Source organism: Acipenser ruthenus, chromosome 10 (genome assembly GCF_902713425.1).
Source record: "Acipenser ruthenus chromosome 10, fAciRut3.2 maternal haplotype, whole genome shotgun sequence".
NCBI classification, from domain to species: domain Eukaryota; kingdom Metazoa; phylum Chordata; class Actinopteri; order Acipenseriformes; family Acipenseridae; genus Acipenser; species Acipenser ruthenus.
The window spans coordinates 14,167,663-14,311,841 of NC_081198.1; the positions used below are offsets into that span (position 1 = coordinate 14,167,663).

The following is a 144,179-nucleotide window of genomic DNA, read 5'->3' on the forward strand; positions in this document are numbered from 1 at the left end:
TGATGACAATTCAAGAAAAAGAAACTGTGAAAAATGGGTGCTGAGCATAGTGTTGTTTATAAATGAGCCTCTGGAATTGGACAAGAAGTAATTTAACAATAAATTCTACCTGGCATTTGCCAGGATTTTACTTCAGGACCAGCAGAAAAACAACTTCTCCATATTTCTGGCAGTCTTCTTTCATGTCTTCAACAACATCCGACAGGATCCGAAAATAGAAACTGCCATTCAGCTGCCCATCTCTTATATTGTGCTTTTGACTTTATGTCCCGGAATACATACAACTGACACTAATCAAACACATATTAGTAACAAATATAGATTTCTTTATCAATTTCTAAAAATATACAATAAATAAAGTTTTGATCCTCAAAATCAGATTTTGTCATCATGCAGCCTGAAATTAGACTTAAATTGTGAAGTTTAATCTATAGTGGTATCATCTGATAGATGTAAAAAGATTTAAAGATTTGAAAAAAAATGAACAAAGTTGTATTGACAAAACGTATTTATTTCCAACAGCACCAAATTCCCAACTGTGTTATACAAACTTAAATGCAGTACGTAAAAACGTACCATATCAATGATATTGTGAAGATGACTGTAATCAGCAACACTGAGTAGCCTCAGCACAGGTGTTGGAAGTATGACCAGATCTTCAATATGTGATGCTTTAAAGTTTAAGAGAAAATGGGTTGTAAGATTGTGAAGTAAAAATGAGGAACATGGGAACTGTATACTAACCTGTATGAAAGGAAAGGAGCCCCTGTATACAGTTCTTTGGAAACGAATGGGTGAAGATAAAATTAGCTTCACTCTATTTGTACTTATTACTATTTACCATATTTTAGGGATCCAATTAATCAGATGCTATGGCTGTATTTTTTTTTTTTTATCTATTTTTTAGATTAAAAAAAAAATAGCTCCCTCTTGAGCTTATCAGTGGTACTTTAGAGTTCAGCAGGTAAACATGAATGTGGATTTGTCTGTAATTTATTATTATAAATAAATAAATTATGAATAATAATAATAATAATAATAATAATAATAATAACTTGAAGCACTTTAACAGAAAGCTATAATTATCAGTTACTGTAGATCTTTCTCCTCAATCACTGACTAAACTTAACATGACCTTTTTGATTCATCAGTACTGAAGTTTAAGCAAGTAGCCATGTCAAATTATGTTGCTTTAAATCCCAGTGTTTAATTACGTATTTTCAAGTAATTCTATCAGTTTATTTTACATATGTTTTTACTGCAATCTGCAGACCCGGGCATATACTGCAATGAATGTGTGTAACTGTCTCAAGCCCCTTTCACACTGGCATACTCGGGTTGACCCGGGTTGAGCGAGGCAAAATGCTTGACGGCCGTTCGTGAGCCGACGTAATAACAAACAGCCACCCCTGCAGTGAAAGTTTCACTTCTGCAAGAACATTTCTGCTTATTCTGTTTAGCCGTATTTGTGTTGATTGAGACACACCATGAGCCAGATTGCAGCAGGGATGAAGAAACATTTGCTCTAATCAACATTTGATGTTCAATCCAGAGAAGCTTGATACATTGACACTGGGTCCTGGTCCGGGTAGGTTCCAACCCAGGTAGAGCATGCCAGTGTGAAAGGGGTGTTAGTTACTGTAGGTATACTGTGAAACTGAATATGAAAATACTTTTCCAATCTCACAGATTTCTTCAATTCATGTATGTAGTATAAATGACCCAGATCGATACTCTTGGTTTCAAAATAGCAATAAAACTGCTCTAATATATGCTGATCATGTGTTGTCTTATCAGGTGTACATCTTTAAGAGTTTGTGATAAAGACATTATCTGTGGTGCCCTGGCACATAGCACGTCTCCATGTTCTAGAACTACACCTCTATTAAACCTGTCAAATGAAATAACACTCAATCATAATTAAGCAATCACAAACCAGCTTCTGGTGATGAGTTCTATAATGGGTTTATACAATTTTTTTTTTTTTTAATAAGACAAATTGTTGACATTACAACACTTCATATCAATAACTATCAATAAGTTAATTTAGAAGCTTCTTCATGCATCTTTGTGAATAATGGACAAAAAAACTTGACTCATTACTGTATTCTGGTGTACAATATATAATTTATTCTACGATGGTCTGAACATGACAAACACCCCTGGGTGTGCTGACTACTTTGTTTAAGTATGCAGAGTATCGACATTTCCAAAGTACAGTCGCTGTTCTCCACTCCTACTTTACATGCCTTACACATAAGGTTTTGTGGAGTATAAGAAACACTCTTTCAAATACAATTTTTCTAATTCTGTATTTCGTTTCACTTTACCCACAAGCACCCCCCCCCCCCCCCCCCCCCCCTTTCAATTATCATGAAACACATGACAGACCAGATAAGGATTTTATAACATGGAATTTGGATTCATCAACAAATCAGTGAAAAGGAGAGGCTGGTACAAGTTTGTGTTATCCCCTTTAAGAAAATAAAATAATAAAAAGCCATCTGAAGTTATCTCTCAATATGTATGCACTGAAACGACTGCTTCAGTACATGTATGCTAGTCTCTAAATGTCTCATCAGAGAGTAGTCACACCCTGTCTTATTCACAGAACAATGCATTGTTTCAGGTATCTAGCCAATTCTGATGTAAATCAGGGTGTTCCAAAATTGTTTTCATTTCAAACATGATTGCAATGAGAATTTGGTTTCTTGATCAGCTGAGAGCCAGCATGTCATAAACAGTGAGGTGCTATGGCAACGGCAGCAGTAACATAAACACATTTGACATACACCTACACAATAATGAAATGCAGACCTTATTAAGCACAGCTATTAAAATGCAATACAATTAACATAGAATGTATCTAGTGGATTTACTAGCTTTTGACCCAGCTTGAGAAAGAACATAGTAAGTTGATTAGCTTTGAGGAAAAAGGCTATAAGGATTACAGTTACATACAAATTAACAAAATAGACATAAGTATACAAATACAAGATGGTGGTAAGAAATAAATAAAATGGTGTGAACAGGAATGGTATATCATACCTGTTTCACAAAGCTTTATGAGTTATTTAAAGAAGGTTTTGTCAATACAAAGGTTTTTTTTTTAATGTTTTATTAATACAGTGTAAAGCAGTGCATGGATAACAAAGATCAAATTAAATAAAACCTTCCACAACAATATACCTACACATCAATGTAAGCCAAGTAAATCTGAATGAACTTTTAACACCAATTAAAACCAAATGCTTGCGTTATGTCATTGCTTCACTCCCATGAGAAGACAACCAAGCAGATAAAGAGGGTTGGTGTTAACTGCACCCTACCAAGACTCATTCTTATTTTGAGATCAGTGCAGGCTCACAAAACATTCTCAAGACCTATTATCTGTGTTTTCCCCCAACATAGTTGCTGATAACAGCTAGCACTGCTGTTTGAGAATAGTGTTTTGCTGTAAATAAAGTGGATAACAACCAGATAAAATGAGGCACAGTTTTATCTACCTTTATCTCCATATACAATTTAAAAAAGTATGGGAAAGTAATTTTCTTCCATACAATTTAAGCACCTTGGCATAAATGTTAAGACGTCTAGTACCCCTACAGTTTAATTTTTTTTTTTTTTTTTTTTTTTTTTTAATAAAATGTTTGGTTACAGTAAAATCTGGTAATTGGATAACTGTTAAGAGGAAGTTAAGGATTTGAACACTTACAGCATATGAAGCACAATAACATGAAAACTGAAAGCGAGGGACAAATTGTAAAATGTTTATTTTTTTTTAAAGAAAATTCTAACATCTATCAACATGTAAAATGTTTGCACTCGTCTCCTTTTAGGAAATCAGGGATCCCTTAGCCACTGTCCCCATCAAATATGTTCTATTCTAGACAGCCAATTTACAGGACAGGTAGTGTCTCCAAACGAATAAACTGGAATTGTGGAGAATCGACAGCCCCCAGAGGCACTGTCATTCGTGTTCATGGTAAATATGAACAAATCGAATACTGCCAGTTCTGGGATGAATTGAGCCCCACACAGACGAGTACTGCGAAGAGTTACATTAACGAGATTGAAAAATTGATTGTATTTGACATTTAAATCGCTGTAAATCTGAAACTGTCCAGAATTAACAAATGCAGTTACTTTGGAAAACAGTTTGTTGTTAATAACCTGTCAAATGCTTTATAAATAAATCAAATAAAAAAACTAGCAGTTTGGAGTTGTGGTTAGGGCTCTCGACTCTTGACCGGAGGGTTGTGGGTTCAATCCCCAGCGGGGGACACTGCTGTTGTACCCTTGAGCAAGGTACTTTACCTAGATTGCTCCACTAATAGCCCAACTGTATAAATGGGTAATTGTATGTAAAAAATAATGTGAAATAATGTATAATGTGATATGTTGTAACAATTGTAAGTCGCCCTGGATAAGGGCGTCTGCTAAGAAATGAATAATAATAATAATAATAGTAATGTCGTATTGGTATAGCCTGATAAAAATACGCCTACGGTGGAATATAGGTTGGCCCTGGCAACGTTTGGGTGTGCGTGCGTGCGTGTCATTGGAAAAGGATTTGGTTGAGGCCACACTGTCACTGATTTTAAATACAAAAATATGTTTTTACTATAGTGGTGTATAGTTGCTAGTGAAACTGCCACGTCAAGATGACGAATGTAGGAGGGGGAGCCTAGGGGCGGAACCGAAGGGATAAGAGAAGGAGGATGATACTCAGACTGTGTTTGATAGAGTGGTGAGAAGTTTGTGTTGGCGACAGCTCAGGTTCAAGGTATGTATTTATCGCTTACGTTATAACAGGTAATTGTTTAGCACGAGCACAGGTTTAGTTCTGAAGTTTACTATCAGTGTGTTGAACGGGTCTGGTAAATTTCTATCGGTATACGAACTGTGTACATTCATTACTACTACTAGCTCAAGCCAATGAAAGATCGCAACATGTACAGTACTGGGTTATCATGCTTGTATTTTCTTTATCTGTAAACTACTGCTGTGCAAGTAGTCGAATTTAATGATTCATATTTAAAACTATAATTAGTTTGGTTTTTAATTCCTCTTGTTAAAACCTAGGCATTGCTGTGTAGCAGTCAAACAAGCACACGCTGCACTTCATACACCTAAGACAAAAATGTCTGTGGTGGTACAGGGGGTCCACGTATCTGTTATTCACACAGTAAGAAACAGCTCATTTAGTTTATATTTAAACGAGTTTTTAACAAAGGAGTATTTATGATCAGGTGCTAGTGGTAATTTTACATGAAAAAAAGGGAATGTCAAATTTAAATGTAATGGGTCAGGGTGAACAGTGGACTGCTGGGCAGCACACTTTAGAACTGTGGTACCCATAACTAGTTTTCTGCTGCCTCCCTTCAGTGTTGTGTATGTTATTGACACCCAGTACAGGTACTAACTTTCTTGAGGCAAGAGTTACTTATTGAGCCATAATGAACAAGATGAACAAGTTCAGTATGTCCAAAGAAATGTGCGATGTTCCCTTCTGCTGCACTATTTTAAACCAGATTTTTCAAAAGCTGTACTATAGACAAAAAGTGTTAGTTATTTTTTGTTTTCTTCTTGTTCTTGTGTTTTTGTTAAATATTTAGGTTGCGTATAATACTCCTCTATTATAATGGATATGAGAATGATCCGTGAGAAGCTTGCTGAAGCTGGGCAGGCCCACCTCTTGCAGTTCTGGGGTGAGCTGAGTGAGGCGGAACAGACTGAATTGTACCTCCAGCTGCAAAGTATGGATTTCCAGGAGCTGAGCAGTTTCTTCCAGAACGCTATGAAGGTGTCTGGCCACATCAAGGAGGAGAAGATCGATGAAAAGATGGAGCCAGTGCCCAGGGAGGCTTTGGGCAGCGTCACACGCGACCGAGACATGTTGAAAGAGTGGGAAGAAGAAGGTTGGTAATATAACCTTGAAAGTTTTGGCATTGTACCCTGTTTGAGTGCAAGTTACTATTCGTTTCTAATATCTAGCTACACCTTGATGGACACGTTGACCAATGCAGCCACGTTATTTTGGGATGATCTTTCTGCTTTCCCATGGCTGTTGCTGAGTAGTTGCACACAATTCTCACACAGCTTATGTCTACATTCTCCAGTTTAGTGGCCAGTCAGTGTATTTCTTTTCCGTTGCGCTGTACAACTTTCACAGAACCTAATTTCTAGGTAAAATACTATAATTTGGTGGTGTAATAAATTTAATCTGTCAAGGCTTGTATTAATTTCCCTGGCTTCCAAAGCCAAAAGGCCTGTATAGTTCACTCTCGGTTGAATCATAACATGAGTACACTATGCAGTCCCATAGTGGATCACAGGCAATGGAAAAGGTCAGTAGGTTACATCTGCTACTGTTTATGCTTCACTCAAATGTTTTTTTGGTTTGTTACTTTCAGTATTGCCAATACAGTTACTCAATTCATCACCCATTTTGAATGTGTGACAACATCATGAATTATCCTTTGAATGGCTGCCAAACCTTAAAGAGCAACTTGGTGTGGGTATGAAATAAGTTAGTACATGATTTAAAATCTTACGCCCAGCAACATTCTGCTAGTGGATGAAAGAAATGCATGAGTATGAAATGCCTGACCGCAGTTTTAATGAAGTCATTCCTTGATTGTTTGAATTTCTATTTTTTATTGGTTGAAGCTGCAATAAACAGTACAGACTTGTAGGCCTAATCTGTAAACTATTGCTTATTGCTTCATAGTGAAAGTAGTTTAGTATGTTTTAGTTGTGTCTAAGGGTCAGGTTTATTTTCCTTATTAGCATGTCTCTAGGCGTTGACTTACCCATTTAAAAACAATACTATTCTAGAAAAGTGAGTCAGCAGGGATAGGAGAGTGCCATGTTTGCAAAGTCTAATGTATAAGGCACAACAAGAGGTACTGGTATTTACACATTTCTTTTCCGAGAGGCAAACCTCCAATAATAAGGGTGTATGGTAGAATAGCATATATTTACAAGGCAGGGCTTCTTCTGAATCCAACACTCCCAGTTGCAGCATCTGGTTTGGGAGAGTCATTGCTCACTGAAGGCATGGCTATCCAGACCAGTTCTTCCAGCAATTATGTCCCTTAGGCTGTATACTCTAAACTTGTTCTCCTTGTATGTTAATTATTTTTGCAACTCCTTAGAATCCACTAAGTGCCTTAGTATATCAAAACAACTGTATCATCTATGCAAAAGTAAGCCTATTGTTCAATAGTGCGCTCTGAACCTGTGCAATATATTTCTCGAAACCCTCTAATCCAGTTCATGTTTTGATGCTCCTTGGGTGTTAGGCTTGGGGCATCAGAAGTAGTGTTGCTGCCTATGGCCATGACTAGTGGTAACCAAGTAGAAGTTAATTTCTTTAAATGTAGTTTAAACCCACATTTCCCAGATTACTTTTAAGAGCAAAACAGAGCATTGACTTGAAGTGAAAAAATACAAAAGCAAAGAAGATTCCTGGTATAACTTTCATTTCCCCCACCTTCCTCCTTTTATCATTTTTTGTATATGTGAATATTAATAGTTTTTTTGTATATGTGAATATTAAGTTTTTTTGTATATGTGAGTATTAATTTTTTTATTTTTTTTCTCTCTTTTCTTGTTCAGGGCTCCTCCACATTTCCCAGAACAAAGTCGCTGTTCTTCTTCTTGCTGGTGGTCAAGGCACAAGGCTCGGAGTCTCTTATCCCAAAGGAATCTATGATGTTGGTCTGCCATCGCACAAAACCCTCTTTCAGATCCAGGCTGAGCGCATTTTAAAACTGGAGCGGTTAGCTGAAGAAAGGCATAAGGTGAAAAGCACAATTCCATGGTAAGAGATGGGCGAGATCTGAACCAATCAGAATACAGATTTTCCACAGAATCCAGGAAATCGGCTGTACAGCAGGTTGATTCTCCTGGTATTTTCACAGAAAAAAACAAACATAATTTACTAACCCTGACATACACATTACAGTACTGTACTAAAATATTAGAATTGCATTGCATGTGCATGTAATATGTACCGTATCATCCTACTTGCTAATGTGTTAGCTAATCAATTAAATTAAAGAATATATTTGCAAGTGCCTAGTTCCATTCCTTGTAACTGGTTACGTACCCTACCTTAACTTCACTAGCTACTAACTATTGTAAAACTTTTTATACACTCCTTCCCATGTTATGGGACAACCCTTCTGTGACAGGGATGGCTGTGTGGTGACGTCAGGCCAGATGCAGGAAGAAAACAAAGAAGCAAGTACTGCAGGCCTAATTTTTAAACAAAAACAAATCACAAATACTAATACTAATACAACAAAACCCAGGTCAGGCTGGGCAATCGCCTTCACTGACCCTATGGTCTTATTTACTTTCAGTTTAGTTTCTCCAACTCTCGGTCTCGTTCACTCCTCTGAACACCCACCCAGATTGCAGAGAGCTGCAGGTTTTTATGCAGGTGACCATCTCCCGATTAGCAACAATTAAGCACTTAATTAATTCGGGAGATGGCCACCTTCTACACAAGGTTTTCAGTTAATATTGGCAGAGGACGAGCTGCCGACCTCGCCTCTGCCAGAACACAGAACACAAAATAACAAAACAAACGCACGGCTACGCCGTCATTTAAAAATACATAAATACATATAAATAAATCATCATCATAATAATAATGCAACAAAACAAATACAAAATAATACATTGCCCAGTGGCAGAGGCTTTACCCTGCCCCCTATTCATGTACAGGGCTCCTGGCCCTGTTACACCGTCCTACAGGGTCTGTACAGCTATGGCCAAAAGTTCTGCATCACCTAGAATTTTAGGATTGAGACGTAGAAGTATAAATATATATAACATCATGTAATCAAAGAAACTACAAAATTATATCGCAAAAGTCTACCGAAAGTCATAATAGTAGTACAGTATTTTAATGTTAGATTTTGAAATATTTATATATTATAAACTGACAAATAAAATAAAAATACTATATATATATATATATATATATATATATATATATATATATATATATATATATATATATATATATATATTTTTTTTTTTAATCTCTAAAAGTTGATTTAAATTTGTTCAAAATCTGAATCATGTTCTTTCCTATTGGAAGAACTTAAAATCACATTCCCTCCACCATTCTATTTGACTTTAAAATCAATTTTCTTTATTAGCCTGAGAAGCCATATGACTGGCCCCCTTTTTTATTGTGATGATAATGTGGGTTTCAGACCCAAGACAGATTCTCATCTTACAAATGTCAAGGTAATCCAGGCAATCTAACTGAAAAGCCTGAGGCAGTCTAGTATTTTAAACTGTTATTCATGCATTGAACTACCTAGTACCAGCATGCTATTACAATACAAATGACTGTATTCATACATGATGTTTTGCATTTGTAATCTCTAGCATAGGTTTTGTACAGGGTGGTTCTCTTTCAAACCATACTGCTAATTTCAATCCTTAGGTATATTATGGCCAGTGGTCGGACTATGGAATCAAGCAAAGAATTTTTTGCCCAGCGTAATTACTTTGGCCTGAAGAAAGAAAATGTGGTCTTCTTCCAACAAGGCATGTTGCCAGCCATGGACTTCAATGGGAAACTGATTCTGGAGGAAAAAGGCAAACTTTCCATGGCTCCAGGTAATACAGTGTAATAATTATTATTATTATTATTATTATTATTATTATTATTATTATTATTATTATTATTATTTAGTCATTTAGCAGACACTTTTATCCAAAGTGACTTGCAGAGACTAGGGGGTGAACTATGCATCAACAACTCCTACTACAGAGTCACTTACAATAGGACCTCGGTTTTACATCTCATCCAAAGGACGGAGCACAAGGAGGTTAAGTGACTTGCTCAAGGTCACACACAAAGAGTGGCTGAGAGAACCTGGAACCTCCTGGTAGCAAGCTCCTTTCTGTAGGCACTGGACCACCAGGCCTCTTTAAGAATGTGGCAAAAAGTACATTAGCAAGCAAGTGGATTAGTGTTTGTTAATTTAAGCACAAGAGAAGTAGCAGTGCATTTAAGTGGGAGTGCGTGTAGGCAGGTCCTCTACTTTGATGAACCATGAGAGATTGTCACCAATTGGTAATTGATACAAGTAAATGCTATATGCCAGAAAATGCATGACTGTCATTCACTGACTCTACTTTTGTATTATGTGTTCAACTTACTTTTGATCACAATCCTGACATTTTCCTTGTATTTCAGCCAGCGATTTTCCCATAACTTAGTCTTGTTATACAGATTAATTTTGATCCTTTTAAATAAAGGCTAATACAATATTTGCAGAGTCCATTGTAAATTATAAGGATATTTAGCACCTATACTTCCATGTAGTAGCACAGGTGGCAGTATAACAATAGTGGTAAACATTGGTCACAGTTTTCACATACTTTTACATAAACTTGTTCATGCTTTTTGATTTAGTGAAAATAATTAATTTGTTTTATACAAAATTCAAAGTATGTATTTTGTTTTTTTAGATGGCAATGGGGGTCTTTACAGAGCGCTGGGCGCACACAAGATAGTTGACAACATGGAAAGCAGAGGGATCAAGTATATTCACGTGTACTGTGTGGATAACATCTTGGTGAAGGTGGCTGACCCCACCTTCATTGGATTCTGTGTGAAGAAAGGGGCAGACTGTGGAGCCAAGGTAATAGTCTGCAGTGTTAAGAAGAAACTGTTCAAACTGGATGCGAGTCCCTGAATGTGTAGCAAAACACAGCATTATTTAATGATATGCATTCTTCAAATTGGACACATGGTGGTGCTAAAAACTTCTAAATTCTTCCACTTCCAAAAATAACAAGACTAGACTTGAGTACATTCAGTCAACTAAATATTTATCCTTGTAAATTGTAAAATGTATGTATGGCATGCATGTATTTCTGAATGTAACCGGCAGTATATTAGAAATTTCTTTAAAGTTAGCAATAGTCCTCATGTCGTTATACTGCAGCTGTCCACTCCTTGAGTGTGTAATCCAATTTTATTGGGTGATTTAAGTCATTCTTTTTAAGTTGTAGATGGAAAAGGAAAAATACACCCTGGTCAGTTTCCTTTCCAGGATGTGTGAGATGTTTGGGATGAATTAGGCTAATTATATTATGTTGAAATCTGTTCTGAGTTTGTTTTCTTTTTCTGGAGTTCAAAAATACTGGCGCTAGGTGGATTACCATCCCTTCTAGAAATGCATTGATGTTTGTAATTTTAACTCATTGCTGTGTTTGGCTTTTACTGTGAAATCAGTAGTTGATGTGGAGTAATGCAGATTCTCTGAATCATGTTGCCACAGTGAATAGACTACTCTTAATGTTTCTTTGGTGCAGTACATGAAACAAGAGCCTTATTTTCTAGGTAAAGATAATTATTGTAACAGATTAACGTAAGGAGAAGAGCAGAGAAGCTACAGTTTCATATTTCTATTGCAACATTTTATATGGTAGGGTCTTTGAGTAGAGCCTTTTTTATTTGACCACTGCTTTGACTGTTCTGTTCTGTAGGTAGTAGAGAAGACAAACCCCATAGAGCCTGTAGGAGTTATTTGCAAGGTGGATGGAAAGTATCAAGTTGTGGAGTACAGTGAAATCAGCCTGGCGACTGCAGAAAAACGCAGCTCGGACGGCCGGCTGATGTTCAGTGGTGGAAACATTGCCAACCACTTCTTTACGCTGTCATTCCTTAAAGACGTTGTCCAGTAAGTCAAGCTACTTATTTAAAAAAAAATATAAATATGTATATAATTTGGATTACTCATTAGCTGCACTTTATCAGAAAATATGCCTTTACATTTTCTTCAAAATAAGGTACTCTGTCTCTCTTTGGCAGTTTTATGAAAAGGTAAAGTCACATATGCAGTGTCTTTAATATGCAGAGCTATTTGCAGTGTGCAGTGCTGCTGTAACATGTTTGTGTAGAATAGAGGAGATGTACAGATTAATTTACCCTTTTTCTCTTTCAGAATTCACGAGCCTCAGTTGCAGCACCATGTGGCACAGAAGAAAATTCAGCATGTGGACTCGCAAGGACAGCTAATCAAACCAGACAAACCAAATGGGATTAAAATGGAGAAATTTGTCTTTGACATCTTTCAGTTTGCCAAGTGAGTTCAATAACTTTCCATCCTGGTTTAACATATGTGGTGCTGGCAGCTTGCTCTTCCCCCTTAAAGAATTGAACATTGTAAAAGCAAATGTAGATTTATCCTTCAGTTCTCTCACGCAGCATTTGAGACAGGATACAACATTACACATGCAAACATTAGTTTTGGATAAAGCTAAAGAAACTAGTCCAGTTTTAAAAGCCAGAATGTTTGACAATTAAAGCAAAAACCTCTGATGATGATGTGAGGAATGCGTAATTGTTTTTTTCAACATGAGGTGTTGCCTTTGAAGTGGCTCTTTGTTGGGGTAATTTTGGGAAAACCCAGACCTCTTATTTGCCTCTTTTCTTAAAACAGCAATGTAAAGGTCCTTGCTGTCAATATTAAAGTATGTATCTTTTTTTTTTTTTTTTTAGATCTATGTGCAGGATTTAAAACACCTGCTCCTCTACTTTGTTCCTTTTAGTAGAGATTATATTTCTAATTCCTGCTAAAGCTATATTTTTGCAGCTCAGATGTGAGATTTTCCAATGGCAATAGGAGAGAGTTGTCAAATGGCTACAGTTTTACACAGGAGCTAATGATTCATGTTGGGAGATCTAAAACTGAGAAATAGGAGTTTTGTTTCCCCTTTGAGTAGTATTATTATTTGTTTATTTAGCAGACGCCTTTATCCAAGGCGACTTGGATAAAGGCGTCTGCTAAATAAACAAATAATAATACTACTCAAAGGGGAAACAAAACTCCTATTTCTCAGTTTTAGATCTCCCAACATGAGAACTATGCATCAGCTGCAGAGTCACTTACAACTACGTCTCACCCAAAAGACGGAGCACAAGGAGGTTAAGTGACTTGCTCAGGGTCACACAATGAGTCAGTGGCTGAGGCGGGATTTGAACCGGGGACCTCCTGGTTACAAGCCTGTTTCTTTAACCACTGCACCACACAGCCACACAGTACATATTATATTATTCTAAAGACAGCTTTTACAATGTACTCCTACATTATATTAAGCCTGTCTTCTTTGGTTCTGAACAGTAGAAGCATTTGCTTGTACGTATGGCTGCCTGTAGTTTCTATCATTTCTGTCGACGCCAGGACCTTTGTAGTGTACGAAGCGTTGAGGGAAGATGAGTTCTCACCCCTGAAGAATGCAGACAGTCAGGACGGGAAAGACAATCCCACCACAGCTCGTCACGCACTGATGTCTCTACACCACCGCTGGGTGCTTACAGCAGGAGGGCACTTTGTAGATGAAAATGGTACCAAGATCCCAGCTATCCCAAGGTAAACAAACACACATCTTTCCATTTGGAAAACTGATCAAACTGGGTTCCTTTAATACTTTATGTACTACGTGATGTTGTGCAAAAATAACTGTCAAATAGATATAGGTTTCCAAGTCACAAAAACCTAATTGTTTTCACTGTACTTTTTCCATTATCTTTATATTGATATCTTTTGGTTTTTTCGTCTTTACACTTGTTCTTATTTGTACCCTTTTTTTCGTATTTCAGTGTTTCAATTATTTTATTGTATATCACCACAACTGAGGTTTTAGAGCACGCACACCTTCAGTATGTTACTTTTGTGTTTGTTTTTCATTAACCATCATTTATTCCTGTATGTCAGTTCTAGAAATGGACCTTCAGGGACAGTCACACCTGACCTCAATCAGAAGTAAATATTTTCTGGTTTATATATGGTGCATGGTGGTGGGGCTTTGCTTTCTTTACAGTCAATGTAAAGAATAGTTTTAGTACAATGTAAGGCACATAGGTGCAGTCAGTGAATTTAACAGCACAGTCTAAAAGCTGCTATTGTTCGTTTTCACACTGACTAACAGAAGAGTGTGGTGCATGCTGGGAGAAAGGTGCTGGGGCATGTTTTGCAATCGGTGATTTCTTTAGATTACAGCTTTATTGTCACTGTCTTTAATCAAGTTTCTCTGAAAAAAATAAGTTTGTTGGAAAAAAAATAAAAAAATAGTCATAACAATGTACTCAGAACAGTACACTGTTGCCAAGTAAGAAGTATACTGTTAGTAATATTCATACTTGGTCACAAATTATAAAATCTAGTCCGTCCCCTACTTACAGATCCACAAAACAAAAAGAAAACTAAACCAACATTCAAGTCGCACCAAGCTGTCTCAGTTCAGTTACAGATTTATTTTTATATATAAAATGGAAATGGTACCAAATATACTAAAGAAAAGACAGAAGACATAGCATTGAATTTATCAAGGGTAAACTTTAAACACATCCCAAAAAGCAGTATTGAGTAAAGGACTTGTTTATACCGACTAAAAAATACATCGATAAAGATAAACTGGCCACTGAATTAAAGGAGTGGGAGAGACGCATGAGATTAGCAGAATATTTTTTCAGATGGTAATTATGAGCATGAGATTAAGGTTAATAATACAAGCACTTGGACTGCTCCGGATGGGAGAGATAAATGGTTAGATATGTATATTGAAGTAGCTAAACAAGAAATTATAGTAGGGCTAAAGAAAAAATGTAAACTTCATTTAACCAATATTGAAGAACAAGCTATGACTGAGTTGTTAATTGATAAGACCAGCAGATAAAGGTTCAGGAATAGTGATAATGAACACAGATGACGTGCAAATCTAGATTAAATACATATATAGTAATTATTGGCAGGTTATCAGGAAAGTGTTAAAAAATATATAAAACGTTTAAGACAAGCCAAGAGGACTTCAACCTAGTTCTAAAATTGGACTCTCAGAGAGAGCGTTTCGTCACATTAGATTAACCTTTCGATTTCTTGTCAATAAAACCTTTCTCTTCCCTGCTGTGTCATCAATGTCTTTCCAATCTTAAAGGCACATGTTTCTTTCTTACAAAAATACACACAACAAGAAGTACATTTCAATATTTTTTTCTTACTCTTATTTTAGCCTAAAAGATGTGACAGATCTGCCAATCAAATGTGAAATCTCGCCACTGGTTTCCTATGCAGGAGAGGTAAGTTTAATAAAAAAATGTGTATGTCCAACATAAATATAAAAGTGTTTAGGACGTTTCGGACACCAGTCCTTCATCAACTAAAATGCCATAGTTGTTCGTTTTTAAGAATTAATTTCAAATAAAGCCAAGTGGGTGGTAGAATGTTCATCCCAAAAGGTTTTGAACTGCCGAGTTTGAAAATCAGCTTGTGTTCTTTTAGCTTTCTGGTTGGGTGTGTTTCATATCATTTGTAAATTCCACAGACAGTGACATCATCAATAGAATGTCCATCAATATTGATGATGTCACTGTCTGTGGAATTTACAAATGTCCAGGTGGAAAGGAGATGCAGGAATTTATTTCTGTTACTTCACTAACTGGCTTAGCTGATAAAAGAAGCATCTGCTAGGCTTCACTGTACAGTTTCCATAGTTTGGCATCTTGTTTATTTTATTTTAAAGTGCATATATGTGGACAAGAAACTATGTACTGTAACTATTCATTTAAAATTGTTTCAGGGACTGGAAAAAATGGTGTCAGGCCAGGTCTTCCACTCGCCTTTGGTCATTGATGAGACGGGCATCCACCAACTGGTGAAGAATGGTCTATAAAAAAGTAGAATGGGCACAGAGGACCAAAAGAGCACAAGGCTTATTCATATCTATGCCTTCTCTGTGTCAAACTGAGACGATACTGTGTAATAAATGAATGAAGGAAGAAGACTTTCCAATCAAAGCAGAAAGCACAGTTTGAAGTGTGTGCTTTCTTAAAACTATTTTTTTATTGGTGTATCATAGGTTGAATAGCTGCTCATGGGAGTTTTAATTTAATTTATATGGTATATTAGAAACTTTTTTCTAGGTACTTTACTTTTATTTGGATTCATTTTAATTGTTTAATTATGTTTAAGGGGGTGTAAGGTACTTGCTTTTGCTACCTTTTTTGTGTTTTTTCTACTACTGTTTTTACTTTTAAAAATCTCTCTCTCTCTCTCTCTCTCTCTCTCTCTCTCTCTCTCTCTCTCTCTCTCTCTCGAATGTGATGGATATTCATCTGTTCCAGTAATGCTGTACAATAACAAGTCTTCCATCTGGAATTATTTTAATAAACATTGAATCTAATGAAGATTTGTATATTTTGTGTTTTTTGTTCTTTCTCCTAATGCTTTGATATTTAGTTGGTGTAAGGTTTACTGTAGTTAAAAGGCAGTTTAAACAATAAATAAATAAAAAGGACAGTTCAGCCTGTGAATTGTTTACAATGTACCCATTAATGCAAACATCACAGAATTATTGAAACAAAAAATAAAAACTCCCATCAAATTAATTTACTGTTTTGTTTTTTTTAAATGCAACCTTTATTGATAATCTGTTCTTGTGTTGAGTTATTTTACAATGCTATTAAACCTTTCTGTTGTTAAAAGGAAGTGTCAAGTGTTTCACTGAACTGTAAAACAAGAGTTTATTGTTGTTTAAATAAGAAACGGGCTGGCCTGTATTTCAAAGTAAAGCCTGTGTGTTTGGCATGACCAGAGTCTGTTCTCCTGGGATTTGTGTAGCTGTACATTTTTATTTTGGACATTTCTGAGACAGGTTGTATTGTTATAGTTTACTAAAAATATTTTTACGGGATGTCTGGTACCAGTAAGGCGGGCATATATAAATTGATAGATAGATAGATAGATAGATAGATAGATAGATAGATAGATTTTTTTTTTATTTAACTTTAAAACAAGTACATTTATCAGAAATAATTTCCAACCTGATTTTTAAAACCAACCTGATAATTGAGTTGTAATCAATTATTCTACCTTTTAAAGTACCTGAAAAGTACCTGAAATATCCTTTTCTCTTTTTTCTTTTTTCTTACTGATCATTTTGGTACACAGCAGTTTTCCTTTTTCTTAAACTTTATATATATATATATATATATATATATATATATATATATATATATATATATATATATAATGCGTAGCGGGCAATAGAAGATTTTTGTTTGCAAACACCGTTCACACATCACTACAATAACCAAAAATTGTAATGCTGTTTTAAACACGGGCATGAAAATATACAAATCAAATGTGTTTGTTTTTTTAAGACATGCACTTCTTATAATATGTTGCCAAAAGTGTGTGCTGCGTACTTTCTAGCAGTAAGCTGTTCTAGTTCTATGGTGAATTTCTTTGAGAGGGTTACAATAAAAACAATTGAGTAAAAACTGAAAATACATAAAAAAATTCAGTCTTTCAGAAAGAGCTTTACTCTCTCTATTCTTTATCGCTTTTTCTTAGTAGCCAAAGTGGCAACCTTGACTGTGTTCACACTATCTGTGGTTATAGTAGACTATAACAAAATATCAATGTTGTCAGTGAAAAAACTGGAAGGAAATTCAATGCCCGCCACTCTTTCAAATTTCTCTTAGACTTTTATCCACCATCAGTCCTGTCACCACACCCCTAATAAGGTTCCTCAATATATATAGGCATTGAGTTTCAGGGATAAAGTTCCACATTTTGGGATACAATTTTTAAATGTTTTAAGTTCATAGTTTTGTTTGTTTATGTGATGGGATTTTTGACTTTGATGCTGGTATTAATTATCAAATCAAATATTGTCTGGACCAATTTTAAAATGTTTGCCATACAAGAAACTGCAATAACGCAACAGGATACATTTCAGGACAATCACATGAGAATAAGTGCGGTGTAGAAACCCCTTGTTCATTAAAATGGATTTCGAAACAGATTGCCTTCATTAAAATAAATCGTCCTACATAGTTTCTAAATAGCTATCTTGTAACCAAGCACCAATCTTACCTTGGTTAAAATGTTTCCAGAGCTCTCCAGTCTAACAGAGATATTTTTCTTGTGGTATAGATTTACTACATTCCTTGCTGCAGGAATTAAGATACCGTTTCATCTAAATATCTCTACAAGAATCAGTTTGTGTCACTAATCAACTATTTCTGCAATGTAAATATGCATATTGAGTAAACACTCAATTAGATGTTGGATCCTGTACTGAACTGTACTGGAAAGCTAATTATTACTATTATTATTATTATTTATTTCTTAGCAGACACCCTTATCCAGGGCGACTTACAATTGTTACAAGATATCACATTATTTTTACATACAATTCCCTATTTATACAGTTGGGTTTTTACTGGAGCAATCTAGGTAAAGTACCTTGCTCAAGGGTACAACAGCAGTGTCCCCCACTGGGGATTGAACCCACGACCCTCCGGTCAAGCCCTAACCACTACTCCACACTGCTGCCCCTGTAATTCTGTAATTAACTGCCAAGCAGACAAAATGTAGAAGCTATCAAATGTTTGTCGTGTATTGCTTTGTGACCCCCTCCAGATGTAATAAAGTCAATATGCTTCAAGAAATCTGTACCTTTTTATTTAGAACTAAAGAATGCAAGCCTATGTGTGGGTCCACATCAAACCATCACATCAGAAGCATTCAAATAAGTGAAAAATGTGGATGTTCCACAGTAACGTTACATGACAAACTACTTATATTTTTGTCTTTAAATCTATCGACTGAGATGTTGGAAACATAAGACCATGAGAAAAGTTTGAGAACGAGTTAAGGCCATTTGGCCCATCAAGGCTTTACATGTCACATAATATGAACTTCATAAACGATGTGTCTAGAAAAATATGTACGGTTCTTAACTTCAAATCAATTCATTTTAAAATAAATAATTAGAAGAGAAGTATTACAATATTTTTCGACAGCGGGATTCAATGCTATCATCTTAAGAACCGGTAACTAAGGGTTTATTTATTGATCTATGTGGAGAGCTCAGCTTGTTGCTGAGACTTCAGTGATATATCAGCCACAGTCTGGAGACATGTATATCAACCTGTATATTGCATTTATAATGTATATGTATAAAAATGTACACTCTAAACAGATTGACCTGTTTTAAGATTATTCAGAGGCGTCTGTTGTAAAATTATTAACGATGTACAATCGTGGGGTCCCTCTTTGTATGTGATCAGTAAATGAATGGCTAAATAACCTGACGATCCTTAGTGGAGGGGTCATTCTTTCAATTTACTAGATCCCAAGTCATGTTATATCCTGTTTATACTGCAATGGGAAAAAAACTTGCCGCAGGTCCAGTGAAATAACCACAGCTAGTTTCACTTTGTCTACTGGAATCGAGTCAAGGTGGGGAAAAAGTACAGGTTGGAAAGATAATCAATAATATCAAGAAACATTTTGTAAACAAAATATTTTCAAAAGTCTTGTTTTATAACTTACATTTTGATTAGTGTTTCTTTTTGCGTGACTAAATCAAGAATATTGTACAAATCTAAAAGAAAAAAGAATGTGGTATTGTCTATATGCCACAGAAACAGTTAACAGTTCAATATTTTCACACAAATTGCTATTGCTGTGAATTATAGCCTGTTCTGTGTCCCTCTGGCCAGTATAACCTGGTCTACAAACAGAAAACTGCAGTGATTGGTCACATTGACTTGTTTTAATTGAAACCTTATGTGCAACATGTGGAATTCTGGGACTGCTGGCTGCATCCCAAGAATCCTCAGAATGTGAAGTTTTTATTTTATTTTTGAGGGACATCTTACATCAGCTCAGTTTAGACTCAGCAGCTTTGCTGTACAAGAAGACTTGGGTTTTTCTTGAGAAATTCATCAGTATTGACAGCACCTAACTGGATTACAACTGCTGGGGACCAATGGTATACAACAGCATACTTTAAAAGTAGGTTTTCTTTTTCTTTTCTTTTTTTTTTTATAAAATACGACCTTTAGTGTGTTATGCCTTCTTCCTTAGCCTTGGTGCCAAGTTTCTTCAAATGTTTCATCTTTGAAATATAGAATGCAAGAACAAACTTTTTTTTGTTCTGTGGAACATTGGGCACAAGTAATCTTTAACAGTGGTTCACTCTTGGGGTTCTATGTCGTTGCTGGAACCTATAACTGTAATTTTAACTGCTGTTTGCATGGCAGGCAAGAGCAGATGATTACCGAGAAGGAGTATTAATTTGCTTTTCAAAGGCTTTGTGTTTCTATTTTGGTGACTGATTGACTTTATCACCATAGGCAGATTTCAACTGCGTAAAAATCATTAATTTTATGTTTAGTGTAAATATAATGAGATGGGGAAGTGTGTTTTTGTTTTTGTGAGAGTGGAAACACTGGAGCCTTCAGATTTTAATAATAACAGGGCAACCAATAAAAACATCAATTTTAGGACTTTTTCATACAGTTTTTTTTTTGTTGTTTTTTTTTTAAACAATGTAACTACCTTTTTAATAATAACAATTACATAGCAAAACGATTTTAGGAATGTAATATTTAAAAATATATTTTTAAAAAATTGCTTCCAGGTATAATAAGTTCCTACAATATTTTTTATGAGGAAAAACATTCTAGATTTCATAACTGACCAGTCACAACTTTGATTAACTTCAGAGATAGCAGTGGGGTTTTTTGGGGGTTTTTTTGCAGGCAATGTGACAAAGAAATGAAAAATGTAAGAATCAAGACTGTACTGGTGTACTCAACTGTCACTAGTGTGCAAGTTGGGGATGAACATGAGTCCCTAAAGGTTTAAAATTCAATTCCAAACCCTCAATAAGTGACAGCACAATTTTCCTGTATCCCCTGTTTTATTTTAATATAGTTATACCAATTTCTTTGAAAAGTCTCTTAAGCCACAGTACAACACACTCCAGCAACCATCTCCTCCACTAAACACTTACTGTTCCATCATGTGGAACTGAAGGACAGAGAGTTTACTCTCCTTTGCATAATGTGTCCCCTTAATATGGCTAATTTTTTTTTTTTTTTTTTATTGGGGGGGATCCTAATAAAACGACCACTAACAACTTGAAGGCAAATGAGATGGGAGTGGACAGGGTTACAATGTCTCCTACACCTTTTGCCTTAGCTAATTTTATATATAACATACTCATCTTTTGTCTGTCCAAGTTAGTTTCTAAGTGCACTAGTCTGTTTACCGGTATTTTCTAAGCTGTAAAGTATTAGTGATTTGTTATTTTTATAATCCATTTCCTAAATCAGCATGGGACCTCTAATTATGTTAACCTGTACTTTCTTAATTGGATAAAAACGTTGCTGTTTTTTATTGATGTAGTGCAGATATTTCATAAGCAACCTCTGAGAATCTGCAGTGAACAATAGAAGCACACAGTACCCCATGCTGTAATAACTAGTGTATTAATTATTGTTCTTATTGCAAGTTCAGTTACTGTATATTTATGCTCAGCATGAACAGGCTAAGAAGTATTGCTTGAATGACAACAGGAAAATAACCTATGCAAATTTAAAGCCCAGACACAGCCTTAGTCTCTTCTCCACACAATTAAATGGTTAATATGGTTCCTGTTAACTTACCTAGATCCTATGGGCTTACTGTATATAATAGCTTCTATGTCTGTGGGCAGTGACTTTAAAGTAAAACAGTTCAGTTCATATGGCTTTTTCAAAATAAACTTTTAGTTCAAAAGACTTTTAGGTAAGTCTATCCCGTATAAATAGATTCAATAGATTAAAAAAAAAGAAATCAAAAGTTGGCTTTATGAAAGGATACTGTAACCATAACAGTGTATGAACCTAAACTACTTTCCAAGAAGTATTGGGACAGTAAGCCAGAGGTAATATTAAGCGTCAGTGAATGTTACAGAAGTTGGGTTATGCCAATCACATTTTACAGCAAATAATAAGTCCAACGCAGTTTTATTTCCGCCTCCCTTACTGTACCTTTTTATTATGTTTGTATGTACTCTAAATGATTCTGCAACCAAACATAAGAAACCCTCCTTAGGTTTTAGCAAACCAACAATTTTAAGGGTGGCCCTACTTTTATATGGGAGAACAAGTACATTGACTGTGTCTAACACTAGCTGCGAGGCTTTGCAGGAGCTTTTAACATTGTCTCACCTACAGAGGTCAAAATCCATAGCACCAGTGCATCACGTAGCACTGCCTGTTAATATTGTATAGTTCGGTTTCAAAACAATTGTTTGGCACCAGAGCCCGGAATATTGAACAGAGAAAGCATTCATTCATTCAGCTGGAGTTACCTCCTAATGCTGACACTGTTAAGATATGCGGTGACATATTTAGAAAACAAAACGAAGTAGTACAAACTACAAAGAAATCTTTTTATCAGGTACTTTCTTGAAATGAAAGCCCTATAACGTTACAGGTCAAAGTCCCTTCTTTCCATGTGGTTTTGAATGGTTATGCAACAAGGGTGCATTTACGATATGCAATTTGCTAAACTTTGTCCATCAATATAAAGCCATCATGTTGTATGTAATTACGATATTTTGTGTTGCTTTTCTTTAGGCTTTTCTGTCATATTTTGTTTCTTATTATCGAGGCAAATTTCTGTAACATGCTTTTGTATCTTTTGATTTCTTCTCTGGTTTCAAAAGCCGTTTATTTTATTTGACACTGAGTGTTTCTTGTTGTAACCCCATTGTTTCCAGGAAACATTGATGTGTTTTAAATTAGGAAGACATTAATTTTGAGTTTCTTTTTTCCCCTATAGGGTATTTAAGGTTAGTCAACCAAAATACAGCACTTTATTCGACTTTATTCAACTAGCCATACCTTGGTAGATGTCTTCTAAAAAATACTTTAAGATGATATTATTTTCATATAAAACAGCTTTGGATGGGTGATGTATGGCTTATTATTTCCAGTTTAGAGTTGACAGGCTAGTCTCCCGATAGCCCTTAGAGCAGAGAAAGACTGACCGTCAGCACTATATGAAAAGGATACATTGACATGGATCACGGGTGCTTTGCAAAATAATGATGATAACTTACTGTTTACTTGACTGCATATGCGATCTTATATCATCTTGGTCTTCAAGTTATGTAAAGTAATGTTTAAGCTACTTTAAGTAGATTATTAACAACTCTATACTGATTATAGGTTGGGAAACAGTTTAATTAAAAATCTCTGTTACCTGTATAAGTTCCAGTTGCAGTAATTAACCATTTTGCTACTTGAGAGACTTTAGGCAACTTGGGAATACAACAACATTTTTATTTTGATTTAACGTAAAAACTTCATAACGCAAACTACTGAAGCGGGAGCATCACTGAACAGTTCAATGAAAAGCCTTTCTATTCATAGACCAGGTACAGCACTGCTACTCTAGGTGTAATTATAAAGGTCTCTCTAACAGTGACATCATTTACTGTTAAATGTTAACATGGGCCTTCTGAGCTATTTTAATACTGCAATCTCAATGTAATCCCTTCTGGTTGGATGCCCACCACTGATGGCAGTGTGGTTACAAAACAGAAAATGTTGGTAGAGTACCCAGTCCCATTGATGGCCACCTGGTGGCAATATGTGCTAAATTAAAATCTATTAGATAATGAATGTAATCAAAATGATAAAGGGGAAGAAATAGCACTTTTCAGGTTTCACTCTTGTGGTACATCATGTGAGCAAAATCCCTCAAAGGCATTACAGCCTTATAATGTGCATGAGTATTATTATTATTATTATTATTATTATTATTATTATTATTATTATTATTAGGCCAAACTATGGAAAATAATAGTTCTACATTTACATGCACGAAAATGCTTCCTGAATAACCACTGTTATCAGATTTAAGGAGGTATAGAGTGAAATGGGACTTCATATTTGGCTCTGTTTCAAAATTGCCTGCCCTGTACCAGAATATCTTTTCTAGGGTTTTCTGGCTAGTAATAGCAGGCTCAGTCCAGATCTGACTGTGGCTTGTGTATACTGTAAGTGCCAGTGATCAGTCCATTGAATCCTAGACACCATTCTTTGATATTATAGTTAAAATGGAGTACAGGTATTTCATGTGTAAGGAATCGTTTGAAATTGTTCTAAATAACCGACTGGGTAGTGTCATTTATCCTAGCAATGCAAATGTTTTTCGGAAATCACGCTGGAAAGAAATCTGTTTCTAATTACACCCACTTAAGACCGACTGTGTCACGTATTTCAGCTAAAATGGAATATATAATATTTTCCTCTGTATGACCCAAACACAGCTAGAGGGTTGGTAAAGAGTCACGACAGATCCAGGCTCTTCTTAAAACCATTGCAATTAAAATACTTACATTGCGGTGACTTCCGTGGTATGAAACTTCAGAATTCAAGTCTCCACTTCTGCACAAAACCCAGCACTGGACAGACAACACCACTCCCTCTCAAGGCATTTACTTGTGCACTATTTTAAACAGTCTAAACATATAACATATAATAACTGATCTTCAAATTACTCTCACTTCACCTTTACCTAATAATGGACTTGATATTCAAAATTGATAAATGGTTTTGCTTACATATAAGGGCACTTTGAGTAAGGTTATACATTGATGAGTAATATATATTCTGTTCTGCTAAATTTAGGGATTGATTTGATCAACATATACCCAGCTTGAGTCACAGGTGGATTTTTTTAGGGCTCCAGGGAATCTTTCTGGATTGCATCAAGCACCTATGTTGAGGAGTACCTGTGAACAGATGCTTGATGCAATCCATGGTGTAAAATGCTCTAAAGAATGCAGCTGTGGCTTTTTGCTGCAAGGTGTGCTGTAAGTTAATCAAGTCATAATTTACTTTACTATTTTCTGAATGTATTTGCTTTGTCAGTAGAATGTTTAAAAATAAAGGTACTCCAGTATACAGTAGACACTTTAATCACAATGTGGTTGTCAACCACTAAGAAGATCCATTTCCAGTTATTAATAGAAATGTGTAATGTTTACACATGAATATATTGGGCTATATTTTCAAAGTGTTTACTCCAGTCTTTAATCAACTTTTTGAAAGAAGTTAATTTCTACAAAACTAGAACCAAACAATTAAGTAATATATTTCAAGTTTTTTTCTGCACTGTTGTTTTGTTTCTCATTTTGTAACATTAACATGATATATATATATTTTTTAAATAGGACTAAATGAAAGAATAGAGGAAACACTTTGAAAATGTGGCTCATTAACTGTTGATTTTGGCTCACAGCTGGATCAGTTATCCAGGGGCATTTTGCAACAGTAAACATACAACTGGCTACAAAGCACACTATATAGCTAATGATAGAATGCTCGGTAATACTAATTACATTCAGCATAACTTCAACCAAGAGCAGGTCATTACACAACAGTGTCAAATGGTGATTCATTTAACAGACCACCGGAGTTGCAATTTGGTGATTCAACAGGAGTTTTGTAGTGCTGTACTGTGTCCAGTGGTTGGAACTATTTCTTACCAGTACTTATTTAAGGCTGTGGGGTTAAGTTTATCATCCTTTTGACAATTTTCATTCATATGGCTTGCCACGTGTGTGGATAATAAAAATAAAAAAGTAAAGAATTTTCAAATCATTGTCTAACCATGTACCATGAAAGTTATCTCATGAAAATGTAAGGTTACACAACCAATAGTTAGAACAAAAATATTGTATCTTTTTAAAAACCTTGGGAAGACTGACCAAACAGAAAACAAAAAAGCAGGCACCGGCTTCAGCATATTTAGAATTGCTTTACAGAAATTACTGTACCTCTACTGTTGACACTGGCTAATTTATTTGCTTATGTGCATCATAATAATCGATTCACTGTACAGATTAATCTATGTTTTGTACCATTGCAGATGCTAATCAGTGCCTTCAGACTGAAACAAATGTGTGTGTTGGGTGGCAGTGGAAATAGCAGCTCCCCTTGCACAGTGGTTTTAGGTTGGCAACTGTTAATGAAATATAATTCCAAATAGACTACCAACCTGATGGCATGTCTTCAATAAGCACAAGTCTCTGGAGGCCAAAAACAAAACTACTTTCCATTTGGAAAAACAGACTGTTCAACAGGATGTAAGGCAGAACAAAATGAAGATGAATGTGCCAGGACCAACCAAATACACCCAGGTTTAGAGACTTGGCTGCTGCAATGCTAATTGCTCCAGCATGGTAGTCATTCCACGAAAGTTTGTCACCTGTCTTAAATAATAATAATATTTTAAAACTTGGATAGTGATAAAAAAAAATGTTTGTTTTTTAAATGCCTGCACTTAGTCCAGTATTTGACAAACTGCACTTCCTTTGGTGAAACTGTAAAGAATACATACACTAGCATGGTACGCTAAGAACTACAGAAAGAGAGAGGGAGAGAGTTGGGGAAAGAAAGTAGAAAGCAGGTCCAAGTGTCAATAAACGGTTGGATGCAGGTGTGGGGATCTAATTTTGCAGCTCAATTCTGAAGTCTTCAATATATTAAGTCAGAATAAGCTGTAGTGTTTAGAACCAGCCTGTCTGTCACAACACTTTGTGAGCACTAAAAAAGCTGCATTCATTTGTTCTCAAGGATCTATTTCTCAGCATTGCAACTGCTTTCTGTTTCTCAGGCATTAGAGGTTTATGTTTCTGATGACCTTAAACTTTCAATTAGAAAGAGAGGAGGGCATACAATATGCCACATAAAGGGCATAAATCATGTACATTCAATGCTTTACCAGTTGCACAACTATACCTTTGTTATAACAAAGTGTCAGTTTTAATAGCTTAAATAATACTCACATAACCACAGGCTAGGGGACTACTAGAATTAGACTTTTTCTAAATAATGGCATTTTAAGTGATACCATTATTATTATTATTATTATTATGTATTTCTTAGCAGACGCCCTTATCCAGGGCGACTTACAATTGTTACAAGGTATCACATTATACAGATATCACATTATCTTACATACAATTAGCCATTTATACAGTTGGGTTTTTACTGGAGCAATCTAGGTAAAGTACCTTGCTCAAGGGTACAACAGCAGTGTCTCCCACTGGGGATTGAACCCACAACCCTCCGGTCAAGAGTCCAGAGCCCTAACCACTACTCCACACTGCTGCCCTATGGCAAACTGGAGGAGTTTTCCACATTTCAACCCGTTGCTCATTTTACGACCTGGGCAGAAAGCATTGTAGGTGCTGTCATTAATTAGGTATTTAATTGAACACTGCAAAAAAAATGACTTTAATTGAACACTGCAAACTGGGGAGCACCTGTCCAACTTTAAGACTTCAAGAATTTGATGACTTCAAGAATTTGATGCAGGTGGAAGTGAGTAACCACAGCCTGACTGAAAGATTAGTACCATTTAAAACCAGCTGTGAATGATTTCAATGATACATGGATATAAAGTTACCCCCCAGGTGGCAAACCTATTATTTTATGACATCACTGATGATTAAAGGGTTTTTCCTCCCATCAGGGAAAATTGCCCATCAAAGAAGCATGCTTGCAAGTTGTGCTTTGATTCATAGATCAGTATAACGAAGACAGTATAACGAAGCAAAACCCTTCTCCACCGCTAGGCTTGACGCCTGGAGCTGTTAATATACTATTTGAAAATGACATGTAATGGAAACCTTTCTAGAGTGTTTCCGAGACAACACCTCTGTTATGATCAGGTTCCCTTCCTGTATAGATTCTCATTGGAACATATTAGACACAACATTTTGCAATGAAATGTTAAGTAAGAACAGCATACCATATTATTTTGGAAATAATAGGACATGCAATGCTTTTTGTATCTGTTTTCACTTTGTTTACGAAGAATTTGTTCAAAATACAACAGTGCTCTCCTTATGAACATGTTATGAGTGCTAACCTTAACAGTGCTAGAAAATGCTATTGGCAGCCTGTAGCAAAGTGGTTGCAGTGCAAAGGTGTAGGGGTGATGCAGTGATCAAGACAATGACAGACAAGTCGTGAAGTCATTTTTGGATGAGCCTTTGTGCTCTTCCCATCCCTCTCTCAACAGATCGAGGATGCTGCAAGGCTGTTGGCCGTACAAGAGCTTGAAGGGGGAGAACCCTGTCGAACTCTGCGGCACCTCTCTCACTGCAAAAAGGAGGTAGGGAAGAAGCGATGCCCAATGTTTTTGATCTTGGCTCACAAATCATCTCAGCATCTGCTTTAAGGTCTGATTAAAATGTACCACCAACCATCTGTCTGTGGATGATAAACAGATGTCCTAATGGGACATATTTTTTGTATTTTGTATACCTACTGTAATGTGTTAGACAGAAAGTTAGTTCCATTATCAGTCAAGATTTCCTTGGGGATCCCTACTCTAGCCATTATCTGTTCTAGTTCTTTGGCTATTGCAGCTGCACTAGTGGACCTCAATGGAACTGCTTCCGGGTATCGCGTCGCATAATCTACCACCAATAATATATGCGTATACCCAGAATCAAAAGGTAGCAAAGGACCCACTATTTCCGTTGCAATGTGTTTAAAGGGAGTGGAAATAATTGGCAGTGGGACCAAAGAGGCGAGGCGCACTCAACCCAAAGGGGCGAGGCGCACTAAACCTGGCGCTACTCTCTGGCAGTCTGGGTATGTGGCTACCCAATAAAATCAAGCCAATATCCGTTCCCTCGTTTTGTCAGCTCCGAGGTGCCCCGCAAAAGGGATATCATGCACCAGCCTCATGTCCTTGAGTTGACAAGACGGGGGAACCATTAATTGTGTTACAGGCTGTCCTGTGTGTGTGGCAAGGTTTACCCTATATTCCAATTGCCCCTTGATAATGAAGTGTGGAAATACTAGCACCCCAGTGCTGTCAACATCCTTACCTTCAATAGACTGGCCTGTTCCATGAGCGTGCACCAGTGTGGGATAGTTGCTTTGGCCCCACACTAAGTCCGTGCTCGAGGCCCACTGGTCCAGTATATTGAGAGGGGCTGGAGTAGCCTCTGCCCTGGATGGCCCAGTAACTTCGCCCTCTCGGTCACACTGCGTACCAACTCCCTTTGATTGGTTTTTGTTACCATCAGAGCATTCTCCCACCAGACCCCAGCCTTGTCTCATTGATGCTCCCTCCCGTTTTTCAATCCTTCTCTCTTTATTTGTTTTTCTAGGACGGAAAATAGGGGAGAACATTTCAGCATGTAAGGGGAAATTATCAGCAATCATTTCCCCTTTTCCTTTTTCTGCCATGTTTACGTGTGTGGCTGAGACTGACATTCATTTAATCAATTCTTTAAATTTTGGCCAGTCTCAGCCCAGAATAACTGAATGTGGCAGCCTTTCCGCCACCCTTACTACTAGGTGACATTTTATCGGTCCGCCGTGTCTCCATGCATACAGGAAATAGCCACCTGGCCTCAGGCTGCCAGGACCATCACCAAAGAGAGCTGTTCACACCCATGTCCACTAATGCGTGGGTTTTCACATTCCCTAAAACCACATCAACAATACAAGGCCCCTCCCGACCATTTTCCCCTTGCTTACCCACTTCTGATGCCGAATTGCAAGTCGCCACATCACACTCCATCACAGATGGGCATGACTTGGCCTGGTGTCCCGGTTGGTGGTATCTAAAACAGGTAGAGGGAAAGGAGGAAGCAGAGGTTAAATATTTGTCCCGTTGCTGGTGTGGCAACGGGGCAGGGGCACCAAATCTACCTTGGCCTCCATGAGGGGGAGGTAAGGTTGCCCATTGGGGACGGCGGTCTAGGAGGTCTCAGTCCCGGGCCCAGTGATGGTGGAGAGGAGAGAGAAGGTCGTGCTCGGCTGCTCCGTTGTGCTGGAGAGGTGAGTAGGCCAGTCTGGGCGGAGACCAGGGAGTCTTCTAAATCCTCGGCCAGTTTCACAGCATCTTCCAGGTTGTCAGGGTTGAGGCACCGTATCCAGGCCTGGGTTTTGGCACTGACCACATGGCAAAACTGCTCCACAATGATAGCCTCACCCATCTGTAAGTTTGTTTTCTGGGCGGGGTTGAGCCAGTAACAGGGGTTGACAAAACAGTAAACAATAATGATAACAGACAATACACAATGGTTTGCGTATTGCTCTGTTTTAATCCACGGGTTGACCCCGAAATAATAGTCCCAATATTTAAACACCCACACGTAACACAAACACGATCAGAAGTCCACAATGAGTGCTATAGTGCTCGTGGTGCAAATACAGTTAATCGTGACACAAGTGAAATGTGGTACGGGTTTGGTGCTTGCCTTTAGCAACAGCCATCAATAACAACAAACAAACAGTTTTTAGACACAACAAAACAAACAAAACACTCATGATTACAATACGGGTTTCCTTCCGGTTTAGCGTTAACCATAACAAAGGAACAGATCACCTATGCTATGTCACCTTATGTACCATCAATCATGACCCCTTGGTTAACGATTGCAACCGCTCCAACAATCCGCGGCTGCCACATCATTTCCCTTCCGGGTCGATGATTTAGTGTACCGTAGCTCAGCCCCCTTTCTAAATGGCCAACTTCCGCCTAACCCTAGGATTGAATTGTCTGGCCATCCAGTCCAGGGCACTCTATTCACTTTACATAGCGCCCTCATAGGTCGGGAGGGAGATTTATCACCAAGAATAATTCTGTCTCTGTCACACAGTCTTACGTGGCATAGCCTGGGTTTAATTTAAATAAAAACATTATTTTATTCATTTTTCATGCTCTCCCATAAAAGCAAACTATCTAAGATACTATGCTGTCCCATCAGGCAGCAAACCCCACGATGGAAACCACATGTTCTCATGGCAAAAGAGCATATTAATATGAGAAGCACTGCCAAGCCTAAGCCTTATTAAACACGTTCTGCATTGTTTGTTCTGTTTTAATTGGAGCACCCCTTTGTTTTATAGCTTATCATCCATACTAAACCTGAGGGCTTACAGTTAAAATTGCACAGGAATGCACTACACGACTGTACTTTAGTTGAGTTTTATGAGGGTGCAATTTTAAAAGTTTGTTTAAGGTCAAATCGAAAATGAATAGACAGCTTTTTGTAGAATTAGGGTACCCTGTGTAATTGTTTCACTCAAGTATGTTGGTGTTAATTGTCACTATTGAAGTTTTATTCGCATACTGATACAAATAAAATAAAAAAATCTGCATATTTCCTTTTGTCACCTTTTTTTTTTTGTCATTTTCTGTATTTATTTTTTGGAAACAATGGTGTTAGGGTTAGGGTTAATGGTACTACTGAATTGTCTACCATATCAGCTACACTTGTAGATACTGTATGTATTCTGGAAACCTTTGGTGAGCTAATGGACTTGCTTCATAGTACACTGATATTATAATGGTATTCCAATTGTACTGTAACTTTTCTGTCAGATTATGTCTAACTGTAGTTTAACATTTAAAAATCATATCAAAGTTTAGTTATATGGACAAAGCTTATAAAGCCCTGGTCTCCTTAGTAACGGTCCTTCTCAGCTCAGTTTATTGCAGTGTCAACATTTGGCAGTCTTATTTGAAAAATTACACTACTTATTAATAAAATAAATGTAATAAATACAAAAATATGAGACAGGTATTCAATGCATTATTTGTTCCCAGATAATAATACAAAATGCACAAATGTTAATTGTGAGGATAATGCCAGACTGTTTGTGGGTTTGTACTGTTTGTGAACCCCTTACCTAAATTAAAGGTAAAATGCAAACATAATTATTACTAACTGGTTATATATGAATTATGGCAGCTCTATTCTTAATGCGTCTTTTAAAAACAAATAAATAACAAAGCAAGTGTAATAAAAATAACAGGTCTTTTGGCATTTGGGCATTTTATACAGACTTTGCATAAAAAATGTAACCCGGTATCCTAATTTTTGTTATTTTTAATTACATTTTATCCTAGGGTAAGTATACTTCTGGCAGTACCATAATCTTTGATTTAATTCAGGAACATGTCTCTGAAGGATATATGCATTCCAGTAATATTGGCAAGAGAGCTGGTTTAAAAAGGGAGATGTCCTGGTATAAACCTCAAGCCTAAATATGTTAACAGAAATCAGACCTAATATTGCTTCTCTACAGTACAGAGCAGAAACATGTACAAAGTTTGGTTTAAATCTTACTTTATTGACAGTTTCTCTGGATCTTTCTTCTGTAAATCCATTTTTGAACGATTGCCTTTCTAAGAAATGGCGACCATTTCAGCGAAACCGTAAAACAGACCTCAAGTCAGTATTTTTCCTGAAGACACCACTATATGAATTCTGTATGTATGCAAATGCTTTGAGGATAAACGAAAACTACCAGTAATTCTGTTTACACTTTCAACGCTGAAGGTCTGTATACAAGGGAACCACTTTAAAATACAGGTACATTAAGTAAACTTTTTACTACATTGTACTTACACTTTTGTTACATTATTTTATTACTTGTACATGTACTTTAATGCATGTTGTTTATGTACTTTAGAGTTGATTGTAGTTGATTTAATGTGACTGTATTTCAAAGTGCATCCCTAATGAGATATAAAATGGACAAACAGTAATGAGAAATGTATGGTCATTTTTATTTGTTTTTCAGTATAAATCACTGAACTGATTTAGTTAGTAACCCTAGTATTTCTGAAAGAATTTCATCAAGTCAGGGCTTTTTTGTACTTTACTTATTTTTTATTTATATTTTTTGTGTCACTTTGTATGTTTTTTGGCGTTTTTTTTTAACAAGTGAAGTCTTCATTTAAATGCTGTGTTCTGCAGCCATGGCGACATGGAGTTTAGTCTTGTCAGAAGCTCAGTTTGGTTCAGTGCCTGTTTCTCTAAGAATAGGCAGGTGCAGTACTTCAGCATGTGGGGTTGATATCCAATTGTAAAGAAATAATAGCTTGCATTTGAACTTAGTTAATATCTAGTGATAATATTTTTAATAGAAAAAAAAATGTTATTCTGGAGTGTGTTAAAAGGGCATTGCTTTGAAGTCCTATGCTCTAAACCACTGACTGTCCTTAGTGTGCTTCTGCAATGCAGGGCACCTGGGCTTTCCCTGTGTCAGCACTTCCAGCTGAAAAAAACACCGGAGGAATGTATCTAATAGCCTGGAACCAACCACAAGAAGATAGGAGTGCATTCTCATCTAGGATCTTGCGTTACAGAGTCCTCTATAATTAGATGTTACTTACTATATCACTCTCAACAAAGGCATCTTTCATACAAAAATAATGTTTCTCACACTATATTCAGGAAGAAATCTAATTGAAGAGTACCGACCTTTCTGTAAACACTGCATCCTCATTTTAAACCAAAGACACAAACATCAGTTACTGTCCCTCATAAAGCATTGCTGTATTTATTTATTGAAGCCACCCCTAGTGGCTCTTTGGCTTATCTTTAGTTAAAGCCACTATATATATATATATATATATATATATATATATATATATATATATATATATATATATATATATATTATAATATGTTTGGCATGTTTGGTTTTGTCTTTAAAAGGTTTAAAATAAAATATAAAAATAAAAAGGTATTCAGAGGATGGACCACATATGTATCACAATAAATTCTCCATGCACGAACATATTGAACCAAGGTCTGCACCGTGACTAACATTAGCTATAGACCCCTTTTTTATTGCACCCAAAAATATCTTAAGGAAGAGAGAGTATCAGACCATTATTAAAAGAGAAATGTAAGGAAGAGACAGTATCAGAGAGTTATTTAAAAAAATGAAGTAAGAAGTTAGCAGGTTTATGTTGCCGCAGGGCCATGAACAACTTCAATTCTCACCTATATCTTTTATTTTTTAACTTAGATTAACAAATAGTAAATGTATAAAATAGTGGCATTTCAAAATCACATGAGCCTGATTTTATTTTAGTTGACTACAATATATTTTTTTTCATTAAAAAACTTGTAACTTAGTTGTTCTTTGCTGATATTAAAGCTCAGCTTTCATATCAAAACATGTGTATTTACTAATAATTTAAACTCACATTCATTTAATAATAAACATTTAGGTATATTATCATAAAAAGAGCGACTCCACAATATTTACTAATGGAGTTAATGATATACTGACATTTCTTCTGGAGGAATTGCAGGGTTCGAAATTAGCACCTGCCAAATGCAGGTGGATTTGGTCTGGGGTGGGTACATTTCACATACTAACCTGCCACAGTGGCACCTCCATTTTTATTGCTGTTTTTACTTATTTATTTATTTTGGTGCCCAAGGATGCAAGAGTTGGGAGTGCTTGCGGTGCGGCTGCACTCACTTTTCAAGCCATTGTGTACATTTTGTACAAGTTATTCTTTGTGTTTGTTTAGCACTTCCCTTTAATAAGCTGCATGTTGGAATTATAGGTAGTGTACAGCATTGTGCAGATATACCACTGGAACTGGTTGTGTTTGTACTTAATAAATGCTCAGTTAGTAAATATTCTACATTTTATGTTGAAACTCCTGCCAAATTTTGTGGGTTTACTATTACAAAAATAGATAGAACAGTAAAAAAGTTTCCCAGAGCTTCTTAGCAAAAAACAAATTTCGCTTTGCTACGCTCGTAGTTCTTCGATACCTCTGCCCCCCCCCCGCCCCCCCGCCCCCCCGCCCCCCCGCCAAAGTTAGGCGCCCATTTCTCTGACTAATGTATTAGTAACACTTTTTAGTGTGTTCTGTTCTGGTTTCCTTTTGAAATGACTCATGGATTACATAGCCCAGCATGGGGTTCTGCAGTGTGAGCTCTTATTACTGCCAGCCCACTCAACAACACCTGCATTTTTTCACAGGCAGCTTTCCCAGGATGGTAAGAAAGCAAAGATGTAGTGGGTGGGTGTGGAGATCTTTGCCTTTTCCAAATCTCAGATACAGCGCTTATTTTCTGTTGCTAGGTATATAAAAGTAGGAAGAAGAGTTAAGATGTGGACATGCAAAATCTGTGTAAACAGGTAGGTTTTTACAATGCAATTTAATATCTGAGGCATATGAAGCAAGATGGGGTTTTTTTTGTATTTCTAAGTATAATAATACCTTGCTCCATATACTCTAATGCCCGGTTTCTTTGTCTGGAAACAGGTGAACAATGTTTGGCTCCTTGTATTGTAGTGTATTGTAGTTAGGTGATGATTTGTCAATTGTTGCACCTGTGTTTATAAATGCCCACAGGCCAGATCCAGAATGCATGGTATTAAATGTATTTAAATATTTCTGCATTGTCAATAGTCCTAAAATATCAACAGTTTTAAATGTGTGCGTGTTGAGGAGGTGGTAATTGCATTTGAATATATTGGCTTATGATCTAAACGCATAAGTAATATCACAACTGGAGTCCAGATTTTATGAGAAAAAAAATCTAGGTTTTAATTTAATTAAAAGACTGTGAGATATCATAAAACATATTTAAATTTTTAAAAAGTCTTGTTAATGTTAAACTTTTTGGAATAACATATAAACGTAGTAGTAGACAGGATATGATAATATTGGGATTCACTTTCATCTTAAACTTCAGAAATGATATACGTTAACCCTCAATTCAAGTCTTAGTTACTGTAATATTTACCTCACAGTGTCATTGCGGCTGGGCCAAAGCTTACTGATATGAAGTAAACTTCATACTGTAGATTACCTCCCAGGGTTTCTGTTTTGAAAGGGCTCTTACACTAGTTTTTGAGGCTCTATTTCAGTGACACTTTCAAAAATCACTTTTCAAGTACAGGATCATCAGCCAGCCCCATTTCTGCTACCAGTAAAACAAATAATGAAGGCTTTGAGGTCTGAGGCACGCACTGCCTACATAATGACTCCAGTGGTTTTATTGGACACATATGAAAGTTGAATACATACATTATGTTAATGTTCTGTATAAAAATAGAAAAGGAGCGTGTGGCTCTGTGGAGCTGTCTCCTGTCTGCTGTTTGTAAAGCGCAGGCCTCTGGAATGCATTGACAAATACAAGACTCTCTGTATCGCTATGAACTAAGCTGATATAGCTCTGTTTGTTTTGGAAATAACTTTGAGGACGGTTTTCCACATTTTAAAGGTATGTGAGTAATTGCTACATACTGTGTATATATGCGATCTATCAGAATGAAAGGTCGAAGTGTGGGATACTATAGGAGTCTGTTGCAGTAAAAGGAATAACAATAATTATACATTTTTGCATTTGGAAAAAAGTCTATATTAAATATCCTATGTTCTTTCCATCCCAAACGTCTTTAAGTATGGGAGACCAACCTCTGGTAAAAAGGCTTATTCCATGACCCATTCAACTAATACATCACAATTTGGATATATCAATATCATATTACAAAAGAAAACAACATTTAACTTTAGTTTTCTGCTACTCCAAAACCCTCCATCAACAGCGATATAGCTTTAGACTGCAGTCACTTGTAAATTACTATTTGCACAAACCAAGCTTCTTTCTTTTCTGTGAGTTACACAATGGACAATGCAACATGTAATAACATGGTCTCCCTCTCCACTATGGCAGTGGGTGCAGTGTTATGTTTTCTGCAGTTTGAAGAACACAAGATTGTACCACAATGAATCATCATACAGGACCTTTATATTTTTATTTGCATTTTGTATGACCATGTTTTCATATAACCCATATTTTGAATATTATAAGTTTTTGACATCTTTGTCTGCTATAGGCATGTCAGCATTAGCATGCAATACTGAGTGTCCTTTTGGTAGATATGTGTGCCACTGCTACAAAGACTCTGCTTTCCTTCTCGATACTCTGGCTCAGAGCAGAGCCTGCATACTGTAACTTGGGTATTTATTTCCCATGCATTGTCTGAACTGAAATGTGCTTTTAATTAAAATGTTCAGTTCCCTGGCAGTAACGGTTTCCAGTAAATAACCCGTCCAAAGAACTGTGAAGTTTTTTTTAAAAATTTTTTATTAAACACATTGGTTTAGATTTTCCTGGAAAAAAAGCTGTTGTCAACATGTGAAACCTTGTGTTTCAGAAGCGTGCCTCTCACTGCTAGAGCTGCTAGGGGAACCTTCACCTCTAGGGTTCATTGTGCAGTGACTGAAGCGTCCTGACAGCATATATTGAGGTCTAGTATTCTTTTAAATGCTTCCAATGGCATCAGTCTTCAAATTATGTTTGTACTGCAGTTTTATATTGTGCTGAACAGTGGCAGAAAAACCACTGAAGTGATACCACCTGTGAAAGATTCTATAGTTAAATGGGCTAGATGACCAGGCCTCCTAATTACTAATAAAGTGCCTCAACACATCTTTTTTTTGTAAGTGATAATTTGCTTAAAAGCGAAGTATAAAAGCTGATTTTGAGATAATTAACTAGACCATAGATAATAAATATTTTCTCAACAACAAGAATCAGCAGATATCTCAGTAGTAAAAAGCCCATGCCGGCTGTATAAATATGCATAGCTTCTTTGGTTAAAGATAACTCACTTGTTTGATTATTCGGTAACCAACTATCTCAGCAATCATTACAGGATATTCAAGCCTTCCGACTACTTCACTTCAGTTTCCTTATAATCTATGATTGAGTGTTTTTGAAGTTATGGATGAAGTCTACCTTTATTTTTAAAGTATGTGTGCAAGTATACAACATACTGTAATAATCTTCTTTTAATGCCCAGAACAGATTCAACATGTCAAGTCAAGTTGGCAAAAGCGCAGTACCATATTAGTGAAAGTGCTTTGTAAGAGATTCTTTTTTTAATCATACCTGAGACAATTTTGTTACAGTGTTGTTACATGCCAAGTTCAAATGCAAGGCTCGCCAACAGATGCCAGATGTTACTAAATTCCAAGTTGCACCAGATATCTAACAGGTAGTATCTAATGGCTTCTCGAATTGCTCACTGAAAATAAAACAGAGGGCCTGTTAAAGAACTGCTTCATTGACACTTCAATACAAAAAGCAGGCATTCCAGGTTTCCCAGGATGCTTAGAACACATCAATGTGATCTGGCAACAAATTCAATCAGCTAAAAAGGAGAGGAAGGAGCTCCATGTGACATTCCTGGATTTGGCTAATGCATATGGTTCAGTGCCACATGAACTTCTTTGGGCAGCATTTGATTTTTTCAGTGTACTGATGACAATAACAAATTTAGTGAAAGCCTACTTTGGAGATTTGCAATTTAGTTTTTCAACTTCAGAATTCAGCACTACATGGCAATGCCTAGAGGTTGGAATAATGGCAGGATGCACCATTTCTCCACTGGCTTTTACCATGGCAATGGAAGTAATCATTAGGGCATCAAAATGGGTAGTAGGAAGAGAGCACTTGGCTTCTGGAATGCGACTACCACCAAATCGAGCATACATGGATGACATGACAACCATGACTACAACAGTAGCCTGCACTAATCAGTTATTGGGCAAATTAACCAATAACATTGAATGGGCACGAATGCAGTTCAAGCCCACTAAATCAAGGAGCATCTCTATAATTAAAGGCAAAGTAGTAGATAAAACATTCTTCATTAATGGTGAGGCAATACCAACAGTGTCTGAGAAGCCAGTGAAGAGTCTTGGGAGATGGTACGACGGGGATCTAAAGGACACAGTTCGTGTGGGAGAAGTTAGACAACAAGCAGTGGAAGGGTTGAAGAGCATAGACAGCTGCGCTCTACCAGGCAAACTAAAACTCTGGTGCTTTTAGTTTGGTCTACTGCTGAGGTTGCTGTGGCCACTGACTGTGTACGAGGTTTCTTTGACAACAGTAGAGAAGCTGGAAGCTTTAATCAGTTCATACATCAGGAAATGGTTGGGAGTTCCACGCTGCCTCAGCAGAGTGGGACTTTATGGTAAAGGAATACTGCAGCTACCAGTCTCTGCTCTGACCGAGGAGTTTAAGTGCGCTAAGGTCAGACTGGAAATGTCATTAGTAGAGTCACGCGACAAATGCGTAAGGGAGGCAGCACCTGTGTTGAAAACTGGAAGAAAGTGGGCGGCAAAGAAAGCTGTGGAAGATGCAAAGGCTGCCCTTCGAATTGGTGATATCATGGGGCAAGTTCAGCATGGAAGAGGGGGTCTTGGTCTCAGTTTAGCTCCTCCTACATGGCACAAGGCAGCCCCAGCTCAAAGGAGGAAGCTGGTAGTCAACGAGGTGCAAAAGCAGGAGGAGAGGATGAGGTGTATAAAGGCCATTTCCCAGGCCAAACAGGGAGAATGGATGAGATGGGAAAGTGTGGAACAACGCAAGATTGGCTGGCAAGACCTATGGTCAATGGAACAGCGCAGGATCAGTTTCCTCATCAGGTCAACATATGATGTTCTCACATCACCACAGAACCTAAACCTCTGGGTAGGAGAGGATCCCTCATGTCCTTTGTGTTCATCACCTGCAACATTAAGGCACATTTTGACAGGATGTAAGGTGGCTCTTAGCCAAGGACGGTTTACTTGGCGCCATGACCAGGTGCTGCGATGTTTGGCCTTAGCATTGGAAGACAAGCGTAACATGACCAATAAGTTGCCACCTGTTCCATCAAAACATTACACACAAAAGACAACATTCCTCCGCCCAGCCACCAAGAAAAGGTGTTCAAACCAATCCTCGCTCAGGACAACTGGAAGCTGCTAGAGACTGGAAAATGCTGGCAGATGTTGGTCAACAGCTTATTTTTCCACCTGAGATTGCCACCACTAACCTTCGATCAGATATTGTCTTGTGGTCTGGATCAGCACGCCTTGTTCACCTGGTAGAGTTAACATTGCCATGGGAGGATGCTGTAGATGAGGCGTATGAGAGGAAGAAACTGCGGTATGCTCAACTAGCCACTGAAGCGGAACAGCGAGGATGGAGAGTCCGGGTTTACCCAGTGGAAGTGGGTTGTCGAGGATTTGTGGCACACTCTACAACCCGGTTTCTCAGAGACGTCGGATTCAGTGGCCAAGAGTTGCGTCGCACAGTGAAGAACTTATCTGAAGCAGCAGAGAGGAGCAGCAACTGGCTGTGGTTGAGACGGAAAGATTCTGGCTGGGGATCTCAAGCACAATAGAAAGAAAGAAACGCTGATGTACAGGTAAGTAAGCTGGGCTGAGTTGAGTGGGGGACAGAGGGGGGTGATGCTGGGATGCCAGAATCACCGTCGAACCCTCTTGAGGTGTCGTGGGCTAGTCGACGAAACACTGAGGATGGAAGGTGCCCACTTGAAGACCCCAGAGATGTACCCAACTTAGCTCAATCCAGACGGTTGTCATGCTGATGCGCTGGGGAGGCCGCACTCTGGTTGATCCCCGGAGCCAGCATCGCAGCCGTTGTGTGTGCTGATGCGCCAGGGAGGCAAAATAAGCTAATCCCTGGAGCCAGCATTACACTTCAGCCATTAACACCAGACAGAAGGATATCTACATCATCATATGGAAGGAAACGTAAATGGATGGAGACATATATGGATCACATTAGTTTACTGTAAAACTACGTCTTAGTTGGTGCTTATCTTGGCGAGAGCCGAGTTCAAATCAGCATGAAGTTTCAACATCTACTCTCGTGTAATGGAAATCGATTATGCAGTGCCTTTTAAAAAGAAGATTTGAATCTGTTCAAATATAAATATACTGAGCTCTGCACTTTAGGCCTCTAAACACAAGGCTGCAGAATAGCAATTTGCGAGAAGCTTTTCGACCTTTATTCCAAGAAGTGGAACCAGCAGGGGATTCAGCACGAGGACAGCAGTGATGTTACTATAGCAAAAGCAATGTTATGGAAAAATAACTTCCTCCCGTGTCCACGCATGCAGATGTTCTCAGGCATGAAAAGCTTCCCCAAAAAAATGCTCCATCTTTCAAAACACAGACAGGCAGCTTGTAGCCTTCCTGCTGAAGACACATAACTTACACAACTGTATAATTTAATAGACCAGTGCCATTGTTACCAACTTTCTGGTTTCATTATTTCACCAAAAATAAAGTTTTCATTTTTTTAAAGACTTTTTTTTTCATAACCTCTTAAACCATTGATGGACCTGGCCTAGCTAACAAAATATTATAGCTTGCCCAAATAACTAAATTAGTTTGTAAAGAAGGCCAGAATGGATCCTAAAACCAATCATAAATGTATGTAGTGGGGCTCCCGAGTGGCGCATCCAGTAAAATGCGCACTGCATGGAGTGCAGGATGCGCCCTATAGCCTGGACATCGCCAGTTTGAGTCCAGGCTATTTCACAGCCGACCGTGGACGGGAGCTCCCAGGGGGCGGTGCACAATTGGCCGAGCTTCACCTGGGGGGGAGGGTTTAGGTCGGCCAGGGTGTCCTCGGCTCACTGTGCACCAGCGACCCCTGTAGTCTGGCCGGGCGCCTGCGTTGTCCTCCGACCCTGTAGCTCTTGGGTGGCTGCATGGTGAGTCTGCAGTGTGAAAAAAAGTGGTCGGCTGACGGCACATGCTTTGGAGGACAGCGTGTGCTCGTCTTTGCCGCTCCCGAGTCAGTGTGGGGGGTGGTGGTGGTGAGCTAAGCCTAAAAATAATTGGACATATCAAGTTGAGAGAAAATAATAAAAATAATTAATAAATTTAAAAAAAGTATATAGTTATCATGTTTATAGCTTAGTAATAACTTAAATGACTACATTACATTTTAAAAGCACCTTGCTGGATAGTTAGATTGGTGCAACGTGCTTACCTATTCTGACTTGGGGGGTAATTATTGAAAATGTATTCTAAGTCATTAATAATAGTGTGTTTACACTTTATAATTACAATTAAATTAATGTAAAGAAAACATTAATTACCAGTAATGACACCTTTCAGATGTGTCCCTATTAAAACCCAAACAACACAGGGTAGGTATCATTAGTCAATGTTTAATTTATATGAATTAAGGTCCAATTAATGATTTAGTAGGAAATTATATATTAATAATTACATTGTTATTGATGGAAAGTCAAAAAAAGTTAGCATTAATAGTTACATGCTGGCTAACTATTAATGGGTATTTGGTGCTTGGGTTGATTCAATCAAGCCAGTATTAGTTTGATATGTTCTTAAACCCATGTGTTTTAAATCAGAAAAGAGGATGTTTGGGTCTTGGTCATTTCCTCCTATTAACTAGTCCATAATTATTTTCTTTATTTGCATTGCTGGAGAGCGTGACTGGTCCTAAACTCCCCGGAGTTCTTAAGTAAACTACATTTCTTGAAGTTCGGAAGTTTATAATAGAGGCCTCCGTGTTTTGGGAATTGGTTTAAATGCTTGACTGCTGATTAATTTTTTTGTTCACTATAAATTAGATTACTTTTTCCTCTGCAGATCAATCCAAAACATCCTGTACTGTATACAGTATGATTATTATTATTTATTTCTTAGCAGACGCCCTTATCCAGGGCGACTTACAATTTTTACAAGATAACACATTATTTTTACATACAATTACCCATTTATACAGTTGGGTTTTTACTGGAGCAATCTAGGTAAAGTACCTTACTCAAGGGTACAACAGCAGTGTTCCCGACCGGGGATTGAACCCATGACCCTCCAGTCAAGAGTCCATAGCCCTAACCACTACTCCACACTGCTGCCCTGATGTTGTTGTTGAACATGATGTTGTTGTTTCTGAAATCTTATGTACTCTGTTTTAATTCTGCCATTGCGAGTCAGTATAAACATTGACACATATTTGTAATAGTTATAAAACCTATAACCTGGCACTTTAAACGGCCATGCTTTTACTGGGGATTGAATTATCAAGTATATTCTTTTATTAAGAATAGCATGTGCTAACACCACACTTCCCCAATAACCAAAGCAATAATTGTATAACATTTGAAATAATAAATTATTTAACCATATTGTTGGAAATCCCCAATTGTAGTTGTAGTTCAAGCAGACGATTAAAAGACAGGGGATTTCTTTGTTTGAATTCCAGCTGAGCCATTGATTCACTGCAAGCTGTATGAGTTTTTGGGTTGTCCAGTCCAATTCTGTTATAAAAGTGGGTAATTTATTCCCTATTTCTAATATATTTTCTGTGCCTCAGACCCTGTTCACTTAATATTTTCTGCTTTTGTTTTTCAGCCTGCTGAGCTTTTAAGAGGCAGCCTAGTGCATGCTGGACTAACCACTAACTGGGCAGAAACTAGCAGAACATTAAACCCTTTTTCATTGTATTGTACTTTGTGTACATAATGTCAAACACAGCTGTCCCGCTGGGACTTAATCCCTTGCTCTATTATTACATGAGCTCAAACACTAATGAGGTGATGCTAAAAGTTGAATGCCAAAACCAAGAATATAAGGGAGTGAGAATAAATTACTCCTTGTTATAACTTTTGAAAAAGCCATAGGCCACCCTACCTTAGTACTGTAAGTCTGCATTGTTTATTGAATCTATGAACTTACCATGCTCTTACCATGATTTACTATCACTGCAATCCACTTTACTTTTACTATAGCATACTGCACTGTTTATAGCTAAGCAGTTGCTTCCAGTGGTGTGTTGTTCATATGGGCTGAGGTAATGTCTGACTGGCAGCAAACCGAGATGTCGAGCCATTCCTGTTGGTGCTCAGTCTTTTTTTAATCATTTAAAAGCTTCTCAAACTGTGTCGTTCAATTACTTAAAAAAAAAACAAAAAAAAAACATTTGAATTCTTAAGCCCGGGACAGACAGGCTCAGCATTCGACGCATTTTGCCGCCTGTATCACTGCCATTGCTTTCATATGGTGCTGGACAGATCAGCACGGGATGATACCACTAGTCCCACGGTGACGCTGAGCGGTATCATTCAAATTGAATCCAGAGCGATTTTTTCTGGCTGCCACACGGTACCATCGGTGGATTAACCAATCACAGCCGAGAGCTGACAACACGTGCTTGCCAGGAAAAATCATAAATGAAACTGTTGTATACAGAGGTGTCCAAGCACCCTGAAGTGTTTGATCCCTCCCATATTTCATAAAAGGACAGGCAAGTCAGTATTTTATACATCACCCCTGATAAGCATCCTTCCTGCCTTTTTTATTATTTTTGTAGTTCACTACTATTTTTACTAAATAACTGTCTGTAAAAGGATATATTTTCTAACACTTTAGTAGGCTACTTGTTGTCAGCAACGTACTGTATGTTTCTTTGCTAAGCTCAGATCGCTCAATTCATACACCTGCAGATGACAGAAAAACAACGTTGAAAAACAAACCAGTGTTTTTATTTAGTAGATTGTATGGGGGGGCATTACAGCTATGGAAAAAAGTTTTGCACCATGCCCTATAGAATGAATAATGTTACATTGACATATTAAAATTACATATCGCTTTGTAGTTTTCCAAAAATTGAAAAATGTGACATTTCGAAATCTAACATGAAATACTGTGCTACTATTTAGTTTCCAGTAGACATTTGAGATACCATTTTGTAGTTTATTATATTGCATAATGTTAAATAAAATATCGAAATTATGTTCATATGGTTTTAAATTTTTTTATTTATTTATATTCTACTAGGTGATGCAAAACTTTTGGTCATATAGGTCAATTTATATTCGAGTACAGTGTGGTGAGCTGCAGTGTGGTACTGACAACTACCATGCCACATAGTGCATACCGCTCCTGTGTGTCCGGGTGCAGACTAGCGGAACTGCACCGTGAAAACACCCAGCAGTGCCATGCTGCACCTGTCTGTCTCTGACTCAGCCAGGTCTGGTTTACCTGTGGACTCCATAAGTGTATGGAGTTGTTCTCTGATTAGTTGGTCTTTTGTGTAATGGGAATCTTATTTCAATCCCTGTCATAGCTTGCTGGATGTACAAAGAGTTAAGGGAGAGGGCTCCTGTTCAAGCCACTAGTACATACAGTATACATGTAAGCATTAATAGCCAATGAAGCAGGCTTTACCAGATAGATTAGTGACTGCTGCAATAACAGTAAGACTGAGTATCTTTGGGCTATACAAACCTAATTTGAAGGTAGGTGGTTTAACCAGTTATGAGGTTCTTTTGAAATGTTAGAATAATAAGCCAAACTCATCTATAAAAAGAATGCAACAGGTCAAGTAAACACATATTTATTTATGTATTAATTTATTTTACTTTTATATTTTAGGAATGGAACTTCTTTCTCTTTCTGAGATGAAATACTTTCCCAAGATGCATTTCATTCTGTTGATGCTGCTGTATCTGTTAGGTGCTGCAAGAACTCAAGTCAATCCAGGTGAGATTTTTTCATTTTATCTACAAGAGACGTCTGTTCTGGTGCTGTCAGTAGGTGTCTGACTGTGAAGCCGGTGTCCATATTAAACAGTTTTAAATACCATTTTAATTTAAAGGCAAAAACTATTTTTGAGCTATACCAATAGCTGGATTGTGTAGTTTTACAAGCAAACATAGAATACACTGTACTGTACAATCATACTGATTAGATCTGAGTTATTTTACTTCAATGTTGAATTTGAATAATTTTCTCAGTATCAGATTCCACCTGACATTAAGTGTGCCTGTGGACTCAAAATGCACCTTTCAACTCTGTTGGCTCCATATTAATAGTATGTAGAAGGCGGATGCAGCAGAGTTGACAGCATCATGTGATTTATTTGGAATCAATACAGACAGAGTCAAGAGTTACGTTAATAAGGGTTCAGACAATGCCAGGTGAGATGATTCAAATTCAATATTAGTACAACAGCACTGAGAACCACGGAGAGTGATTGTAAACTTCCTACAAAATATATAAAAAAGATGTGTTAAAAAATAATTAAGTTACATTTGAAGCTACTCACCCTTTAAAAATATACAGGAAGCTTATCTGTGAGATTCCGAGCAATAATGTGATGTCTCACGGTCTTACATAAAGCCACAGACAAGACTGCTGAAAACGTTTGTGTGTCATGACAACACCACCATTATCTTAAAGCAGAAAAGCAGAACGCGAGGTGCTGTGAATTGGTGTGATTTCAATTGCTCAACTATCAGTAAATTATAGTTATTCACCACCAAAAATCACCGTAAGACATTTAAGATTACTGGTTACTGAAGTAGAAAGCAGCTGAAAATCAAATAATAACATTTAATTTATTAAGGCGAACATACCATTACAATGTAATATGTTTATTGACTAGCTGTGACAGGTAATATCAATAAGATTCACCATAAACTGGCCTGTATTCTTTTTCACTGCACATCCCGGTTTAAAAATAGAAGAAAAAGCAGGAAAGAAAATTGCATTGTCACATTCAAAATTTCACAAACATCATGATAACCATGAAAAAAATACAGCCTAAATCATAAAATATACTAAATGGACTAAGTTTAATACTGTACCAAAAGAGTGAAAACATGTTAAAAATGCGAAATGCCATGGCCAGCAGTAAGCTGAGGAATGTAGAAACTTCTTAAAGAATCCTCCTACAGCTGTGCAGTGGTACTTGATAGCATTTCAAAAGAGGATAATTGTACAGTAGGGGATCCAGATTCACATTACTTTTTAATTTCAGTCTTTTTTTGGCAGACACAAAACCCTAACAAGTCTCTTGAGCTTGTCTGGGGCATTTTGAAGCAAACAAACAAAATGTAAACAGATTGTAAACTCTCCTCTCCTGGCTACAGTCAACGCGCTTCCCCCTTTTGTAATGCATTCCGTGGCTTTTAATAGAATACGGTCTGTGAAGGAGCGAAGTACGTGGACCAGAAAGATTCAAATTTACTTCAGGTAAAGCAGTCGAAGATTAAAGCTAACCGGGGTCTGTGAAACATGCTGTAACTTTATCTTTTTAGTCAAATAAGAATCCAACATTTCACGCACTCAAATATAAAGTCTTCATCACACTGATCCCGCTCTCAGATGTAATTGTACATTTCATTCAGTCTTCCAGGCTGTGGGTTTGTAACAATTACAATGGTTTATCATTCAATAGACATCACTGGAGCCTGTGGCTAAAACATTCCAGACATTTTCAAAGCAGGAAAGAACATTCAAATTAGCATTCACAGTCTGTGTGTTTCCCGAAAATGCATAGTCCCATATGAATCATAAGATGACATATTTACACACAAAACAGTACACTAGCTAAACAACAGTTCACAGAAAAAAGAATACACATACTGTACACGCGGTGAAACCATATTGTGTTGTTACAGTGCCACAGATATGGGGAGATAAAGAGGCACCTTTTTGCATAGGAAGTGAATATAGTATAAAAAGATGTGGGTGCCCTACATGTGTGCATTGGTATTTTTTCCCTCCCTAAAACAGTCAGTTTGGCATAGATTTGCAATCGGAAACTATTTAACAAACTCACTGTTTCAGGGGGAAAGAAATTACCTGTACACCCCTAGTGTTCATTTGTATACTATATAAATATATATTATGAAAATCTGGAGGGTAGTTATTGTATATATCTATGTTGTGCAATTTGTTTTAAAATTAATGGAATGTGATTTTAAGTTAGAGAAATTTGAGATTCAAATTTAAAAAGGGAATTGAAACACGGACTGCATGGTACATGTGAGCACAGTTCTATATATTGTATGGTGGGTGTCTACTGTGTGTGGGTTGTAGTCAGCAGTTACACAGCAAACATCATGGAACAAGCAAGCCTTTCAGAGCCTGCAGGATGGAAAAATCAGAGCATGAAAAACGACTCTGCAGCTCTGAGCTGTTGCCGGGTTTTTGTGCAACTGCCAAGGCCAGAAGTCCAGGAGGACGGCTGAAGGCTTCATTTAGTAACCAACCAGGACCAAGGCTGGTATTTTTCCACTATGAAAATGTATATTTTTAGAGACTTCAAGTGATGAAGTAGTTGATATTATCAGTATATTATGTTAACTCTAGCTATTACTGCGCTCGTTCTTTTTAAAAGGAATCAAGTCAATACCATGCCAGGATGTCACAGTGGCATTGCTTTCCCTCTGACATATTATTATTATTATTATTATTATTATTATTATTATTATTATTATTATTATTATTATAATGAACTGTGATTTCTAAAGGTCATGCCTTCCAAAATTAGGATGCCCATATGACTCCATGTACACAAGGACAGTTTGGAACAGTTGAGGCTTTTCAACTAACACCCCAATGCATTCTGGTAAGTGTAGTCCTGCTGTGACAGGTAAAACGTACCAGAATGCATTGCGATGTGAGTTGAAAAGCCTGAACTGCCCCAGACAGTCCTAGTGTCATATGGTAACCCTATCCAAAATCCACGTAGAGGCTCCCCCTTTCTTATTTATGCCACGACAGAAGAGGGTCTTACTATAATAATCCTGGATCAGACACAGTGGGACTCCATAATAAAAGGTTGTGCTAATCAAAGGGTGATCAGCATCAGTGGTCCATCTGGAAGGATTTTTTTTTTTGTATGCTATTCAGCTCTATTTTGGATGAAATAAAAACTGTCGAACTGAACCCTCAGAGATTTCCTCCAAAACCTCACCACAATTCTTTGCTGCTGCTGGTGCCTTCACACAGATGTTTTTGTTCATTGTCACAAGGACAGTGAGGCCCTCTTGTGCATGCTATAATGTATCTGTTCCCATTTATGACCTGATGACACCCTTGCTAGGACCCATCCAAATGACCTGGACTGGCCTCTCTGGAACAATAATTACTGGTTCAGAGAATGCAGAGAAGTCATGGATTTCATTGAGTTAACCATACTCATACCTGGGAAAGTCAAGTAGACCATTTTTTTCTGTCCTTCTGTCAGCTACACATTTTCTTTAACAAGATGAAAAGTAGGTTTTCTCCTAATTAGACATAAACAAGCTCACAAAACACACAAGACATCTACTACTGTACACAAGAGGAGGTGAAAATAGTCCAAAGCCCATGAAAAACAAGAATTTTAACTGTTGTTGATTTCTGACACGTGCTATTAGTTTACTTCTGATGCACAATAATCTGTGTAACAGTAAATAAAGAAAAATACACGGTTTCTTAATAGTTTTTTTTTTTCAAAGATTAGGTTTCCAAGTAGGAATGGTCACTTTCCAGCACATCTTATTCACATACTGCATAGCATAAAGGGTTTTGCACTGTCTAGAATTTAAGTTTTGCCAGAATAATGTGTTGGTTTATTTTTTTTTTAAATGTCTGATTTATTAAACAGCTTTCAAGAGCAGACAGTCTTGACATCTGAAAGTGAACTGTAAATGTACACATGGTAGAAAAGTTTGAGCTTCTGTGTGACTAATATCCAAGCTTCATGTCTTGGTTTACACTGAAGAAGAAATTTCACTTAAAATGTTTATATTTTGATTAGATCAATGGGAGGAACTACATGCGTCAATTACAAAATAAAGTGCTTTAGTGTTCAGGCTGGGTTCTAATTGATTTAAGGACAGACTCAAAATGTAAGCTTCTTCCATGTGGCCAGTGCCATATAAATACCAGCTCACCTTAGTTTAGTTTACTGTGTAATGTTGTAAAATATAGCATCAATCAGTGGGAAATACATACAGTATGTTGAATATCTTGATACGGTGTTGGGAGAACAGAGGCAGGCTTTGTGATAACTGAGCAAACCTACCCATTTTTGTGAATACTATATCTATAGTTACTTTTAATTGTATTAAATGCATATACGCTCAAGGACCACTCATTAAACTGTACTTCTTTTTGTACCTGGTATTTCATAGCCAGCAACACAAACGCTGGCTTTTTTTTTTTTTTTTTTTTTTTTTAATTTAGTCGTCGCCAATTATTTTACCCTGGTTTTCACCCCAATTTGGCATGCCCAATTATTATCTGTATCCCCGGCTCACCGCTCGCAACCCCCCCGCCGACTCGGGAAACGGAGGCTGGAATACGCGTCCTCCGAAACGTGCTCCTGCCAAGCCGTCATTTTTCACACTGCAGATCCACAGCAATGCCACCAGACCTATAGTGCCGGAGGACAACACAGATCTGGCGGCTCCGCTGCAGAGCCACAGGCGCCCTATCGGCCACAGGGGTCGCTGATGCGCGGTGAACCGTGGATTCCCCTGCCGACCTAAGCCCTCCCTACCCGGGTAGCGCTCAGCCAATTGTGCGCCGCCCCCTAGGAACTCCCGGTCACGGTCAGCTGTGACATAGCCTGGATTCGAACCTGCGATCACCAGGCTATAGGGCACATCCTGCACTCCGCGCGGAGCGCTTTTACTGGATGCGCCACTCGGGAGCCCCACGCTGGCTTTATTTAGTTGTAATAATAACTGCTATTCTAAAAGAGCATTTCCCATATAACTGTGGTATGCCTTTTACTTAGAATGTGCTAAAAAGCCTTGAATTTGTTTTGAGAGCTTCTCTAGTTCATATAACCTGCGTCAGGTTTTTTAAAGCAAAAGGAAAATGGCAAAATGAGATGTTTAAGTTGACCTCTTCACCTCCTTGGTATTGGCACAGTAATTGTACTGGACAGTATTGTGTTTCAGGTGGTACATTGATATGGAATTTGCGTTTCATGTAGAGCCTTAACTTCCATACTACCTGGGAGAGATTATGACCCTCAATGATATTGGTACTGAAGACTAGTTCTCCATATAAAAGAAAGTATATGTATTTACTGCTGACATATGTTTGCATTTACTCATCATAGCCTTTCTGTTTTCCACTTACGGTATAGGTATGATTTGTAACTAGTAGTTTTGAAAATACAGTACAACTTTGAACCACTACACACCCTGTGTGGTATTGTGCAATTTAAAAAATCACAACGTTCTGTGTTCACTCTGATTATAGAATTAGACTTAAAGTCTGTGGCAATGCAAAAATTCCTGCATGGTCAGGTGCTCACTAGCAACCAATCAAAATTGACATTATAAAGCACAGTATACCAGCACTAAAACGTTGGTTATCATGTGTTGTTGTTGTGACTGTGAGCTGTGGTATATTGCCCACATCAGAAAGTAAAATAGTCTAGGATTAGGAAATGTTAAACAGTTTACTTATAGGGTTACTGAATTGTCATTTTACATGATAAAGGACAGTTTCCTTTGGAATTCATGTCTTGTCATTATAAAATCGACAATAAGTTCCTGTCTGAAGCCGCTTCGATTGCTAAACTTCCTTTCAGAGAGGCTTTTAAAAGGGTTTTAATGATGAAATGACATTGTAGGTGTGTGCCGCTATCCTCTTGGAATGTCTGGGGGGCAGATTCAAGATGAAGATATCACAGCATCCAGTCAGTGGTCTGAATCTACCGCAGCTAAATATGGAAGGTACGTTATTATTTTCATTCTTTGAAGATAGTGTTTATACACTGGCCCTTGAACAACTACATATTGACTATAGTATTGAGGTACAAAAAATACTAATTTCTTGAGTGAATAATAATGCCAGGACAGCATGTGTGAACATCTCAAAAGCACACATTTTATAGGCTTTTTTAAAACAAATCCTCTGGTTACAAACATGACCTATTATGTGTTTAACTTAGGAGTGTCTTGACGTTTGATTTAAAACTGCCATAGAACATTGAAATAACTCCATTTCACCTCAAAGACAAGACCGATTTTTTTTTTGGATCCAGGCTTGATTTTGAAGAAGGTGATGGAGCTTGGTGTCCAGAAATCCCCGTGGAGCCAGACAACCTGAAAGAGTTCCTTGAGATTGACCTACGCACTCTGCACTTCATAACCCTGGTGGGGTCGCAGGGGCGCCATGCTGGGGGCCACGGCAATGAGTTTGCTCAGATGTACAAAATCAAATACAGTCGGGATGGGAGCCGCTGGATATCTCGGAAGAACCGCCTTGGGAAGCAGGCAAGTGTTCTGCAACTGTCCCTAGAAACCAGACCGAGTGGCCATGAACATCAGCAGGACTGTCTGGACAGCTCCCATTGGTCAACCTGGTTCAAATTCATTTCATATTGTCCTGTGCTGAGAAACACTGTTTTTTTATTATTTAATAATAATAATAATAATAATAATAATAATAATAATAATAATAATAATAATAAAAACATTTTTTAGCATGTTTATTTTATACCTATAGTTGTGATGTTCTAAGTGAACCAGATTGTTTAATCTAGAGATTGCAATATTTTGCTTATGTATATTCCACTTTTTTTGATTTTAAGTGTTCATATCATGCCCGTCGTTGAAGGTTAATCCGTTTCTTTGATTCTCTTAAAGTTAATCGAAGGGAACAAAAATGCCTATGACATTGTCCTAAAGGACCTGGAGCCTCCCATCATTGCCAGATTCGTCCGGTTCGTCCCTGTGACTGATCACTCCATGAACGTGTGCATGAGGGTGGAGCTCTATGGGTGTGAGTGGTTAGGTGAGTTCCAATCGCTGCAATACAGCATAGAGGTAGAGACAGAGAATCAGATCCCAATCTTAAGGGTTAGAGACTGTCTATTTGCTAAATGAGGCTCAGCAGATGGATGTGCCTTTACCTGTACACCACTCTACTAAGTCACCCACTGTAGACAGATAACAGAAAATAAAACTAGACAATCTACAATTGAACGCAAAAGGACTTTCAATCCTTAAACAGCTAGCCCTGCAGTATTTTTAAGATCATTTGGCACACACCAGTTTCAAAAACACTGCTTTGCACAATATGTCTTTCACCACAGGTAGTTAAATAAATCACCATAATATTAATGACATGGAAAAAATCTACACAAGTGTTAGTTAGTAAAACTGTCTGGATGGCTGGTAGGTTTAATTAGAAGAGACAGTACTGCTTTGTCATTTCTTATAAAAATCCAGCTTTATTGCGCACAGTTAGAAACTCAGAATGTGCTAAGTCTAAAGTAGAGTTGGCACACAAGTCATTGTACATTTGTAAGGAATTTGTTTTACTTATATTGTTGTTGGCTTTCTGTACATATAAATCCAACAAGGTTTTCCATTGTTGATTTTTTTACATTATTTTACCAGCACATGAACTATAAAAAAAAAAAAAAACTAGATAGTGAACTTTAAACAGAAGCAGAAACGTACTGGTAGCAGCGGTTATGAGACTTAGAATCGGATGGTTCTTGTTGGAATCTAGCACTTTATTTACAAGGGTAAGAATTTCAACAAGTGCTGTCAGATTCCACATAATTTACCCGTATCCAGAATAGAGTTTAAAACTCACTAGCATTCATTATTACAGAGTTCTCCTCATTATCCAACAGCTCATAACCTATTCACATTCAGATGTGTTTTTCCAACTGAGGTGTGGTATGATTTCCATTGTTCTATGGAAGCACTGAGGTCTATTCTAATGGTAAAAATAGGACCAAATCTGTCATTGTACTTACCCCACTCACGGTTAAAGATGATGGTTTTCATGAAAGTCCCCTTATTGTAATGATTTAACGTGATGGTATTTAGATCTGCCACTGTGTAGATCAATTTAGGTCTTTATTTCAGAACACACAGAAGCAACTAAATTGGTTCCCCAAACTTTTGTTTTTATGCTCCACAATTACCAAATTAGCATATCTTTAATCACACACCTGCAGTGCCTTCTCTCACACGCAACCATGCTTTGAAGATTAGCCCCCTATTTAAACAAAGAATAACATACATTGTTATGCTGATCATGTATGCTGGTCATGGTGCTGCTAATAAGAAGATCTAATAAGCCATGATTTTTCCACAGATGGTCTGGTCTCCTATAATGCTCCAGCAGGACAGCAGATCATTGTGCCAAGAGGTTATAATGTTTACCTCAACGACTCTGTTTATGACGGCGCAGTTGGTTACAGGTACGTGGCTGCTTTTACTACTTAACTGAAATTGTACTGTAACAATTTGTATTTGTGCTTCACTTACAGCAATGTAAAATGTACTGTAGAAAACTGACTGAAAACTACTGCTATCTAGTGGTAGTAAAATATTACAGCACTGATGCAGATTCTGTCATTGTTGCATATTCTCTGACATAAACATACAATTTACACAGGGTTACCTACATTGACAAGAATTTTTATCTGTGCATGGTAATACGAATATTAGGTTTATTTTTTAATCTCAGTCGGGGTACATTAAGATTTATTAGAACAGAGAGTCAAGACCCAAAGATGTGTTTAAGAAGAGCTTCCTGTCTTTCAGTATGACAGAGGGTCTTGGACAGTTGACCGATGGAGTGTGGGGTCTGGATGACTTCACACAGAGCCATGTGTACAATGTCTGGCCCGGCTATGACTACGTGGGCTGGTCCAACGAGAGCTTCACCACCAACTATGTGGAGATTATGTTTGAGTTTGACAGAATCCGGAACTTCACCACAATGAAGGTACAGGAGGATGTTGGAGTTGATATACAGTACTGTTGCACTTCTTTATTAGAATATTTTACCTGTCAGTTTTTGGACTTTCAGGATATTGTAATTGTATGTAAATAGTCTGCTATGCAAAATATCACTTGTGTTCCATATATTAATTAACACAACTTTTCCTTGAAATACTTTCAGTCTGTGAAATGCACTGTGCTTATGTTCAATTATTTCTGTGCAGGTTCACTGTAACAACATGTTTTCGAAGGGGGTGAAGATCTTTCGAGAGGTGCAGTGTTATTTCAGCTCAGAGACCAATGACTGGGAGCCCAACCCCATCTCCTCCGTCCTGGTGCTGGACGATGTTAACCCCAGCGCCCGCTTCGTCACCGTGCCCCTCCTGAACCGCATGGCCAGCGCCATCAAGTGCCAGTACTACTTTGCTGACACCTGGATGATGTTCAGCGAAATCACCTTCCAGTCAGGTTGGTGCACCTTGTCCTTGATTATTGAATTAAGCAGTGCAGAGCATTGTTATAAATCTTTAAGTACAGTATTTAATTGAACCAAGGTGATGAAGAGTGATCAAGGACCTGGTTAGAACAAAGTCCAAATTAAATTACTTAATTTGACCAATTAAGTGCTTATTAGAAACTTAATTGGTCCAATTAATTATTTTAGGGTACAGTTGGAACAAAAACCAGCAGGGACATCGGCCCTCCAGGTCCAGGATTGGAGACCCCTGCTTTAAAGAATAAGTGGCCAAAGTTAGCCCTTCCATTCCTGGTCTTTGTTCCAACCATGTTCAATTGTTTAATTTAACCAATTAAACCTCCATCCAGAACATGAAGTAGTTCATTGTATTATTCTGTCTGTTAAACCTGGAGTGGAATGACCCTCCAGGATTGTGATTGGACACCCCTGTTTAGTGAGTGAGTGATTGGAACCATAAGAATACACTTCAAACTCTCTTAAGAAACCTTCAACGAAGGTTTCACAACTACTGAACTAATTAACCAAAAATGTTAGAAGCATACATCCCACCATGTTGTAATTACAAAATTAGAACTATCACTATCATCATAAATTACCTACATCCACCATTATGTACAAATGCAATTGTGTCATGCAGGCTGGCGGACAGAGAGACAAGAAAGGTTCCTGGTGCACTGCATATGTCGATCGAATTGTGCTAAAGAATGTTGTATCACATCGGATAAGCGTTATATAGATATACTGTAAGTGATAATGTACATGTGATATAACTACGTGGTCTCTGGGCCTTGAAACAGGTTGCTAATGGAGCAATCACCCTAACCTACATAGAGCTCACTTACTGGTCTTGCTGTCTTTTATCTTTCAGACACTGCCATGTACAACACAACTGGAGGTCCGCCAAAAATCCTCCCCGGAACCCCAACCAGCACACAGCCAGGTAAATAGTCAGCACTTCAGGCATGTCAGCTGATATAGTGCTTTATACCAGAACAGGCTAACAGGCTGCTCAATATTATTTGTTCCTAGCAAAACAGAAAGAAGAACTACAGGAAACAGAAGGTATCTTAGGACTTTAAAGTGAACCTATATTGTTTTTAGTAGTTTTTAAAGGTATTTGAGCAAATTATTGTATCGTTAATTTATGAAGTCATGTAATAAAGGCCCCCAAACATTTTCTTTTTACTTTTTTCCATGGTGATGTCTCCAGGTGATGACCCAACCCACAAAGTGGATGACAGTAACACTCGCATTCTGATTGGCTGTTTGGTGGCCATCATCTTCATCCTGGTTGCCATTATTGTCATCATCCTGTGGAGGCAGTTCTGGCAGAAGATACTGGAGAAGGTAAGGAAGAGGGAATGGACCCCCTTCGCAATTAATGTGTCTTTTCTAGAAAATGGTATCCAAGTGTGCAGTCATATATTCTATACAAGCGCAAGAGAAATGAATCACACTTTACAGTAGGAATGTGGAACACTTTAGCTTGAGTGGGTGTAAACATAAAGATGCATTCATTCTCTAAGAAAAGTTTACTTTAGTATATTTTACGGTAATAAGCATAGTATAGTCATATTCAAATCATTGTAAATCTTAACTGTAAACTTTCTAAATATCTCTATATCACTAGCTGCCAAAGATCGTTGTGTGTATTGAATTACAAATTAAGAAGTTATATATCACTGTGTATTGATGTCTGAGGTGAAAGACATACTGTATACAACCTAAATACAAAAACTATTTACCGGTAGACCTCAATGTCTGGTGATGGCCAGATTAACTGGTTTGGTCGAATATGTTCCACAATCAGCATCCTCCTTTCAGGCTTCTCGGCGGATGCTGGATGATGAACTGACTGCCAGTCTGTCGCTACAGAGCGAGACCTTCACCTATAACAATAATAACAATCGCTCGTTGTCGGCCAGTGAACAGGAGTCCAACTCCACCTATGACAGGATCTTCCCTCTGGGGCCCGACTACCAGGAGCCTTCCAGGCTGATCAGAAAGCTGCCCGAGTTCTCTCAGGCGGCCGAGGAGGCTGGTGAGAGGAGGGGGAGGGCAGGGGTGTTGTCAGAGCAAGTCTGAATGGAAATGTTTCAATATGATAGTGGCTTTAAGGTCAGTATTAAGTTCAGTGATATGGGTAATATTGGGGGTTAGGGTTAGAGTTAGAGATAGACTATAGATGATGATAGCAATGTCTTAGGGTTTGGGTTAGGGTTAGAATACAGGATTAGGGATAGGGTTACTGTACACTTTGTTAAATATCGTTTTTGTGTTGTTGTTTTGTAAAGAATTTAAAATTTTCACTGAAACAGAAAGTTAAATTTGTTTTTTTTGCCAGTTCTTTGTCCAGAGAGAATTGTGAAGCGGATAGATATATTTCTGTTTCTCCCAGCGGCCGGCAGCAGCGGGGTTGTGAAGCAATCCCCAGCCAGTGGACAGGAGGGTATGCCGCACTACGCCGAGGCCGACATCGTGAACCTGCAGGGAGTGACCGGTAGCAACACCTATGCCGTGCCAGCTATCACTATGGATCTGCTTTCTGGGAAGGACGTGGCGGTCGAGGAGTTCCCCAGGAAACTGCTCACCTTCAAAGAGAAGCTTGGGGAGGGGCAGTTTGGAGAGGCTAGTTTTAAGAAATACACTTATTACAGCTGTCAAACAACACTAATGTATTCCCAGTGGAAGAATATTCTTAGCCACTACAGTGCAGCGTCAAGTACAGTAACTGGATTACTGTCGGTGTAAGCAGTCTGGTTAGCAGATTCTCTTGGTAATTATTCCACGCCCTAAAAGCAATGCATTGCAAAATGGGAAACTATTGGACGTTTTGTTAGCTTTGAAAGCACAGTATTGCCGCTTATGAACCTGTGTGTCCCGTGAACCCCATTATTCTACAAAGCTATAGAACAGCACCCTCCTGTGTCTAAAAACAATAATGTCCATTGTTCTTCTGCTGATCGCAGTCATTGAAAAGGACTTCTAGTCAAAAGTTTTATCTTTTGAATTTGAGTTTCTTTTAGTATGTATAAACCCTGAAAAGAAAACAGAGCATGCCTAAGAAAGTTTCTGTTTCTCTAACACAGGTGCACTTGTGTGAAGCTGAAGGAATGTCAGAGTTTAAAGACAAGGATTTTTCTTTTGACATCACTGCAAATCAGCCTGTTCTGGTAGCTGTAAAAATGTTACGAGCAGATGCCAACAAGAATGCCAGGTCAGTATACTGTTTGTAATATATTCGTGTATACTTGAAGTGATTTGAATCGTTTAGATATGTTTAGTTGGACAGTGTGGAGTTTAATATGGATATATGGTTTGGAATAGTTTCATGTAGGGTTAATTAATATAAATCAATAATGACAGTAATTCATAACAATAACTATATTTCAACATGGGCTCTCTTCTAGAAACGATTTCTTGAAAGAAATTAAGATCATGTCTCGATTAAAAGACCCCAACATTATCCGCCTTCTGGCAGTGTGTATCTGCGACGATCCTCTCTGTATGATCACGGAGTACATGGAGAACGGGGATCTCAATCAGTTCTTATCCCGTCACGAGCCGGAGGGACAGGTCTGTCTGGCCAGCAACACCCCCACTGTCAGGTAAGCCTTGTCCTACTAGCATGTTTAACTATTGCTTAAACTGGAATTCATCCCAAGGTAATCTGTTTTTTTTGCTTGCGTTTTTTTTTTCTTTTCAGTTATGCCAATATTCAGTACATGGTCACACAGATAGCATCGGGCATGAAGTACCTTTCCTCCCTCAACTTTGTTCACCGTGACCTGGCCACCCGTAACTGCTTGGTTGGCAAGAACTTCACCATCAAGATTGCTGACTTTGGGATGAGCCGCAACCTGTACAGCGGAGACTACTACCGCATCCAGGGGAGAGCCGTGCTGCCCATCCGATGGATGTCCTGGGAGAGTATTCTGTTGGTGAGCCTAAAACATACCGTATCTCGCTCTTCAACCAATTTAAACAGTCATCTTTAAATTGAAATATTTCATGGCTGCCCTCTGGGTGAGAATGGCATCATTTGGAAACATATTGACTGCGATGATTTAAGGAGAGGTTATTCCTGTTTTAACCCTATCATGCATGGCGACCTCATATGAGGAGGTATCCAAAACACTTCTAGTCTTTATATGAGGACTATGCCTTTTATGATTGGGTGGCCTCCCATTATGATTGACCTCTCCACTTCTATACCCAGTCATCTTGTCTATCGTATTTTTATTAAATTAAACTATGAATTTAGAGTAACATCTTCTCTTTATTTCTAAGGGCAAGTTTACCACTGCCAGTGATGTGTGGGCATTTGGGGTAACTCTCTGGGAGACTCTGACATTCTGCCTGGAGCAGCCGTACTCCCAGCTATCAGACGAACAGGTCATCGAAAACACCGGCGAGTTCTTCAGGGATCAGGGGCGGCAGGTAAGAGGCAAAGAAGCACGCGGTGTAATTGCAAACATAAATTACCATTGTAAAATATGATATTTGGCACTTCCTAGGTAAAAGCATGTGACTGGTTGAAAAGCATTTCAGTCATTTGGGAAGGCAATTGGTTGATTTAAAGAAGACGTTGAAGGGGTGGAGAGAATTTCACATTGTTCACAAACTAGTATGGTACCTGATAGTGTAGAGTATATATATATTTTTTTTTATGAAAATCGATGTTTGCTCTAACATGTGCGTCAAACTGCACGTTAATTTAGGCAACCAATCATTGAGTTAAAAGATTGAATGAATCCAACAATAGTAGGGGGTTTGTAACAGTAGGTTATCGTGAAACTGCCATTAAGCTAATCCCTCAGACCATTGTTACTCGTTGTCTGTTTCCAGATCTATTTGCCACAGCCTGCCATTTGCCCGGACCCTGTCTACAAAATAATGCTAAGCTGCTGGAGGAGAGACACCAAGGATCGGCCATCATTTCAAGACATCTACCGCAGTCTTCTAGACTTCACCACCTAGGAGGAGCAGCGCTTCCAAAGGCAATGCTTGCAAACTGGACTTTGGTGTTTGTGTCTTCGTGTGGAAACAAACTTAGTATGTGCAGATGGGAATGTGGAGAGAAAGAGGCAATCAAAGGAAGCCAATGAAGGTTAAAGAGCATTATTTATATATGAGAATTATCAGCTCAGTGTCTATATTTGTTTATTGTGTTGTCACACAGCAATGGTTTCAGATGGAGTGTCTGTGAGGTCCTCCACAACAAATTAACTGAAAAGTGAAGGACAAAGGAGCAGTAAGAATGATTGCCAGTGAGAACCATAGTTCAGTATGCTAAATTCAGCGATATTGGTACTTCTTTTTATTCTGGGGATCTTCCGTTGTTATGAAGACCTATTTAAGGGTCTACAAAGGGAACAATATCTCCATAGTATAATTTATAATAACTGTCTTAATAGTAATTGTGGCCTTAATAATTATGGAAGCCTTTCTTTTTTCTATCAATGTTTATATGCATTATATTGGAAGTTGTTTCAGTTTTAAAAAAAAATATTAAAACTATACATTTTTTAAATTAGCACTTTTGCTCATTTCTGTAGAAGAATGCTTGAATGTAAGACCCTAAACAGTGCAATTTAGCCAAATATTATTAGAAATAATGAAAGAAATGCTCACATAGGTAATCTTAAATTTAAAAAATAGCTTGTTATATTGTGTCTTGTTGCATGAGCCATAAAGTAGTCCAATAAAAGTTTATTCTAAATTATTATGTAAAAAGAAAACAATAAATATCAAATCTTAGGGGAATTCCCTCTTCCATTGAATGTGTGTGCATTGTTATCCTCTACTGTTTTTGAAGAAATCCATCAACTCCTATGAGTTAAAAGATTCGACAAAAATGCAACTTATTTTTGCCTATACTGAAGCCTTCTGTATTGGCTTCCATACACACAAGAATACCACAGTATGCATCATTTATACACTATACCATTTGTTCATTCGCTCATTATCTGAAACACAGAATTCATCTCCATTCCTTCATGGTGCCAATTCCAAATAGGAAAGAAGACTCGACATGTAGATTTATATGTTAGCTTTTTATTTTAAAGGTGCCAAAATTCCTTTGAAGGTATATTGATTTTAATTCAATTCAATTCAGTTTTCAACGTATTTATTTATATAGCGTCTTTCATACCACAGTATCTCAAAGAGCTTTACATGTCGGTTGAAACAGAAAGAAGCCTGCAGTGTCAAGAAGTAGTAAAAATTATAACAATACATATCAATACAAAATAATTATAATAATTACATAATTATAATAATAATTAATAACAATGAAAAGAACAGGAAATGAATAGGAATGATAGATAAAGCACAAAATTACAAAAATAAACATTAAAATAGATTAATAACAATTATATTTGTAAGTCAGGTTAAAAAGGCTAACCTATCAAAAATATGTCTTTAATCTTAACTTAAAAATATTGACTGAAGCAGCATCTCTAATAGAAAAGGGCAATCAGTTCCACAGTCTGGGGACATTAGAACTAAATGCACTTTTTTGGGGTTTCATTAAAAAGGACAGAAACATTGAATTAAATCCTTCAATTGTACTGACATTTAACATGTATTGTAAATAGCACCAGCAATATAGTATTATTTCCCTTTATTACCCTATCCCTTGCCGCAGTCCTATCCTTAACCGAATCATTAGTGTTCCTATTTATTATTGCCTGCTTCATATAAAACGTGATCAATTCCAATGTAACTAGTGTTACCTAGAGTAGATATCTGCCAGCTTGCGACAAAGTGTTTCTAAGTGACACTAATTAATGTTCCTTCCTTGTCTTGTCTTTTACATCGTTTTAGCTTCATTTTAAAATAGCCCCCAGTATAGTAGACAAACATGCTTAGTACTGTGACATGTTGATGTAATGAAGTGGTTCACAGTCAACTCTTTCATCTCAGATTCGAGACATTCTGCTTAACTGCAATAGAAAATATTCTGCTTAACCGCAATCGGAAATATTTTTTAAAGATGTATGCAATGTAAAGAAATGCTGGGTTTCAAATAAAAGTTGTGCATGCTTTAGGAAGTTTTGTGTAATGAACAAGCTTTTCCATAATGCAAGTGCAATGATATAAGGTTGTTATAATGTGGTATGGTCATGGCTTCCATTTTTTTCCATAGTACCATTTAAATAGCACTTGCATTCTCTGACTAAAGCATTAGCACTTTATAATAAATAAGAAATAATGCAATGGACTATACGTGTATAGATGCTTTGTGTTCTTGCACTCCTGTTTAATTAATTTCATGATACATTCTTTAAATAAGAATGTTTATGTCATGTTAACACACCAAAGATTAAGTGTTAGGAGTGTAAAATATTCCAATGAACCATCATTAATGTCTTAAACTAAACGCTTCAAACTGGTAGACAATAGGAGGATATTGGTAAAGCGTTAAGAAAACATGTTAAATAAGAAATGAACAGTAGAGAAACTTGATTTATGTATTACAGTAAAAAATAGTGAGTTATGGATAAATGGAATATGTAACCATGCCGTGCACAGTTTAGATATCCTGTTGTTAATCAAGTCTTTTGTGTTTGTTTTGTAAGGTTAAATATTTGGAATAAAAGAGTTGTTTATGTCCCACCTAAAATAATCCTTATCTGCCTGGCTATAGAAAACCACAGAGTATTACTTGTTAAACATGCTGGTCAGAGAAAGAAGAGAATATGTTTGTATTCTTAAGATTTGTTATATATCTATATAAATATATAATATAAATATATATATATATAAAAGACGAGTTGTATGCAGTAAGTAGCAGGGCAGTGTGAAAGTGAATGTGTGTGGTTGATGGGGAATGTAGGTTATGAAGTATTACTATCTGCAATCATTTGAAGGGCGGCGTTTTAAACTAAAATGATGTTTTGCCACTGCCTGCTGGCTGTCCTTCATTCACACTCAATCATGGAGGTCATACAAGTAAACTGGGTCTGATACAAGGACTGTGAGTAAAACAGGACCTTCAGGTAAAATAATTTTCACTGTAGGCTCTGTTGTTTCACAAAGTTTGAGGGTTAGATACAAACTTGGTTCCTCATGCTGCTGAAAAATCCATCTTTTTCAAAGTAGGAGTAGAGCTGATGATCCAATTAGGTGCCAACGTGGTTCCTATTGATTTTGAAAGGAATCCATTAAACATAAGCATGTCATGCATGTCTTCATTCACAAAGCATAGTGCAGATATTGTGATGATGTTGGCTCTGTGTTAGATAATGGCTGCAGATACTAGTAATACATAATATTAGGAATTATCATTTTGAATGAGTAGAAATGTGTAGTGAGCAAGACAAAGAATTACTACATAAAAAGAGAGAAAAAATGCAAGGTTTGTGTAATTTTTGGTGTGCTCAAAAAAGATTTAAATATTCAGCTTCGGGTGACATTGAATAAATAGTTAGCGTCGCACCAAGTGTACCTGAAAGCCTTTTACATCACATTAATATTTCTCAATGTCGGCTAAATGCTTTATTGGCTACTTCGCTGCACATTTGTTTCATGTTACAGCTTTTAAAACAATTATATATAGTTAAAGGCTTAACATAACAGATATGTTTTGTTCCTTTTTCCCCAAAATCTTATGACATTTCGGAGAAGAATTCCACCCATTTTTGTCACGTCATTGAGATTTTTTGCATTATATATTTTCTTTGTTGTACAAGACATTATATTATTATATTATCTATGCATCAATTCAATACAAATGTAAGGCATTTTCAGCCACAGTAAGTAAGCTATGTAATGTTATATAGTTAATGTTTATGTAATGTGAGGTGAAGTTGTTTTCAATGGTTTTAGGCAGTTCTGTATCTGTATTCTGATGTGTTGAATTGTTTTTCTTCAGTACTAAAGAACACCTGTACATTAAAAAGAATACATTTTTCCATGATTCATTTAGTAATGTTAAAATGAATTAAATATATAAATAAATACAAATGTGACCAAACTGAAACTTGGTATGTGTGGATGCTGTTCACTGTTGTAATATAATATATCACGATGATCTCCTAGTATTTATTTACACATACATTGATATCTTTCTGGGTGTGTGCATGACACTGATTCTCAACAAATGATAATGTAGGTTTCAATACTTCTTTAAAGACACTTTTGTACATCTAACCTGGGTTACATATGTCTATGGCAATGCAACTAGAACAGAAGAGTAGATCCTGATTTCAGGGACAATTTGAAGATGCTTATTTATTGAGGATCCGTACCTTTGTTGAGTACACTGTTGTAAGGTCATTGTTCCATTGTTCCATCACTTGCAAACTCCTTACTGTAATATTTTATTATTATTATTATTATTATTATTATTATTATTATTATTATTATTAGCAAATCATCTTATACAGACAGGGTTCTGAAATTAATGAAGTGTGCTATTATATACTGTTTTTGCTTGTCAAAGTACACACAAAGAAAAAAAAATAACTTAAACTACTGTGGGACATCCTTTGCTTTGTAGTTAATTTCGTTGAGTTTTGCGATGAACATTTAATATTTGAGTAAAGTGCCATAAAATATATTTTAAAATGTATGTAATCTGTTATAAACATTACATTTTTAAATAAAGTGCCATGTCTTTAAGTAACACTCAGTAAAAGTATTTCTTGTGACTTTCCTCCTGCTGATGCAAACAGTACCCAATTCAGTTTAAATGTGTTATAAAGTATTCTTTTGTCAAAAAATCAGTTTGCTTCAATTATTTTGTTCACATGCTGTGTTATTTTCCATATTAACTGCGATTATTTTTAGGTTCGCTTAGAAAAATGTAGGGCTACCAAAATCTCTAATGAACCACCAGATTTTCTTGACTGGTGGTCCGAATGGCCACCTCAAAAAGTTCATTTCTAACCCTGTCAGTAGAGAGGCTTGAATCTACGTGCTTGATTAAAGTACAGTGCAATTCTCTACACAGCCAGATTTTTTAGTTTGGCGCTGTGCTAGTATTTTGTCCTTCTGGCCTGACTGTAGATCGTACCTGATTGGTTTAACTCGTGATAACAACAATCACACCATCCAGATAGGACGACTGCTGATCAGAGGTAATGTAAATTCAAGGTGTGTATCAGATTTAGCAGCATTTGTCAAATCGTGCAGTGTCTAGCATGAGTAAGAAGGTTGTCTTGGTCACTGGAGCGAATAGGTAATTTATATTATTTTACTATTTACGTGGCAAATCAGTCAAATGCATTGGACAGTGTTCCGGTTTAAGAACTTTTATTTTAATTTTAAAAAACATGATACAGAAAATATAAGTACAATTCGTTTGTTATGGAGCCGAATCCATATAGTAAATGACATTTAATCAAAAATCAGTGTTTCCTCAAAGAAGCATGTTGTTTGAGATACCACTGTACTAGGCATAGGAAAAATGCAGTCAACGGGTCAATTAAAAAAATGTACGAAGACTGCGACTCAGCGCACAAGTTACATTACAGTACTGCGATATGTGATATGGTTCGTGCTGTACATTTCAGTAACATAAGTATGCTTTACAAACCCAGAAAGACAGAAGAAAACTCACTTAGGTTTTATGTATGTATCTCTGTGTGTGTGTACATATATATATATATATATATATATATATATATATATATATATATATAATTAAAATCCTGCTGCTGAGGATATGGGCGCATTTAAATCTAACAGTACAAAGTATTTTTCATAGCAGGACTACACTGACCAGAATGCATTGGGGGTATAGCTGTCCCCGTGTACTTGGAGTCATATGGTACTGTAACCTTACGTGTTTTCATCCATCTGTAGGAAAATAAAAAAAAAAAATTAAAAATAAATTCGTTTTTATAAATCCCAAAAGCGCTAAATAGTATATTACAAGGTCTTTCAAGCACCCTCCAGCTGTTTTGATTCTCATGATAAAACTATTCTGAGGAACCTTATAAACACTTGCCCCTTTATCTCTTTCAGTGGCATTGGCTTGGCTCTGTGTGAGCGTCTCCTCACACACAGTGACCAGATTCACCTGTGTCTGGCATGTAGAAACATGCAGCGGGCTGAGGCAGCCCGCACTGCCTTGCACACCTCCCACCCTGGAGCTGATATCTCCCTGCTCAAAGTCGACGTTGGCAGCCTGCAGTCCGTGTTGGAGGCATCTAAGGAGATCAAACAGAGGTAGCAAACTGGAATTTTGATTAGGCGTTCTACCAGGGGTAGTCATTCCCTTTTTGATGATGTAACCAAGGTTTTGAAATACCTTTTCTTTTCGCCAGCCATATTGTTCCCCCCTTTCCTTTTGATGAAGGTCTGTTGGTTTTTTGCATGTATTTTATACCTCAGTTTTGGATACCATAAAGAAACAGCTTCACTTTTTTTTACTTTGTTGTACTTTGATGTACATACCACAAAATAAAATACAAAAAACAAACACACACAAAACCGAAGATCTTCCACACAAGAAAAGGGGATGCTGCTGCTAATGCTAATAAGAGGTAAGAAAGAGATTGTAAAACCGGGATTAGCACTTACTGCAGTATTTGTAAATGCAATCATTGACATATATTCACATTATGACTTGTAATTAAACTAAGAAAGAGGCATAATAATCCTTTGTTTTGCAGGTTTAAGAAAGTAGACTACCTATACCTGAATGCAGGGATCATGCCCAATCCTCAAATAAGCCTTAAAGCCTTTGTGACTGGACTGTTCTCAAGGTACTGTATGACATTATTTGCTTCAGTAGAGTACAATGTACTGGTTAAAAGCATCTGCAGTACAATCATGTTGGTGTGTTTTGTTGCAGGAAGGTGATCAGTATGTTTGCCACCGGGGAAGGTCTTCTGACGCAGCAAGACCGGGTCACTGCAGACGGATTGCAGGAGGTTTTTGTTACCAATGTCTTTGGACATTTCATAATGGTATGAGGCTGAGCATTCATTTAAAAAGCATATCAAGTTCAGTGAAGAAATAGATATGTCAAGTATGCATCATTTAAAATGTTATAAATAATTACGCAGTTGCAATTTTTTGTAACTCTAGATGTTAAATTTAAAAACAGACCAATGCCACCATGGATATTGTAGCAAGTAAGCCAGGATAAGTTAAAATGCTGACAGGTAACAATTATGGAAGCCTACAGTCTTTTATCAGCACAGGTACAACAGGGCCGATCTGGCGAAGGTGTATTTCATTTTCTTCCAGTTATTCTTACTAATTCTAATACAGATGCAGTTTTAAATGAATTTCCAGCAGGGACCTGGTAGCACAGTAAGCGTTGGTTAATTGTGACTTTATGGTAAACGAATACTGCAGCTACCAGTCTCCGCTCCAACCGTAAGGGAGGCAGCACCTGTGTTGAAAACTGGAAGAAAGTGGGCGGCAAAGAAAGCTGTGGAAGATGCAAAGGCTGCCCTTCGAATTGGTGATATCATGGGGCAAGTTCAGCATGGAAGAGGGGGTCTTGGTCTCAGTTTAGCTCCTCCTACATGGCACAAGGCAGCCCCAGCTCAAAGGAGGAAGCTGGTAGTCAACGAGGTGCAAAAGCAGGAGGAGAGGATGAGGTGTATAAAGGCCATTTCCCAGGCCAAGCAGGGAGAATGGATGAGATGGGAAAGTGTGGAACAACGCAAGATTGGCTGGCAAGACCTATGGTCAATGGAACAGCGCAGGATCAGTTTCCTCATCAGGTCAACATATGATGTTCTCACATCACCACAGAACCTAAACCTCTGGGTAGGAGAGGATCCCTCATGTCCTTTGTGTTCATCACCTGCAACATTAAGGCACATTTTGACAGGATGTAAGGTGGCTCTTAGCCAAGGGCGGTTTACTTGGCGCCATGACCAGGTGCTGAGATGTTTGGCCTTATCATTGGAAGACAAGCATAACATGACCAATAAGTTGCCACCTGTTCCATCAAAACATTACACACAAAAGACAACATTCCTCCACCCAGGAGAGCAACCACCAAGAAAAGGTGTTCAAACCAATCCTCGCCCAGGACAACTGGAAGCTGCTAGAGACTGGGAAATGCTGGCAGATGTTGGTCAACGGCTTAATTTTTCCACCTGAGATTGCCACCACTAACCTTCGACCAGATATTGTCTTGTGGTCTGGATCAGCACGCCTTGTTCACCTGGTAGAGTTAACAGTGCCATGGGAGGATGCTGTAGATGAGGCGTATGAGAGGAAGAAACTGCGGTATGCTCAACTAGCCACTGAAGCGGAACAGCGAGGATGGAGAGTCCGGGTTTACCCAGTGGAAGTGGGTTGTCGAGGATTTGTGGCACACTCTACAACCCGGTTTCTCAGAGACGTCGGATTCAGTGGCCAAGAGTTGCGTCGCACAGTGAAGAACTTATCTGAAGCAGCAGAGAGGAGCAGCAACTGGCTGTGGTTGAGACGGAAAGATTCTGGCTGGGGATTTCAAGCACAATAGAAAGAAAGAAACGCTGATGTACAGGTAAGTAAGCTGGGCTGAGTTGAGTGGGGGATGGAGGGGGGTGATGCTGGGACGCCAGAATCACCGTCGAGCCCTCTTGAGGTGTCGTGGGCTAGTCGACGAAACACTGAGGATGGAAGGTGCCCACTTGAAGACCCCAGAGATGTACCCTACTTAGCTCAATCCAGACGGTTGTCATGCTGATGCGCTGGGGAGGCCGCACTGTGGTTGATCCCCGGAGCCAGCATCGCAGCCGTTGTGTGTGCTGATGCGCCAGGGAGGCAAAATAAGCTGATCCCGGGAGCCAGCATTACACTTCAGCCATTAACACCAGACAGAAGGATATCTACATCATCATATGGAAGGAAACGTAAATGGATGGAGACTCATATGGATCACATTAGTTTACTGTAAAGCTACGTCTTAGTTGTTATCTTGGCGAGAGCCGAGTTCAAATCAGCATGAAGTTTTAACATCTACTCTCGTGTAATGGAAATTATATATTGTTTTGTTTTTTCTTCCTTTATACATATCAGCTTACAGCACAGCCCCTATAAGCTACTCTGTTTAATTGAAAGTAACAACTCCAGCCCTTTAACCAGCAAGGTGCTGTTAGTCACTCGATTCATTAGTGATACTCTCCTTGCACCATTCCAATTACTTCCATTTCCTGTTGCAATAACATCTTGATTGGGCCTTCTGGTTCCCTTGACAACTTGCTTACACAAGAACATGCAATGCTGTTAAGGGATGTGATTAAACAACACCCTTTTTATGAAAAACACAGAACTGCTATCTCTTGCGTTGTATGTATTACTGCAAATTCTTTTTCAACATAATCTTCATTGTTTTGATGATTGATGTTATAAACTGGGGGCTGTAGCCAAACACATTGGACAATAGATTTTCTGGGTAGCTTGGATCAGCTTGGCACCTAGCTGCTGTAGCAGGGAGCTTGTATCCTGATTCAACACTGGATGCAAGTCTGAGCTGAGCGCCTGTAAAAATAAATTGAGAACGTGTTTGACTACATTCCCCAGCTGATTTATGACTGTGGGTATATGAATAAAAATGCAGCAATTACAATATATGACGGTCATCAATAGAAATTGAATGGGAGTACAACTTGCCTCTTTATTGTTGTGTTGCTCTGTGCCACTGTAACTCCCCTTGTAAAAGTTTACCACAGTATTTCTGTGCAGTTTTACCATGCTTTTCCCATGGTTTTACTATGCATTCAACCTAATGAAGTTTAAATGGGGCATGCACCTTTTATAGAATTTTTTTGATTGCCTGCTGTGTGCAAGGACTAGAAAGAAAAATTAAAAATGCATGAACGAAAGAATATAATCTGTTTCTGTAGTTGCCCATTGAAGGATGGTAATTTAAGCGTTTGTGCGGTACAACAGAAATTTTGTCCTGTTACCAAATATATGACTTAAAGATATGATGCAATGCAAGATGTTGATGAGTACAGATCTACGAGTGATGGGACTATGGGACTTGAGACTGCACTTTTTTTTGTTTTGTTTTACATTAGAGCTAAGTTGAGAACACAAGTCTTTAATTCAGACCTCCTGTGGTATTAACCAATTAAATGTGACCTAGCCACCCGAATACTTGCTGTATTTAAAAGTTTGCCAGGTTCACTGAACTAAATGAATGTTACCCCTGAGCAATGAATGCAACCTTTCATACTTAAATAGCATTTTGTCTCTAATGCCCTAAAAGCATGTCAATGAAAAGTATGTACTAATGGATTGTGTATTGTTATAAATAGTGTCTTTCTAGAAAGGGCAAAGAAAGGAGATTCTCAGCTAAGCAGTAGTTATATGTTCGGAGAATCATATTAATTTAGCCTTGGTCAGTATACTGAGCTTTTGAATTAAAAGAAAATCGGACTGTTCATTTGTAATAAAGTCAGTGGCTGTATATCTTGTTTATTACATTCCACATAACAGAAAGTCGCAAAAAAATATATAGAATATATAAAATCTATATAAAAATCACTACACAACATTGCCAGCAAGTTGGGCACTGTTTAAGTGAGGCATTTCAGAATGACGTGCTGGCCTTTTTTCTGTCCCATGAGATTCTGACTCGCTCTAAAGCAGCACAGGTGGCCTTCCATAGAGATCACTAGATGTGCTCGTGCATAATCTGGCTTGTTAACGTTTTGCTGACTAAAACGTTTAAATAGAGGCTCAAGAGCTGCTATGTTGATCCTGTGGGGTTTTTTTATTTTATTTATTTTATGTCGCGCAACTTCTGGTGAATAAGTGCATGGTATTTTTTATCATTTGTAGCGAATACGGACATCTGATTTTGTTTTAGTAAATATTGTACTGATAAGATGAGGTAAAGAAAAAATAGTGTTTTGATGTTACAGATGTATAGGGTATGTTCATGTCAAATTTAGTGTTCTGTTGAAAAATCTAATTCAGAGGAATTACAGCTAAAACATTTGCCCACTGACTGGGACTGTGCATAAAATCTAATTAATATTACTGACATTATAGAGAGAATTAAAAAAGCCTATCATGCTAGTTGGTTTTGTGCATGTTTTAAAAAAAAGCTCCCAAAGCAAGGGGTAGCAAGATTGTAACTTCTTTTCTTTTAGATCAGAGAGTTGGAGCCTTTACTGTGTCAGCCTGGAAACACATCCCAGCTGATATGGACATCATCCAGCAATGCCAGAAGCTCTGCGTTCAGACTGGATGACTACCAGCACACTCAAGGAGTGGAGCCCTACAGCTCCTCTAAATATGCTTCAGATCTGCTGAGTGTGGCATTGAATAGGCACTATAACAAACAGGTAAAGCCAGAACCCAGAAATAAGAATTGGTTCAAATGGACCGAAGGCTAGGTGGTTCTGTGGGTTAGGTTAATGCGTCATCCACTGACAGCGAACATCTGGGAAAGCAATGTAGATATAGGTATTTTCGATATTTTGTGTTGGCTGTTCCTTTTAGAAGGAAAGTCTAATCCCACTTGATTTTTCCTTATTTAAAATGAACACCCTCATTATTATTTTAGTGTTGGACATTCCCTAACACATTACAGTATAGAAGTTACATATGAGCAGTGGAAGGTACCACTTCTATATAGTCAAGTGGACAAACAATTTGTCTTCCTCTGTATACAGTTTCTTAAGCTTTATTAGTTGTGTTTTTTATGTTTTGTTCACAGTATACCTTTAAATATTTTGATAAACGATGTCTGGATTTGAATGGGATGTTTAAACAGTAATTTAGTATATTTCATCATTGTGTTTCTTCTTACAGGGCTTGTATTCATCTGTAATTTGTCCTGGACTCGTGATGACAAATTTAACTTATGGCATCCTTCCATCATTTTTCTGGATGTTGATTATGCCAGTTATGTGGCTGGTAAGCACAGTCACGTTTAACACTACAGCGGTACTTTTAAATATATTAACACATCGTTTAGTAAATGTACATCTATACTGACCGGTTCCACTTTTGCATCTGTTATTAAAGGATTGCATTTTGTTCCCATCAGTAAACGTGTGTAGCAAGAGTCCTTTGTATAGTTAATCTATTAGAATGATCTGTAGCTTTGGTATCAGTGTCAATAACTGTTTCTTGTTCCTCTCTCCTTCAGATTAGAATATTCACCAACACGTTCACTCTTACTGCTTACAATGGAGCGGAGGCTTTGGTATGCATGGCATTTAACTGGAGAAACCTCCATACTTGCTCAACTCCTACCGAAATATAAAATCCTCAAACTCATAAAGGGGTACTTCACTGTAAATAATAGCAGAAACACCATTAGAGATTGATAGAGAACCCTCATAATGGTTTATTATACAGGTAAGAAGTGAAATATTTAGATAGTGGATCCATTGAACTACTGGAGCAATTCATTCCTTGTGTCTCACGTACCCAATGGAATCAACTGCTATTGCTCAACCCTGCCCAATAAATCTGTGTGGCAGTATCAGATCATGCTTGTCACTGTTGGGAGCTGTAGTTTAGAATACTGGATACAGGTATTAACTTTCAGCAAAGGAAGGAAAGACAAAATACAATAATAAATGTAGTCACATGTCACAATATTGTAATTTTTCCATGCTGACTGTTGTTGCAATATTTAGTATTGCAGAAACAGTTAACACTGCTAACCTATATGAATTTTCTGCAATGACCGGTTTTCTAGTGAATTCTCCCAAAAATGTAAATGCATTTAGGAATCATGAGAGTATATCATGTTGTCTCTGCAGTGTCTGATAGATTGTGTTTGCTTTGCCACAGTTTTGGTTGTTTAATCAGAAGCCGGAATCCTTAGATCCCCGAGCAAAATACCACAGCTATAGTTCAGGACTGGGAAACAGTTACACTAAACCACAAAAGGTAAGGAAAAGTTTAACCACGTTTCAAAAGCCACCAGTACACTATTGGGGCAGGTTTATAAACAGACTTTCTTGTGACATATCTCTAGACTGCCCTGACTATGTGTTTCATGAACAAAAAGTTCTGCTTATGCAACTGATCAAGTCTTCAGCATGTAGTCAAACCTGCTTAAAAGAGATATTGTCAGAAGGGTCCAATAATTGCTTGAGCTAAGATTGTAAATTGCATTCAAATAGTTTGCTGATGGAATTATTCTTATTCTTATTATTATTAGATGGACCTGGATGAAGACACGGCAGAAACATTCTATGAAAAATTACTTGAGCTGGAAGGCAGAGTGCGAGACAAACACAGAGCACAAGAGGATAGAAGATAGATGCACTCTGGCTTGTCATGGACCAGACCATTTATATTGCTGCTTTCCAGTACAAACGACATCTGCAGTCTGTCTGCATCTGTTGACATTGTTCTACTACATTGGGAAGATCTTTTTTTTCTGTACCACTGTCAATGGAATTTAAAGATGCCTTTTTAAATTATGTAACATATCAGTAACTTGCGAGGCATTATAAATCTAAGTTTGGGGGTCAATGGGGTAGAGTGCGACCTTTTAATCATTTATTTAATGTTGTTTGAGATCTGCTGGTTTAAGAAAACTACTAAAATAGCACTGAATACTAGTAACAGGTTTGTTCTTCACTGGATGCCTGCCAGAGAGCTTTCATAATGAATGACACAAAAGTGTATGCTGTAAAACTGGCACTAGTGCAGGTAAACCAAATCCTGACTAAACTATCCTCAACTGCAGATATGGTTCGTTGGAAGTTTATTATCATTGCTACCTGTCTTTTGACACCTGTGGCAGCTTTGCTTTAATCATAGACCAACACTCTTTTCAAAGCAGAAACAGAATTCTAGATTACGTCAACATTTTACAGACACCCTAGGTGTGGTGCAAGTGAATCGTGCAGGGAATGGTCAGGAGGAAGAAGTTTTATTCAGTGTCATTGTTAATTCTATTGCAATTTTTGTACAGCGTTTTCACAGCCTAAGAAAGCTCTGAAAATATCCTGAGGCTGTATTTCATAAAATAAAATAAATACAGTCCATCAACGACAGTTATTCATGCTGTGTTTGACTCCAGAGGTGTTTTTGTTTTAAATGAGAATGTTTTAAAACAGTGAAATGATTACAGTAGCCCAATCTCGTTTTCCAGAGGTGACCTCTGTAAACAAGGTTGACTAGGGGTTAAAATCGATTAACACAATGAGTACAATTTGAAAACACTTCAATAAAAAAATTAATAGTACATTGTGCTTTGAATAGATTACTGTTCTTCCTATTTCTGCCAGTCATTAATAAACACTATTTGAAATACTAGAGAAATTAAAATTCTATTAACTATTTAGTTTTTTTGCTCAATGCAAAATATGATGTACTGTAAGCAGAGGCTTCACTGCTGCGTACGAGAACAGTGATGTGAACATAAATGCAATCAGAATGGAAAGGACTTGGGTATTTAACATTAACCAGCTGTGTGTTACATTAGAGAAAACTCAGCATCTTTGAAATGGTTAGGTGAGCTCATCCAAGCAAGGCTAGCAGGTGAGATAAGGTTGCAGTGGAATACTACAAAAAGCTTTTGTTCTCACTCTTTTGAGTGGGTCACAATAAAGCTTCCAAGGAATCTTCTACAAAGTGTTTAAGCAATAAGTCAGTAATGGGTTGATTTCAGGGTTGAAGAATTTTGCCGATCCTCATTTAGCCTAATTGAACAATTTTAATTTGATATTTTCCAACTCAAAGGCTGCACAAGAAAGCAGTAACAGAAATTAAAATCAAAACATTTACATTACATAAGACATTGGTCTTGTTTCTTATACCATAGTTTTATCTCAATGCATGTTTATTTGACAAACATGCATTAAAAACAAACCTCATTCATTATTGAAATACTTTGCTTGTTTTGATGAATAAGGTTTGGTGTCAATGACTGCTTTTATTAAATGTGATCCACCATATAACTATTAAACACTCAATAGTGCTGAATTTAGAAACAAAATAAACTTTTATTGTTTTTTACTGTATCATGTATTATGCATTTCCCTGTATTTAAAGTATTATGGATTTTCTTGTTACTGCATCTTGTAAAGCTCTTACCACTGATTTGCCTTGTTCTTGCTATGCTTGGCTACTCTTGGCTGTGTTTTACCATTATATACTGCAGTAAACAAGTTTACAAGCTTCTACAAATAGAAACAGTAACTAAACAGCCAAATAAATGTATGGATATGGTTCTAATCTATTATGTGTTATGATTCTCTATTGTTGTTTGTGCTTTGATCATTATTTCCCATGCTTACTATTCCAGCACAAATTGCTTCTCAAAAAAAACAGGCTGATTGGGGTGACGTGAGGAAACAATTACACAGGCTTCAGTGCACAGCTCAACGCATATATGAGCCACTTCACTTACCAATAATCACATTCTGCAAGTCTTTTATGTTGAAAGTTAGTTAGTGTGGCAAATAATTATCTAAGCAGAAACGCCAATAGAGAATCAAACAGCACATATAATATAATCGGACAATATGAAAATGTATTACATGATATAAAGTAACCTGTTAACTTAGATCCTACATAAACACAACGCTGTCATAAAAAAACTGATTTACCCTCCTACCTTCACGAGGCAAAACCTGTCCACTGAAGGTATGTCTTGAAGCCTCAAAGGCAGGATCTGGTATTAGGTTGCCACAAAGTTGTAAAGATGATGCAGACAACTGCTTGGACCCTGCATCCAAACCAATCCAGTGTGCTCGAACCAGGACCCCATTGCCAGGGTATTCTGCAGGATTGGGATTCAAGTGGAATTTCAGACTGGCAATCCGTGACTAGGGCTCTGAGTCTTGAAAATTGGCTGCTGCACTATTAGACCCTGCCACTGGGCTTGAATTCACTGAACATCTACACAGCGAACAGGGAACACTAACAGCGTTACCATAACTGAAAGCCACGTTTTGGTCCTGGGGGTGTTTAGAGGATGTAAGCTCAAAGCTTTTCAGCTCTAAACCTCTCATAGTACCATTACCTCAACTTGCCCCTCCTTCATATTTACAGTAGCCATTCAAGTCATTAGCTCTGTGGTGCATCTTTCCAGAGTTCCAGGGTTTCATGGTGTCTGGTTGCTTGCACTTACTTTATTTTCACTGTTTTTTCACAGCCTTTCGTGACGTCTGTCCTTGTGTGTCCTTCATGAGGCAGGGGTGCTGAGACATTTTGATGAATATAAACAAATGAAAACTGTGTTGTAATGTTAAGGAGAAGTGAACCAACCCTGTCACGCTGCGCTTGCCAAATGCTCAATTAAAGATTCATAAAACGTCTTCATTTGGTTTTAATGAGATCAAGGTGATTGCAAGGTGAATGAACAGTAACATAGTATTTCTGTAGTATATATATATATATATATATATATATATATATATATATATGTATATATATATATTTCATAGAATCATGAAGCCAGGGGTAGAGAAATTGATTTTAAGCTTTTAAAATAGACTTTTCTTTTTACTAGGGAGCAACTCAGAAGTATCTGGTATTCCATTGGCTTCATGTTGTCCACTGCAGGATTCTGAGCCATTTGATGTACGTAGGTACAATTCGGTGGTTCACTAGTCTGGGTACTAGCTGTTGCTTTGTTGAGATCCTCTCACTACATAGTAGTTTAGTAGGCAGATAGTCTGGCTACACTGGACTAAGCACTATATTGTTAATAAAGCCAGAGAAAGCAAAAGTTTGTAAGAAAAAAGAGGTATATTTTATTTCATCACTATAAAAAAGTAAAAGTCATGCTAAAATTCCTTTTTAATACAATAAAACTTGACAGGCTAATGCATAAGGTGTCATTTAATTTGAAATCAATATACCATCTGGTAATATCAGCAGTTGATTAGAGAGTAAGGCAGTGCAAGGGTAGAAAAGCAATATTGTAATCAGGAGTTTGGCACACAGACCAAAGAAAATGTTAAAGATGTAGTGTTCCAGAGTCTTGTTCAAGTTTACACATTATTCCACCATTCCATAGTTTACCCTTCTGTGCACGTAGACTCTTGTGCGCCTCTTTGTAACTCTGCGTTAAAAAGGCTTCTGCTAATAATGCAGCAGCAGAAGGTGTTTGCTTTGATGTAGCTCAGGGGGAAAAAATAGAAATAGTCAAGGAACACCAAAAATGTTATAGGCAATACCATACAACTTTTTTATTATTATTATTTTTTTTTTAATTAAATATGTCAAACTATTTTTAAATCTGTATATGGTAGATTTATGATTGTTACACTGCAGCTTTAAACCTTTAAGTTACAAGAAACATATGTGTCCCAAAAATATAATGATGCTAACTTTGTTATTTTTGCAATGAGGTGCACGAAACAGGGTTCAAAATGTACCGACAGGTTGGATCTGGTGATTCGAATTTTCAGTTTCCTCGTGATACTTTGTGTCAATTCCTTGTGTACCTCAGGGGGTTAATAAAACCCAACATTTGTAGAGAGAGTGGCAGCAGATCAGTGACAGGCCTAATATAAGGAGCAATGCTGTGCTCTTGAGATCGGAGGGCAACATCATAAAATAACTATGCAATCAGTGGAGGACATCAGCTGGGAAATACAACCCTGAAGGAAACTGCAGGCAGATGACAGCAAATCAATTGAGTGCTTTTCTAAGGGCAAGAAAGCGATGAGATTTCATTTTAGAATTTAATAAGATTTAAGGTCTTATTTCACAGTTCTGCAGCAGAACCCAAGGTAAGGTGAACCAAAGGATCCTGTGGGGCTGAACAAAACTTCCACAGATTCAAAGTGAATTGAAAGTCTACAAAACAAGTTTAAAGAAAAAAGAAAAGTTGTTATGGTAACAGGAGATAAGATGTTTTAAAAGCCCCTGGAACGATCACGTATCTCACATGACAGGGCATTAACAGTCACAAGACCACAGGGCAACAAACCATTCCTGCAATGTTAAAAGGCATGATAAAAATAAGGCTGAAAATCAATCTGATAGTCAGGGCAGGCAGTCACAGGAGCGTGCAGTTTAACAGTTTGCTACAGAAAATAAATTGCAAGTAGCTTTCTCATTATTCAGCTTCTGAAACATCATTACTGCAGGTGTTTCTGCTGTATGAGTAATCTGTAAATGTACTTAATTGATGCACGCTACTGAACAGTCCTCTGAATTTATCGCTGAGATTGGCACTGATAGTTCAATTACCTAGCCAATTCTGTTTCATTATCATTCACTGTCCTATTACCAGTGTACTGTATTTTATTAAAAAGCGGGCCTTTTCTTTGTGATATACTGTATGTATTACAGGCGTGTTCTCATAAACCAAAACGTGTTATAATATGTGTCACACGTAACCCCGTGTTTAAAATGGGATAGACAACTTGTGGGACTGTGGAATAAAATAAAATACCTGTTGGTTTACACATGAACCTTGTGTAAAATTGAATGTGGGCAATCCTAAAATCGGGTTAACTGACAAACTTTATGGTGTGGTTCTGTTAAAGCAATGATTATGTTTATTTGTAACACACGTGTTTGACAGCACAAACAATCAACAGTTATGTAAATCACGTGCTCGAATACATCCCGGTTCTTATTAAACAACAGAAATATAGGCTGCTATTTAAAATCATAAAAAAACAGAATGACATACATTGCAGTGTGTTATATGTGTTATATATCACATAAAATGAGTAGGACATCTGAATTGAATGTTGTTCATTAAGGGTTACCGCCTGTTTTTCCAACTAATTTGTACTTGGATAGGCATAAGTATACAAGATTGAGTAATGTTATAGTCTGTAGAGTTTTAACCCTGTCATCAAAACATTTTACGTAGCAGACAGAAGTGAAATCATTTCATTTTCACCCTACACTGTAGCTACTTAAAACAACCTTGTAAAACAGATTACAACAGGAAATGCAATCATTTTTTGAATGGGCATGGTTATTTTTATCAGCTGAACTGCAAAGGTAGATTGGACAGACACAATTAGACATTACCTAATGAATGACTTCAATTGATATAGTTGCTGTGGTGTAGAATCCAATATTTGAATAGCTGCAAATGTCCCAATGCATTTTGCACCTCCTTTGCGAGTTACATTCCAGTATCATGATACTGTATCCGCTTCTGAATCCATAAAGTTGATTGTTAAGAACTGCTCAAGTGACAGCAGACTTGTATAATTTGCCACTGTATCTGCTAATAATATACATGATTAAGCATCTTTTCAGAGTTTATCCAGTTATTATAGAGACAGCCGTATGTGGTATGTGCTTCCCTCCAGTCATGTGGCTGTTTCAAATGATTTTCAGTTATTTGTTGACCATGCAAAACCTGCACTTGTTCCAACGGTATTTCTTTGTATTTCAAGTTTCTGGAGAGTTTACCATCCGTCACCACCATACCGTCCTCTTCGGTTTCACCGCTAAGTTTGGGATTATAGAAAGCCCAAAATATTGCACAGAAATAAATGAAGAATGCAGCCATCACGATGATCATCAAAGTGTAAGATTCGATCATTGCTTGAGTTACCACAGACGTCATGCTTATAATAGGGGATTACGAAAAAAATAAATCTGGTTGCTTTTTTGTTTTATGTTGTTATTTTGTTATTTTATTTGGTCATTATAAGCATAAACGTGAACAACACTAAGACGAGCTAGGGACTCGTTTTCAATTGACATTTTGGTCAAAGCGTTCAGTTCCGTTGCTCTTTTCAGAACAAAAATATATAAAACAAAAAAATCAAGTTTGCAGAACCAGGAATCCCTAAACTAACTTTCTCCAGTACTGTTCTAACTAAGAGACCAAACCAAAATGATGTGTCAGTGTGCGCGTACGCGTATGCTCGAGCTGTCAGCATCTACTCTCCGGGCATAGTGCAAAAAAAGCATTGCGGTCCGTATAATACTGTAATCACTTGATGTCACCGTGTTCTTTTCTACTGCATATAAAAAGTTTAGAAAATAGAAAGTCCTGCCGATTTCACTGCCAGTAAGGTGTAGTGCTATACCTACCACTGTGATTTAATGTGCTGATCTTAAGTTGTCCTGGGAGGATATTTATAGTTCCTCAATGATTAAGCGCATCTCCTGTGTTGTGAAAATCTGAACAAAATGTTCTTCGGATTGAGCAATTTTCACACAGCACCAGCCAATTGAGGTAAGTGCTTATCAACCCTGTAGTGTCAGTCTGCAAGGTCTGCTGGCACTCCAAATGACTAAAACTGAATTGCTACACAGAGATGCTGCTTTTATAGTGTTGAAAACGTACAAGGATTCAATTTGCTTGACAAATGAATTCGTTCTTTAAATTTCTTCTAGGTCTTCCACGAAAATATGTTATGTATTGCATAAATTACATGGGGGGCGAATGGGTTGTATTTTATTGCGCAGTAATGTCCACATTCCATTAAAACGTTTCCCAGTATTTTATTTGACAGGATTTGGAGGTCATATTTCTTGCTGATGGCCAAAACCAGTCAGACACTAAAATAAATTATTTGTAGTTTTCCCAACAATTAGTTTATATTTTACGAGTTCCCTGCGGAGTGCTCATTAAATCTGACTTTTAAACAGCAAAGAATACATTTCGCTACTGCCAATATATATTTTTTTTTTTTAAAAAAGGGTTTAATTACTAACTACGGCATGCAAAATAGATTAAGTGGTACATTTGAGGTTTTTGTTGCGCCGATACACATTTTGAATTTAAAAGCTGCAGCCTCCTATTTAAGCGTGTCCAGTTTAAAATTGTTTTCCTTGGTGTGACATTTGCAATGATCCTTTAGTAATTGGTTACTGTAGTTTTAAATAATGTGTATAGTTAATTTGCGCCACCTACTGGGGTTGTAGTCTGTGGACGGTGAGCTGTGTAGACGTGCCTCAGATGCATCAGGTGTAACGTGGGTTCACTGGTGTGCTAAGAAGTAGCCGATTCTGTGACATGTATGTTATAGAATGGAACTGTGGAATTAGGCTATATATGGTCAGAAGTGTCATCGAAAGCAACATACCATCACAACAAAAATTCAAAGACACATTATGAGGAATTATAGGGCTGCTTAATACTATAACAAGGTTGTGAAAGAAGAAGCATAGAAGCAGGTAGTACTTCGAAAAGAGCAGGTTAAACAGCACACACCCACAAACTGGCCCACAGGCCAAATATTTCACATTACCTTTGCTGTAGGTCACATGGTTTGGCTGCAGCTAGAGCAACTGAACCACAACATATGAAATAATTAGGTACTAGGAGGCAGCAGCATGAACGCCTCATCAATAGCGATGTCTTTAAAATGTCTTCACATTACAAATTGAATTATAGTATACAAGCAAATAACCAAAAGACCTTCAACTGAAAAGCACTATTATAAGAGGTAAGAATATTGATTTTAAAACTTGAAGAGCTGCCAAGTATTGGTTTATGACTGATAGGGAGGGTCGAGTTAGCCCTAATAGTGTCTTATCTTGATATATAATGTCTGTATAGGACTAACCAAATTTGTGTAACTTTTTTTCGTAGAAATCACATCTGTATACAACAAATCATTTTCTATTAGTTTTCAGTCCTTTTTTCATCACTTCGTTATAGACTGATCCCTTTATTCGAACCTGGCAGTTTTTGTACTCCTGAAATGTTTTAATTGGATTAAATAAACCAAGGGTTTTGCTCGCTGTTTGGCTGACCGTGTATCCTTTAAACAGACATTACTGGATAGGCGGGTACATGAATTGAAACAAGACTGCATCGAAACTTAACCCTACACTAAATACACCAGCACTATCCAGTGAAGGGTGGGAAGTTTGGGGAGAGTTAGTTTGAGAGAGATATGGGGTATCACCTCTCTCTTTTCAATAGCAAAGTGTTTTATATTTATCTGATGCAGCCTTACTTGTAAGTGTATTTACAAGCGTACTGTGTTATTCAACAAGTTGCTAATACTTTGCGATTTCTGGTATAGCAAAACAGAAATCATAGTAGATAAGGGGATTGCCTTCAAATGCGGTAGCCTACTAAACACACCACATACTGTACCAGGTAAAGTGTACAGTACATAGTTACTTACCTGAAGTCGCACACAGCCTCTCTGGGAACCCCTCATCATTTTGTCCCAGCCAGTTTTCCGCCCAAACCCACAGAAGCGCAATGCCATTGCAGCCCTTTTTGTGGGATCAATGCGATAGTTCTTTTACCTGGAAAGCCACTGGGAACCCCCAGTCGTGCTAATTGCTTGATTTTGATGAGGATGCAACATCGACAATGGATAATTGTCGATTGTCAATACCTTTTAGAATTTTGACAATGTCAACCTAACCTTTTTCGACCTGAAAAAAGAAACATGGACCAGGGGTGACAAATGGAGATTAGATAAAGGGGCATTCAGAACAGAAAATAGGACGCACTTTCTTACACAGAGAATTGTGGAAGTCTGGAACCAACTCCCCAGTAATGTTGTTGAAGCTGACACCCTGGGATGCTTCAAGAAGCTGCTTGATGAGATTCTGGTAGCAATAAGCTACTAACAACCAAACGAGCAAGATGGGCCGAATGGCCTCCTCTCGTTGTAACCTTTCTTCTTATGTTCTTACAATGCAAGACACAAAAACCTACTGGGGACACTGCAGCTTTAGAAGTACTGTGCCTTTTTTGTTTTGTTTTGTTTGTTTTTATTGAATTAATGCCAGCGTTAACAAGCATGAACAGTTCTGTACTTTTCAACCAGCATGACCAACAAAACTCACAAAACCTGTCCTCCATCTAATCATGCCATTTTTTAAAAAAATTTGTAAAAGAATATAAACACTTTGCATTCTAGTACTGGCTACAGCTTTCTTAAATGTGGATGATAAAGAGTTTTATTATGTCCTGTTATATTATGTGAATTACTACGTTAACTGCACACATTGAGCAATCTCCCTGTTATGTCTCCTTTTGGCACGCCCTCTTCACGATGCACTCAGTGACGTTCGCCTTCCACTTCTCCTATACCGCCCCGCCCCCTCCTGCCTCGAACTGAAGTTTAAAGATGGCGTCCATCATGGAAGGGCCACTCAGCAAATGGACTAACGTCATGAAAGGTTGGCAGTATCGTTGGTTCGTTTTAGATTATAACGCCGGTCTGCTATCTTACTATACGGTAAGAATGCTGAGCAAATACAGAGAATCGGTATTGGCACGGGCCTGTTGAGCTGTCCTTTATTTATTTAGTGTAAGTTTGTTACATAACTGCTTGACCTAGGGGAGGCCTGTTGCCAGGAGTTGGGAATCTCAGCTGGGGGAAAAAGGGGGCGGGGATTTAGATCGACGGCAAATCTAGCCACTAGCCGCATGAGTTTGTCTTGGGGTAGCCAATAGGAATATTGAGAGGGCAGGTCTTCGTGCTAGAATTTGGGATTGTGCATCTCTGGTCTGGGATGCAGCAGGTCCAGGGCGTGAGCTAGGGTTGTGGATAAATGTTTGCAGATGTTAGGTGATTTTGTTTGATGTCGTGCAAATGGTTCGAATTTTAAACGCCTTTTTCCAATATTACCTGTACCTCATTTTTTTTAACTGCAATAGTAGCCAGCAACGATCGCAGGCAGTTTTGTTTTTCTAGACTAATCGCAACAAATTCAATACTAACCATGGTTAATTTTGTTTTATGCGTTATGTTAAAAAAAAAAAAGTGATGGTTTTGTAACACAAGAGACCCGTAAATGGGTGACTACTACCCTAGAAGATTCAATGTACAAAAAGCAAAGCTTATCCTTGCAAACAAAAACAGATACACAAAGTGCAGGCAAACTTGGTTTATCGGTGATATTAACTGTGAACAGATATTCAAATAACATTCGCTAAGTACGAACCTGATACTGTATCTGTAATTGGGAGTAGCTGCGCCAATTCGTAATGTTTATTGTACTACTCTGTTTTGAGAGATTTGAGTCAGCAAAAAATTCTGAGAACACAGTCCACACAAGAACCAGCAAATTCAGATGAGACCGAGCATTGTTTTCTTTTAGGATGCACAATAGGCAGTAGCTCCATATATTTTGTTATTGAAGCCCCCACCCCTGTGTACAATTCTACAGTTGCGTTACACGAGCAAAGAACTGCTAGGGCCCCTCTGTGGCATATTGTATGTTTAAACGTTTGTATCCCAAACAATCCCAGCATTCCACAGGCTTGTTGGCAATGGAAACACCAATGGGCAGTGTGCAGGTGCTTGACTGATTGGGCACATGTTAGCCATCTGTACAGCCTGTAGCTACTAAGTGATGTCAATTATTTATGTTCTCCAGTTTAACAATTTTGTGATTGAGAATTTTGAGTTATGGATGTTTTCCCATAACTAAGTTCTTCTGTACTACTGCAGTTCTCTGACCTTTGGACAGACTGAGACAACAAGCCTGTCATTTATCAGTAAATAGAATTTCGAATCAATTCTGGGCTAGTCTGCTGACCCTCAGTAACTGCAGCGTTTTCAGTTGTCATGTGATGGTCATGCGCAGAGTAAAGCCTTGCCAAGCAGTGATGCAGGTGGCTGAGTTAGCAACTATGTTCTGTATCAATACCAGGGAAAATTAAATGTTTATGCTGCACAATTTTGTTCTTAATTTCCCTGTCACAATGATCGGTGTCCGTGCAGATTTTTGTTTTCCAAAATGCCTTTGTGCATTATTTTCAGAGGTTTAAGCTTCCTGTGACTGTAACTGAATGATCTGTGATTGTGAGATCTCTGTACCAGTTATATATTTTTTATTATCGAAGCATCAACCCCCAGTTATCACTGAGGTGTGTGACAGGCTTTTCTGCCCTGCTGTCCTGTTCTAGTCCTCGATCTCTCTGGTATTCTTTAGCTCAAGTTATTGAGAGAATCAGATTCTGGAGATCTATGAAGGCATACCCCAGCACCACAGTCCAGTAGTCAAAGTATTGACATGGCTTGAAAAAACCACAGATCCAGCTGAGAAAATGCATTATAAATCCCCAGCCCCCACCCCCACCACCTGCAGCATTGCTAATCCCTATTGCTTGTATTGAATACCCTTCCGTTCTGTTTTAAAACCCAACCAGTCGTGAGTTTTGTCCAAATTAATTCAATAAATTAAATGTAAGAAACTTTTGATTCTTCAAGCAAGAATGAATAATTTGTGCCATTTCCTCTTTTAAGAACTATTTACTGCGTGAGTAAAATATTAAAAAATTAAATTTAAGCACAGAAACACCCTGGGGTGGATTATACTTGGAAAACATAACTAGGTTTAAATTCTAAACTATTACCATCCCTAGTAAATACACTTAGCAAGTCTAATCACAATTGCACAAGGACTCCTCGAGATGCATGTAAAAAGTGTTGAGGTCTGATTACACTGGTGGCGGGAAACCTCGTGGTATATGTAAATGTATTATCACATGTTACCGTTGAGAAAAAATGAATAATTGATGAAGGATGTCAAGAAATAAAGATTAAATATATTTGTGTACGTGTTTTTGAAAAAACAAACCAAAAACATGCAGCGTTTCACCTGTGTAGCATTCTCCAGAGTGACCATTATATTTATATTAATAAACATATTATAATTACATTATATATAATCGTTTTATTTTAGCTCATGTCTGAACCGAACAGTGTTATTCCGCACCATATAAAGATAGTGTGCATTGCATGACTGAACTGTTTACCCAGCATGGTGAATCCAAGAGTTTTATGGAGGTCTGTGGCATTCAGTATGCTATGTAGTGTATGTTTTCTGTTGCTCTTCAAATGCAAATATTTTTACCTGACCTGTCCAGTTTGGCAGCTATGGTGTCCCAGGTGTCTTGCTTTTTTAGTGTATCCTTATAATCTGGATGGGACGCAGCTTAGTTGAGGCCATTTTTGCACCTCGAAAATCAGTCTTTCGTTTGCCATCTCTCACTGTACATAGTGCAGATAATGTCACACAACAGCACTTCAGTTGATGGATTCTATTTTTTTTTGCCGCAGGGTTTACCGTTTACCGCTTTCCTCTACCAGTGTAATCAGAACTTTACAGACAGACAGGATGTCTCTATCCATATACCTGTATATTCTGATACACTGTGCTTAACAATGCCCTGGGCAAGTTTCATCCCATTTTGATAAGCAGTTTTATAGATATACAGTAGGCTGTGTAAAGCTCTGTAGAGCAACAGTATGTCCACTGCAGTATAGCCGTGTCTCCGGGGGCTGGGGCGGCTGGGGGAGCCCCGAGCCCCGAGCCCCGAGCCCCACACTGGTGAAATGGTCTTGTTGATTTTTTTTTTTTCTTCCCGTTTCCTTTCTAGTCCAAGGACAAAATGATGAGGGGTTCCCGAAGAGGCTGTGTGCGACTTCAGGTAAGTAACTATGTACCGTACACTTTACCTGGTACAGCATGTGATGTGTTTTGTAGGCTACCGCGTTTGAATTCAATCCTCTTATCTACTATGATTTGTGTTTTGCTATACCAGAAATCTCAAACATGTAATTTAGATGCAGGACCATACCCATGTTGCTAGAGATTGAAGTTGTCCCTACAGCCAAATCTAGTGTACCTTTTGAGAATGTAAAGAAACTGGAAGATCAAATAATGTTTACCTGTACAATGTAACATCATCGCGGGTCACCGCAGATTTATTTGTACTGTGGTGGTAGTTAAACTCTGTCTTGCTAAGTGACTTTGCCACCTAATTTAGATGTTGTACTTCAGTCTTAACCAGATATAAAATTGGGTGTAGCATTACTTTAAAAAACAAAACAACACCCCCCTTGCATATTTAAAAGACTGATGTGCCGAGTGTATAAAAAACGATGGTATAACATGTAAATGTGTTACTATGGAAACTGGCTTGTTCAGACCTAGGCCCTGCACTACAGTACAAGCTTTGAGCCTCCACAGCTTCAGTAGGGTATATGAGGTGTTTAAGTTGACCTTTGACGTGACCTGGACATACTAAAGTATATGATGCTTCAAAACCACCTACTTCACAAATACCACCAAGAGACAAAAGACAAGCGGTGGTGTGCAGGTGCACAATAATTGAGTTCCACAGAGTTTGTAAATAGTGTTTCGAGCTGCTGTGGGTGAAAGGTACAGTTTTAAAAGTTAAATTCCAGTAATGCACCTCTGTGAGTGACTTGTAATTTATGAGGCACTGCAAATTCTTCAGAAATCAGGGAGGTGAAAGCTTTTAAAAAAAAAAAAAAAAAGAATACTACCTCACATAAACAAACTGTTTTGGTCCATATTGTCAGGAAGTTCAGTATTCTACCGATTTGAATGAAGGCAGTATTTAGAGCAATTGACTACAAGCAGTGATCATGTTTATGTACGGTAGCTTGTGATGTTGACTTCTACAGTTTGAATTTTCCTTTCACACAATTTAAGCCCAGGCATTAAGGCTCCTCAGGACATGTCCCTCAATCTTGGCGTGTCCTCTGATGGGTTTGTGCAAGAACCACAGGCTCGCCCTATGGGGCTTGTGTAACTCCCAGGAACTGCAGAGTCATTGTACCAGCAAAAAAGGGAGGAAACCACAAGTGACATTTATTTCTGCTACTGTCAGTCGAGCGTTCTTGAGGTCTCTGGGAAATAAACACACAGTTATGAGAAACAGCAGCCATCTCAAGTGAGTAGCCATCTCAATGTACCAAACTAACTACAGCAGATTGCTTTAGGAAATGAAGGGGAAATTCATTTAGCCAGTGAATTTCATCCTTAACTATTAAACTCTTCAGTGCTGAATTTAGAAACAGAAAATAATGGGTCATGTGTTAACGTTATTTCTTTAACAGTATTTTACTACAATGTGTACAGTGCAATTACTTAGCTGTAGAGTCACTCCGCTAATTTGTTTACTTGAAAAATTGTATTCTTTACCAATCCCATGTATATGTAATACGTTGCTATTTACTCTGGGTAATTGAATATGGGATAGCTGAATATTCCTTTAAGGTGAAAGGTGGTTTTGCACCAGTCAACCAGTTATCAAGTCCCATTATAAAATGTCTATAAAACTATATATAAATTGCATTTGTACAACAATAACAAAAGGCAACGTTTGATGTTTCGTGCAACAGAGTACATTGTCAAAGTCTACTGGTCTGAGATCCAGAGTAAGTGGCTTGCTTTTTAGTTAAGCAATTGGCAAAAGTTATTTTAACAGGTGGAATAGGCCAGCAAGGTACATATGTGACAAGATATCCTTAGCTGTTGAATCCTAGTTTAACTTTATAAATATGTGATGTTTATTTTTTTAAATGATTTATCATTAGTTATATAATGTTTAAGCGATATTGCTTTTATCTCAGGAATTAACTCTTTTGTCTATAAATCATTGGGATGCTTTTCATGCAAGGTGCTTTAAAATAATAATAATATACTAATCCATAGTTGTGGTGTTACAACGTGATTGCCTGATTGGATACTTGTATGATGTGTTATAAGATCAACTGGTCATTTAATGATGGACCATTTTGTTAAAAGACAAAACTAAAACAAGATATGGATAGCTTGTTTCCAAACCTACTATAAAAGACCATTGTTCTTCATTCAAGGTCCATTTGGTGATTTAGAATGAGCGATGTTTTGGTCTTGCAACACAGTACTTCCCCTTTATAACGCTGTAGTCGAGAGCCATATTTCAGAGACAGTGCTATTTGTGTTCCACCTTATAAAGGGGCAGCACTGCACTTCTATTACGATATGATGTATCATGTAAAGAAAGTACATCCCTAATCAATAGGCAGGCAAGATTGTTTACATTAACCAAAGGTAGTTTTAGCGGTAGGGATGCAAGCTTTATCCTCCCCTTGAAAGCTGCCAGCTACTTCTCACTCTGAACCTCTGCTTCATACACATAGTATCTGAGAGTAAATGACATCTTAAAGCAGTTATAGTGACTTATTTCCAAAATGTAGTTTTGTATACTGCTAACATTTTACAGGTAGCCTGATGAGCTGATGTTTTCAGCACGAGGGTGATTACACTATGGAACACAATTTTTGTTCCTGGGTAGTAAGTGTTATTTCCTAATTGCTTATGCCTCAAAAGTATAGACAATGGCTATTATTCCCCACAAACTTTGCTTTTGTGACCAGGACATTGATATTTTTTAAATTTACCTATTTCCAATGAGAAAACGTGCGAATTTTCGTTCACATAAAGTCAGAAAAAAACAACATATGAATCCAAATTAACATGTATTTATACTAAAGTAATACAAAAATGACTACAAAAGATTTAGAAGCGAGTAGTTTTTCGAGGTTTACGATTATACTGTAAATCACTTTCACGAATCAGCCCCCAAATGTAGTCTCCCATCATGTTCTCGTTATACTGTGCTTGGTAGCGGCATTCAAAGTCCAGTATATCCTGGTGGAAGCGCTCGCCTTGCTCCTCCGAGTACGCTCCCATGTTCTCCTTGAATTTATCAAGATGAGCATCAAGGATATGGACTTTGAGGGACATCCTACAGCCCATTGTGCCGTAGTTCTTCACCAGAGTCTCAACCAGCTCCACATAGTTTTCGGCCTTGTGATTGCCCAGGAAGCCCCGAACCACTGTGACAAAGCTGTTCCAAGCCGCTTTCTCCTTACTAGTGAGCTTCTTGGGGAATTCATTGCACTCCAGGATCTTCTTTATCTGTGGTCCGACGAAGACACCGGCTTTGACCTTTGCCTCAGACAGCTTAGGGAAGAAGTCTTGAAGGTACTTGAAGGCTGCCGACTCCTTATCTAGAGCTCTGACAAATTGTTTCATAAGGCCCAATTTGATGTGCAGTGGTGGCATCAGCACCTTCCGGGGGTCCCAGCCGTACTCATCATACTTCAAGGCGTCCAGCAAGGTCTTGATACTGTTGTAATCCTCTTTGAGGTCCACCTAGTGAGCCAGGGGAAGAGACGGGTACTTGTTACCATTATGGAGCAGCTATTTATATTACTGGAAAGTTCTAGAAAGTTCTAGAAGTTACTCCAAGTTTACTCAGCACTGAATCTATCTGGAATGTTCTGGAAAATAGGTAAATTTCAAAATATCACTGTCCTGGTCACAAAAGCAAAGTTTGTGGGGAATAATAGCCATTTTCTATACTTTTGAGGCATACGCAATTATTAGGAAATAACACTTACTACCCAGGAACCAAAAAAAAAAAAAAATAGTTACACAGTGTTATTTGTTATGACGAGTTCCTCATACATTCCACATGGGGGCAGCAAAGTGCTGTGTCTTGAACAGTATTTTTTATATAATAAATGTTCCAATGTGGAGGATTGACAGATTTGTTTTTTGAATGTTCTGTACTGAATTGTAAAAACAATTACAATAAGTTTGGCTATTTTTATCAAGTGTTTATTCCCGGAACTGAAAAATATCTCCTTTAAAACATTGCCAGCATTGGTATTTTGAGGACTACGCTAAACAAAGCTTTCAGGATTGTGTGTGATTCTGAATAATTTATTTCAGTGAATGAATCGATGAATCATCTGTAGCCGAGTAAAACATCTGATTCCTAGTTCTGTTATTTATAATCGCCTACCCCTCAAACTGCAGTCTAAATACAAGGAACTAAAAACACTGTGGTAATGTACACTATTAAAATCAGACATAATGGAATAACAACATTAATAAAGATCAACTTAATAATTGTGTCAATACTGTAATCACACACTATACCCTTTCTTTGTCACTTGGAGGGGGATCAGTTGTCCCTTTGTTACTCTCATGGAGATCTCCAGTAGTTTTATCTATCAAACATGTTTCCATTCTGATAGAGAGATGCTTGGTTTTTACCCAGCACGTTTTGAATGTCAGAAAGCTTTGCCTATAAGTGACAGTATGGCCTTGGCTATAATCCCTATCTGTGAATTTCTGAAGCATCTTGCAAATTGTATCGGCTCTCCGGAATTTAGTTTTTCCAAAGGGCATTGCAGAACAATGATACGAAATCTAAATAGCTAACATAATAAAAACAAACTTTTAGTCTGCATGAAAGATGGCGTACTAGAGACAATCCACCACACCCTGTACTTTTAAAAGGTTTAGTGCGCACATTCTGTTGTCTTTTACTCCAGCAAGATTTAAGTTAAAACTAATTTTTGAAGTGGTTTGATAACAGAGATTTCATACATTTTCATTCTATAATGAGCAGTATGAAAAGCACAAAGAGATGTTTACACCCCCCCAAGGTAATTATTGCCAATTAAATTGTTTGGGTGTTTGTACACAACTAACACTAATTTAAAAAAGCCTGCTGTGCTATGCTTTCTACAGCTGCATGCAGGGCAATGCTCGTGTGACAGCCTTATAGAACCAGGTAACAGATAACTAAAATGACCAAATGCAATACCATCCCAAGTTGTCTGTTGCTAGTTTAAATGTAATGCTTTGTTTATGAACAACCAAGTCTAATACAATAGAAACCCCATAGCAAGCAGTGTAAAGTATACCGTTTCAAACTCTACTGTTTGCAAACAAATGCTTCTCAAGTTTGTCAGGCCTTACAAGACATGTTATTAGAAAACCTAACAGTCATTTTAAACTTTGTCTCAAATCCCAACCCTGAGATTTCCTGAAGGGGATTTCTTGTGTTTACTGAAGTGTTTTTTTTCTTAAGGTGTTGCTTGATTGTCCGTGATTTATAGCTGCCATTTTATTAGTGCTGGTGCAGGAAAAGTTGTGTTTACAAAGCATGCTTGTCAAGTGTTTATTGTAGAACACAATGAGAACCACTGTAATAATGTGGGTCGTTTTGGGTCTCATAAGAAGCACAGTCCATGGGTCATGCACACATGATTCACCACATTTAAGGTCCCATAAAAGCTGTGCATAAGAGGACAGTGAGGTATTTTCTTGTTCCAGACCAAAGCAAATCCAAATACTGCCACCATTTAAATAATAAACAATATATCTTGCATACTTTTAAAGCCAAAAAAGATGTTCTATTAGAAACGTGACTTTGGAAATTTCAATGAGCTGTCTTAGAGTGGGAAGTAAGGCCAGTTATTTTCTACAGATGTGAAAAACAGAATTTGGTTTATGAAATCAGTTCCATCTTTTGTGTTTCTATGTTGCTGAACAACTACTGAAAGTGAAACTCCCCTATCTATCACGCCTTTCTGGATGCACAGGAGCTTTTGAAATGGTTGTGACATATTAATTATAGCACAGCACGCCCTGTGATACTGTATGTGGTTGAGGAGCAGCATAAATCTGCACTTTTATAGGACAAATGACATCACTCATCATGATTGAGCAAAGGTAGCATTTGCATAACCACTAACAAATGTTTTGTTTAAATTCAGGGGGCTGTTTTGTATCCCGCAGCTAAACCTACTTCTATAAAACAGATGGACCGGCAGCAAAGTCTGCTGTCTGATTAAAGTAATGTGTACATTTCTAAAAAACGGAAATTAAATGGGGAAAGGGTTTTCTTGAAACGGAAAATGACAGCTTTTAAAATGGAAATCACTTGTAGCCGGCTGTTAAACAGAATTGTGGAACTTGTTTGTTTGCATATAGTATCACACTTCCACTTAACGAAAGCTTTTAGAATGACCACTGCAGCTATTGCTGTTTTGGGATCTTTATCCTCTCTGCTAGGTATGATTGTTATAACTGATGTGACTCGAATCAAATAAATGTTCTGGTGGATGTTCAAGTGAGTTCTAGTCCATGAGAAATTCCTCCAGAGTTATGACTCACTATTGACTCGCAGGTCGCTGATGTTAATACAGCTATTTCTCATCTTGAAATAAGAAGCATGTAAAAGGGACTGAAGAATCTAAAAGGAAATTGGTCATGTGTCGAGTTTCTTTCCATTGGAAAGTGCTTAAAATTGTTTTTTTCTTGACTTTTGGGAAATTATTTTTGGTAGTTAACACTGATAAGGGCGGCTACAGCAGCAATAGGATGTTTAGCTGTTAAACACAAAGCCATTTAGTTAAGGCTGTAAGTCTGTGTTTCAAACTGCTCTAACATTTAAACTTATCAAATACTTGTTCAATCTATATAAGAAGATCTAGCTATTTTTAGCAAATGCTATTACAGTGTGTAATCTTTATATTTAAATCCACAGTACTTTTGAATGTGAAAATGAATACGTACAGTATTACAAGTTTTAAATCGACAGTTTAAACATTATTTTTTTACAGCTTTGATTTTGACAATAACAATATATGTCCTAAGCCTGTAGATGCTGTGTTTTCCTAATAGGATTTGTGGCATGGGATTAATTTTTTTAAAAGGTACAATGTCAATATTAAATGTGTATTCAATTATATTTTGTAAAATGTTAAAGGCACAGTAAGTGGCCGAATGCTTTCTTCTCTTCCCTTGATCTTTTTCTCCTGGTTTTCTCCTCTCTTCCCTTTCATCAGGAGCTGCCTTGATCCCTGGGTTGGCTGGCTCTGCAGTGTTTTTCTCTCCTGCCTCTGTTGCTTTCAGTCCATTACCTTGCCCCAAACCCCCCCCCCCCCCCCCCCCCGTGTGTGTGTGCTGATGACGTCTCAGTCTCTGCTCAGGCTCTCTCCTCTCTCTTTCTCAGGGAGCTGTGATTGGTATAGATGACGAGGACGACAGTACCTTCACCATCACCGTGGACCAGAAGACCTTCCATTTTCAAGGTGAGCTCGGCGCCGCTCCTTCCTTAGCTGCCACTCAGAGTGTCTGCATCCATTAATCAGTTAGACCGGTACTCTGTCGCATGCGCAATGCTTCTCTCTCCCTCTCCCCCCTCCTTTGCAAAAAGGAATTATCCATCTGTTTGCGTATGTCTCTCTCTGTGCACATACCGTTATGTATATATGTAGGCATATACTGTATCTGTAAACTGCACAGGGCTGGGGGCAACATTCTGGATTCAGACTGCAGGTTTGTGCTGTTTATAAGTGTGTGTGTGTTTTATGGATGCAGCAAAGCTTGTGGAACAACCGGAGATTTTTAAATTAAGAAGAAACAGGACTGTGGGAAGCATGTTGCCTTTTTGCTGCGGGCAGCTGTGCATGACCGTGTGGGCTTTTGATTTCTGAGCCTTGGGAGATGCGCTGTGCTGCCTGAAGCCTCACTGCAGTACTGGCAGTGAAAGAGGGTCCCCTCGGCTATCGGGCGACGCAGGACTCTGAGGCAGTCGGATCCCATTGCCTGGCTCTCCACTGGAGCGATGCTTCAGGGACTCTTCTCCAGGTGTCTGACCTCCATCCCCTCACCCAGCCTTCCTCTCTCAATCACCTGTCTCTTCATTGTCATCTTGTCCATACAACGCTCATGCCATCTCCTATTGCTATGTTTCGGCATTGCATGCTGTGGTTCTACGGTAGGAAGGGTAAGCCCTTTTTTTCCATTCTTGGCGTGCTCTCAATGACCCTCTCCACCACCACACCCCACCCTGTCTGCTACAGGGAAGAAGAGTCATCCCCTACCATCAAACAGATTTTAGTAGCCTTTTTTTTTTTTTTTTTTTTAAGCTGTCAATATTTCTGTAATATGAAATTAAAGCTTTCAATGGTATTTGTCTTTCGATAAAGGATGTCCTGATGCTAGCAAGTAAAAAAGGACCATTTATAGCTTAGGTTTTATTTGAGTTTCAAAATTTTCTAACAGATCTTGGATTCCTATTTCTTAATGTTTGCTTTGCTGTCCCGAATATTCAACTTCTTAATATTGTTTTGGCTTTAAACTGTTACAGCAAGTTGAGCAAATTGTAAATGGTGTTGCTATAAAGATGCAACCAAGTTGAGAAATGCTTTAGTCACAGTTTCTCTATGTTTAGCTAACTCTGTCGGTGCTAGCATATTTAGAACATTTTTTTTTAATTTTTAATTTAATAATAATTTGCTCTGTATGAAACCTTGGTACCAAAGCGCCTATATTGAATTTGATGCCAGGAATCCTAGTGCACAATTATCTGTATGCAGCTTGCTGATTCTTCAGTCCCTAAGGTACTAGATTGAGTCCACTGGATTAGAGATTCTTCTTCGTTCTGGTCTTATTTTGTAATGTTGAAAAAATCCTTCCTGCAGCGCAAGGGGCTTATCGTGATTTTCTTAATTTTGTTCCTGATGTGGTATTAGACAGAACAATTAAGATTTTTAATTAATGTCTATTAAAGGCAGTTAGTATATTGAGTATTTAATGAATTGACAGAGCTGGGATTTGCACTCGCGAGAGCATTGATTTGACACACGAGGGTTGATGTTAAATTTAGAAGTAACGCTGACAGGAAGAAAACCTTCTGTTTGGTTGGCATAGCATACTTCAGCACCATAAGGAAGTGGCAGGGGCCCGACACCCAGTCCTGGGTATCCATACTATTCTGCTCCAAATTAATTTCCAAATGCAAACTCCTACCAGTTCTCAGCAATTCCATTTTTAATCTGAACTACAGACTCGGGTGACTCTCTTATTATTTAATTTGGGAATTCAATTTAAAAAATGCAGCTGTGTTATTTCACTGTTCTTTGGCAACATTCAATCAAATTTCTAGTGGAGCTATATTTGTGTGTTTTTAAATTGAATAGGGCCCTAAAAACTGGTAAATAACAGGAAGCACTGTGCTTCATTTTGATTGAATCTGCCCTAATCTATTTTGATTGAAAATTATAAAACAAATATTTTATATTTGTTTTATAATTTTCCAATTTTAGAAAATACACCTTTTTAAAAGGTCAGTTATTGGCACAGCCCTTGCCTTTATGTTCTGTCTCTTAAAAACACACTAGGGCTAACTGGAATAACATTGGCAATCCAAACTTTCCCTCAGCTTAGTTACCCAATCACTTATTTGAATTCAAATGTTGATCCATTGCAGGTCTTCTAATAAGAAAGAAGAAACAATTCACCTCATCACAGGATGAAATAAAGATATGAGGTGCATCTGAAAGGACGCTGGTTGGATACCTAATCAGAGGAGTTCTGTTGAATAGTTATTTCAGGGATATAAGCAGTTGAGTAGCTCGGTGGTTAAAGCACTATGTGGATTGAACTGGGTCCAAGATGGCCTCTGGAGCACAAGATTTGGTTGCTTGCATGCATTTTGAATGAAAGGTCTGTGTTGACGGGCTGGCTATATTGACTGCAGGAAGTGGTGTTTTGTACTTTGTACCAGCGGGACTCCACGCAATCCTGGATAGATCTGTTTGTTTGTATTACGTAGTATAAATAATTTATGGTGTTTTGAACAACTAAGAACATTTTTTTTTTTTAGCACACGTAAGTACGCTTGCATAGAATATATTGACCATGGCTGCTTATATAGTACACAGTTGTGTATTATTGATTAGGATGAATTACAATACTATGGAATACAATTTTTAAACTATATTTTCACCTTTTGAAGAGTTTGTAAACAGTGTTTTTTATAAGCAATGGAAAAAACTAACAGTAAGAAAGTTATTGCACTACGTTTTTAATTAGATCCAACTTTGTGCGGTGTATGTATATATATATATATATATATATATAATTATAATAAAAACTTCCCTTGACTCAGTCTGGAAACAAAAAGATCAACAGCAAAGTCATGTTGCACAGACTGTCCTGTAGATTGTATTTGGTATTTAAATTGTAACTTGCACAGCATACAGAAACGCAAACACTGCAGATTTAAAGTGATGACCTGCTTCTATTTATTTTGCTGCTGTGTTCCAGGGCACCTATCCCTTTCCATTACCTTTCTCGAAATGTATGTTGCCAGCAGCAGATCGTTTCAGTAATCCTGCACAGATGTGTTTGATTTTGCGATTTGCAAAAAATGTTCTCTTTCTTTTCAGTCATTTTGTAAGCTGTGGAAAATATTTTAGTGTTTTGCTTCATGGGGAAGCAGTCTACACGCTGCTTCAAATTAAGAAGCAATTCACAGGACCCTTTTCAATAAATACCTCGATACCTGGAAAGTCTAACCATTGATTACTGCAAGGTGTGAAAATAACCCTAACACAAGTGTCTCTGTCACATTCTATTATCGCAGACTTATCTTTTTATCATCAGTTTTTAAATACAAATTTTAACCTGTAGATTAATGTTCTAGATTACAAAGGTCCTCCATATATGTGTGCTCTGTTTTTCTTTTTTTATATATAATTTATTCACAGTGGCTAAATGTAACTCTTATTATGAAACAACAAACACTAATGCAAAGTACAGCAACCTAATGAAACTTGACATAGAAAATGGGAGTATTCAGATATTAATGTGCATTGTTGGAGCATAACCTGCTTATCAGGACCGGCTTATCTTTCCCTGGTTACCAGATCTCCTCAGTTTTCTTTTAGACAACAATTTCCAGTCCACAGGAGAATACTTTCTCACTGCTATAAAGGGTAGAGCGCTATCTCCAGGGCAAAAGTGCAGCATGACTTTCTATGAATAGGGACAGCATTAAGGTGTAATAGGCTAGTGCAATTTGAATGGGAGCTTTGTATCACATCCTTGCTTCAAGAATGTCAAAAAAGCTGAGGGCAGCTTATTTCCTCTACCTAGGCGGATCTCTATAAGGAGCTATGAAACCCTTCTCTTCCCTTAATGAAGGGTGAACTGGAATGGGGGCAAAGCAATAGAGAGATTTCCAGTGTAATGAATACAGTTGCCTTGCAGCTTAGGATTTACTGTGACCTCGGATGAGATGCTGAGATTCCCCCACTGCACCACAGTCAGGCTGTGCACTGTGTTCAGCACATTGTAGGGGTAGAACAGTGGATAGGTATAGCTTACTGTCTATTTCATAATCTCTTATCCTTGTGCATTCTGATTTATGTTTCGGGGAATAAAATGGAGGACAAAATATGTATTTTGATTTCAACAACTTACTGAAGCAAAGCTACCCCAAGGCTAGATGTACAGTAGGCTGAGATTGCCTTTCAGGAAATATATATATAATCTTCCTGTTGGCTCCTACAAGGGCGGTAATCCTGTGTAAATTATTTGTGCACATTTGATTAAGTGCTGGTCAGCCTTTGCTAAGGGCGTGCAGAAAACAGGAAGGTATGTCAAGCTTTTCATTGTCTCTTTAGTACAGTACATCAACACTGTGCAGTCAGTTCAAGTGTCTTAAAACTGGGATGGCCAAACTTCTGTTCAAAGGGGGGGGGGGGGGGGGTGTGAGTTAAACCCACAAGGGTTGGTAACTTATTTGACTCAACCAAATACCACTGCTTTTGAAAACCAAAATCCTCTAACCTTGTATTGGAGTATCTTTTAGTTTAGCCTTTTAAAATTGAAATAGACCCCAACAACTGTAAAAGTACTTTTATTTTCAAATCTGTTAGGCAGGGTGCATTTAAGAAAATGCTAATTCTAACCAATAACTATGTGTAACCTACATAACAATAGTCCTAAGTAGCCTTATATCATAATTGAAGTTGTTGATCAGATGAGCTGGATTCAAAGCTAGCTCAGTATATTGTCCTTAATCCATACATTGGAAACATGTAGGCAGAAAAGCGTTGCTGTCATATATGCCTACAATGCCAGGAATATATAGGGGACATCCTGCAGTGACAATATTCCATCCAGAAGTTTGTTTTTTTGGGTTTGTGAAAAATTGTATTTGATATCCTCATTTCCTCCCAGGGGAGGATAATAGAGGATAGTACGTACAGCAGGTCATGGTTATACTCATTTTATAATGATCTTGAGCGCAGTCATTTTACAGCCATGGTGGCTGACATACATATCTTTTAGTTTTGAATAGTGTTGCTATCATCATGAGCTGGGGGGAAAATGCAAAATGCATACTTTATTTAAAATTCAAAACCAGGGGACTAGTGTAGCAGTGTGGAGTAGTAGGGCAGCAGTATGGAGTAGTGGTTAGGGCTCTGTACTCTTGACCGGAGGGTCGTGGGTTCAATCCCAGTTGGGGAACACTGCTGCTGTACCCTTGAGCAAGGTACTTTACCTAGATTGCTCCAGTAAAAACCCAACTGTATAAAGGGGTAACTGTATGTAAAAATAATGTGATATCTTGTAACAATTGTAAGTCGCCCTGGATAAGGGCGTCGACTAAGAAATAAAAAAAATAATAACAATAATAATAATAATAGTGTAACAACAAATGATGAATATTCCCAAAGAATCTTTCAGCAGATGCATTCTGGAAGCTTCAAGTAGTGCATTAAACTGTAACATAATGCTCATACCTGCCTGCCACTCTCCCACAGTGTTCTGTTCTGTGCAAACGCCAAGGAGAATACAACTGACAGTTAAAATGTTACAGTAGGTCACTGATTTTTAACATGCTTTACGTTTTGCTTCTCGAGAAAAATCTCTTGTGCTCACTGAAGAAAATGCCCAACACATGGATCTTAAGGATTGCAGAATTATATTTGCATTGATTGTTTTAACTTCCCATATCAACCCCTCTGAAAGGCTGGTGCTGCTGTGTTGGTAGAATTGTACAGCTGTTGTACAGAGAGGGCATGTAGCCTCAATAGAAATACCGGGAACAGCAGAAGAATTGATGGTTCTTTAAAAAAACACTCCAAATCTCATTCCAGCTCTTGCTGTGTGATCTTTGTAGACGGTTGTGCTTTTAAACTTCTGAGTTTCAAAAAGTCACCAGGATCTGATAACTAAAATGAAAAATTAGTCAAAGCGAATCTTAAACATACACTTGTTAACACTTTACATCTGGTGCAAGTCCTATTTGAAGTCCAAGTCCCTCGTATACGGTAGCTGATGATTAACCTAGCCCACTTTGTCCTGTTTTGTCACCATTTCTATAGCAAACAAAGCAATGCATTATGATCTCAAATAAGTCTGGAGGTACGTGTGTGAGCTTGTTTGCTTTAATTGGAGGGCGGATATTAAGGGAGTGTCTTAAAGGGCTAGATGCATACACACACACAATACATTATGGAGGTCCGGTATATGGTAAGGTATGGAACAGAAACATTCCTAATTATTTCAGTCTAGCTGGCCACACCTGCACAATATGGTAGGGACATGTTGGGGAGGTTATTTTACCTACTTTAGAACTGTCTCCTTGTACTGTAACTATCTCCTTTTTTAAGTCAACTATTACAGTATTATCTGGAATCGCAGGGAGGAGTTAGCAGTAGGAAAATATACTACAGTGTCTACACCCACTTGTGTGTAAATGACTTTAATCCTGGATTATGTTTGTCTGGTATTTGCAGTACCAGTAAGGATAGCATTGAATTTTTTTTTCTCTGGGAATAAGCTGTAAAGCTTGTGGGCTTTTCTTGATTAAAAATTAATATGAAATAGTGTACTCTTGATAAAAAGATTTTGATCTTTGGCTGCTTAGTGTGGTGGCACTTTATGTGGACAATTTGCTTAACATACGCGGTGGAGGACACAAGTTTTGTCTGTTGTGTAATGCTGAAAAATGCTCCTACTTTAACATTGTTAGCAGTGTGAAGAGTAAACTACATTCAGGGCCAGTGTTGCATATTCGGTTCTGTATAATAACGTGAAATGCACAGTGCTGTGATACAATTTTTTCTTGCCCATTGGGATTTATGATTGGTAGTTGCTTAGTGTATGCTGTTTTATATAAACTTTTAAGCAATGTATAATTTCTTTTCTTATTTCTGGATGGTGGGGAGGTAAAATACTTTGATCTGGGGGAGGTCTACATTTTAAAACTACACTGCAGTTTTACTGTTATTTTCATACTTTATCTCAATAGCCAGAACAGATACCGAGTTTGCTAAGAAAACCGCTTGTCTCATTTTGATGAAACATGGTAAGGGCATTGTTTTAGCACAAGGTTTTGAGAGTATCATAATTTGGGGATATGTGCACGTCACTGTCTGTCTGTACAGACGTTTGTTACAGGTACATACTGTGGATGGCTTTTAACTTTGGATTCGCTGTGTTGCTTGAAGTGTAAAGTCCTTTCCCCACCCTGTGCAGAAGGCACACAAGGCAGGCACTGTTTGAGGCATGAGACCATGCTGCTTCTCAGCAGGGGTACAACCTTGTGATGATGAGATTGTCCTGAGATGATATTTATCACTCTTTGGAAAGGTTTCATCTTCCTGGCGGATGTGAAAGTATTTGATGAATCAGTACATTTTCAGGAGACTGCAAATTGGACCATTGTCAAATGCTTCCCAATTTCCAAACTAGTATCAGTCTTCACAAGAAATAAGTTGCTGTACTGTAAGTGGTTACACTGGGTATCAGTAATTATTCCCTATTTTAACATCAGACATTTAGATCTGTTTTCTGTACTATGGATCTCCAGTTCATTCTGCAAAAATCTGAAATTCATTTTTGATTACAGGGTGTGCCACATCTCAATTACAGTACATAGACCAGATTATATTAAACACAATAAGGAACATATTGTAGACTTATGTATTTGAAAGATGATACATTACCCTCATAGTGTATATATTGTATATATATTTTTGTCTAAAATGTGTCCAAGATTAGTATGGCGTAAGGGATAATTTCATTGATGAATGGGTACATTAACAAATTTGAGCCACAGTAATCTCATCATGTTACGGCAGCACGATTCTGTTATTTATTGTACATTTTACAGAGATGAGGAGATAAACGATCCAGCTTTGTCCTGGCAATACAGAAGCAGCACCCTTGGTGCTTGTTTGTTCTCCTGCTCACTGCCTGTGGCGTGTCTGTATAGCCAGCCATACTGTCTTGGATGGGGGCAATGAGGTTAGAAACCCACAAACGTGCTTGGCTTTTATTGAATACAATCTGAGCAGCAAAGCTTGAAGCTTGAGGACTGCGTAGCTTACACTGAAGCGTTCCAATTCTTCTTTGTTGATTCTGCCTCTAATTTCTTTTATTTTCCTTCCCCCTGCAGCTCGTGATGCAGATGAGAGAGAAAAGTGGATCCATGCCTTAGAGGGCACTATTCTCCGGCACACACTTCAACTGCGGGTAAGGGGCTTGTTTACCATTCCTGCATCCTGCTGCTTCAACAATGAAGCCTGTTGACTCACAGGTACAGTTGTTTTAGAGTCTTTAATATCTGTACTGTAATGTGCGTGTGTTTTATTGTGTGTTTTTGGAGAAAGCTGTCTTAGGTAAATGGTGCTTGTTAAAAAGCAGCCTGCTATTTATAAAATGTATTCACTGGTGGTTCTCAAGAGTAGTTGGGGAGGCTTGTAGCTGAACAACATGTTTCATATATAGATTCACCTAAGCCTGTACCAATCTCATTTGGTATAGTTTGCTGTCTGCTGTCTGCTAGTGACATTGGCTAGGTTTGTAAGATTCAGTATTCTCGGGTAGCATGGGGAAATGTATGCTGTGCTGTGGCATCGTCCTTGAGATTTAGATGGCTTTAGACAAAGATTAATATCTACATTGTGATATTCATCATTATGTTTGTTTTTTTAACTAACTGTGCAACAAAAAAGAATCGCAAGTGGTGGAAGCCATTGTAAAGTATTGTACACCACGCCTGGACAGTCTGGCTCAACTGCAATATACCCCATCAATTACAAGTGGAAACTTTGCATGAGACATTACATTGAGGTTTCGTTCTGATATGCACAAATTATTCCTATTTGTGTGCGCGTGTGTGTGTGTGTGTCTATGTGTGTTATATATATATATATATGTGTGTGTGTATATATATGTGTATATAGTGTGTGTGTGTGTGTGATATATAATATATAAAATTTTTGTAACCCAATTATACCACTATCCAAATAAAGAATACAAAAATGACTAGAGTAAATGTTGCATCAGTTAAAAGGAAGTGTCTTCCACTTGTTTGTGTTGTTTGTTTGTTTGTTTGTTTGTTTGTTTATTTATTTAGCAGACGCCTTTATCCAAGGTGACTTGCAGAGACTAGGGTGTGTGAACTATGCATTAGCTGCAGAGTCACTTACAATTACGTCTCACCCGAAAGACGGAACATAAGGAGGTTAAGTGACTTGCTCAGGGTCACACAACAAGTCAGTGGCTGAGGTGGGATTTGAACCGGGGACCTCCTGGTTACAAGCCCGTTTCTTTAACCACTGGACCACACAGCCTCCACAGAGTTGTGTTCTTTTTCATATGCCGTACCTACACTAACATGTTTTTAAGTTTCATTAGTTGCACATTACACAAAGTGAAACCTTTTTAAATAAAATCGCTTCACAACATAGCTATAATGCTGGTGTTGCAGGTTCAACAAGCAATCTGATCTCGTCCTATTGCTCGGGATCACGCTAGCGTCGTGTTTTTAGGAACCTGCAGTGGCTCAGGAAGTGCTCAAGGACTTAAAGCAGCATTCAGAATGAAGTGAAGGGCAGTGAATGACTGATGCTGCAATACCTTTTTATAGTTTCAGAGGTTGTTTTTTTTTTTCTGAAGGAGGATGGTATCAGTGGTGACTCGTGCCCTTCTACATGCAGCAGAAAGGTTTCTTTCAGTTTTTCTGCCATTATAATGGCACAGAGAGCTGGGAGTAGCTGTGAGTTGTGTAGCTGTAGGGAAGGGAGATTGAGCTGCACTCTAGAGCATGGACAGCAGGCCACTGCAGGATCAGCTTGATGCATCTCTGCAATCCCAGGTACACTTACTGTTCTGTATGGCTAATTGGATAAGTTAGTGGATTGTTCAAAAACTGCTATTTAAAGTTGCTTAAGATGTAATGATAGAGACCAGGGCACGTTCAGCTTGTTGGATGTGAACAGGAGCAGATTTTTGGAACTGCTCATTGAAGAGACCGGGCTGTTCGGCCGAACAAGAGCTACATAATTCAGAAAAACAAGGTGGAACGGTTCAACAAATTAGATTGTTTTAAGTCTTTTAGGTCCCACAAAGTAATTATTTTTAATTGTCCTGTATTGATTCTAGATTCTACACATTAAAATACTAAACTGCTTTATTTTAATATTTCTACATGTGTTGCGAGTGTTTTATAATAATGGATGATCATGCATGGATTTAATGTTTTAACAGAAAGCCGTGTGTTCTTGGTGAGTATTCTTGTCAGGTTTGCAGTTTTTCTGTACGATTTGTTACTGCTCGGCACCGGATCTGTACTACTTTAGCATTTATGATGCTCAAACACTGAGAACACAGCCGCAGTGTCCTCATAGTTAGTTACGGCCATGTGTGCAGCCCAATCTAAACCTCACAGGATCTACACTCTGGCTTTCTGTAAATAAAGCAAAGTTACACAAGTTTTTCACTCCTATATATTTATGTTATCTAAACCTTAAACATGCCACTCTCTACCATTTAATAAATACAAACTTGGGAACTTTTCGCCCTTTTTAAATCAATTTTTCTACTACTTATTAGCACAAAAAAAACATCAATGTGTTACTGTAAAAGCTCCATTTACTGTTCCTCAGAAAATGGAAGCTTACCAATTTGCAGATCTCCTGTTATACAAGGGAGTTTGGCATTGTTATATAAACTTGAATCTTGAACCAGGCACAATCCTTAACAAAGAGGTGTAGAAATAGATTCTAAATCAAATGGTGCTGTGATTGGATTACATGCTGTTTATAACCGTGTGTGTAGGAATGCACACTTTTGTCTCGCAGCTTTCTTTGGTACAATTGTGATTCATTTAAAATGGAAACATTAATGGGAATGAAAGTTAGTGTAGAAGCATGTTTCCTGTTTGATATTTTATGGTATTTAATAAAGAGATTGTTTTTTAATGAGCATTTGTGGCAGGTATTGAACTTTTATCAATTCCCCTTACTGTAGCTGAAAGTAACAACAAGGAAAGTGCTTCCTCTTTCCAAGAGCAATCTGTCCTATTGAAACTGATACTGTGTGTTTACTGCTGGCAGCCGGTAATACAAGATATGTTCTAATTGGTGGGACACAATTAGAGGTGCAGTAATCACTTCCTGTTGTGTGTGTGTGTGTGTGTGTGTGTTTGTTTGTTTTTTTTGTTTTTTTGCGTAAGAAAATTGTTACTTACAAGTCAATTTTGAAACTATTGGCTCTGTTATGTAAAATAAATTAAAGCTCCATTTAAAAAAAAAAAAAAAATACTAATCCTTTTTTGGTTCCTGACCTATATTAGCCTACCAGATTTGAACTTGTGTGGAAGATCTTATTCCTAAAGATAAAACTTATCTTAGAAATCTTTCAACAAGGTTTTGTTGATGAAAGAACAATATAGTAAATTAGGAGTATTTGGGTGTAAAGCAGTTAAGGCAGCTTTATGAAGGTGTGCTTTAAAACACAGCAAGAAAAACAGAGAAGGAAAACAGTCAAGATTATAGGCTAAGCAGAAGCGTGCAGCTCCAAAGCAGACATACTGATTTCTAAAGGGCGTACAGTAAACTGCACAAATGGCTGTTATTTCTGTTACCACCCTCTTAAAATGTGTAGTGCTTTAACCCAAGTCAAATCCCTTCCTGCAAGTGTAGGCAAGCTGTACCTAAAAGCATTTGTGTACGCACTGGAAAATCCACTACAGGAAATAGGCAGTTGCATGACGTCAAACTTGAGCCAATCGGGGAGGGGATTGCTTTTCTCCTTTGTGTACTGCACACACTGCTTGGCCAATGAGGTGATCTAATGATGTGTGTTTCTGCTCGGTGCAATCCTTTTATTTGTATTATTATTTTTTTTAAATAAGGGAAGTGTTGGCTTCCTTTTAACAGGCTCTACAGTTTAGTTTTCATTTAGTATTTTACTGTTAATTGAATGTTGAGAAGGGAGAGCAGTGACTTGCTGTTGTCGCTTTCAGAGGAGTTAGGAAGCAGAGGTTTAATCCTGCCTGTAATTCTTGGAGAGGCATGTCCCACAAAGATCTACGTCCTGTAAGTACCACATCACTGCAAGCATTAAACAAGGGGATGCAGGGGAAAGTGGGTCTGCTCAGAACTAGGAGTCTGCTTAAGATGGAGTTTAAAGTATTGGTTTGAGTCAGTGCCAGGGAAAGTAAATAGCTTGTAAATGGAGCCTTTTGAATGTGACCTTTATTGGACTGCATAGCTGTTTGCTTCTGTTATAAGTTTGCTGAGGCAGAAACATCAAAGACAGGACCACTGTTTGCACTAAGAGAGAGGGGGAGAGAAAGAAAGAGACAGGGAATAGGCCAGAGGTCTCTGCATAATGGCCAGACAGCAGGTTTCTTTTTGTCCTTTTGAACTCTTGACATTGCTTTTGTACATATAGGGGGCTCCACAAAGGGCCATGGTTTTGAAGATCCTGGTCCATTACAGAACAATATTTCAGAGGTCCTGAATAATTTCTTCCTTTTTTGGTTATCGCTCTATGTATCCATGTCTTTTGATTTTCTGTAGATTGCGGCTGTGGAAAGTGTTCAGCTCAGTTACTGGAAAGTTCAGTTCAGCGCAGAGATCTGTCGCACAATGTGCTTCTGACACACTTAGCTGTGAGCCTTGCAGTTATTATTGTTTGCAACTGTGTCTTCTCTAAACATTCTTCATGGTGTGGAGATCAGGAGTTGAAATTGATTTTAGATTATTTGTAGTAGGGCACACTTTGGTCAACTGGTGGCTGCCAGTATGCATTTTGTAATAATTAGTGCAATTCATAATGAGAACATGTTGCACTCAATAACTAAATGCCAGTGTGACGGTTTCTAATTGAAATTCTTAAGAGTAATGCAGCTGTCAGACTTTCAGGCGCATAGGAGATGTAGACCAGAGGAGTTTCTGTAACCAGCAAAGTGCTGGTGACCGTGATCTCCAACATAATTTGGGGATCACGTTGCGGTCATGTGAATTTTTGGTTTCTGGATGAAGGACAATATCCTAAGATTTTATTCACTTTGTAGGATTAGGAGAAACACTATTGTGATTTATGACAGCAATAAATCGTACATTTTAATAGCATATTAAATATAAAATCAGCAAGTATTAATATATTAACTATTTACATGGAACAGTTTTGCACAAAATGTATTTTATTTTCACTCCCTAGAGTATGTCTTTGGAGATCTACAGTGACACAATTTTAAAGGGGGTTCGAGGACACACAAGTTAATTTGGTTACCGATTTTAATGATCCAAACAATGTTCTCACAATTAGACAATAAGCAAAATCAAAGCCATTGTATTTTTGCCTTTAGGGCATGTCTGGAAACAAGAGGTTACTGACATGGTCTGTTAATAAACCATACACTTTGTATACAGTATTTTCGTGGCTGATATGACTGTAGGCATGTACAATAGACTATATGCATGCAACTTTAAAACTATAATTTTATTAGCGATCGTAAAAAAAAAAAAATAATAATAATTCCACTGGCAAAAGTGGAGGTAAACCGATGTCTGTAACATTGTACAATACATTGACAGATTGGAGCGGCTGAACAGCCCCCAGTAGGATTAAAGGAGCGCAGCGGATCAAACGGACCACTTGAGCTTTTAAAGATTAGTCCAACTATACAGTAATCTTCCGTCTGTCTGTATGTCGCTCATCAAAAGAAGAGCTGATCCAGTTCTTTAGCGCATGCTATTGAGAATATCAGAATCCGGGGAGATGCAGTATAGTTTTGTGTACAGCATTGTGGAGCCACTTTTCATATGGATTTGTGGCGCAGCAGTCTGTCTATAGTTTTGTCAGATTTCGCATGTACTTCTTTTATTGCTCTGAGTACACTTAAACTCCGGGGAGATGTTTAAGGAGGACAGAGGTGTTTTGGACTCCTGTAGTGGATTGTTCGTGCACTGGGCTTGCAACGTATCCAGACAACTGTTAATAATCAAGAAAATCATACAGACTCATTTAATTTGAAGTTTTAACGAATCAGCGCAGTAATAGTGCTCCTCATGTTTGTTAAATGCTTAATAATGGATCGAGTGGTTGCAAGCCACTTTGGATCCCTGCTATATAGGCAATCTGGGCGATTCTAGTGCCTTTACAGGTTTAACAGCATTACTTCAACACAATAATACAGGTATGGTTATCACATACCCAGCCCTTAGGCTAGCCATGCAAACCGCTAAAGCGCCCACTGCTAAATTCTAAAACATCCAATATATCACTATCCAAAGCTAAAATGTAAATCCTATACCTTATAGCAATGCATCAATATAAATTAGATAAAAATTCAAAATTGTTCTTGCGTTCCACTATATGGAAGTGTAGTTGTAGAATACAACATAAAAACAAGAGCTGTCTTTAAAGGCAGACTTCTAAATATGACCAAACAGCAACCAGCCTTTTCAGAGATCCTCGGAGCATGGACCACACAACTTGTAAGATCAAGTCGAGTGACACTTGACTGGGGTTTTACCTCAGCTTTTATAGAGTTTTTTTCTCCATTTAATACGTCAGAAGACCCAATTAAATCTAATTATCTGCACTGTTTTGATAGCTCTTATCTTTAATTGAACAATATATCTAAAATATACCGGTGACTCCCTTTTCAAAATGAATTGAATATGAGCTCATGGTTCACAATCTTCCACCCCTCCTTTCCCTAAACAGTAGGTGAACTGGAGTTCACAGGGTCCTACCAAATACAATACAAGTGTATGTATGATAGAGATGTTTTTAATATGTAACACCAGCTCTATTTGATTATATTAACCTGGGTCAGAAATATATGTCCCTCTTAGCAGCATATTATGTTACCTTTTCAGTGTGATGTCAATGGGCCAGTTTAACTTCATATACGTGTTAACAAAATATTGGACAAAGACTGTAGGGGTTTAGCATAAGCCTTTGAATGAAACCACTAAACATAGAGTGGCAGTCCAGTTATTTCCATTTAAATTTACACTATAATGAACATGTTAAACATAATTTTATGATTTCAGCAGACTACCTTCTGAACCTGTACTAGAAATGAGAAATTTAGGTGTGATCTTTGACCCTACTCTTTTTTTTATTATTTGAGAAACATATCAAAGATTACAAAATTGTCTTTTTATCATTTGAGAAATATTGCAAAACTTAGACCTGTGATCTCTACATCTGACGCTGCAAGACTAGTACATACCTTTGTATCCTCCAGAATTGATTATTGTAACGCGTTATTTTCTGGCATCCCAAAATGTTTATTGTCTTGTTTGCAACTGGTTCAAAATGCTGCTGCTAGAATCTTGACTAAAACCAGAAAAAAAGGTACATATCACCCCAGTGTTGGCTTCTTTGCATTGGCTTCCTGTAAATTTGAGTTGATTTTAAAATACTGTTATTGACTTATAAGGCCCTAAATAACTTGGCACCAACCTATTTAGGAGAACTGCTTACCCCATATATCCCCAATTGTAACTTTAGATCCCTGAATATGGGATTGCTAGTAATCCCTAAAATAAAGTATGTTAAATGGGGAGGAAGGGCTTTTGAATGAGCTACTAACACATGTGAGTGAAGCTGAGACTCTATCTGTTTTTAAAACCAGACTAAAAACATTTGTTTGGGCTAGCAAACAATGCATGTCAGGTGATTCACTCAAAGGTGCTCGCATCTTGTACAAGGGAAGACGGGTTTTAGGGTCACTCCGTGACAGTTTAATGGCAGAAAGGGTGCTGCACACTAATGATAAAATGACCACATGGCTTGTTATTGCATCAGACGAACATGGAACACGGATTAAGCCTATTTCTTAATGCTGATGATCTCAGAGAGCTGAGTCGTGCCATTACATTACATAAGGCATGATAATGCGAATCCATCACTAGCGGTAAAGAGGCATTAAATACTCACTAGGAGGGTCGGAGTTCCCTCCACCAGACAGCCAGGGGTGTTCAACCTGGGGAATCTGTTTAATGTCCTGGAAAGACAGTAAATTGGCACCACTGGTAACAGGAGCCCTCTTTTGCACTGTGGTTCAGGAATAAGTATACTGTAAGCAGCTGCATACTGTAGGTTGGCATTTCTACATTGCAGCAGACCCACCAGTGTTCTGCAGTCCTGACTGTTAAATATGCATGTCAGGTGATCAATGTGAGCACTGCAGCAAATTGAGTTTGAAGTCACGGGGGTAGGACTTCAGCTGGGAGTGAAGCATTCACCTTGGTGTCCTGTTACGGAGTCCTCTCAACTGAATTTGCTAGTGCTTTATTATTAGTCTGTCTTAGTACTGTATTCGTTTGTATCTATTTTAATATATATAATGTGGTGCTTGCAATGTTGTTTGCTTTGGTCTTTTTTGGGTGTAGCTGTTCTAGACTGCTTGTTAGAGGTTTAGGTAAAGATGCCATGGTTTCTCCAGTGCGCTTCAACTAGGAGGTAATTGAGTGGTTCAAATGGTTGCTGTGATTCTGGGCAACCGTAGCAAATGTGTTGCTTGTCACAATGCATTGGTCAATGCAGCCACTGCATTGAGTGATATGCTGGTTGTACTGGCACCATCTGCCATGCCCCCTGTGAAGTCACTGAGATCCTTCTGCTTCCCCATTACTGTTGCTGAGTAGTTTTATATTTGTGTTAATGCTACATTAACTCTTAATGAAACCACATACAGTAATCCATTGCGTATCCGACCACCATAAGGGCGGATATGTAAAGTCGGATGAATGAATCCTGTTTTAAATACCATTATACACAGCTGTAATTACTATATTCATACAATTATTGTGTTACAATTCAGCTTTTATAGGGAGCTCCCCTAACTCCCTTGTTTGTAAAGATACAGGGTATTAACCCTTTGCGGTCCTATGTCAGACCTGGTCCGACATTGCAATTTTCCCTTTCCGGTCCAATGTCGGACCCTGTCCGACATCATCAAAAAAACATTAAAAACAGGTCTTTAGTCGTTTTTTTTCTCCGGAGAAAGCTGAGAAAACCATTCAATGGCTGAGTGAGACCGATTAGGAGCCGAGAGAAGCCGGAAAAAAAGAGGGCGTATGTTAAGAATACAGATAGCCCCGACACCACATAGATAACACGGACATAAACAAACAAGATAGCTGCTTCTGCCTCCAGCGCTCAAAGAGTATAACAGACATTTGCAGAACTTTTTTTAGATGTTCTAGTGATAAAATAATGACTTGGATCGCATTATTGAGGAGTTTGGTGATAAAACGAGTGATCAGGAGATGATTTAACTATTAAGAGGTATGTTAAAAATATAGCTAACAAGGGGTAGGGTGGGGCTGAAGATGCAGTACTGAGTGTCCTGTTGATATGCAGTGCCTTTTAAACCTGTTTTACTCTGAAAAAAATGCTTTTAAACAGCGCGTCTAAAATAAACTGCGTGTGTAAAAATAAATTGGACCTGACGCGCCTGATACGTGCTGAATAAATGGACCGCAAAGGGTTAATGCTTGTGACAGTGTAGCCGTCTGCAGTGTGGGTGCGTGCATTCGCTACTGAGTGACAGGCAGGAGATCAAGACGGAGGTTGAAGTTGATACACCCCCTGCAGGCGAGCAGGATTTAGCTGGCAGGCTTGGGTCGGCCAGGGTGTCCTCGGCTCATCGCGCACTAGTCTGGCTGGGCGCCTGCGAGCTTGCCTGTAAGCTGCCCAGAGCTGCGTTGTCCTCTGACGCTGTAGCTCTGAGGTGGCTGCACGGTGAGTCTGCAGTGTGAAAAGAAGCGGTCAGCTGATGGCAAACGCTTCGGAGGACAGCATGTGTTCATCTTCACCACTCCCGAGTCAGCGCTGGGGTGATAGCAGTGAGCTGAGCCTAAAATAATTGGATATGCCAAATTGGGAGAAAATAATAAGATGATTGGCGACTACTAAATTTATATAAATAAATAAATAAATTGCAGACAAGGGCATTTTCTAATTTTTACATACTCCTTTTTTTTGTTATGTATAATTTTAGCAGTTTGTGGGCCAATCCATACAATCTATACAATTGCAAATTTGAGGTGTCCAAAATTGAATTCACAAGCTGTAATGCTTGTTTAACAGCCCTGCTCCTATCCCCATTATGTGTTTTGTATGTGCATGTGTATTTACAGTATAGGTAAGAAGCTGAAGCTTCTGTTAATTAAGCTCAGCGTAAAACGGACATATCTCAGACTGCTATGCAATAAGACTCTTATTTCCATCCTGCAGTAAAATAGTGTTCAGCATATCAGACAGGATCCCTATAGACTCTACTGTATAGAGGAAGCCAGTGGAGTACCTGAGGAGGAAAGGGTTAAATGCAGTGGAACGGTTGTCATCTCTCTGTGAATGGAGTTTGATGCCTGCCTGTGTTTCTTTTTGCAGGAAGCTGAAACAGAATTTGTTCCCAGCGTTCAAGATTTCGACAAGAAGCTTGCTGAAGCGGATGCCTACTTGCAGATTCTGATTGACCAGTTAAAAGTAAATATGTTTTACATGTTTCATTGTTTAAAACTGGATAAAGAGAATATCCATGCACAACGCCAGGCAGGCTGAAAACAAGACCAAGGGAGGCCCCACCCAAGACTCACTGAAGCAATCGGTAGCATATTTTATACAATAATATCGTACATTGTAAACAGTGTTTAATGTAATTACTGGAATCTTGATCTTAATTGCAATATAACTTATATCTACTGACATTGTACTGAAATAGATACTTGATTATTGTTAATTTTATTACAGTTTATCCATATTTGAAGAACATGACTGAAAAAATGCAAGACAATGCAGTATTTGTGACCACCACTGTTCACGCACTTATTACGGAAAAGATATTGTCATTTGAAGGCTGTGTTTTATTCATTTTATAGTTACCTGCAGTACTTGACATTTAAGTAAATAAATAACACATTAAAATAGCAATTGATAATATAAAACCAGAGTGCATGTGTTGCAGACAAGAGACACACTACAATGCACACAAGCGCAGCGATGCACGAACACGTCTATGGGCATGCGCGGTACACTTTCTAAACCATAGAGGTTAAAAACCACACACATTCGGAGCTGAATCTGCTGAGGATGCTTGTGGATTGCTGTCCACACAGTTGGCAGTGCAGACGTGCACGCCCCCTCGTTGCACACTGTATCTGATTTGGAATGCCTCTGGGTGTTCTGTGCTCTGAGTTCTGCATCTGGCTAAAAGTCTAAAACAGCCAACCTCCTTTTTCACTTCCAGTTGTTTGATGAAAAGATCAGGAACTGCAAAGAAGATGAGCAGAGAAGAGTAAGTCAAACTAACTTCTATCTCTTGGCTTAAACATTTTTTAAATTAGAACAGGGGTGCTGTTTTACAGTTATTCTCCCTGCTTCAAGCATATTCAAGGAGAAGGTGGTGTTTCTGATGAGGTGGCACTTCCTTGTTAAAGGCATAGTGCTCCAAAACTAAATTAACACTGATTTGCTTGCTGAACAATATTATTTGAACGTGACTTGAATTGTAAATATTAACTTAAGTGTTTGTTAGTAATTTCAAATGCATCGCGTAGCCTGTATGCAAAATACTAAGCCTGAGTAGGTGCACAGTTAAGACTGAGCAGTAGACAGTTATGTTTTAGAGTTAAAGAAATTGATTAGTAGAAGCAATGGGGATAGTAACCTATTCAGTGCTGAGTGTCTTTATAGAAAGATTGCCCCTAGGATAACTAACTAAATAGGTTCAGTGTCTTATACTGAAAAAAAATTCTAAAAATGAACGTGGCTATAGAGTTAGCTGGTTTCACATATCCTGATTAGCTCTAATCTTGGCTTCTCCAATGTTATTGCAGCTAAGGTAGACCCTGATTTAGCATGTGGCTCAACTTCCCTCGCTCCCCAAGAGAATGGTTCTGCAAGGGCAGTCCAGCTCTTTTCACAAGCATTTCAGATTCACATTTTATAATTCACATGGATTGGGTACTGGTCTTCCTGCGGTGATGGGGAATAAACAACTATAAGATGTCCCATTGCAGACAGACTGGGGCCGTCCAGTTAAAAATGCTACATAGACTGAACACTTCCTATTGAAGTGGTGTGAGCAGAAATATTTAAACTACCTGAACATCTGCAACATCAATCGATCACATCGCTTAGCTCCAACAAGGCATCAACTCTTCTCAGATGCTCCTTTTTAAACAAACTAAATATTCCCTTCACGTAATGTTAGGAATATTAATATAATGACCTGTTTCCCTTTCTCAGTGCCTAACTGAGTGGGAAGGGGATAATCAAGGGAAGCCAGTTGGATGTCAGTTTGAAAACACAGAGAGAGACTTCTAGTCAGAGCATTAGTCAATGAAATTCTTAGCTATTACCTCAATCATATCCAACATCCGCCTTGCCTGACTTACTCACCCACGAATCAGAAAGACATTAATTCTAAATTCTCATTAATTCTAAAAGTTCTGATTTTAAACTCCTTTTAAAATTAAGAAGCAAATTTAAACTTATTTAAAAAGTAAATTCTCAACCTAGTTCTACCTCATGCACCATGCAAATGGCTAAACAGCAATAACAAAACCACAACCACAACCAAAAGCTAAAGCTATGCATTGTTCTCAAGAGATCGGTAGCTCGCTGACATCCGCTCTCGAGTTCCTGGGTGTAAAAAAGGAAGCAGGCTCGATCGCGGGATCGGTGGACGCCCACTGAACCTTCAATTCTCCTGAGCTGTGTGGGAAATTTGCTGCGGTGTGGGGAAAAAATGATTGGGCATTCCAAATTGGGGAGAAAAAAAAGCTGAAGTTGTGCAAAGATTATGTGTAGAAGTAATATAGCCATAATGTAGAGGTTTTTTTCACCATATAAATTGACAACCTGTGCTTGTTAGCTATTCTTTGGAAACAGTTGGCTGAGGGAAATGTAAGCAGCTAGTCGCACTTTCCACATCTGAGTTGCACCTTTTTCAAGGTGCATCGTCTACTATTCACTGCTGTGTGGCAACAAGATTTGTCCCCATTACACCATAAACAACTGTGCAAACAAAATATACAGACTGAAAATCCATTCTGTTCCAAGATGGTTTTCAAATACTATGCTTACAACGAAAAGCACTTGGCTGGAGGGTCTCCTATATTTACATTCTTAAGTTTGTTCCTTAAAAGGATTGTACTGAAATTTGCATGAAGCCACGCACCCATTTTTCCAACCAGTTTTGAATAGCCTACCTTTCAGAATTTACAACTAATGCAAACTAACAGGTGTTGAAATAACCCTGAAGTCATGCGTCTGGTTGTACAGTGTGGTAAAGCCTAGTCGATTTTTCATTACAATACCATATAATATTTATTTAACAATAATATTTATTGTTCCCTCTTCATGTTTTACAGAAAATTGAAAACCTAAAGGAAACCACATGTGTGAGTATCCACTGAAGCAAGCTATTCGTTTCCCACCTGTGTATTTATTTATTTATTTATTTATTTATTTATTTTAAAACTGTCAGTGTTATTTTCAAAATGACATGCCATTTTCTATATTTTTCAGGGCATGGTAGAATCAGTCAAACACTGTATAGTGTTGCTGCAGATTGCCAAGGTAACTTATTTTTACTTTATTTATTTATTTATTTATTTATTTATTTATTTATTTTTTAACCTGTCAGAGTTTTGTCTGCAGAAGGGATACGATCAGCACAACTAGATTCAAGAGAACGGGTTTCAGAATGTCGCTCAAATGTTGAAACTTTAATGTTAAATGGAAACTAACATTATCCCTCACATTGCCCATTATTCCAATTCTGAGATCCAAAGGGCTTTCCCAGAGCTAATTGAATTCAGTTTCTACAAGGAATTGACTGGGGATCCTTGTAACACTGTGGACTCGTTGTGGGTGCACAACTATGTTGCTCCAACATTGAGATCCATCCAGTTTTTCTACTTCAGCTGTCTCTACCTTGTCTGTTGGCCCCACCTGCTGTCACTATAGTACAGCAGCAGATGGGGCCATCAGATTTAAACAAGTTTGCTCCAGTCATTTAATTCTTTAATTTGATTCCAGTTTAATGTTACAAAATGAGAAACCAAGCAAAAGGGAACTTGAATAATTGCGTTGCTTACTTGTTTGTTTTCTAGTTTTTCTTGTTTCATCTCTTTCTAACCAGACAAGTTAAAGACTGTAACCTGCTTTGAGAGCATGCCCAGTCATATGATTTCTCTGAAATCAGGAATCATAAGCAACAAAGCCTTCTGCATGCATGACCAAAGGCAGTCGGACAGTTTGAGACAGCTGGAGAGTAAACGTGAATCTGCAGATCTTGACATTGAAATCAGAAATCAGAACTTCACAGAATGATTGTAAACTATAAAAAGAGAATAGGGTGGTGGGGGGTGTATACACTATACACACTGAATGTGCATAGCAATACTGCTTGGAAGGGTTTGATACCTTGGCCTGAATTCAAAGTGCTATGGCTGTGCCATAGCTATACATTATAATCGCCATCCTTTTATTTAATCCAGGACCTTGACACATGTTGTTTTCTTTGCCTTCCATTTAATTTATGTTAAATACTTTTGAGAACTCAAAGATGACCTGTACAGATGGCTTCCATTGTAAGGTTTAAAACAGATGATGTTGTATTTATTATTTATGTTTTTATTTGACAGGGACAACGTACAATTAACATTTATGACGTCATAAAATGTATTGCGCCCATATTTAGCTATGAGCTCATTTTCATTGGCAGTCCCTGGACAAACACAAAAACGGAAAAAAGAATATGATCGAGCATCAGATAAATGGCAGATGGAAAGACACAGCAGACATATAAAAGCAAATGAAGAATTATACACATTTAAAATACACAACTAAGTAAGTAAGTAATCAAATAACACAACATATAGAAACAGCCCCAAAACATCCAGTGTCCTTTCCCGATGTCCTTACACGATTGCCGTACACGCCTCACACCAGCAGGGAAGATGAATAGATATAAAAAGATGTGTAGATATAAAATATCAATCAATATTAGACTGATACCAAAAAGGCATTTCAGCCTGGCAATAGAAGCAAAGTAACCAAGGCTAAAACAAAATGGACTGAGAATGAAGTTTGATGCAGCACAACAGCAGAGACTGTGGGTGAAGCATGTGTTGCCAAAAACAAAGCAGGCTTGTGACAGTAAACAAAAGAAACTCCTGCATATTCAAGCAATAGGTCTGTTGGGTCAAACTCTTTCTCTTCACTGCTTTGATATTGAAACAAACAACCCTCATTTTGCTTTTAACTTCTAAGTAACTGAATAACATGGGCAGTGAATATTGTCGGTACAAATTGGGTCTGGGAGAGGGTGACATTCGCTGAAAGTGCTTTTGTGTTTATTTTTATGGATTACTTAATTTTACAAGATTCTTGATTTTTGACAGAAGCCATAAATAATGCCTCTGCACTGAATGCAGTAAGTTCCAGTTTGGGATTTTAGTTTGTGCTGAAAATGTATGGAATGCTCTGTTTATGTGATTTGAGGAGGGTGGTTGTCCATTTGTTTGTGGGTGGGGTGGGGTGGGGTGGGGTGGGGGAGCTGACCTGGACATGCGATGAACAAAGCTGCTGACTGATAGGCCTGTAGAAGAGCCTGTATTTGCAGTGGCCCAACTGTGCTTCTAATGTGTGGTGTGTGTGTTTTTTTTCCTTTCACTAAACAAATCTAATTTATTCCTTGTGTGCCCAAGTCCTTCTGTTGCTGTTGACACGTGGCTTTCCTAAGCCACCAGATGTACTGTAAATGTTTTTGCTTGGTCTGTTTGCGAGTGCACTAACTAGCCACCAGCGCTCCCTATTAACCATACATGGCACAGCCCTGCTATATGGTACAAGTATGTTTAGAGGTTTCAGGTATTTCTGCCCTTGCTATTTCAGAAAAGCTGCTATCCCTGCTGCACAGACATGTCTGCAATCCTGCTGAGTCATTGTTTGTTTTTTCCAGACATGTGCGGCAATGCCAAGTATCAATATTCAATCAATCAATATTTATTTTATGTAGCGCCTTTCATAGTGGACCACCGTCACAAGCACTTTACAAGATAGTGAGGAACAAGTATACAGTTTCCTTGCCAAGACATTTTTGCAATGCAAAATCCCCATATGAAATGAATGGTTCTCAGAGTCCTTGCACCCTGAAATCAAATGCCACTAAAAGGAAATAAGGTTGTTGGACTAACTCCTGAGCTTTTCAGTCCACCCAGTCAAGCAATCGCGAAGAAGAACCTATGTATTTAACTTGATTTAATTTATAGCCAACAGAAGAAATATTCCTTTTTGATTGTTACCACTGCAAGATATTTCCAAGTATGAAGGCAAATCAAAAACAAACAAACAAAAATAAAGCATTAATATTTTGACTTCCTCAACTGAATTAAAATCTGGATAATAACGTAAAATAATCTTTTTCTTTCCAAAATTAAAGGACCAAAGTAATGAACAGAAGCACGCAAATGGACTTATAGTAAGTTTGATATTCTATAAACATTAAACTCTCTCCTCTCTTCCTCTCGTCTAACAATTAATTTGACTTGGAGGCACAAAACCGTCTTCAGTGATTTGCAATCCAGCTCCTTTGCTTTGTGAAGCCCGCTGTCATCTCCCTGCCCCATTCCAGGTTTCATTTTCTACCTCCTTGGGTTTCAAGTTGTATGGGTGCTGGGCTATTTGGTTCTCGTTTGGTCTTTTGCTGAGCTCTTGTTTCTTCCAGATCTGTTTCTTGGGAAACTTTCTTTATTTTAATCTAGTATGGGTTCTGATTGTTTTTAATGATAGGGAGGTACACAGTGAATGAATATGTGATTTCCAGTTCCTATTCTCCCTCATAGTGCCATGCTATTTTCTTTCTCCACTAGGCCACACTGCCTCACAGTCCTTGGCTTTAACCTTTAGGCTGCACCTTCTCTCAGCCACTATTGCTATTGTTATAGAATCACACTGCGTCCATTTTCTGTTCTAACCACTAGGCCGCACTGACCCCCATCACTCAACTCTATTAGAAAAATGTGTTTTTCTTTTATATTTTGGTTACAAGAGGCAGTAAGTTGGTAAGGACTGGGGTAGCCTCCTGAGCTCCAGTGCTTCATTGCATTGATCTGCTGCACCCCTCCTACTCTGTCTTTTAGAGATCATGCCATCGCTGTCTGGTGATCATGTTGGACACTTGGACAGTCCTCACCTCATGTCACATTTCTGGAGGGTGTCGCGGCACTGGTGCTGACTATTGTCCTTCTCTGCTGTTTCTATCCTTGTGTTTGCAGATGTGACTGTTTTGTGTTTTTGTTTCTAGAGTACCATTAACCCAGTGGATGGAATATATCAGCCTAGTCCTCTTGATTCTTCAGTAATCAGCACGATGCCTACCCAGACTGTCCTACCGCCAGGTACCACAACTATTATTTGTTAGCACTAAATTGTCCTTGTAAATTTGACCCATGTGTAGCTGGTGAAAATATTTTGTTTATTTTTTTCAAACATACTTCATTTCACTACCACATTATAAAAGGGTCAAATTTGGGTTAAGTTTGCACATGCAAATTTATGGTTAAAGGCAACCTGACCACATTTCCAGTATTCTGCCTGACGGAGCAGCTCTGTAAAAGCCATGTAATCTAAAAACTCTACAGATTAAGGCAGCAGGAGTGTCTGGGTCCAGAAATGTAGGTCAGTGTATATTTAACAGCATCAGAGAAATAGATGATAAATACATACTGTACTGTGGGGTAGGGGCAGGGAAGAATCACTACACAGGTTTGAACTTTAACCTCTGGAACCCTGCCAGCTCAGTGGCAGACAGCAGCTTGTTAACACTACAGCCGCCAGGCTTCATTGGAGCTGTACCAAATCCAGGGTCTTCTGGGGATACACTGAAAAATAAATACATGTAGTAAAGTGAAACCTCATTAAACAGCCACCTCGGTACAAAGGCCATATTTCTACAGACCCAGTTTGCTTCTGTTGATTTCAATGGTCATTTTCAATCCTAAACTAAAGTACGTAGTTCCAAATTTAAAAGATACGCTGGTTGCAATATAATGTGTTCCCTTTTAGCCAATGTGGGCATTAGATTTTGAAAAACGAATGCAGTATTGTAAAATGTGTAACTAGCTGAACCTGCCCATTTTGATGACTTTCTTCACAATATGATTAAATGACTTTCGACATTTTGTATGTATAAAACTAAATTATTTAATTACAACTGTATATTATTAACCATGAACATGCTGTAACTGCAACACATTTTTAAAGTGCATTTAAAAAAACGAAAACTCCAGTACCTGTAGCCATTAGCAGTGGTAATTGCAAGTGCATCTCTGTCATAGTCTCTCCCACAATGCTTGTAGAAAGAAACAAAGCTATCATTCTAAACAATGCAGGATGCAAAAAAAGACGACACAACCCAAGCACTTCCAGCCCAGACGGAAGCTGTGCAGACAGATAAGGGCAAGCAGACAGATAAGGGTTTACTTCCTGGTTCATGTAGATGTTTGACAATACTCGCTGTTTCCATCTTCTATCTCCAAGCTGTACAGTTCCCGGATTTCTAAAACCCAGATCTTGATATTTCAGTTCATTTCAGTTTGGATGGAAAGCTGTAGTGACGTCTGCAATCTCTTTCAGATGGTTCCCAGGTGGGCAAAGGGGAACCACGTCCCACCTCCCTGGCAGTTGGCTCTGTGGTGACTGTGATTGGAAACCACCAGACTCCCACCCCCAACAGCACAGGCGAGTCCAATAGCAAGACGTTGACTGCTCAGCTTGTAGTGTGAATTCATCATGATTTTAAAACATTTAGCTTCCCCTTTCCCCTCCATCCTTTCCTAATTAATTCACTGTTTATTCTTCACTAATTCATCTCCTCACTCGCCCACCAGGGGATTGTGAGATCATCATAATAGTAATATGCTGATTTTTACAGATTATGGAATGTTATTAATAATTGGTGTTGATTCAGAACCGATGAGCGGTGCATCCCTACTTACCGGTATTAATAAACAGAGCTCTAAATATCGTCATCATGGTGGTTGTTGTTGTGTGGCCCAGTTGAATCTCTAAGACAGATGTTTCTCACTGTTCCTGTATGGTATCTTTTAAAGGAAGTGGCCCGTCCGCACCAAGCAGCAGCGTCACCTCCCCCAGTCACGTCAACCTGTCCTCCAACACGGTCCCTGACTTCTCCTACTCCAGCAGTGAGGACGAGTTCTACGATGCAGATGAGTTCTACCAGACCAGCACCTCCCCAAAACGATGCATAGAGTGAGTACTGCCCTGGAACACTGTCTAGAGAGGTGTGCGCGTATTACTCTGATATTGTTACCCAGAGTTTATAATCTGATAAACTCGATTTTTATTAGGCGATTGCGTGCCTTTCTGTATGTGTTGCACTGGTTTTGTTACAGTAACTAATAAAAGTTCTCAAATGGGCGTCAATATAAATAAACAGCTAAACAAAACAGATATGTTTTGTCCACGGCACAGTAAGGGTTAAGAGGAATGTTTATTGGTGTTGGCCACTGATGGAGAAAGTAAATGAGGTTCCAGACAGAACTGGGAATAAATAAGAGGCAAATGAAGATTGTGGCGGCCAAATGACTTGTCCTGGAGTTTGACTGTCCTGGAACAGCGTTGTTGAAATGAATAATAGGCCTATAAAACTTCCTAAAAAAAGACCTATACTGTACTTTTAAACATTACCAATATGAATTACTATTCTTGAACTACATACCAATTTATGACCTCAAGAAGTAGTTTAAAATTGCAAACATATGTTTGACTTTTCTTTAATTCAAGAAAGCCAGTGATTGGTTTGGAAATGTCATTAGGTATTTCAATAATTAAAGCTATTGCATTCATGCAAGAGTGCTTAATTTTGGTGTGTCTTTGCTTTTAGAATGGATGGGTGGAGGTTTGTATGTCTATTCCTGCAGGGTTAACTTACATTTTAATAAATCACATGAGACGAATCTGGGTAGGGGCTTGCCTCAAGCTACAAATGGGTGCGCTTTTCGTTGCTGAGTTAGAAAAACATTGCCTGCCTTTTCCTGTTCCAACCCCTTGTGAGGCACAGGCGGAGCCTTCTGTTTTAATCAGTGCAGTTCCTCAAGTGTTTAGTAACAGCACAGAGATTGCAGTGGAATGTCTGGATTGCAGTGAAGCTCTATGGGTGCTTGGGAAGTGAAGTTTAGCAGCAAATGACCCTGGCTTCAGGTCTTAGTGTATTGGGAAGGAGGGACTGTGGAGGGGTAGCAGTGGAGAGTGGGTAAGATGAATATTTACTTACTAAAACTCATTTCATCCAAACTTTATAGAGTACATATATACATGAACCAGACAGATCACTCGTGTATGTATGTGTGTGTGTATATGTGTATATGGGCAGCTGGCTCTTTGAGCTAAAATATATATATATATATATATATATATATATAATATTTTTAATGTATTAACTATAGTTACTAGATAACCAAACCATCCTATTTACAGAGCCGCATTTAGTAAAATATAAGAAGTCACCTGTTTGATTTAAAATAACAAGAATCAGGACATGGAAATCCCCACACAGCCCTGGGCCACTGTTTTTCCATTGCAAGGAAAGGCCTTCCACCTTTTGGAAATTAGTACTTTAATCTCAAAGGACTGGCTAATTTCCGTATGTTTGTTTAGTTTTGTAATGATTTTATTGCTCATATTTTAAGGGCAGTAATAAATAAATAATTCCGGCCACTTTTTGTTTTGTTTTGCTTGTTTTTACATCTCCCTGGTAACCACGGATATATTTAAGTACCAATGTGTATCGCTTATCCAACTGTGATAAAAATCATTAAAGACATTCTGTAGCACAAGTTTTTGAGAAATGTTGCTCTTACAATTTACACGCAGTACAAAATACCGCTTTTACAGTTCTGATGAGTCTGGGTGGCACAATGTGGATGTATACGGACTTCTCTTTTTACATTGTTTGTGGAAATATGTTACTGAAAATACGTGTGTGTTCTGGGAATAAAGTCTGCGGATAACCTGCAGTCTGGTTCGGTACAGGAGACTGCAGTCCAAATCATGTCACAGAGGTGATGATGCCATAACATTGACAATGGATAATTGCAAAGCATACGACATGGTTTATTTAGATTTCCAGAAAGCTTTTGACAAAGTCCAGCATAAAAGATTAATTCTCAAACTGAACACAGTAGGAATTCATGGAAATGCATGCACATGGATTAGGGAGTGGTTAACATGTAGAAAACAGAAAGTACTGATTCGAGGAGAAACCTCAAAATGGAGCGAGGTAACCAGTGGTGTACCACAGGGATCAGTATTAGGTCCTCTGCTCTTCCTAATCTACATTAATGGTTTAGATTCTGGTATAGTAAGCAAACTTGTTAAATTTGCAGACGACACAAAAATAGGAGGAGAGGCAAACACTGTTGTAGCAGCAAAGGTCATTCAAAATGATCTAGACAGCATTCAGAACTGGGCAGACACATGGCAAATGAAATGTAATAGAGAAAAGAGTAAAGTATTGCATGCAGGCAATAAAAATGTGCATTATAAATATCATATGGGAGATACTGAAATTGAAGAAGGGAACTATGAAAAATAGGAGTTTATGTTGACTCAGAAATGTCTTCATCTAGATAATGTGGGGAAGCTATAAAAAAGGCCTGTAGAGCACTTCTTGAAAAAAGAAGTATACTCGCTTGGATGATTTGAATAAAAATCTCTTGGTCATAAACGTTTTTGTTTTTCTGAATAATTGTTGGTCCTGTTAGTTCACTTCAGTGTTTGGAAATCTAATGTATTTGAGACCTATTCAATAGTTGTTTTCATTGATTTATGACAAAGTTTGTTTACATGTGGGTAGATATGTAACCACTAATTCAATACTTCCCAAACTTTTCTAAGCACCCCTCCTTTACAGATTTTATTCAGGCACCACTACCAGTACAGTAGTACTATTGATACTGCTGTTTTCATATTAATGAAAAATAAAATCTTTAAATACAAAATTGGAATTTGCAGCATATTGAATGTTAAGTCTGCCTTTTTCATTTAATTTATTTTGTATTTTTTGTCCAGAGTTCACTGCCTCCATAGCCACCAATCAGCCTGATTTCTAAATGCCCACTGCAATTTTCACAAATCACTATCATCACTTTCACAGACCCCATTTGGATACCCAAGGTTTATGATTGTGTAAAGCAGTCTTGTGTGATAATTCTCAGTTTTTTCAACCTAAGCAGCTGCCTGCTGGAGTCCTGTATATTGATTGAGTGTTTTGCTCTCAGTGCAGAGTGGAAAGGGCACTGCAGTGCTACAAAGTGGTGATGGGGTTGTGGTTTTTCTTCTTTTTCTGCTCAGTCCGTCTATGACCCCGGCAGTGCTGCCCCACAGCAGCACAGGGAGCAGTCTGAAACGACCAGACACCAATGAGTCTCTCAACTCCTCCATGTCGAATGGTACCACTGATGCAGGTAAACCCAGGGGGACAGGGTTGTGAAGCGGGAAATGACAACCTGATTTGAATAAATCAAGCTAGATTTGTTTTGTTAACCTTTAGAGTGTTTATAATGAATTGCTTAACAATAGACCCTCGCCAAACCATACACATGCAAAATCGCATTGGCTTCTCTACTCAGTAGTTAGTGCTTGTCAAAGATTTACACAAAGTAAGCTGACAGAAATAGAAGGCTGGGGAAGATGTATAAAATGATTTAAAGTTTGTTTTTCAGACACCCAATAATGGTGCATGTCTGGCCCATTGTGTTCATGAATTGGGCAAGTCTGCCAGACGCCCAAATATGCTTGGTTTGTTATATCCTGACAGGGGAAAGGGAACGGGAAAGGAGAAAAGGTCACTACTGATTTACACTACAGAAAAGATCATTGTTTAAAATATTTAAATATCTTTGTTAAAACACACAAGACATGCATTTTACATTGATGGGGTTTTTCCATTTATACCAGAACTTAAAGCTATCAGAATAACTGTTTATCTATGCTGTTATTGTATTGGTGTACCATTATAAGTCAGTGCAAATAACTTGAAACAAAATAAATACCAGAGATCATGAAACATTTTTTGTCAAAGAACACACGCCTACACATTTACATTTATAGCATGACCAGGACCTTGCTTGGACTCCCTGCATAATTTTAATTTTAATCCCTGATGCCAACCCACAACAAACCCACATTGACAGTTAGAAGCAGGAGGTTAAGAGACTCGTTGCTGCTGTTCACAGATCAGTTTGACAGCCATGATGACCGGGATGACGATGGGGAGGGCGAGTCTGTGGAGGAGCACAAGAGCGTCATCATGCACCTGCTGTCCCAGGTCAGACTGGGGATGGACTTGACCAAGGTGAGAGATCAGCTGTTTATCAGTACCGCGGGGTCTGGTGATGCTGTTTCAGAGCCTGGGATTGCTGGAGCTGTCCAACGGGTAGCTGAGCTCCACGATGTGGCTCTCTTGATTTAAAAGTGGAGTGTTCTATCCAAGGCTCTTAATAATAGGTTTGAAAAGACTACAAAGGTCATTTTAAGGTTGCACCTTTTTTGTTTTTTCAGCAACTCGCAAAATGTCGTAATAAATCATTCACCTTTTTAGAGTATGTGTTTGATTGGGGTTCTTCATCGGAACAGCATAAAAGCTGTTAATAGTTTTAGAACAAGTTTCTCCCCTTACAGTTTGTCGTTTCTGACTGGCCTAGCTGATGACGTGTTGTGATTGAGTGTGGTGGAGATACTGGTATCCAAAGTAAACAGTAGGAAAGTGTCAGGTATGATTGACACCTGCTTTATTTGCTGTGATTTTCATTAGCTTGGAAATCTCCAACCCGGATGCATTTGGTCAAATGCTAGTCAGAAGCAAGGAATACATTAAAAATCATTGCATTAAGTAGCATCATATTTCAATTAATAACTCGAATCTGCTCAGAAATAAATACTTTCCTCTGAAAAGGGGAATGGTTTATTAAGATATTTTGAAAGCCCCTGAAAATGAAACTAGTTCTAATAAATAAATGTATGTTTAATGAGGACTACTGTCTTTTGCAGTCAGGTTACACCTTATCTATCTATCTAGGCTCTTTAATACGTTTTATAAATAGACATGAGCTCCAACGTTGTTACTGTACTCGCCTTAGAGGAATGTAGCCCGACCGGTTAAATCCTGCTTGATTATGGAAGAATGTAGTAAAACAGATGCCGAGCAATTCTGTTTTGGTGTAAAATTGAACTTGATTTGTAATTGTTTGTTTTGAGGAATGCTTTCTTTCTTCTCAATAAAAAAAATATATAAATGCAGCATTTTAACTAGAAGGACTCTAAGCTTTACTTCAAGTTTTCCAACAGCAGCAGCGCCACCTACCTTTTTGATATGTTGAATTTATGTAACTGCACTGTATTACATAAGGCTTTTTTCCCCCCATATTCCCACTGGTGTTCATTCCAGCTCCAATCTCTTCGACAGATAGAAAATTGCATGAGTGTTGTAGGAGTATCTATGCACTCTGTATAGATGGAAATGGCTACTCCACAGGGCTTCCACACATTGCCTGTGCCTAAGGGAGCAGCACCCAACTTCAGCCTCCCATTCGGATATGACCTGCAGCAATAACCAGGCAGGCATATCTCCAGATGTACTAGATTTGAAGATTTACAAGACCTTTTACATATGTTTACCATTTAAACTTGCATATACATTTCTCAATAAAAGGTCGACTTGGTTAAGTACTTATTTATATATATACTTATTTATATATTAAATAAGTACATATTTAATATTTCCAATTTTACCACTGTCTTGTATTGAACTGTTAAGAAGGACAAAGCTTTTTGAAAATGCTTAAGCATTTAGTAAATGCAATGCTGGGTAAGGTATTTTATTGTTTGTTGTAAATTTTAACCCTTTCAGATGTATTTTTGTAACATCAACTGTGTAATATCCATACCCTTATTAAAGCTTTCCTTTTGTACTGTAAAAGCATAGCAACGTATAATAAAGCATAGTGAAAACATTGTAAAGAATTGCGAGGTATGGTAATATGGTAAATGCATAGTATAACCATAGAAAAAGCTTGGGGAAAACTGCAAAAACCAGTGCAGAAAAGGCAGGAGCTGTGCTGGTGCAGGTCAGGGACTGGGCTTGAGATTTCCTCATTATAAAACCCTTCTAGAACTTCTCTGTGTGCTGATACCAATGTGCTACCTGAGATGGAGGCCCTTCACAGAGCACTTTTATTGCACAACTCCAGGCATGTACACAGATTGGACAGTACATGGTTTGAATACAAAAAAAAAAAAAACATTTACTATGCCATTGATAGCGAGGATCAGAACAAACAAATAAAAAAGCTATATAATAAATATCAACCAAATAAGCCCTCGCTGTCCTCCAGAAGAAAGCTTAGTAAGTTATCTGTAAAAACATTGGCTGAGATTTTGTGGGCAAATTGCCCATGTCAATATTTTTACTGTGAAGTTTGAAATTTGCCACCGTGAAAACTATAGGCCATTGTGTAGAAAGGGCACATGCAAATCACACTTTGGAAACTTCATAAGTTTCTTGCCTGGTAAGTTTGTGTTTGTTTTGTAGTTACAAAGGGCTGTGGCAGGGGATTTACAAACCACTAAAAAGACTCATTGCATAGCAGTTTGATCCATTCCTGATTTCACCATGAGTTTAAGAAGACACACCTGAGCTTGTCACCTGTACACTGGTCAAGCACGTATTAATCACGCACGTTTTAAAACCTGGAATGGGTGAACCTGTCTTATTTCCATCCCTGCTTTAGATTACATTGCAGGGGCGTCTCACAGCTCCTGTAATTTTACCTGGGTTTGGTTCTCCAGATAAGCCTTTCTGCATGGAAACTCATTGTATTCGTCATAGATGGGATTAGTGCAGTTAAGCTGTTTTGGTTTCCGAGGTAAAAAAACAGTTTTCGGGATAAGATGAGGTAAACCTTTTTAAAGTCAAGTAGACACACATTTCAACAAATCTTTCCATGTTTTCCAGTTAAAATTAAGGAGCATTTTATTTTGAACCTCACATTTCCTGTTTGTTGCGGCAGGTGGTTCTTCCTACATTTATCCTGGAGAGGAGGTCATTGCTGGAAATGTATGCCGACTTCTTTGCACATCCTGATCTGTTTGTCAGGTAAATATGTACTACGCCTAAGAACCCCAAATCAATAAGCAAGAACCCCTTTTATAGTTTCCTGAAATCCTGATACCCATAGATCTAAAACCAGGGTTTTACTGGTTGTCAGATCTGACTATTGGGGTTCATTGACCCTCCTGTGTTCTCCTAAAGAATATGTTCTTGCTAACTGCAAGCCTATAGCAGGTTGCAGATGCAGCTTTCTTTCTGCTGTGCCTGACTCCTCCTGCTCTTCGTCACATCAGCTGACCTGACAGATAATAGGTAGGAAGTATTGGCAAGTATTTTTAAAAGGGTCAATTGCTTTGTAGTGTAGCCTTTGCCAAGAAACATGGTGCAGAGTTTTAAAGTCTGTGAGGGCTTTGCTGATTACAGTGCTGGTATGTTAGCTTATATTGCAAGACAAGCAGTTTGAAACGTTTTAAAGGTGTTTTTAGGTCCAGCAAGAGCTTGATTGTCCCCAAGCTTTGGTTTATCCCATCAAGATCACGCTAAAGGCTGAACCTGCTGTGCAATGGGATTTACTGTTCATTTGTAATCCCATATAGCATCCAATCAGGATTCACTTCCAGACCCTGCACGGTTATCCTTTCCTCCTTTTAACAGAACATCAAAACCATTATGATGAATGATCTCATTTACAAAGAGCTGCAAACCTTTTATTGATGTTTAGACACCACTACAACTCTACAGACCAATACAAATGGCTATCACTTTTTTGTATTTAGATGGTTTTATAGGTCTTATGAGTGTCCTTTTTCAAATAATGTATGCTATGTCATGTCAATCAATCAATTTTTATTTAGTATAGCGCCCTTCACAATAGAATTGTCACAGAGCGCTTAACGGCATTAAAAAAAAAAAAAAAAATGTGAATACAATAGAACAACGATAAAAGGTGCAGACATGGAACAAGGCAGTTCCACATGCAAAAACTTTACTCTCGACTCCTTCCGACACTAAACATCATTGAATGACATGTGCGTGGATGTATTCATAGATAGAGATAATAAATGTGGATGCTAATACAGGTGCATAGAAGGACTGATTGATGGGAACATCTTTTTTTTAGGATATTTTCAATACCACTATCACGGATTTATTCCAAAGGACAACACTCAATGATAGAATATGTCGTAATGCTAAAATAAACTTTCGTAGAATTTTTACTAAATGCATTTCTACTAGATTACTGCGTTTTTGTTTATAAAAAGTCACGGAACAAGCTAAGCGCTTTAATTTTGGTTCTTGGTGCTCACATGACTGCATGAATTTGGTTACTAGCGCACTTCTTGGGTGGTTGAAAGCACTTGGCTCATAACGACTGCACCCTCTGTCGTGTGTTATTGCTTATTTAGGATCGTCCTCCCGCAATCAGGTTTTATAACTCCTCTCCAACCCGCAAACCCGGTGTCACTCTCACTGTAGCTAGGTGGGTAATGCATGGATGTGTGATTCTTGCCGTTCAGCCCTGTGTAGTTGCCTCCAGCCCCTGCAGTTGAACATGCCAGCCTCTGTTTTGCTCTCTCTACAGCACGTGTCTAATGCATTTTTGTGATAGTATTGCAGATCAGACGGATCCCAGGGACCGCATGGTGCAGGTTCTGAAATGGTACCTCTCTGCCTTTCACGCAGGACGGAAGGGCTCCGTGGCCAAAAAACCCTACAACCCCATTCTGGGAGAGATCTTCCTGTGTTACTGGGACCTGCCTTCAGACAACGAGGAGACTGCAGTGAGTCCACAGAGTGCTTGTGTGTGTGGCTGACTAAACAAACCCACAGAAAGTACTGAAATGCCCCAATTATTTGTTTTTTTTTATTTTATTTTTTTCTGAATGGTGCAGCTTGTTATGTGTTTGCTGGCATTTTCACAGAGAGCAATTACATTTTAAGTGCATCAATTTATTTTTTCATGTATAATGCAAATGGGAAAACTATCCTTTTAAATTATGCATATGGTTAGCTTTAACCTCGCTGACCTTTTTTTAATTAATCATCGAAAGTTATGGATTTTAATAGCAACAACCCCTTGTAGGCCGGTTAGGATGGATTTTAAAACAGTTTCCAGCAGCCTACCCAATAGGCTGGTTATAAAGAACTACAGACTGAAAGCCTGATTGAACAGATTTATGCATTTGCAGTGCTAGAAAGTTCATATGGAATGGCCCAAAGCCCTGTGCATTTTTTTTTGTTAATGTATTTGACCAGACTATACCACTGGCACCCAGTGAAATTCAGAATTGACTTTAAACTTCTCTTACATATGGCAACCAGTGGTCAGGCCCCTGTCTACAAATCCTTATAAGCCTCGGGGTTGATTTGCACAACCAGTACCATTTTAACCACAGCTGGAATTTAAAAAAACATATATTGCAGTACAAGGCAATCCACCTGTATTGCAGCAACCATTTCTCTTTGGTGGTACTCCCAGGATAACCACAGGTAGGTGCTTGATGCAGTTTGATCAAATCAACCCCTTGTTCAATCTTCCCTGGGCTAGTTCTGTGTGCTGTAGACTAGGTTTCATAATCAGTGTTTGGGCTCACTGTTGCTTTGCCACACTAAATTGTATCATCGGAACCATTTGTTTGATTTTGGCTGTAGTTGTTGAGTATTGTGACACAAACACAATCGATCCCTTTGTTTCTCCCTAGGAGCCAGTTTCAGAGGGGCCTGCTCCTTGGTGCAGTAAGAACGATGTGTCCTTTGTTGCAGAGCAGGTCTCGCATCATCCACCCAGTAAGTCCTGCCTTTTATAAACGGTTGTGAGTCGCAGTGGATTTACAAATGGTCATGAGCGAGTTCCAGCCATGGACTGTCCACATGGACATTTGTATCACAATTTATTGATGATAATTTTGTTGACATAGTATGAAAGTAAGACCGCCTCCACTGAAATTTGGTAGTAACATTTAAGTTCTTAATGTCTTGTCTGTATGTCATTTCATTTCATCCATCCGTCCCTATGTCACACTTACATTTTTGCATTAATCTGGAGAATCGCTTATCAAATTGTGACAAAACATTTCATTGCTAATTATTGTCTTATACTGTACTGTTCTGTAACCCTGTTGATGTATTGCATGGTCATTAACTTTTTCATCATACCGATGGCTCTAGTTTAGAATTTACAGTCGTGGTAAGGGATGTACGTTACCAACCCTAACCATTTACACTTTAAACCTTAACAGCCTTAATGTCACACAGGGAGTGAACAGGATTTCTCTGGGGTGCGTGGATGTTACTTATTAATAGCACAATATTAAATATTTTACCAGGGAGAAGCCACAGTGGTGCACTATAACCACTCGGTTATGGCTATTGATTTGCCTCCTTGTCTTTTCTCTGCCTTACAGTTTCTGCATTTTATGCCGAGTCTTACAGCAAGAAAATTCAGTTCAATGCTCACATCTGGACAAAGTCCAAATTTCTAGGAATGTCCATTGGGGTCCATAATATTGGACAAGGTGAGTGTTTATTTTTTATTTTTTATTTTTTTTGTTTCTTTTGAATTCGCTAAGAACAAGGATTTGTGTCGATCAACAGCAAGGAGCGAACTTATTTAAGTCAGCACAATCTGTGTTGGGTTGTTCCCATGATCTAGATAGCTGTGCCATTTTCTCCTGGTCTAAAATGCATCTGCTGTAACACCTGAATACTACAGATATTATAGGAATGTGTTTATGTAAATTTTTTTTTTTTTTTTTTTAAGGGTGTGTATCGTGTCTAGAGTATGATGAACACTATATTCTCACTTTCCCCAATGGCTACGGAAGGTATGTGTTCTGCTCATTTGTATGTCATCTAAGAAATTAAATTGTTGAATCTTAAATGGATGTTGTTCACAACATTTCGCAAAAGTAATTGTTTATATTAGTTTATAGCATGATGTTGACAAATTGAGAAGACATTCTTAATCTTAATGTTATTTCAGATATACAGAAAGGTAACTACTTTCAATGTTATGTAAGACACAGACACTATTGAGTCAGGTAAGATGTATCCCAGTAAGTTTTGTGTTCTTCTTTTGGCAGGTCCATTCTCACAGTTCCTTGGGTAGAGCTGGGTGGGGAGTGCACAATCTCTTGCTCCCAGACTGGATACAGTGCCAGCGTCAGCTTCCACACAAAACCTTTCTACGGTGGGAAGAAGCACAGAATCACAGCCGAAATCTTGTAAGTGCTTTTAGAAACTTATTTTAAAAGCCCTTGGACAGATTACAATTTCATGTATAGTGATCGTAAATTTTTGTAGATATACATATAATATTATTATTATTATTATTATTATTATTATTATTATTATTATTTATTTCTTAGCCGACGCCCTTATCCAGGGCGACTTACAATTGTTACAAGATATCACATTATTTTTACATACAATTACCCATGTATACAATTGGGTTTTTACTGGAGCAATCTAGGTAAAGTACCTTGCTCAAGGGTACAGCAGCAGTGTCCCCCACCTGGGATTGAACCCACGACCCTCCGGTCAAGAGTCCAGAGCCCTAACCACTACTCCACACTGGAGTAGGGGTATAGTAGACCCAAGTGATGTGTTATATTTCAGATGGCGTGTATCAAATAATGTTGCGTTAATATAATTTTATATAAATAATTAGTATAGAGTGCACTGACCTCTTGTGGTGTGGACTGGTTAGCACAGTGGTAGTAATGGTATATCCTGAAACATTCAGTTTAAAGCACATTCATTGGTGTTTTTTTCCCAGGTTAAATGATTCTTTTGTACCTTTCCCTCTCTTTGTAGTCCCCCCAATGATAAGAAGTCATTCTGTTCCATTGAGGGCGAGTGGAATGGTGTCATGTATGCAAAGTGGGCATCGGGGGTAAGTGTGCACCTCTCTCTCGTTGAACCCAAAATACAGACTTCCTGAAATGTTACTGTGTAATGATTGGGGTCCCTTCTTGTGATTGCACTAGAAACTACAGGGGCTTTTTACAAATGCAGGATGTAAGAAGGCAGGTTAGAGTTTTTGATCAACTGGTTTCAAACGTATAGCCAGTTTGTTATTATGGGCACTAGTTTCAATGCAACCACTGGCATTGAGTATTTGTTTTATATCTTTGTTAATCGTAGTTGTTTCATCAGCCTGCCCATGTGACCGCTAATGGATGTAAGCAGAGACCATGTGCAAATGTTAGGCTTGTCTTGTAGGAGAGCAACTTGTTTATCGACACCAAGAAGATGAGCACGATCAAGAAGAAAGTGAGGAAGCTGGAAGACCAGTTGGAGTACGAGTCCCGGAGGTGAGGAGTTGCTTCCCTTTTCTTTTTATTTATTTATATATGTGTATGGATGCAGTTGTAGTCAAACGTTTACATACCACAATGGAAATGTATAATTTCTAGAAATTTCTCAAAAACAAAGAATTTTAGGAAAAATCTTTTGTAGCAAAAGTTTGCTTTTGTGGATGAGGGAAAAAGTTACAAGAAATAGACATCTGCAATTATATATTTCAGTAAATTTTTTTGCAAAACTCAAAAAATGCTAATTCAAAAGTATTCATACCCTTTGATGCTATGATAGTATTGTCTACAAAGTGCTAGAAATTTCAGTATGATAATGCAGAACCTAATCCTAGAAAACTCTAGAAAAAGCTGGATTGTAGGTGAACATTCTTAGAGAGTATAAAAGGGTTAGGCATAGGATGATTGCTGTCAATATGGGGAAAAAGTAAAGAGCTATCTGAAGGCAGAAAAATATTTATTGTCATAAAGCTGGAGAAGGATACAAGAAGATTTCCAAGCATTTGAGTATCCCAATTTCAACTATTGTTTCAATATATAGTGCTTTGCAAAAGTATTCAGACCCCTGACCAATTCTCTCAGATTACTGAATTACAAATGGTACATTGAAATTTCGTTCTGTTTTGATATTTTATTTTAAAACACTGAAACTCAAAATCAATTATTGTAAGGTGACATTGGTTTTATGTTGGGAAATATTTTTAAGAAAAATAAAAAACTGAAATATCTTGCTTGCATAAGTATTCAACCCGTGCTGTGGAAGCTCCCAGTTTACACCGATGAAATTGCCCTAACGAGGACACAATTACCTTACCATTGGCCTCCACCTGTGAACCATCCAAGTGTTTGGATATCCCAGTGAGCACAGTTGGATCAATAATCAGGAAGTGGAAGCTGCATCACACCACCCAGGCACTGCCAAGAAAAGGCCGTCCCTCAAAACTCAGCGCTCAAACAAGGAGACTTGTGAGAGAAGCCACAGAGACTTTGAAGGAGCTACAGAGTTCAGTGGCTGGGAGTGGAGTAATGGTGCACCAGTCAACCATATTAAGAGCTCTGTATAACACTGGCCTGTATGGGAGGGTGGCAAGAAAGAAGCTGTTACTCAAAAAGTACCATCTGAAAGCACGTCTGGAGTTTGCCAGAAAGCATGAGAGTGACCCAGCTGCGATGTGGGAAAAGGTTTTATGGTCAGATGAGACCAAGATAGAGCTTTTTGGCCAAAACTCAAAGTGCTATGTGTGGCGCAAATCTAACACTGCCCATGCCTCAAGACACACCATCCCTACAGTGAAGTATGATGGTGGCAGCATCATGCTGTGGGGATGCTTCTCATCATTAGGGACTGGGCATCTTGTTAAAATTGAAGGAAGAATGGATGGAGCAAAATCCAGGGAAATACTGCAAGAGAACCTGCTTCAGTCCGCTAAAAAACTGAAGCTTGGGAGGAAATTCACCTTTCAGGAGGACAATGATCCCAAGCACAAGGCCAAAGCAACATTGGAGTGGCTCAAGAACAAAAAGGTGAATGTCCTACAGTGGCCCAGTCAAAGTCCTGATCTCAATCCCATTGAGAATCTGTGGCACTATTTGAAAATTGCGGTCCACAAGCATCGTCCAACCAACCTGAACAACCTGGAGCAAATCTGCCAAGAAGAATGGGCCAAAATCACTCCGACACTGTGTGCAAAGCTGGTACATACTTACCCCAAAAGACTTAAAGCTGTTATTACAGCAAAAGGTGGCTCTACCAAATATTAGTGTGTGGGGGTTGAATACTTATGCAAGCAAGATATTTCAGTTTTTTTATTTTTCTTAAAAATATTTCCCAACATAAAACCAATGTCACCTTACAATAGATTTTGAGTTTCAGTGTTTTAAAATAAAATATCAAACAGAACGAAATTTCAATGTACCATATTATAATATGAGAGAATTGGTCAGGGGTCTGAATACTTTTGCAAGGCACTGTATATATCAAAAAGTACAAGACTCATGATACTGTCACAATGCTCCTTCAGTCTGGAAGAAGGTTCTTTCACCAACAACAAATAGAAGAATTGTGAGGAAGGTTAATAACAATCTGAGACTTAACTGCCAAAGATATATTAAAAGTGAATTGGCTGCAAGTGGGACTGGGGTTTCCATTTCAACCAGAGGTCTCAATGGTCGCAGGCCAAGGAAAAAGACACTTAGGAAAGCGTCACAAGGACAATTACTTAGTTTGCAAAATGGCATTTGAATGATGGATATGAGTTCTGGTCAAATGTTTTGTGGAGTGATGAAACAAAAATCGAGCTATTTGTTCACGCCAATAAACGTTACGTTTTGGAGAAAGTCTGGGGAGACGTACAAAGAAAAGAACACCATACATGCTGTCAAGCATGGAGGTAGTAATATTCTTCTATGGGACTGTTTTTCCTCTTATGGCACAGGGAATTTAGTTCCAATACATGGTAGCATACTAAAAGATACTAGCCAATCATCTGAAACCCTCTGCTACAGAACTTGGTTTAAAGAGCATCTGGACACTCCAACACGACAACGATCCAAAGCACACATCAAAATCTACTTCAGAATGGTTAAAGAAGAATAAAATCAAGGTTCTGGAATGACCTCGCCAAAGTCCTGATCTAAATCTGATTGAGAATCTTTGGTATGAGTTGAAGAAGGCTGTGCACAAGAGAAGTCCTCGGAATTTGAATGAACTGGAACGAGTGGTTAAAAAAAAAAAATAATAATCATTGAAGAATCATGCCAAAAGCTCATTGCCAAATATCCTCATCATTTAAAAGAGGTTACTATTGCTAAAGGTGCCTCAACTAGCTATTAATTTCATTTTCCTTGTCAGGGTATGAATACTTTTAAATTGGCATTTTTGGAGTTTTGCAATAAAAATTGCTGAAATAAGTAATTGTAGACATCTATTTCTTGTAACTTTTTGCTTTTGTGGATGAGAGGAAAAAAAAAAACATTTGCTACAAAATTTCTCGAAGTTATATATTTCCTTGAGGTATGTAAACTTTTGACTACAACTGGTGTGTGTGTAAATATATATATAAATATAATTATACAAACAGCAACTGGGGGATACATTCTGTTGGGATCTGACAGAGATGATGTATATAACTGGGAGATTTTATAAAGACAATCTGCCACTGCACAGCTGTTGTGAGATTCACTTCACCACAGAGCAATATAACTTGGCAGATGCACACATTCTCTAATGCATAATGTCCAATTAAAACAAGTGAGAAAGCTGTTTGGTTGACATTTTTAGAATGCCCTCAATTAAAACTGATCACTGTATCATTTTAAGATTGATACAGTACCTGTGGAATATGGTACCCGAGACCATTGTACACCTGCCACACTGCATGCAGTTTCAGTATGATTGACAAAGTTAGTGTTACTGGAAATGCAACCCTAATGCTGATGTGTTTCCACTTATCTGCCAGTGTCTGGTGATCGATTTAAAACAACATTAACCGATTTGGCAGGAACTTCCCTTGCTGCAAATATGGCAGCCATGAAGTATAGTATGTATGTCAGTGAAACAAATTGGGGAATATTAACTAGACACAAGTACTAATCTTGGACTACATTACCTAAAGCTGCACAATCACAGCTGCTTTGAAACAAACCTCCTCTCATTTCAGCCTGTGGAAGGACGTGACGGTTAATTTAAAATTAAGAGACATTGATGCTGCAACGGAAGCAAAGCACAGCCTTGAAGAGAAGCAGAGAGCGGAGGCCCGAGAGAGGAAGGAGAAGGAGATGCAGTGGGAAACACGGGTGAGTACACAAACTGTTCTGCTGGCTGTTCACATGTTTAGTTTGTGAAAGCACTGTGAACCATAGTCCACGTACTGAACATTGCATTGCAGTATGGTGAGAAACATAGACTCCAGTACAATCAATGTAGCTGAATGCTGTTTTCAAATAAATATCTAATTCTTTGTTGAAATAAAAACTGGAGCTTAGGAGATGAGCAGGACTAAAAAACATTTCCAAAACTAAACTGTGCAATATAACTATGCAAATCTAGTGCAATGTTTTAGCATCAGAAGATATCCTGTGACCTATTGTCGTGATTGATTTTTAGGATTTTTTATTGTACCAAATTTTACCCACTAGGATGTTCTTATCTTGATTTTTTTTTTTTTTGTTTGTTTCTAGTTAACAAGGATCAGTTAGCATTGTTGCACTCAGTAACTCTTGTTTCTGCTTTGCAGTTATTCCATGAGGATGGAGAATGCTGGGTCTATGATGAACCCCTTTTAAAACGTATGGCTGCCAAACAATGAGACTGGGTAGGGGGAAAAAAAATAAATCAAAGGACTTTTGGAGTCTTCAAAAGAACTCTTTAGAAACCACTTCTCATTAAAGGCTTTGAATGACAGAATATGTACTCTGCTTCCCCCCCTTCAGAAGTGAAGATTTCTCTCGAGCTCTGCTCCATGAATCACCGCCATCATAGATTTTTAAGCAAGTCTAAAGAATTCTGAAGCATCTTACTTTTTTTTTTTTTTGGGGGGGGGGGGGGGGTGATGGTGGATGTTGTTCTGCATCTCAGGGAAACTGATGATTTGAAGGAAAAAAAAAACACAATTTCAGAAACCTTTTGTGGAGGAGGGGGAGAGAAAGAGAGAGAGAGAGGAGTGGGAACTTTGCTTGCTGAAGTAGCCAGCAATGGCTGTATGTTTTTTCCTCTCTGTTCATATTGGCTGTGTGAGGATAAGAGTACCTTCAAACCTCCGGTGTCATTATGCATAATCCAGAGAACTTTGTCCCATTTTCCTAAACTATCTCACCCTCCCTCAACCACTGTACAAATGTATATTGAAAAGAAAGCTGCTCAGTCAGTAGAACAAGCTCCAGAAATTGTTTTTCAAACCAGTGCATTAACAGTGGACCAGGCTAGAGTCAGTGGATCAACAGACCAATTTCATGTATTTTACTTTAAAGGGGCCAGGTAACAATAGCAAGCTTTTTTGCACACCCAAATAAGGCTTGCCCATTTAGTAAACAAGAACCAATCACATCTAGTTAGATAAAGAAAAAAAAATCTGTGCTTTGTCATCAGAAATAAAAGCACTTCACTACAAGCTTGCACGCTCTGTAAAAGTTCTTATGTTAGGCTGCAGAAAATCTTAGCTGGATGTTCACATGTATCCTATCCTAGCCTGGTTCCAGTGATCCTGTGTTAGTGTAAATGGCAATCTGCTTTATATACCTTCTACAGACATGTAAACACAGCAAGAACTCAATTTCATTTATTTTTGGATCTGTTTAGTTGTTATATATATATATATATATATATATTCTCTCACAGCCAATGATTTTTTTTTTTGTGTGTGTGTGTGTGTGTGTGTGTGTTAAATTAAAATGAATTGAGGCCTTGCTGTTCTTGCGGTATCTCTCGCTTGAAAAATAAATCAGTATTTTTATTTTAAAGACTTGTTTCAAAACTTAACCAATGATTGTACCAGATTCTCCTGTTTATTGATGCAGATATTAAACCTTAACGAATTTATCCTTTTTTGTTTTGCATATGTTTCATGTATTTGTATTTAATTCATAATAAAGCTATAGTGTGATCAATTGGTTTTGAAGGTTGTTTTTTTTTTGTCACACTGATGCGCTTATGGCAAAACAGATACAATAGATATGTCAAGCCAATAAACATTATCTTCTGCTGCTTTCAAACATTTCTAGAGAAAGTTCTAACAGGTACCATTCCTTAAAGGGATAGGGTATACAATGAAACCACCTCAGCACAGTAGCAGGTTTACAACCAGTTTAATAAAGTACAGTAAACTGATGCCATGATTTATAAAAGCAGTCTCTATACACTGCATCTGTCAATAACAGTATTGTTTTAGGTAATCCTAAGTGATTGTTTGAAGTGACAAGGATGGTGCAACATTCTGAAAGTGTTCCTCAGAATCATATGTCCTCACCACTCCCACAAGGTAGTCTTAGCCAGTCAAGTAGTCATCCATGGCCACAACATACAGCTTTGTCCTTGCCACCTCTACAGAGCACTAGAGATTGCCAACCGTAATCTGACAAAGGAAGTGGAATAAATAATTTATTGGAATACACTGTATAGAAAATTGATGCAGTAAGAAAAGCTAAAAGTATCTAACATCAATGTGTAGAGACCACTGGTCATCAGCACTTTCAACCCAGATGACTATCAGCTCAAAGCAGGTGCAGATAAGACAGATGACATGCAGTAACTGGGCAGGCTTTTTTTTTTTTTGATAGATTAAAAACAAACAAACAAACAAAAAACAACTCTCAGCCCTTCCCCTAGAGTTGCTAGGCAGCAGATTATTATGACGACAATGAACAATTGTGTGTCCCAAAGTAGTGCCCTTGCTCTTTCAAAATTATTAAAAGGGTGGTTTTCAATAAAAGAAAAAAAATGTAAGTACAGTTGAATCCACTCACTTGCAGTGCGTTTTTGTGACTGGTGAAAGATCGTCAGGATTTCTCAGTGCGCCGGCTTTCTCCCCCTCAAGTTAACCTGCCAATTTTACATCTGTCAACTGAATTCGTGGAAGGTAAATCTATATATTAAATACTTTAAAGTCTTTATTCTAAGTTTCTGTAAAGTTGTTCAAAGTAACATTACAGTTAATGTAAGGCTGTAGTTAATGCATACTCCATAAAATTAGCATTACAGTATGTACTGTAATTATTGGAAGTACTCATGACTTCAAGGTAATGTTACATTTTACACACATTGACCCAAAACCTTATCTGGAGCGCTGGTTATATTAATAACTTGCAAGACCATCTTTTCAAGCCAATAAACACAGCTTCTAAATATTGCTAGTTCACTACCAGTAGAACATATTATTGTGAAGAATGTGCCAGTAAATCTGCATTTACTGCTATATTAATACTGCATGTACAGTGCCTTGCGAAAGTATTCGGCCCCCTTGAACTTTGCGACCTTTTGCCACATTTCAGGCTTCAAACATAAAGATATGAAACTGTAATTTTTTGTGAAGAATCAACAACAAGTGGGACACAATCATGAAGTGGAACGAAATTTATTGGATATTTCAAACTTTTTTAACAAATAAAAAACTGAAAAATTGGGCGTGCAAAATTATTCAGCCCCCTTAAGTTAATACTTTGTAGCGCCACCTTTTGCTGCGATTACAGCTGTAAGTCGCTTGGGGTATGTCTCTATCAGTTTTGCACATCGAGAGACTGAAATTTTTGCCCATTCCTCCTTGCAAAACAGCTCGAGCTCAGTGAGGTTGGATGGAGAGCATTTGTGAACAGCAGTTTTCAGTTCTTTCCACAGATTCTCGATTGGATTCAGGTCTGGACTTTGACTTGGCCATTCTAACACCTGGATATGTTTATTTGTGAACAATTCCATTGTAGATTTTGCTTTATGTTTTGGATCATTGTCTTGTTGGAAGACAAATCTCCGTCCCAGTCTCAGGTCTTTTGCAGACTCCATCAGGTTTTCTTCCAGAATGGTCCTGTATTTGGCTCCATCCATCTTCCCATCAATTTTAACCATCTTCCCTGTCCCTGCTGAAGAAAAGCAGGCCCAAACCATGATGCTGCCACCACCATGTTTGACAGTGGGGATGGTGTGTTCAGGGTGATGAGCTGTGTTGCTTTTACGCCAAACATAACGTTTTGCATTGTTGCCAAAAAGTTCGATTTTGGTTTCATCTGACCAGAGCACCTTCTTCCACATGTTTGGTGTGTCTCCCAGGTGGCAAACTGTAAATGACACTTTTTATGGATATCTTTAAGAAATGGCTTTCTTCTTGCCACTCTTCCATAAAGGCCAGATTTGTGCAGTATACGACTGATTGTTGTCCTATGGACAGAGTCTCCCACCTCAGCTGTAGATCTCTGCAGTTCATCCAGAGTGATCATGGGCCTCTTGGCTGCATCTCTGATCAGTCTTCTCCTTGTATGAGCTGAAAGTTTAGAGGGACGGCCAGGTCTTGGTAGATTTGCAGTGGTCTGATACTCCTTCCATTTCAATATTATCGCTTGCACAGTGCTCCTTGGGATGTTTAAAGCTTGGGAAATCTTTTTGTATCCAAATCCGGCTTTAAACTTCTCCACAACAGTATCTCGGACCTGCCTGGTGTGTTCCTTGTTCTTCATGATGCTCTCTGCGCTTTAAACGGACCTCTGAGACTATCACAGTGCAGGTGCATTTATACGGAGACTTGATTACACACAGGTGGATTCTATTTATCATCATTAGTCATTTAGGTCAACATTGGATCATTCAGAGATCCTCACTGAACTTCTGGAGAGAGTTTGCTGCACTGAAAGTAAAGGGGCTGAATAATTTTGCACGCCCAATTTTTCAGTTTTTTATTTGTTAAAAAAGTTTGAAATATCCAATAAATTTCGTTCCACTTCATGATTGTGTCCCACTTGTTGTTGATTCTTCACAAAAAATTACAGTTTCATATCTTTATGTTTGAAGCCTGAAATGTGGCAAAAGGTCGCAAAGTTCAAGGGGGCCGAATACTTTCGCAAGGCACTGTATATGCCTCTAAATATTACGTTTTAATTGCTACTCCTAGGGTAGAAGATAGATTAGAACTTGCACTTCTTGTTTTTAACCGATAACCCCCGCTATCAAACCACAAGGTGCAAAAGAAAAAAACAAAACAAAAATATGTTGCAAAGCTCTCTTTCAATCCCTGACTGGAATGTGGTACACCCAATGAATAATAAGAAAATACTTATCAATTTGCTGCCTAGCAAGGTAATGGGGGAATAAAGAACAGTACCTTTTCATGCTCACCAACCTTCTGCTGTCCTGGCTCTTAACAGGATATTTGAGCACATTGCAAGGTATTGATTACAATGCAATAGTTGTAAATATTCAGGTCAGAATAAATACCAAGAGATACCAACAAGAAAGACACCTGCAGCTGTCCTGCAAAAAAAACATTTTCAGCTAATCACGATCATCACTATTCTTTTTAGCCATTGTACTGTACATACCAACCAATGACAAGTATACAAAAAACATGCTCTCCAAAAAACAGACATTGCATTTCAGGGGATGGAGTTAACTAGGATTGTTTTATTGATTAAAAATTAAGTGGTGACGGTCCTTAAAAGTCCTTGCGTTTTGAATCTGAAAATATCTCAATCCAATTACCAGCGTCTGCATACATGGGCATACATGATCACAGCAGCAAGGAAAACCCTCACAGGTCCCTTAACAACCAGCATAAGAACCTTAAAACCAGCTTTGATGAACGCCTTGATACATTGAAGCACAAAGCATTTGACACAGCAAAGGTTTTTCCTTAATTCTGGTTTAGAAGAGACAGTTGGCATTGAAGTGGGGTTGAAAACCTTAGATTCTTCAGCAGCTTCAGTGGGGTGGTTCAATCCCGGTAACTTCAGCACAAGCCTATCATGTCTAATGAACATGCACTGGCATTACACAGATACTGACCAAGGTTTATTCACTTGAAATAGTCCCACAAAACAAAAAACACCCCACTTCAACAGCACCCTTATTTAATGTAGTATCAACTGTCAATGTCAAAACACTGCAGCATGTCAAAGCCTGCTCCTGGTTTATTATATATCGTTTTCAACACCCCTCTGGATTAATCCTGACCCTCTACTTGAGGATCTTGTGGAAGGGGTAGACGTGCAGGGTGGAGGTGAAGGCACGGATGTCAGTGATTGCGGTCACATCTGCCATGATCGGGGAGACAGGAAGGAATGTCAGCTGGGACACCTCTCCGTAAGAGGAGCTCTGCAAGTCTGAAGGACTGGAGCTGCTGGCAGTGTCCTTCTCCTCCTCTCCATAACCAACCACCTGGGAAGAAAAAAAATTAAATCATTTTCTACCCATTAATCCGTTGGTCAGTTTGGTCTTGAACTATGAGAAAGTAATACTGATAATTTGCATACAATAAAAAGAGCAATAGAACTGTGTTAATATGGCAACAACCTCAGATATTTATAAACATTCTTTCTGAACTGTGACTATATAAATACAACCAGGTCACTGACCACTTGGTAAAGGGGTTAAGTAGCATTCATGTATTTATGCATGGTTAATTCATGGAAAGTTACATTTTTGCTTCACTATATGTGCATTATAGAGAGGGAGTTATTATATTTTGTATTTTAGTCAGATGTGTGTTGTTACATGTCTCTGTCCTCTCGGTGGACCTGACAGATCTTAGACGGGATCTGGCAGCAGATGAAAACTGGCACAGAAATTGCACTCTTGTCTACACCTAGCGGACAGCCACGTTTTCCTACACTTGTCATTAATATGTTGGCTTTGCCACACAGTACTGCAGAATTAGAACGAGTATTCTCAGATGAACCTTGTAAGAACAGATGTAAAAAATCAACTGTCTATAGACATTCTGACTAACAAGACTGCTGTTAAAAACAGCACCAGCTTCAGACCAATGAAGCAAATGATCTAGCCTGCAAATGTGTCCATGAATGACCAGTAGTAAATAAGACCTAAAGAAATGCACGTGCACAAAACTAGCCTATTTTATAATGTATCATTGTTCCCTTTTTTCTTTTGTTGTGTGTCCACTATAAATCTGTATGTCAGTAAAAACAAAATAACAAGGTTGGCAACCCCCTGATTTGACTACACGACAATGTACAGATGTGGGTTTTTTTTTTTTTTTTTTTTTTTAATATATATATATATATATATATATATATATATATATATATATATATATATATATATATATATATATATATATATATATTGTTTTTGTTTTTTGTGTGTGGACTATAGGGGACCTACAGTTCGTGGGAAAAAGGTTTGAGCACCCTCCTATATAAAAATATCATGTTTTTTAAATTGGATAACAATCAACACATGGTGTTCTTGTTCATATTCGAACTGTGTATTTTTAATTCAGTAAAAAAAAAAAAATCGGGAAATGTGATTATCAAGCTCCGCTATGGAATTTGACATAAGCTTCAGGTTTTTCCGAATTTATTTCGAAACGTATTTAGCACACCGCCTTCAATTAAAAGGTTTCTGTCAGATTCGGTCAGTCGTTCAGTTCTGAGCAGTGTGTAAAACTTTTGTCAATTAATAACTAGAATTCAGCAAAATTGACCGTTTCTGATAAAAGCCAAGTATAATAACTTGGGCCCCGTGACAGCCCTGCCCAATGTTTTTTTTTTTTTTTTTTGTTGGGGAGGGTATTGTCATTATATACAAATCACCAACACAGTAAAAGTAATTATTTTGCAAGGTCTTTTATATTAACTGGAATTACTTGCATCTAGAAAACAGATTTCTTTCTACAGCCTACAAAAAAAATTATTATATACACACACACACACACACACACACATATATAGCAGTGTGGAGTAGTGGTTAGGGCTCTGGACTCTTGACCGGAGGGTCGTGGGTTCAATCCCCGGTCGGGGACACTGCTGTTGTACCCTTGAGCAAGGTACTTTACCTAGATTGCTCCAGTAAAAACCCAACTGTATAAATGGGTAATTGTATGTAAAAATAATGTGATATCTTGTAACAATTGTAAGTCGCCCTGGATAAGGGCGTCTGCTAAGAAATAAATAATAATAATAATATACATATATACACACACACACACACACACTGTATATATACACACTACCGGTCAAAAGTTTTAGAACACC

General features: G+C 38.0%; 5 protein-coding genes and 1 long non-coding RNA gene across 13 annotated transcripts in view; 4 read left to right on the forward strand and 2 right to left on the reverse strand.

Moving 5' to 3' along the window:
- The first annotated feature begins 4,665 nt into the window (after positions 1–4,665).
- On the forward strand, positions 4,666–16,525 carry LOC117404120 (UDP-N-acetylhexosamine pyrophosphorylase-like). Of its 2 annotated transcripts, XM_034006867.3 has the most exons (11): positions 4,666–4,786; positions 5,619–5,921; positions 7,624–7,828; positions 9,473–9,648; positions 10,507–10,679; positions 11,530–11,723; positions 11,988–12,128; positions 13,227–13,415; positions 13,761–13,808; positions 15,055–15,121; positions 15,622–16,525. In XM_034006867.3, exons 2-11 carry the CDS (start codon positions 5,645–5,647, stop codon positions 15,712–15,714), a joined length of 1,563 nt encoding a protein of 520 aa, XP_033862758.3. In that variant the 5' UTR covers positions 4,666–4,786; positions 5,619–5,644; the 3' UTR covers positions 15,715–16,525. The 2 variants fall into 2 exon arrangements, with proteins under 2 accessions (XP_033862758.3, XP_033862767.3); XM_034006876.3 differs by lacking the exon at positions 13,761–13,808.
- Positions 16,526–19,675: 3,150 nt separating this feature from the next.
- On the forward strand, positions 19,676–64,146 carry LOC117973115 (discoidin domain-containing receptor 2-like). 4 transcript variants are annotated; one of them, XM_059031830.1, is made up of 18 exons: positions 19,676–19,850; positions 44,916–45,023; positions 50,908–51,010; positions 51,322–51,553; positions 51,926–52,073; positions 53,394–53,499; positions 53,846–54,029; positions 54,250–54,493; positions 55,372–55,443; positions 55,533–55,565; positions 55,714–55,850; positions 56,328–56,544; positions 56,902–57,131; positions 57,593–57,720; positions 57,914–58,111; positions 58,210–58,444; positions 58,794–58,943; positions 59,352–64,146. In XM_059031830.1, the coding sequence occupies exons 2-18, from the start codon at positions 44,918–44,920 to the stop codon at positions 59,481–59,483; spliced, it is 2,655 nt and encodes an 884-aa protein (XP_058887813.1). In that variant the 5' UTR covers positions 19,676–19,850; positions 44,916–44,917; the 3' UTR covers positions 59,484–64,146. The 4 variants fall into 4 exon arrangements, with proteins under 4 accessions (XP_058887813.1, XP_058887816.1, XP_058887814.1 ...); XM_059031831.1 differs by lacking the exon at positions 19,676–19,850 and adding an exon at positions 34,699–34,831; XM_059031832.1 differs by lacking the exon at positions 19,676–19,850 and adding an exon at positions 35,789–35,922.
- A 371-nt stretch (positions 64,147–64,517) lies between these two features.
- Positions 64,518–74,406, forward strand: LOC117400178 (3-keto-steroid reductase/17-beta-hydroxysteroid dehydrogenase 7-like). 2 transcript variants are annotated; one of them, XM_033999678.3, is made up of 9 exons: positions 64,518–64,588; positions 65,478–65,681; positions 66,128–66,220; positions 66,310–66,424; positions 70,568–70,762; positions 71,232–71,336; positions 71,572–71,628; positions 72,225–72,323; positions 72,598–74,406. In XM_033999678.3, exons 2-9 carry the CDS (start codon positions 65,554–65,556, stop codon positions 72,697–72,699), a joined length of 894 nt encoding a protein of 297 aa, XP_033855569.1. In that variant the 5' UTR covers positions 64,518–64,588; positions 65,478–65,553; the 3' UTR covers positions 72,700–74,406. The 2 variants fall into 2 exon arrangements, with proteins under 2 accessions (XP_033855569.1, XP_033855559.1); XM_033999668.3 differs by lacking the exon at positions 64,518–64,588 and adding an exon at positions 64,593–64,689.
- A 7,985-nt stretch (positions 74,407–82,391) lies between these two features.
- Positions 82,392–138,095, forward strand: LOC117407002 (oxysterol-binding protein-related protein 9-like). Of its 2 annotated transcripts, XM_059031837.1 has the most exons (24): positions 82,392–82,534; positions 85,687–85,737; positions 92,923–93,001; positions 101,173–101,249; positions 111,426–111,521; positions 112,282–112,329; positions 114,410–114,439; positions 114,567–114,617; positions 117,487–117,525; positions 118,351–118,444; positions 119,682–119,790; positions 120,162–120,317; positions 123,420–123,532; positions 124,304–124,422; positions 127,136–127,221; positions 128,786–128,957; positions 129,879–129,963; positions 130,581–130,691; positions 130,937–131,000; positions 131,259–131,399; positions 131,992–132,070; positions 132,400–132,491; positions 136,151–136,286; positions 136,727–138,095. In XM_059031837.1, exons 1-24 carry the CDS (start codon positions 82,424–82,426, stop codon positions 136,796–136,798), a joined length of 2,211 nt encoding a protein of 736 aa, XP_058887820.1. In that variant the 5' UTR covers positions 82,392–82,423; the 3' UTR covers positions 136,799–138,095. The 2 variants fall into 2 exon arrangements, with proteins under 2 accessions (XP_058887820.1, XP_058887821.1); XM_059031838.1 differs by lacking the exon at positions 117,487–117,525.
- LOC131738139 (uncharacterized) lies at positions 137,862–139,444 on the reverse strand. The gene is made up of 2 exons (XR_009329671.1): positions 138,951–139,444; positions 137,862–138,559 (listed from the first exon to the last, which is right to left on the reverse strand). It is a non-coding gene; the product is annotated as an uncharacterized LOC131738139 (long non-coding RNA).
- A 2,124-nt stretch (positions 139,445–141,568) lies between these two features.
- LOC117409623 (nardilysin-like) overlaps positions 141,569–144,179 on the reverse strand; it is a 26,579-nt gene continuing 23,968 nt past the window's right edge. For both annotated transcript variants that reach the window (XM_059031835.1, XM_034015921.3), the window contains one exon: positions 141,569–142,341. In XM_059031835.1, the coding sequence (XP_058887818.1) occupies positions 142,141–142,341 (201 nt within the window). In that variant the 3' untranslated portion in view covers positions 141,569–142,140. The remainder of the gene's footprint in view (positions 142,342–144,179) is intronic.

What these genes read in the sequence shown, in the direction of transcription:
- LOC117404120 (XM_034006867.3), top strand. Translation starts at nt 5,645, where the DNA reads ATGGATATGAGAATGATCCGTGAGAAGCTTGCTGAAGCTGGGCAGGCC. An exon ending in GGGCAGACTGTGGAGCCAAG is followed by an intron (nt 10,680 to 11,529) that starts GTAATAGTCTGC and finishes TCTGTTCTGTAG; the next exon opens with GTAGTAGAGAAGACAAACCC. An exon ending in TGGTTTCCTATGCAGGAGAG is followed by an intron (nt 15,122 to 15,621) that starts GTAAGTTTAATA and finishes AAATTGTTTCAG; the next exon opens with GGACTGGAAAAAATGGTGTC.
- LOC117973115 (XM_059031830.1), top strand. Translation starts at nt 44,918, where the DNA reads ATGGAACTTCTTTCTCTTTCTGAGATGAAATACTTTCCCAAGATGCAT. An exon ending in CCCAACCAGCACACAGCCAG is followed by an intron (nt 55,444 to 55,532) that starts GTAAATAGTCAG and finishes ATTTGTTCCTAG; the next exon opens with CAAAACAGAAAGAAGAACTA. An exon ending in CCTGGGAGAGTATTCTGTTG is followed by an intron (nt 58,445 to 58,793) that starts GTGAGCCTAAAA and finishes TTTATTTCTAAG; the next exon opens with GGCAAGTTTACCACTGCCAG.
- LOC117400178 (XM_033999668.3), top strand. Translation starts at nt 64,652, where the DNA reads ATGAGTAAGAAGGTTGTCTTGGTCACTGGAGCGAATAG. An exon ending in TCTAAGGAGATCAAACAGAG is followed by an intron (nt 65,682 to 66,127) that starts GTAGCAAACTGG and finishes TTTGTTTTGCAG; the next exon opens with GTTTAAGAAAGTAGACTACC. An exon ending in TCTTTGGACATTTCATAATG is followed by an intron (nt 66,425 to 70,567) that starts GTATGAGGCTGA and finishes CTTTTCTTTTAG; the next exon opens with ATCAGAGAGTTGGAGCCTTT.
- LOC117407002 (XM_059031837.1), top strand. Translation starts at nt 82,424, where the DNA reads ATGGCGTCCATCATGGAAGGGCCACTCAGCAAATGGACTAACGTCATG. An exon ending in GGCACACACTTCAACTGCGG is followed by an intron (nt 101,250 to 111,425) that starts GTAAGGGGCTTG and finishes TTCTTTTTGCAG; the next exon opens with GAAGCTGAAACAGAATTTGT. An exon ending in GGTCTCGCATCATCCACCCA is followed by an intron (nt 129,964 to 130,580) that starts GTAAGTCCTGCC and finishes TCTGCCTTACAG; the next exon opens with TTTCTGCATTTTATGCCGAG.